We start from the raw sequence: 144,179 nt of genomic DNA, 5'->3' as shown, positions 1-144,179 counted from the left end.
GTACAGAGGTCGATACCGTTAGTTGTACAGAGGTCGATACCGTTAGTTGTGCAGAGATCGATACCGTTCGTTGTACAGAGTCGATACCGTTCGTTGTACAGAGTCGATACCGTTCGTTGTACAGAGTCGATACCGTTCGTTGTACTGAGGTCGATACCGTTAGTTGCACTGAGGTCGATACCGTTAGTTGTGCTGAGGTCGATACCGTTAGTTGTACTGAGGTCGATACCGTTAGTTGTACAGAGGTCGATACCGTTAGTTGTACAGAGGTCGATACCGTTAATTGTACAGAGGTCGATACCATTAGTTGTACAGAGGTCGATACCGTTAGTTGTACAGAGGTCGATACCGTTAGTTGTGCAGAGATCGATACCGTTCGTTGTACAGAGTCGATACCGTTCGTTGTACAGAGTCGATACCGTTCGTTGTACAGAGTCGATACCGTTCGTTGTACTGAGGTCGATACCGTTAGTTGTACTGAGGTCGATACCGTTAGTTGTGCTGAGGTCGATACCGTTAGTTGTACTGAGGTCGATACCGTTAGTTGTACAGAGGTCGATACCGTTAGTTGTACTGAGGTCGATACCGTTAGTTGTACAGAGTCGATACCGTTAGTTGTACAGAGGTCGATACCGTTAGTTGTACAGAGGTCGATACCATTAGTTGTACAGAGTCGATACCGTTAGTTGTACTGAGGTCGATACCGTTAGTTGTACTGAGGTCGATACCGTTAGTTGTACTGAGATCGATACCGTTAGTTGTACAGAGTCGATACCGTTAGTTGTACAGAGGTCGATACCGTTAGTTGTACAGAGGTCGATACCGTTAGTTGTACAGAGTCGATACCGTTAGTTGTACAGAGGTCGATACCGTTAGTTGTACAGAGTCGATACCGTTAGTTGTACAGAGGTCGATACCGTTAGTTGTACTGAGGTCGATACCATTAGTTGTACAGAGGTCGATACCGTTAGTTGTACAGAGTCGATACCGTTAGTTGTACAGAGGTCGATACCGTTAGTTGTACTGAGGTCGATACCGTTAGTTGTACTGAGGTCGATACCTTTAGTTGTACAGAGGTCGATACCGTTAGTTGTACATAGTCGATACCGTTAGTTGTACATAGTCGATACCGTTAGTTGTACAGAGGTCGATACCGTTAGTTGTACAGAGGTCGATACCGTTAGTTGTACTGAGGTCGATACCGTTAGTTGTACAGAGGTCGATACCGTTAGTTGTACAGAGGTCGATACCGTTAGTTGTACAGAGGTCGATACCGTTAGTTGTACAGAGTCGATACCGTTAGTTGTACAGAGTCGATACCGTTAGTTGTACAGAGGTCGATACCGTTAGTTGTACAGAGTCGATACCGTTAGTTGTACAGAGGTCGATACCGTTAGTTGTACTGAGGTCGATACCGTTAGTTGTACAGAGTCGATACCGTTAGTTGTACAGAGTCGATACCGTTAGTTGTACAGAGTCGATACCGTTAGTTGTACAGAGGTCGATACCGTTAGTTGTGCAGAGATCGATACCGTTAGTTGTACAGAGGTCGATACCGTTAGTTGTACAGAGGTCGATACCGTTAGTTGTGCAGAGATCGATACCGTTCGTTGTACAGAGTCGATACCGTTCGTTGTACAGAGTCGATACCGTTCGTTGTACAGAGTCGATACCGTTCGTTGTACTGAGGTCGATACCGTTAGTTGCACTGAGGTCGATACCGTTAGTTGTGCTGAGGTCGATACCGTTAGTTGTACTGAGGTCGATACCGTTAGTTGTACAGAGGTCGATACCGTTAGTTGTACAGAGGTCGATACCGTTAATTGTACAGAGGTCGATACCATTAGTTGTACAGAACATAAGAACATAAGAACATAAGAAATTGGAGCAGGAGTAGGCCAATCGGCCCCTCGAGCCTGCTCCGCCATTTAATAAGATCATGGCTGATCTGATCCCAACCACAAATCTAAAGAACACAAGAAGTCGGAGCAGGACCCGGCCACATAGCCCCTGGGCCCTCTCCGCCACCCACAGGGCATTGACCGATCCGAACTCAGCTTCATGTCCAATTTCCTGCCCGCTCCCCATAACCCCTAATTCCCTTTACTTCGAGGAAACTGTCTATTTCTGTTTTAAATTTATCTAATGATGTAGCTTCCACAGCTTCCTGGGGCAGCATATTCCACAGACCTACCACCCTCTGAGTGAAGAAGTTTCTCCTCATCTCAGTTTTGAAAGAGCAGCCCCTTATTCTAAGATTATGCCCCCTAGTTCTAGTTTCACCCATCTTTGGGAACATCCTTACTGCATCCACCCGATCAAGACCCCTCACAATCTTATATGTTTCAATAAGATCGCCTCTCATTCTTCTGAACTCCAATGAGTAGAGTCCCAATCTACTCAACCTCTCCTCATATGTGCGCCCCCTCATCCCCGGGATTAACCGAGTGAACCTTCTTTGTACTGCCTCGAGAGCAAGTATGTCTTTTCTTAAGTATGGAGACCAAAACTGTATGCAGTATTCCAGGTGCGGTCTCACCAATACCTTATATAACTGCAGCAATACCTCCCTGTTTTTATATTCTATCCCCCTAGCAATAAAAGCCAACATTCCGTTGGCTTTCTTGATCACCTGCTGCACCTGCATACCAACTTTTTGATTTTCTTGCACTAGGACCCCCAGATCCCTTTGTACTGCAGTACTTTCCAGTCTCTCGCCATTAAGAAAATAACTTGCTCTCTGATTTTTCCTGCCAAAGTGCATAACCTCACATTTTCCAATATTATATTGCATCTGCCAAATCTCCGCCCACTCACCCAGCCTGTCTATATCCCCTTGCAGGTTTTTTATGTCCTCCTCACTCTCTACTTTCCCTCCCATCTTTGTATCATCTGCAAATTTTGATATGTTGCACTCGGTCCCCTCCTCCAAATCGTTAATATAGATTGTAAAGAGTTGGGGACCCAGCACCGACCCCTGTGGAACACCACTGGTTACTGGTTGCCAGTCCGAAAATGAACCATTTATCCCAACTCTCTGCTTCCTGTTTGATAACCAATCCTCCACCCATGCCAGAATATTACCCCCAATCCCGTGATTTTTTATCTTAAGTAATAATCTTTCATGTGGCACCTTGTCGAATGCCTTCTGGAAGTCTAAATACACTACGTCCACTGGTTCCCCTTTATCCACCCTATACGTTATATCCTCGAAGAACTCAAGCAAATTTGTCAGACATGACTTCCCCTTCATGAAGCCATGCTGACTTTGTCCTATTAAATTATGCTTATCTAAATGTTCCGTTACTGTCTCCTTAATAATAGACTCCAAAATTTTACCCACCACAGATGTTAAGCTAACTGGCCTATAATTTCCAGCCTTCTGCCTACTACCCTTTTTAAATAACGGTGTTACATTAGCAGTTTTCCAATCTGCCGGGACCTCTCCTGAGTCCAGGGAATTTTGGAAAACTATCACCAAAGCATCCACAATCCCTACAGAGGTCGATACCGTTAGTTGTACAGAGGTCGATACCGTTAGTTGTGCAGAGATCGATACCGTTCGTTGTACAGAGTCGATACCGTTCGTTGTACAGAGTCGATACCGTTCGTTGTACAGAGTCGATACCGTTCGTTGTACAGAGTCGATACCGTTCGTTGTACTGAGGTCGATACCGTTAGTTGTACTGAGGTCGATACCGTTAGTTGTGCTGAGGTCGATACCGTTAGTTGTACTGAGGTCGATACCGTTAGTTGTACAGAGGTCGATACCGTTAGTTGTACTGAGGTCGATACCGTTAGTTGTACAGAGTCGATACCGTTAGTTGTACAGAGGTCGATACCGTTAGTTGTACAGAGGTCGATACCGTTAGTTGTGCAGAGATCGATACCGTTCGTTGTACAGAGTCGATACCGTTCGTTGTACAGAGTCGATACCGTTCGTTGTACTGAGGTCGATACCGTTAGTTGTACTGAGGTCGATACCGTTCGTTGTGCTGAGGTCGATACCGTTAGTTGTACTGAGGTCGATACCGTTAGTTGTACAGAGGTCGATACCGTTAGTTGTACTGAGGTCGATACCGTTAGTTGTACAGAGTCGATACCGTTAGTTGTACAGAGGTCGATACCGTTAGTTGTACAGAGGTCGATACCATTAGTTGTACAGAGTCGATACCGTTAGTTGTGCTGAGGTCGATACCGTTAGTTGTACTGAGGTCGATACCGTTAGTTGTACAGAGGTCGATACCGTTAGTTGTACTGAGATCGATACCGTTAGTTGTACAGAGTCGATACCGTTAGTTGTACAGAGGTCGATACCGTTAGTTGTACAGAGTCGATACCGTTAGTTGTACAGAGGTCGATACCGTTAGTTGTACAGAGTCGATACCGTTAGTTGTACAGAGGTCGATACCGTTAGTTGTACTGAGGTCGATACCGTTAGTTGTACAGAGGTCGATACCGTTAGTTGTACAGAGTCGATACCGTTAGTTGTACAGAGGTCGATACCGTTAGTTGTACAGAGGTCGATACCGTTAGTTGTACTGAGGTCGATACCGTTAGTTGTACTGAGGTCGATACCTTTAGTTGTACAGAGGTCGATACCGTTAGTTGTACATAGTCGATACCGTTAGTTGTACAGAGGTCGATACCGTTAGTTGTGCAGAGGTCGATACCATTAGTTGTACAGAGGTCGATACCGTTAGTTGTACTGAGGTCGATACCGTTAGTTGTACAGAGGTCGATACCGTTAGTTGTACAGAGGTCGATACCGTTAGTTGTACAGAGGTCGATACCGTTAGTTGTACAGAGTCGATACCGTTAGTTGTACAGAGTCGATACCGTTAGTTGTACAGAGTCGATACCGTTAGTTGTACAGAGGTCGATACCGTTAGTTGTACAGAGTCGATACCGTTAGTTGTACAGAGGTCGATACCGTTAGTTGTACTGAGGTCGATACCGTTAGTTGTACAGAGTCGATACCGTTAGTTGTACAGAGTCGATACCGTTAGTTGTACAGAGTCGATACCATTAGTTGTACTGAGGTCGATACCGTTAGTTGTACAGAGTCGATACCATTAGTTGTACTGAGGTCGATACCGTTAGTTGTACTGAGGTCGATACCGTTAGTTGTACAGAGGTCGATACCGTTAGTTGTACAGAGTCGATACCGTTAGTTGTAGCGAGGTCGATACCGTTAGTTGTACTGAGGTCGATACCGTTAGTTGTACAGAGTCGATACCGTTAGTTGTACTGAGGTCGATACCGTTAGTTGTGCAGAGATCGATACCGTTAGTTGTACAGAGTCGATACCGTTAGTTGTACTGAGGTCGATACCGTTAGTTGTGCAGAGATCGATACCGTTCGTTGTACAGAGTCGATACCGTTCGTTGTACAGAGTCGATACCGTTCGTTGTACAGAGTCGATACCGTTCGTTGTACAGAGTCGATACCGTTCGTTGTACAGAGTCGATACCGTTCGTTGTACTGAGGTCGATACCGTTAGTTGTACTGAGGTCGATACCGTTAGTTGTGCTGAGGTCGATACCGTTAGTTGTACTGAGGTCGATACCGTTAGTTGTACAGAGGTCGATACCGTTAGTTGTACTGAGGTCGATACCGTTAGTTGTACAGAGTCGATACCGTTAGTTGTACAGAGGTCGATACCGTTAGTTGTACAGAGGTCGATACCGTTAGTTGTACAGAGTCGATACCGTTAGTTGTGCTGAGGTCGATACCGTTAGTTGTACTGAGGTCGATACCGTTAGTTGTACAGAGGTCGATACCGTTAGTTGTACTGAGATCGATACCGTTAGTTGTACAGAGTCGATACCGTTAGTTGTACAGAGGTCGATACCGTTAGTTGTACAGAGGTCGATACCGTTAGTTGTGCAGAGTCGATACCGTTAGTTGTACAGAGGTCGATACCGTTAGTTGTACAGAGTCGATACCGTTAGTTGTACAGAGTCGATACCGTTAGTTGTACAGAGGTCGATACCGTTAGTTGTACAGAGTCGATACCGTTAGTTGTACTGAGGTCGATACCGTTAGTTGTGCAGAGATCGATGCCGTTCGTTGTACAGAATCGATACCGTTAGTTGTACTGAGGTCGATACCGTTAGTTGTGCAGAGATCGATACCGTTAGTTGTGCAGAGATCGATACCGTTAGTTGTACAGAGGTCGATACCGTTAGTTGTACAGAGGTCGATACCGTTAGTTGTACAGAGGTCGATACCGTTAGTTGTACAGAGGTCGATACCGTTAGTTGTACTGAGGTCGATACCGTTAGTTGTACTGAGGTCGATACCGTTAGTTGTACAGAGATCGATACCGTTAGTTGTACAGAGTCGATACCGTTAGTTGTACTGAGGTCGATACCGTTAGTTGTACAGAGGTCGATACCGTTAGTTGTACAGAGGTCGATACCGTTAGTTGTACAGAGGTCGATACCGTTAGTTGTTCAGAGGTCGATACCGTTAGTTGTACTGAGGTCGATACCGTTAGTTGTACAGAGGTCGATACCGTTAGTTGTAAGGAGGCCCAACTGCCCCCAATTTCATCATTCTCTGCCGTAATCCAGTCCAATTTTGTGCAGAGTCACAGAGGCAAATCCTGGCCCTTTAGGTATGGATACACATGCAGTGAGACATAGAGAGAGTGAGACAGGAAATTGAAGTAATAAGATGCAGAAATAGAGAGAGATGGACAGTGAGTGAGACAGAGAGAGATAGACCGAGAAAGAGAATGCTTCAGAGGGAAGGAGATAGTGAAGCGCAGAGAGAGCGAGAGAGAGAAACATAGTCAGACAGAGATATAGTGAGACGTACAGATAGAAGTATTTAGGCAGAGAGATGAGGACTCTCTCTCACACACATATACACACACATATACACACAAACACAGATAGTGAGACACACATACAGAGATAATGATATACTAAGTGAGAGTGACAGAGAACAAGAGATAGTGAGACAGAAAAGAGATTTGCACACAAAGAGAGAGATGGTGAGATGCACAAGTGCGACACACACAAACAGACAGAAAGTGAAACACGTAAAAAGATATCGAGGCACAGAGACAGAGAGACCATGGGACAAACATACAGAGATTAAGCGAGACAAGCACAGAGAGAGATAGTTAGACAGACCGAGAACATGAAAGCTGCTGGAATAAAAGAGCGGGTTAGGGCCGATTCCGCAGTCCCAACTTGCACTGGGACCAGCGCTCACCTAGAGCACTGAATGGGCCCTTATATGTGTAAACGTGTCTGAATAGTTTTGTACTCACAATCCTATTGGGTGCTTATTCGTTTCTAGTGCTAGGTCCTTTCTCATTTCATGTACTCGTTCCTTTTGGATGAATCGCTGTCTAATTGGAGTATCCACTCAGTTTTAAAATAATTACCTAAAATTTTCAGACATAGATTAAAGCTATCAGTGCCCTGATTCACCACTGACTGACTGTCTGTGTACCCCATGTACCCCAGGACTTTTATCTGTTTAGAAAAAATGAAATGTCTACTGTGTAAATATGCAGAAGAGATAATAATTAATCTATGATACAGTTTTTATCATTGTGAAAGAAAAGTGAAGCAGCCAAGGTCCATAGTGCCAAACAGCACCAGGGCTGAAAAACAGAGGAGGGATGAGATAAATTAGTAAGTATTGATCAAGTGACACCAAGCTTGGCTTTTAAACCTGAAGGAGGTAAGGAGGCCCACCATTTTGGGATCCAGGGAAAAAAATGAGTTAAAGTAGGAGAGTGTGCAATGAGCCTTGATTTTAGCTCAGCGAGGAGAAAAGGAGAAGGAAGAGAGTTTAAAACAGGTTATTTTGAGCTTGGGGTGAAGCAAATATTTTATCAGATGCAAATCAGTCGATCCCACCAGTAACAAAAGGGCCAATTTTCACTCAGGATGGGAATTGGGGGTGCGGGCGCCGAAATGGATGGCGAACCGTTTCTTCCCCAACCCCCCCCCCCTCAACCTTGCAGAGAGTGAGGGCCACGTGATTTTAACTCCCATGCCTCATTTACATGCCCCGACACTGATGCCCACCTGAAGCTGGTGGGAATGACATCACTGCCAGTGGGTGGGAGCAAAATTGGTTGTGGGGGTGGGGTAGTTAAGGTCGCCGCCACTGGAGTTCCACAGAAACCGTCCCTAGTAAGGTAGGTTGAGATTGGCGAGGGTGGGGGATGGATTCGCCAAGTCTGCGATCAGGGTAGGGAAAGCCAGGGCAGGGGAGGTCCAAGGTGTCCTTGTGACATGGAACCTTGACATTTTTTTTTAAAAGGCACTTATCTGGGTGTGGATCCTTGCTGCTGCCAGCTTTTGCTGGCGGGCTGAAGACCTTGCGGGCCGTAGTAGGGCCCACAGTTAAAATGACACTGCCATTTAAATTAGGCCCTTGCTCTTCCCGGGGTGGGCAGCTTTCCCGTGCCTGCAGACAGGTATGTAAAACTGGTGGGGGCGGGAATACGTCAAGAATGCAGCCGAAACCCCCGCTTCCATCACCCCCGTTCCTGCTGTTCGGGAGGGGTTAAAATCGACCCTATAAAATTACATAGAAATTACAACACAGAAACAGGCTATTTGGCTCAACCAGTCCACATTGGTGTTTATCCTCCACACGAGCAGTAGTCCTTATCATATTTGTCCATCCTGTTCCCATATCCCTTCATCCCCTTTTCCTTCATCCACCTATCCAATCTAATGTTGAATGTTGACACAATTTCTGCCTCAACCATGAATCATGGAAGTGAATTCCACAGCCTCACAATTCACTGTGTAAACAAGTTTATCTTGCTTTCTCATCCAAATCTCTTACAGTCTAATCTTTTATCTATGACCCCTGTTCTAGACCCTAGACCCTTTGACAGCTGGAAACAATTTACTTCTAGCTACCCTGTCCCTTCCTTTAATAATTTTAAATGTTTCTGTCATATTGTCCCATAATCTGCATTGCTCCAATGACAAAAGTTTCAATTTTTCAATTCTCTCTTCATATTTGTATTTCCTCATACCAAGCAACCTCATAGTGAATCTGCGTTGTACCTTCTCTAAACCCTCAGTAGTCTTCTTATAGTCTGGAGTCCAATACTGCACACAGTACTCTAACTAAGGTCTTATTAACCTGAGGTGCTGCCTTTAATGTCCTGTGAACCTGTATTCCCAAATACCTCTGCTCTTCCATAGTAGCAAGCCTACTACCAGTCAGTGTATGATGAACTACTTAGCTGATTCAGTAGAATACAAGTCTGACAAAGTCATGATCAAACTGCACGGTGCTCTGGGTGCTAAAAAATCTCTGGCCCTTTTGGCACTCCTGTCGTGCACCAGCGGGGCTGGAAACTCGGATGGGTCCTGGTTACACCATGTCCTGCCTTATAATGGGGACATTGGAATGGACATGGGAGCAATGCCGAAAGGAGTTTAATAACCTCAGCATGGCACAGCAGCTTCAAAATGAAAAGGATGGCTATTTATACAATTAACAGACTAAACTCTTTGTTATTCGTGAGGAATCAGAACTCAGCTGCACATTAATTTTCAGCATGCCAGACTTGAATAGTTATTCCTGTACCTAGAGAAACAGACAACAGAAACCAAAATACACCCTGTGTATTTTGGCCAACAATACCAATCAATCTGTAACTTCATGGTCCGGCATATCCCTCATTCTACCATTATCAACAAGCCTGCAGCACCAGACATACCTAAAAATGAGGTGCCAACCTGGTAAAGCTACAACACAGGACTACATGCATGCTAAACAGCAGAAGCAGCATGCTTTAGACAGAGCTAAGCGATCCCGCAACCAACGGATCAGATCAAAGCTCTGCAGTCGTGCCACATCCAGTGTTGAATGGTGGTGGATAATTAAACAAAAGTTTAATAGTTGTACAAGATGATAGATTTAAAAAATTATAATAATGGAAGGCTTATCTCAGAGGCAAAATCTTCCATCTCTGGGAAATGTGTCAGGATGGGAGGAAAATAATGAGTGGGGTGCCCCAGGTCTTGGTATTGGGACCACTGTTATTTCTAATTTACATAAATGACTGGGATTCAGAATCTCAATGCAAAGTGGTCACATTTGCAAATCATACCAAACATCTCCCATTGTTCTACCCACTTGCATATTTTATCCAATTCTGTCATTTCTGAGCTGTTTCCTCCTAGTTTTAACATTGTGTGCACAACCATTTCAGAAACCCCTAAAAGCAGAGGAGCACCTTGGCCTGGTCAACTCAGCATCAATTTGCTGTTCCTTGGCTGCCACCTCGATCTTCGAGAAAAGTCTGCCATACAGTTTAGGCAAAATGAAATTGTGTGTGCAAAAGCAAAATGTTTGTGTACAATGTTTAAAATGGTATCTCCCACTGAGTGTGTGAGTTCCTAGCTTAGATTTGCATCATGAAAGAAAAGTCTGTACAAGTATGGAACACAATTACTCCTTGTTCCTAATAACTGCATAAAATTGTTCCTCATTGATTTTGAGGCAAATATCCTTCTTGATGGTGAGGTTATGTACATGCAGCACACCACAAAGAATATGCATGCTTAATATTGCTCCTATTGCAAAATCCTGAACCATCAATAAACAATACTTACATTTATGTAGCACCTCCTCAAATCCTCTGGGCATCCTGAAGCAGGGCCTTAGTTTAATGACTTATTTGAAAAATGACACTTCTGACAATGAGTCGTCAACCTAAATTATATGTTGAAGACTACAGTGGACTTGAACCCTCAACTTTTCGACTCAGGGGTAAGAGTGTTACCAACTAAGCCGAGCTGATACTTGAAGGACGCATCAAACCCACTGTTAGAGGACACCAAATGGATTTCAAATCATACTGCATTGTGTGCCGAGTTAAATCTGTGTTTTGCAGAGACTAGAGATCCACTCTCTGAATACTGGGTTGACATCCAGCTGGGTACACATCCAATGGGGGTGAAATGGTAATTCCCCATTGTATCTAGACAGTCCTCCTGGGAGAGGATTGTGAATCAGGCTAACAACCTGCCCACATAAAAAGGGTCTTCATTGTGGAAACAATCCAGATAATTTGAGAACACAGCCATAACTTGGCTAAAAACAACCTTGCAATTGGTTGTCTTATTCAAATAACCCAGACATGTCAAACTTCCTAAGGCATTGCACCTTCACCTGCAGAATATGTTTACATGCAAACAGCACCTGAGAAAATAAGAAATCGCTTAAAAATGTTAGGGCTAGATATTCAGCCGTGTAGCACCCATTGTTTCGGTGCTGCGCGGCCTCCCGAAGTTCCAAAATGGCATCCGGAATGTGCGCACATGCTTCTAGCATGATGTGTGCCGGACGCATGTAAAGTAGGGAGAATATGCGTTAGATCAATGTGCAACGCTGATTTAAAGTAATATACACCATTTTGGCACTTAACGGTCCACTCAACGTATTGTCTTAATCACGAACACCTGAACATGTCTTAGAGCGCCTGGAGGACCTCCCACCAGCACTATTTAAAGGGATCATGCAGGTGTTGCAGATTAGTTGCTGGATTATTGCTTATGGCTGCTGGTAGAATAGGACCTGTTTGTTGAAGCTTCCTAGACTTACAGAAAGTGGCTATAGTATATTTGAGAGTGGATAGGCAGGTACTGCCTTACGGTTGGTGTAATTCACGACAGTGTTTGAACAAGATTCCTGGCAACCATGGGTGGTCAGCTAGTGCTCCTGCTGGGCATAGAACACGACTGGGAGCATGCAAAGAGGCCACGCAGTGTTGGTCAAGCTGCGAGGAGGGAGAAGGAGGAGGAAGCGCGGGGCACTGAGCAGGAGGCCGTTCCGATGAGAGACTTCAGGGAACAATACCCTTACCTCCAGATGAGCGAGGATCAGTGCATCTGACGGCTGAAGTTCACCAAGGAGGTCGTGATGGGTATCTGTCACCTGCTGTAGCCACAACCACAGCCTCAGAGCCATGGCGCTGAACTTCTACGGCTCTGGATCCTTTCAGGCCTCTGCTGGCGAGTTGTGCAACATCTCACAGTGTGCAATGCACTGCTGCATAAGGGAGATCACGGAGGCACTATACAAAATGGGCAACGGTTCATCACGATCCCTCTAGATAGAGAAGCAGAATGAGCGAACATGAGGAATTGCTCGCATTGCAGCCTTCCCCATGGAGCAGGGTGCCATTGACTGCACACATATTGCTATGCGTGCTCCACATCTCAACTCGACCATGAACAGAAAGGAGTTCCACTCCCTCACTGTGAAGCTGGTGTGTGACCACACGCAGCGCATCATGGAGGTCAATGCCGCTACCCTGGCAGCAGTCACAATGCCTTCACTATGCGGCAGTCCAACGTGCCAGCTATCTTTGAATCTGCTCAGCAAGTGAGAGGCTGGCTACTGGGTGACAAGTGCTGTCCCCTCATGGGGTGGCTCATGACCCTGGTCAGGAACGCACAGATACATGCAGAGCGGGCCTACAATGAAAGCCATTGAGCACATCATAGGTGGCCTGAAGCAACGCTTCCGCTGCCTGGACCGTTCTGTTTGAGCCCTGCAGTACTCAGCTGAGCGGGTGTCAAGATTCGTCGTGATATGCTGCATGCTGCACAACCTCTCCATTATAAGGGAACGGCCCTTGCCACCAATTATCCAGCAAGACCCTGAGCCAGAGGTAGAGGAGGATGAGGCTGTGGATGAGGTGGAGGAGACAGAGGGGGAAGTGGAGGAAGACGCAAGGGGGCAACGAGGAACACTGGCCCTGTCTGCCAGGGCTCTGTGTGCTCACCTGATCCGAGAGCGATATCGATAACATGACCGACATCTCTCAGGTCACCAACAGCCCTACACTCCCCTCCTGTCCTCTCCCACATGACCATCAAATCACCCTCCATATGATTACACATTGCTTCCTCCCTCAGCTTATCGCAGAAACAAAAACAAACACCAAATGCAAATTCAAATTCACATTTATAAATTAACAAATGAAATGATGCAAACAAACTGATACCATTCACCCTTGTGCATTCCCTTACAGCCTGTTGTTCGTGTGCCTTTACCTTTCCTAGTGCTCCTACGAGGTGCTTCCCCAATGACTGGAGCATTGGTGGTGGAAGGCTGCTGACCTTCAATGGAGGAGAGTGCAGATGGGCTTGAAGGACGACCTTGAGCAGCTCTGGGCCAGGAGGGCCCGGCTTCAGACTGCACCATCGCAGCCTGGGCTGCAGCAATCTGGCCTGGCTGACTGATAGGCAACAGCAAAGTCACTGGCGGAGTGGCAGGGGTGGGAGCAGGAACGCTGTCGTCCGGACAGAGGACAGCAGATTTGACTGCCATGGTGCCACTGCCACTCGCATGGGGCGGCGCCTCAGCACTCCTGGTGATTGGCTGGAGAACGGATTGCTGGAGTGCTGTGACGTACCAGGAAGTCCCATTCCAGTGGTACCCAGAGCCACGATAGCAGCAGTCTGCGTTTCCATAGAAACAGTCTGAGCTGCCATTGCAGCAGTTTGAGCTTCATCCGAAGCTTGCAGACCTTTGATGACCTCAGTTTGTGCTGCAATGGAAGCCTCGACATCAGCCATCAGACGCTGCATCATGGTGGGTTCCCCAGGCGTACTGATGGAGCTGACCACCCGTTCCATGTGCATAAGGATGGGCTCCAAGCTCTGCGCAAAGCCCTGTAGCAAGTTCGAGGTGGACTCCTCCATGCCCCTTGACATTGTGCGCAGGCTTTCTGGCAGGCTTTCCAGTCCACCAAGTATTTGGTGGTGTACGCCCATCAGCCGTCTTCTATATCCTGGCCCATCAAAGTCATCATCTGACCCCTTGGCTGCAGAACCATTGTGCGACCTCGCCCTCTGGCGAACTGGCACCTGTGGTATCCGTTCCCCCAGCTCCTGCGTACTTGTGCTTGGTGTCTTACCACGTGACGATCCCTCCTCTAACCTTGCATCTAAAGGACGCGCAGTGTCAGTCTCTGAGCTGGAGGATGCAAGTGTCAGATCAAGTGACAGTGCAGCTTCGGTGTCAGTGTCCTCCTCCTCCTCCTCCTCCTCCTCCTCCTCCTCGGACGGTGCCGGCTCCAGTTCTTGGATATCTGCAACGACAAAGGGAGATGGGTTGAGTTGTGGAGCAGGGAGAGAAGCAAGTAAGACGTGCGTGCTGACACCATCTGCAGCACGTGAGTCAGAAAAGATTGTGGGATGAGGGAGATGTGGGAAACGAGAAGGAGGATTAGGTATGCAGAGACCCCCTTCGTTGGGACCTCCAGCACCATCAGTTGCCATGGCCACAGCGACGGCCCACCCAATGATCTGCAGCACCATCTCCTCCGGGGGGTGAGGACGTGTAAGCTTGCCTGACCTTCCTCAGGTCTCTCCTGCTGCCAGCTGTTATGCATCAACTTCTCCTGGGAAATGTGTCAGAAATTATCCTGTAAGGTGTCTGGGTGATGTGCCTGTCATGGTCGAATAGCTGCCTGTGTGTGTGACCTGTGAGTGGTGGTTGTGTGGCCAGCAAGTGTAGTATTATGTGAGGGTGAGCTGCAACATGCAAAGTGCAGCGTTGCGTATGGATGGGCAGTGTTTATTAGTGGGTGGTTGACAGCGGGGGGATGTCGTGCGTGGAGCAGCGGTGCAGTTGGTAGGATGTGCCACTTGACACTTATATTCATTCACCTTGACCATTCTTGTCAAAACATTGAACTTTTTTCAGCACTGCACCCACATGTACGGTGCAATGCTCCTGACATTCACCTCCAGGGCCACAGCCTCCCACTGCCTCCACAGCCAGTGTCTGAAGGGTCTTCTACCACCCTGCGGGGACAGGATGGCCCTTCTTTCATCCACTCCCTCCACCAGGACCTCCAGTGCATCGTCAGAGAACCTTGGGGCATGCTCTCTTGCCAGTCCAGCAATCCTTCCTGCCTTCCTGCGCTGCTCTCAATTGACTGTGCACCTCTCCTTTAAGAGGTGCAGGCTACCTTTAACTAGCGCTGGCCACGCCCCATTTTAGGCCTCCTACTTGTGCGTGCAGCCTCTCAAGCGTGGGTAGCACTGGCTGTACGGTAGCATAGTGGTTATGTTACTGGACTAGTAATCCAGAGGCCTTGGACTAATAATCCGGAGTCGTGAGTTTAAATCCCACCACGGCAGCTGGGGAATTTAAATTCAATTAATTAAATAAAATCTGGAATTAAAATACTAGTATCAGTAATGGTGGCCATGAAACTACCGGATTGTCGTAAAAACCCATCTGGTTCACTAATGCCCTTTAGGGAAGGAAACCTGCCATCCTTACCCGGTCTGGCCTACATGTGACTCCAAACCCACAGCAATGTGGTAGATTCTTAATTGCCCTTTGAAATGGCCTAGCAAGCCACTCAGTTGTAAAATCTCACCAAAAAGAGTCAAAATAAGAATAAAACCGGATGCACCACAAGGCACCGGACACGACAAAGGCAAACCAAGCCCAGTCGACCCTGCAAAGTCCTGGTCACTAACATCTGGGGACTTGTGCCAAAATTGGGAGAGCTGTCCCACAGACTAGTCAAGCAACAGCCTGACAAAACTATACTCTCAGAATCACACCCTTCAGCCAACGTCCCAGACTCTTCCATCACCATCTCTGGGTATGTCCTGTCCCACCGGCAGGACAGACCCACCAGAGGTGGCGGTACAGTGATAAACAGTCAGGAGGGAGTGGCCCTGGGAGTCCTCAACATTGACTCTGGACCCCATGAAATCTCATGGCATCAGATCAAACATGGGCAAGGAAACCTCTTGCTGATTACCACCTACTGCCCTCCCTCAGCTGATGAATCAGTCCTCCTCACATGCTGCCTGCATTGAAAGCACCGGGCGCGGGTTAATCACGGACCGCGATGCCTGTGCCTGGTTTCGAGGGGTTATCAAATTTAACCCCCTTGTTGTCCTGTCTTTGCAGCTGTTTCTCTGCATGTTTGTGGAACTGTGTGAGATTTTGAGCTTTCCAGAACAGAGCATCAGTCACCTCTATAATGCCCCCTCTACAATGAATGAAATCTCATGGCATCAGGTCAAACATGGGCAAGGAAACCTCTTGCTGATTACCACCTACCGCCGTCCCTTAGCTGATGAATCAGTCTTCCTCCATGTTGAGCACCACTTGGAGGAAGCACTGAGGGTAGCAAGGGCACCCAATGTACTCAGGGTGGGGGACTTCAATGTCCATCATCAAGAATGCTAGGCAGCACCATTACTGACCGAGCTGGCCGAGTCCTGAAGGACATAGCTGCTAGACTGGGCCTGTGGCAGATGGTGAGCGAACCAACATGAGGGAAAAACCTACTTGACCTCGTCCTCACCAATCTATCTGTTGCAGATGCATTTGTCCATGACAGCATTGGTAGGAGTGACCACCACACAGTCCTCATGGAGACGAAGTCCCGTCTTTGCACTGAGGACACCATCCAACGTGTTGTGTGGCACTACCACCGTGCTAAATGGGATAGATTCAGAACAGATCTAGCAGCTCAAAACTGGGCACCCATGAGGCACTGTGGGCCATCAGCAGCAGCAGCAGAATTGTATTCCAGCACAATCTGTAACCTCATGGCCTGGCATATTCCTCACTCTACCATTACCAACAAGCCAGGAGATTAACCCTGGTTCAATGAGGAGTGTAGAAGAGCATGCCAGGAGCAGAACCAGGCGTACCTCAAAATGAGGTGCCAACCTGGTGAAACTACAACTCAGGACAACATGCATGCTAAACAGCAGAAGCAACATGCTATAGACAGAGCTAAGCAATTCCACAACCAACGAATCAGATCCAAGCTCTGCAGTCCTGCCTCATCCAGTCGTGAATGGTGGTGGACAATTAAACAACTTACAGGAGAGGAGGTACTGTAAACATCCCCATCCTCAATGATGGCAGAGTCCAGCACATGAGTGCAAAAGGCAAGGCTGAAGCGTTTGCAACCATCTTCAGCCAGAAGTGCCGAGTGGATGACACATCTCGGCCTCCTCCCGATATCCCCACCATCACAGAAGCCAGTCTTCAGCCAATTCGATTCACTCCACGTGATATCAAGAAACGGCTGAGTGCACTGGATACAGCAAAGGCTCTGGGCCCCGACAACATCCCAGCTGTAGTGCTGAAGACTTGTGCTCCAGACCTAGCCGCGCCTCTAGCCAAACTGTTCCAGTACAGCTACAACACTGGCGTCTACTCGACAATGTGGAAAATTGCCCAGGTATGTCCTGTCCACAAAAAGCAGGATAAATCCAAACTGGCCAATTACCGCCCCATCAGTCTACTCTCAATCATCAGCAAAGTGATGGAAGGTGCGGTCGACAGTGCTATCAAGCGGCACTTACTCACCAATAACCTGCTCACCGATGCTCAGTTTGGGTTCCACCAGGACCACTCGGCTCCAGACCTCATTACAGCCTTGGTCCAAACATGGACAAAATAGCTGAATTCCAGAGGTGAGGTGAGAGTGACTGCCCTTGACATCAAGGCAGCATTTGACCGAGTGTGGCACCAAGGAGCCCTAGTAAAATTGAAGTCAATGGGAATCAGGGGGAAAACTCTCCAGTGGCTGGATTCATAACTGGCACAAAGGAAGATGGTAGTGGTTGTTGGAGGTCAATCATCTCACCCCAGGACATTGCTGCAGGAGTTCCTCAGGGCAGTGTCCTAGGCCCAACAATCTACAGCTGCTTCATCAATGACCTTCCCTCCATCATAAGGTCAGAAATGGGGATGTTCGCTGATGATTGCACAGTGTTCAGTTCCATTCGCAACCCCTCAGATAATGAAGCAGTCCGTGCCAGCATGCAGCAAGACCTGGACAATATCCAAGCTTGGGCTGATAACTGGCAAGTAACATTCGTACCAGACAAGTGCCAGGCAATGACCATCTCCAACAAGAGAGCGTCTAACCACCTCCCCTTGACATTCAACAGCATTACCATCAGCGAATCCCCCACCATCAACATCCTGGGGGTCACCATTGACCAGAAACTTAACTGGACCAGCCATATAAATAATATGGCTTCAAGAGCAGGTCAGAGGCTGGGTATTCTGTGGCGAGTGACTCACCTCCTGACTCCCCAAAGCCTTTCCACATCTACAAGACACAAGTCAGGAGTGTGATGGAATACTCTCCACTTGCCTGGATGAGTGCAGCTCCAACAATACTCAAGAAGCTCGACACCATCCAGGACAAAGCATCCCGCTTGATTGGCACCCCACCCAGCAACCTAAACATTCACTCCCTTCACCACCGGCGCACTGTGGCTGCAGTGTGTACCATCCACAGGATGCACTGCAGCAACTCATCAAGGCTTCTTCGACAGCACCTCCCGAACCCACGACCTCTACCACCTAGAAGGACAAGGGCAGTAGGCACATGGGAACAACACCACCTGCACGTTCCCCTCCAAGTCACACACCATCCCGACTTGGAAATATATCGCCGTTCCTTCATAGTCGCTGGGTCAAAATCCTGGAACTCCCTTGCTAACAGCACTGTGGGAGAACCTTCACCACACGGACTGCCGCAGTTCAAAAAGGCGGCTCACTACCACCTTCTCAAGGGCAATTAGGGATGGGCAATAAATGCCAGCCTCGCCAGCGACGCCCACATCCCATGAACGAATATTAAAAAAACACGGGTGATTGAGGTACCTTGTCTAATGTCAGAAAAATCACCTCCTCCTGAAAACCTAGTTGCTCGAATAATTAATGACCATGTCACTTTCTCAACCACAGGCAATGCAATTGGAGTCACTGAGGATCCTTTAAATCAGCTTCCAGCATTGTACACACCACTGTTAAATCTCCCTAGAGAGGTGGAACTTCTGCATGCACTACTTCATGGATAGACCTTGACAGAACATTTGGAACCTACAGATGGTCTTCTTAGGGTATGGCCTTCTATCTTGCTGAAGCCACAATGATTTCCCCACCCAGGCCTTGAGTTAAAATTGCAGTCTGGCCCCGATGACATCATCTGCGTATTTAAAGAAGGTTCCCCCTGCCTTCCAGTGGGTGTCCCTCTCGGATGCTGAGAGGAGCAGGTTAAGATTGCAACTTGAGGGAAGGCAATGGTTCGGTGCAAGTAAGTCGTACCGGCCATTTTAACTCCCTATCCGCCCAGTTTCCACTGTACGGGCAGCGTTAAAATTGGTCCTTTACTGTCAAGGTTCTAAAAAAACTAACAAGCTTCGTTCTCGTTTTTTCATCAGAACCACTGACTTACCTCCCACATCCACCAGCTATTATTCTACAAATATCTAGTTCCAATATGGCCTTGGCTAAGGTTCTGATGTGCATAATATCACACCAGGCAACATATGAATATTTTGAAAGGTGTGAATTGTATTCAGCAAGGAGTTGAAGAATCATAGTGTTATATTCCTTGAACAGCAAAATGGATATTTTCAATAGTGTTTAGCAAGCAGAATGAGAGTAATCCTAACATTTATCTCTTGGTAATACGTTTACAATTTGGAGGACTTCATTCTGGGAGAATTTAACTTACTGACAGTTTCAAGTGCAAAAAAAAATTTCATCTGATTGTACATGAAAAGTAAATGGCAAGTTTTTCACTTTGCTGGTGAAATGTGTTCCTTACAAATATTCCTATCTGTATTTTATGGTGTTATTGATACTGGAAAGCAGAAGAACACTTCATAAAATTTGAACAATGTTACATTTTCCACCAAAATGATGTCACGGTGAGTTAAGTAAATTCTTACCAGCTGACTTTCCAGGCTACCCTGAGACTGAAAAAGTCTGCCTGTGCACAAAATTACATTTCCAATTTTATACTGAATCATATATTTTCTATAGTGCTTTCATGGGCCAAATAAACACCCTTGTTAGTGTAAAATGATGTGGAGATGCCAGTGATGGACTGGGGTGGACAAATGTAAGGAGTCTTACAACACCAGGTTATAGTCCAACAGCTTTATTTAAAATCACAAGCTTTCGGAGGCTTCCTCCTTCGTCAGGTGAGTGAAGGAGGAAGGCTTCCTCCTTTCGGAGGCTTTCTCCTTCCTCACCTGACGAAGGACGAAGCCTCCGAAAGCTTGTGATTTTAAATAAAGCTGTTGGACTATAACCTGGTGTTGTAAGACTCCTTACAAGTGTAAAATGACACAAGGGCTTCAAAATTCCAAGGGGCAGCACATCTTATTATAAATGTAGAGATGTCTATCATAAGGGAAAATGCTGGAATCCATTATTAAGGATGTGGCAACAAGGCACTTGGGAAATCATAATATGATTCGGCAGAGTCAACATGGTTTTATGAAAGGGAAATTTATTAGAGTTTTTTGAGGATGTAACTAGCAGGGTAGATAAAGGGGAACCAGTGGATGTATTAAATTTGGATTTTGAAAAGGCATTCGATAAGAACGGTTGTTACACAAGATAAGGGCTCATGGGTTTGGGGGTAATATATGAGCCTGGATAGAGATTGGTTAACGGACAGAAAACAGAGAGTAGGAATAAATGGGTCATTTTCAGGTTGGCAGGCAGTTACTAGTGGAGTGCCACAAGATTCAGTGCTGGGGCCTCAGCTATTTACAAACTATATCAACATGAGTGCAATGTATCCAAGTTTGCTGATGATACAAAGCTAGGTGGGAAAGTCAGATATGAAGAGGACACAAAGAGTCTGCAAAGGGATATAGTCAGGTTAAGTGAATGGGCAAGAAGGTGGCAGATGGAGTATAATGTGTGGAAATGTGAGGTTATTCATTTTGGTAGAAAGAATAGAAAAACAGAATATTTTTTAAATGGTGAGAAACTATTAAATGTTGGTGTTCAGAGGGATTTGGATGTCCTGGTACACGAAACACAGAAAGTTAACATGCAGGCACAGCAAGCAATTAGGAAGGCAAATGGTATGTTGGAGTACAAGAGTAAGGAAGTCTTGCTGCAATTGTACAGTGCCTTGGTGAGACCACACCTGGAGTACTGTCTACAGTTTTGACTCCTTATCTAAGAAAGGATATACTTGCCTTAGAGGTGGTGCAACGAAGGTTCACTAGATTTATTCCTGGGATAAGAGGGTTGTCCTCTGCTCTCTGGCGTTTAGAAGAATGAGAAGTGATCTAATTGAAACATATAAGATTCTGAGAGGCCTTGACAGGGTAAATGCTGAGAGACTGTTTCCCCTGGCTGGAGAGTCTAGAACTACGGGGCATAGACTCAGGATAACGGGTCGGCCATTTAGGACTGAGATGAGAAGAAATTTCTTCAGTCAGAGGGTTGTGAATCTTTGGAATTCTCCACCCCAGAGGGCTGTTGATACTCAGTCGTTGAGTATATTCAAGGCTGAGATCGATAGACTTTTGGACTCTAAGGGAATCAAGGGATATGGGGATAAGGCGGGAAAGTGAAGTTGAGGTCAAAGATCAGCCATGATCTTGTTGAATGGCGGAGCAGGCTCGAGGGGCCGTATGGCCTACTCCTGCTCCTATTTCTTATGTTTCTTATGAGTTCACCCAGACCTCCGTCGCTGACCCCACCAAAGTCTCTTCACTCGCCTATGACTAGTAGGTGCCTGCATCATATGGGGCACATATAGGGAGTTTGCCATTAGAGCAAGGCCAGAAATCCAGGCAGAGGTGGCCTGGTCAGTGGAACCCCCTACCATCCCACCCCTTTTGTAGGGGAGCCACTTAAAAAAAACATTAAATGCTGGAAAATATTCAAGTGCCCAGGCCATGATCCCAGTCTGGACCCCCTGAGATGGTTCCCCACATCTATGCCTGGGTCAACCAATATGCCTGGTCCCATCATGTGTACCTGTGCCAACCATAAGCCGGGATCCAGTGAATGTCCAGGGTGCAGGAACTCCAACATTGAGAATTCCTGTCCTTGGCCCCATTAGCCATGTTTGGGGTGGGAGCAGGTTCCATCCCCAACAGGCCATCCAGAAACTTTGGCGCTAGGCCAGGATTTGGCATATTGGAGTCTCACCAGCTGTTCCGTTGTACTCCCACCAAGGTTACAACGAAAGTATACCGAAATGCTCAAAGATTTTAAGGGCCTAGCCCCTTTAGTGTTCACTTAGTCTTGTAAAGATGGTAGGATAATCACTCTTGTAGCTCAGGATGTAACCTATGAAGTCAAAAGTAAACAGTGCCAAAAGATCAACACGGCAGATTTCATTAGGTTACAACATTTAACTAACAGGTCCTCAGTTCATAAAATAATAAAAGTAAAATTATATACTTAATAAACAGTATTAAGAGTACAGCATATTACTCTTAATGCAGTAATGCATTAGGAGATGCATTGCTGGCTCTCCTAATAACACTGCATCTGGACCAGAGCCTAATAACACTGCATCTGGACCAGAGCCTAATAACACTGCATCTGGACCAGAGCCTAATAACACTGCATCTGGACCAGAGCCTAATAACACTGCATCTGGACCAGAGCCTGCAAAGGCAGATGTCATTGATTATTGGCAGATAGGTTTGCTAAGGGCTGTAAATATGGTTGGTGGCATAATGCGAGGTGAGGGTGGTGCAGCTTTGGTGCCTGATGATCTCCTTGGCATGCCTTCTTTCATCTTGCATCACTTCAACCATGTAAAAGCTGTATTTGAGGAACATCAGAACCAACCCCCATCATTAATTTTAACTTGACTAGCCAATTGCAATGGGACTTTGTAGATTACTTTGAGATGTCTTATGGTTTCCTGGCTTCAGATGAAAGTTGGTATTGGAAAGGCTCTTTTTCATGTGCCCTCTTTTATTCATCTATTCCAGTTCTGCTGAAGTCTCATAAATGCATCACTTATAGCCAGCTTTTTGGTGACTTACTGGATAATAATCTAAAACAAGGTACCTACTATTATGAGTAAATAAAAGTTGTCTCAGAAAAAATTTGTTCAAGAATATATATTTTTAAAAAAGGATCCAAATAATTGAAAAAAAATAAGAAAAACAACATGGTTCTAATAAGGTACTGTAAAAGTGGGGATGAAAGGGAAGATAAAAAGCCTAATCCCCTTTAAGAGCTCCATGGAACTTCCCTTAAATTAATTCAAAATCGGCTTTGAAGGTGAGTAAGGCTATGCTGGAGGAGAAGCAAGAAAATCAAGCTAGGCACTGATAGAAATATTTACAATTAATTCTGTGCAGTAAAATGAGGTTCTCGCACAAAATGTGCAAGAATATTCTTGAGCCAACAATCCAGCAACCGGGAAAATTGCAGGGAGAAAGAATGGGAGAGGAAAAGGCCTGATGCTTTCTTGATCACCGCCAGCGTTACCAGTGGGGAACATCGGAGAATCTATTGTAAAGTTCCAGAAAATGAGACTGCCAGGGAGAGAGTTCCATAAGTGGGAGAAGTTGTATATGAAATTTTGCTAATGAAATTCTGTGTGAACTTTTGGTTATTCTATTTCTTTACATATTTTTCTGCCCTCTTTGGTGGGGCTATGTGGTTTCATGGACACTGAGCACCTTTTGATAACTTGCTAAGGGGATATAATTCTGTGCTTTTTCATTCTAAATCACAATACAAGATTTGGATACCAGATCTGAAAATCAAAGGAAGATGTTTCTGCCACTGATGCAATGTCTATCTAATGCCAAGTGAATAATAAAGTAACGTAGAGAATTAACTGTTCATAATTAACTAGGTACTTATTTGTTCATGAAAGGAATACAAATGGAATAAACAAACAGCAATTACCGTAAATCTGAAATAAAAACAGGAAATGCTGGAATGCATTGCATGTCAATCAGCATCCGAAAAGGAAAGATTAACATTTCTGCTGGAGCACTTCCATAGAACCCATACGAGAAACCTTAATTATTTTTCTCTTTCAGATGCTGATAGCCTTGCTGTGCGTTTCCATTATTTTTTACTTTTATTTTAATTACATATAGATGGGTAGTGTAGGAATAGTTGAGGTTTCTGGATAGAGGATCTAATTTAATAATGAAATGTGCTGCCATGTTCTGTAGACATCTGAGCGATATTATTTGCATGCTATTTTGCAGTTTAATTTGTGTGGGTTTATGTTGCTACAATTAGTTAATTTACTACTAGTGAAAAGATTTCAAAAAGGGGCAGTGCCCTGCTTAAGAACTACCACAGAGTATTTCAATACCCTCAGTAATGAGAAAAATGGTATGTTACAGTTCTATTTTCCTCCACCTAAAATTAAGACTAAGACAGAATAAAAGCAACTGATTCATGCTGAGGCCTTTGAAACAACAATTGCAGTTATGTTGCCCTTTGAAGGCACAGAAAGTGACTATGTCAGGAACCCTGTTGACAGACTTAATGGCGGGTTAGAGATTTGTTTCCCAATTACATGTCTGTACTACTGTTAATTCTGCCTTTTTCACTGGAAGGCAGTTACTGTTAATTGCATGGGTGGTACACTTCTATGTACCAATGTTTCTCTGAATGCAATTTACATAATCAAGCAGGTTAATTAACACATAAGTACACAAGCAATCCTGATGGAGTAACCTAGAATTAAATTGCAGAAATAAATTGTAGTCTACACTGTGAACTAAAAAAATCAAATTAGCCCAGCACAATAAAAATAAGTGACACTGGCATGATACTGCTATACCTGGTCTAGGAATAGTTGATACTGTCACTTAGCATTAAGAGTAAACAAGTTTTCTTTCCAGAGAATAATTATCTCTCACCTTGAGTACAAAGATGAAAAATTTTAAATAAACTCTGGAATATAATTCAAATCTTCATGTTTCAACATGAAGTAAAGTTGATACAAGGGCCTAGAAATTCAAACACGACCAAAAACAGCAGGCGCACAGGAAGCGGGTAGGCCCAAGGTGCACCTAATATTGGGCTTCGGGTCTTATTACCATCGAGCCGACGAGCTACAGACACCTAATACACGTCCCTAGGCAGCTTGCCAGAGAAGAGGACTCGAAGATCGCCATCAGATGCTCATCTTAATGGATATGGAGAGAATTGAATTACGTAGACAAGATGGAAATCCAGGCAGGGCAGAGAAGGGCCTTAGGGTGAGGACAGAGAGGAGAGCAGATAATCAATCCCAAATCTAAAGGCTTGGAGAACAAAGGGGCAATGGTTGAATAAGATCTGATTGTAGACTAGCGATTGGGGGAGCTTGCAGCAGTCACCAGCTGAGAAGAAGCCCAATTTTGGGCTGTTGGGAAGCAGAGGTGGATCTGGGAGCATTTGGAAGAGCAGAGAGTCATCTATTGCTAGTGGTGGTTGATCCAAGGGTCCAGAAGAGCAGAGAATGATCCAGGCGACCAGCGAAGGAACATAGTGCAGTGGTAGAATAGAGTGAAGTCCAAAAAAAACAAGAACAAGTCAGCTCTAGGAGCCAATGAAGAGAGGAGGGCATCCAGGGAACCAAGGAGAAGCAGGAATGATCCAGGAGACCAGCAGAGATGAGGAGAGTGATCAGGAAGAATGATGCAATAGCATGAAGGAGACCAACAGACCAGTAGGACCAAAGCTCAGGCGATCGCTGTAGTAGTCGATTGCAATCCAGGAATTGGTGGGTCAGTGGGTCTCACCCCAGGCACCCTGTCATGGGGATGAAACGTGAATGATAATACAGAATTTTGCCATTAATATTAATAATTTTGTTAGAATTTTTTCAGTTGTGGATGAGATAAATATAAATTAAAGAAATCCATTCAGTAACCATTTAGAACAGATCACAAAATATAAGCATTATAATTGCCAAATTTCAAAGTTGTGCAAAGTTTAATTTCTCACACATTTTGACCTGCCCGAAGCTGGTCAGCAATCTCTTTCCACCCGTTTCGAGCAGGCAGCTGGGATACAAATGAGTCCCAGGAGTTAAAAAACTGATGACATTGGGCGGGTTTGAAGTTCGCCCCACCCCCTGCCCGCTCGAAACCTGCTCCCAATTAAAATCCCCCACCCCGCCCAGTGGGAACTTGGCAGGTGTGCAGTTAAAATAATTGTGCAAAGACTCACTGCCCCCTTCCTACTTAATTCCCACCCACCGCAATCTTAACTTGTCTTGGTGCCAGCGGGCAACCTCTGAACCCTATGATTTTGACATGCCCCAAAGGCAGGCAGCTGGCTAGCGGGTTATAAATAGGGCCCAGCCATTAAAATAGGCCAAGGCGTCCCACGGAGACTCTTGGGTGGGGAAGGCCTTGGGTGGCTTCCCACCCGGGATTTAAAATCTACCCAGGTCTGCTGATGTATTTATGTATATGCAGTCTGTGCCTCTGTGCTATAGGCAGTTAGAATAGTTGGCTTTGTATTAAGGTACTGATCTTGCTGCTTATATATAACGCCTATTGGAAGCTGGATTGTCAGAAGGTATGAAGTTGGTGATGGTGCTTTATGACTTTTCTTTAATTGTTTGAAAAACTTGTTACTCATAAATGCCTCAGGCATGGCTGAGGCTTAAAGTTATTCCCCACAAGGAAAAGAACACCAATAATGCAGTGTTATCAGTCAGGTGTATTCTGTTTATTCCAGAATCATTATTCAGGTCAGATTTAAAAGTAAATTCTGAAGCATAGAACATGACTGTTAAAGTAAAATTTAAGCTGTTGGGTTAAAGGCAAAGATGACCTTAGGCGACTAGTGTGTGCGTGACTGCGGTCACTACCCCGAGACCACACTGAGCTGCGCCTTGCATGAACCATAATTAAAAGCTTAAGCATAACATATGATGATTAACAAGTTAGTGTATTGCTAAACAAAATGGACTCTGTGAAACAAAATGGACTCTGTGAAAAGACATTAAAATGTGCTGATTTAGACAAAGACATTTCACAACGAACTGATAAAAACTACAGAACAGACAAAGACCAGACTGTCTTAAGTTGATAACAGTTGTTTTAATGTGATTGGAGGTCAATTGTTGCTGTCGGGGCCTAATTGGCAAATGTGTAACTAACCAAGGCTAATAATGTATTAACTGCTAAATGTCTGTACTTGTAATGTATAAAAGAAGCTCAGCGACCATTTTAAAATTGAGACGGTGACTTCGAGCACTGCGGAATGCCAAGCGCTTCTCCCAAAGCTTTGTTCAATAAACTGCATGTTGAATCTTTAAGTCTGACTCCGAGTGGTGATTTCCCACAACAATGACACTGACCCCAATTGTGATGAGCCACAAAGATATTATTTTGGCACCAACTATACTTGTTTATCATATTGAGAAAAGTGAAGTGGGCCAAGTTAGTGACTATTAAATAAATATGGAGTAACGTCTACTGGGATGAGTCCTAAAGCTGTCATCTAAAAGTGATTTGAACTCTAAAATTAGATTGTAGACTCATTATCTGCTGTTTGTTATTTTATGTATTAGCAATCCTGCTTTTTTATTAAACTTAAAAATTCTGTCTTTCCTGTTGTCGGCAAAATATCTCAATGCCACACCATTTACAAAAGATTATTAACCTTTTTGATATTATTAATAATTTGCAGCAAAATGTATCGAAATTCTATGCACCTTTTATGTTATATGAAGGACATGCAGCAGAAAATTATTGAATACCAAGGGGGAAAAAGGACCAACAGCATACCTTACAAGTAATGAATTCATGATTGATAAAAATGAACACTTTTAGACATTTAATAGTTCCTCACACAATTTTTATTTAAATCTTGAATGTTTGCAGTTTTGAACATTAGAAAAACTGATTAACTTTAATGCTGGTGCAGCATACAGCTCCTGGGAAGATGTATCTTGTCATCCTACACAGTGTATTCGACAGACCTGAAACCACTTTCATGACAAATTAAGTTATGGAAAACTTTCGCATGAATATAATACATAGATAATATGACATTTCCATTTTAGTGTGAAAGTGAAAATATTTAATGCATAAATGATTACACAACTCATAAACAACAGATCATTGTGATATATGCAGATTGTTCATATGTTAAATATTTTCCATATCTCACTCAGAAATATGTGATACTCTATTTGCATAATTTTTGATTTTGGCCTCATACTATGCATGTTAAGTCACACATGTGCACTAGTAGTTAAAAGAATGGGCCACTAGGCCTCTGCTAATCTGGGTTTGAATTAGCTGTTAGGAGATAGAAAAATTACACCCCAATGTGACTCACTTGCTAATTTATCCTTTCCTTTGGGGAAGTGCCTAGCCTTCACTCTGTGGCCTAGAAATTCAGCATAACTTTAAGATCATCACCAAAAGAATAAAAGGAGAAATCAAGAGAATGCTTTTTACACAAAGGGATATTAAGTGGAAGCAGAATCTATTATAGTTTAAAAAGGAAGTAGATAAATATTTGAAAATGAAAAAATTAAAAGGTTTGGAAAGGACAGGGGAAATGGGAGTATTTGTTCCAATGAAAAGAGCCCCAATTTTTCTTGTCTCTATTCATAACTAAAGCCTTATCCCTACTATTAGTAAATTCAACTGCTAGTTTTAGATGCTTGTCTACTTGTGGAAACTGGCTTTTACTGTAAACATGAATAGAGTTGGGGAAGAGACCAAACTGTAATAAAGCTATTATATTGTAAATACTTAAACTATCCACAGGTTAAGTGACTGGGCAGGAAGGTAGCATAGTGGTTATGTTATGAGACGAGCAATCCCGAGGCCTGGACTAATAGTCCAAAATCATAAGTTCAAATCCTGCTATAACAGCTGGGGAATTTAAATTCAATTAATTAAATAAAATCTGGAATTAAAATAATAGTATTAGTAATGGTGGCCATGAAACTACCAGATTGTCGTAAAAACCCATGTGGTTCACTAATGCCCCTTTAGGGAAGGAACCCGTCTGGCCGAAATGTGACTCCTTGACCCACAGCAATGTGGTTGATTCTTAATTGGCCTAGCAAGCCACTCAGTTGTAAAATCTCACTTTAAAAAAGTCACAATAAGAATAAAACTGGACGGACCACCTGGCATGAGACCACTGGACACGACAAAGGCAAACCAAGCCCAGTCGACCCTGCAAAGTCTTTCTCACTAACATCTGGGGACTTGTGCCAAAATTGGGAGAGCTGTCCCACAGACGAGTCAAGCAACAGCCTGACATAGCCATACTCACAGAATCATACCTTTCAGCCAACGTCCCAGACTCTTCCATCACCATCCCTGGGTATGTCCAGACCCACCAGAGGTGGTGGTACAGTGATATACAATCAGGAGGGAGTGCCCTGGGAGTCCTTAACATTGACTCTGGACTTCATGAAATCTCATGGCATCAGGTCAAACATGGGCAAGGAAACATATTGCTGATTACCACCAACCGCTCCTCCCTCGGCTGATGAATCAGTCCTCTTCCATGTTGAGCACCACCTCCTTGGAGGAAGCACTGAGGGTAGCAACGGCACAGAATGTACTCTGGGTGAGGGACTTCAATGTCCATCACCAAGAGTGGCTCGGTAGCACCACTACTGACCGAGCTGGCTGAGTCCTGAAGGAAATAGCTGCCAGACCGGGCCTGCGGTGGGCGGTGAGCGAACCAACACGAGGGAAAAACTTACTTGACCTCGTCCTCACGAAATGCATCGGTCCATGATAGTATTGGTAGGAGTGACCACCACCACAGTCCTCGTGGAGATGAAGTCCCGTCTTCGCACTGAGGACACCATCCAACGTGTTGTGTGGCACTACTACCGTGCAAAATGAGATAGATTCAGAACAGATCTAGCAGCTCAAAACTGGGTATCCATGAGGCGCTGTGGGCCATCAGCTGCAGCATTATTGAATTCCAGCACAATCTGTAACCTCATGGCTTGGCATATTCCTCACTCTACCATTACCAACAAGCCAGGGGATCAAACCTGGGTCAACGAGGAGTGCAGAAGAGCATGCCAGGAGCAGCACCAGGCTGTACCTAAAAATGAGGTGCCAACCTGGTGAAGCGACAACTCAGGACTACATGCATGCTAAATAGCGGAAGCAACAGGGCTAAGCGATTCCACAACCAACGGATCAGATCAAAGCTCAGAAGTCCTGCCACATCCAGTCGTGAATGGTGGTGGACAATTAAACAACTAACGGGAGGAGGCGGCTCTGCAAACGTCCCCATCCTCAATGATGGCGGAGTCCAGCACGTGAGTGCAAAAGGCAACGCTGAAGCGTTTGCAACCATCTTCAGCCAGAAGTGCCGAGTGGATAATCCATCTCAGCCTCCTCCCGATATCCCCACCATCACAGAAGCCAGTCTTCAGCCAATTCGATTCACTCCACGTGATATCAAGAAACGGCTGAGTACACTGGATACAGCAAAGGCTATGGGCCCCGACAACATCCCGGCTGTAGTGCTGAAGACTTGTGCTCCAGAACTAGCTGCGCCTCTAGCCATAGCTGTTCCAGTACAGCTACAACACTGGCATCTACCCAACAATGTGGAAAATTGCCCAGGTATGTCCTGTCCACAAAAAGCAGGACAAATCCAATCCAGCCAATTACCACCCCCTCAGTCTACTCTCAATCATCAGCAAATTGATGGAAGGTGTCATCGACAGTGCTATCAAGCGGCACTTACTCACCAATAACCTGCTCACCGATGCTCAGTTTGGGTTCCGCCAGGACCACTCGGCTCCGGACCTCATTGCAGCCTTGGTCCAAACATGGACAAGAGAGCTGAATTCCAGAGGTGAGATGAGAGTGACTGCCCTTGACATCAAGGCAGTATTTGACCGAGTGTGGCACCAAGGAGCCCTAGTAAAATTGAAGTCAATGGGAATCAGGGGGGAAACTCTCCAGTGGCTGGAGTCATACCTAGCACAAAGGAAGATGGTAGTGGTTGTTGGAGGCCAATCATCTCAGCCCCAGGACATTGCTGCAGGAGTTCCTCAGGGCAGTGTCCTAGGCCCAACCATCTTCAGCTGCTTCATCAATGACCTTCCCTCCATCATAAGGTCAGAAATGGGGATGTTTGCTGATGATTGCACAGTGTTCAGTTCCATTCACAACCCCCTAGATAACGAAGCAATCCGAGCCCGCATGCAGCAAGACCAGCCTTGGGCTCATAAGTGGCAAGTAACATTCGTGCCAGACAAGTGCCAGGCAATGACCATCTCCAACAAGAGAGAGTCTAACCACCTCCCCTTGACATTCAACGGCATTACCATCGCGAAATCCCCCACCATCAACGTCCTGGGGGTCACCATTGACCAGAAACTTAATTGGACCAGCCATATAAATACTGTGGCTACAAGAGCAGGTCAGAGGCTGGATATTCTGCGGCGAGTGACTCACCTCCTGACTCCTCAAAGCCTTTCCACCATCTACAAGGCACAAGTCAGGAGTGTGATGGAATACTCTCCACTTGCCTGGATGAGTGCAGCTCCACCAACACTCAAGAAGCTCGACACCATCCAGGACAAAGCAGCCCACTTGATTGGCACCCCATCCACCACCCTAAACATTCATTCCTTTCACCACCGGTGCACAGTGGCTGCAGTGTGTACCATCCACAGGATGCACTGCAGCAACTCGCCAAGGCTTCTTCGACAGCACCTCCCAAACCGCGACCTCTACCACCTAGAAGGACAAGAGCAGCGGGTACATGGGAACAACACCACCTGCACGTTCCCCTCCAAGTCACACTCCATCCAGACTTGGAAATATATTGCCGTTCCTTCATTGTCACTGGGTCAAAATCCTGGAACTCCCTTCCTAACAGCACTGTGGGAGAACCTTCACCACACAACGGTTCCAGGCAGGGGCTCACCACCACCTTCTCAAGGGCAATTAGGGATGGGGAAAAAATGCTGGCCTTGCCTGCGACGCCCACATCCCATGAACGAATAAAAAAAATAATGTGGGGAAATGTGAGGTTATTCACTTTGGTGGGAAAAATAGAAAAAGGGAATATTTTTAAGTGTTGAGAAACTATTAAATGTTGGTGTTCAGAGGGATATGGGTGTCCTTGTACATGAAACACAGTAAGTTAACATGCTGGTAGAACAAGCAATTAGGAAGGCAAATTGTATGTTGGTCTTTATTGCAAGGGGGTTGGATTACAAAAGTAAGGAAGTCTTGCTGCAAATTTACAGGACTTTGGTGAGACCACAGCTGGAGAACTGTGTGCAGTTTTGGTCTCCTTACCTAAGGAAGGATAAACTTGCCTTGGAGGCGGTGCAATGAAGGTTCACTTGATTGATTCCTGGGGATGAGAAGGTTGTCTTATGAGGAGATATTGAGTAGACTAGGCCTACACTCTCTGGAGTTGAGAAGAATGAGAGGTGATCTCATTGAAACATACAAGATTCTATGAGGGCGTGACAAGGTAGATGCTGAGAGGATGTTTCCCCTGGCTGGAGAGTCTAGAACTAGGGGACATGGTCTTAGGATAAATGGTCAGACATCTAAGTCATGAATATTTGCAATTCTCTATCCCAGAGGGCTTTGGCTGCTCAGTTATTGAGTATATTCAAGAGTGAAATCGATAGATTTTAGACTCTAAGGGAATCAAGGGATATGGGGATCGGGTGAGAAAGTGGAGTTGAGGTTGAAGATCAGCCATGATCTTAATGAATGGCGGAGCAGGCTTGTGGGGCCGTACGGCCTACTCCTGCTCCTATTTCTTATGTTTATTATTTTTTTTAAAAGCTCAATTGAAGAAGGCTGGCTTTCTGTTCGAAGTCATGATCTTCCTCAACTTTACAGGGCTTGATGGGGAAATTTGTGTCTAAGTTGTAAAATTGGAAGTATAAACCTGTTGAAATATCGATCCACTGTTATTCAAGTTAACTATTGTAAGTACCCAAATGTGGTCTGTACCACCTACCACTGCTTCCACATGTATTTATTGGTTAAAGTAGTTTACAACGTAAGCTTCCAGGAACATAGCAATCATGAATCTGAGCTTCCAAATTACAAGCAGCCAAACATTAAGCTGACAGTTTCATTGATTGCACCTAAATCTGTTTCCTGATCATACTGCATGATTGTTCAGTTTTAAAAGACACTCTCTGCTTTGGTTCCCATAATAATTATTTTACACTTATCTGGCTTGAACTGCACCATTTCATTAGTGTTCAATTCTACACAAACTGTGGTTGAGCTGATAAAGAATTTGTTATTTACTTGTTAAGTGATGCTATTTATTTCTCCGAATAGCATGCCAGCTGTTGCCATCTGCAATTTCAAGAAAACTGTATTCCAGTCTGGAAGTACTCTGTCTACTCTTATTTGTAGTTTTATGCTTTCATTTCTGCACAGTCACATATTGTGGCGGCATTGTTGTGAATTGATATGCAAATCCTAACAAGAAGTAAATATGAGTCGATGCATTCTGAATAAGCCCCTGTGTTTATGTGAATTGTGGGGGATGTATTAAACCAATGTATCCATTGGCAAAAAGAATTAAAAGGGATATGATCCAGGTTTTTTAAATGCTGGGAGGAGATGCGTTATTGAACTTGGACTGTGACTGCAAACTAAAAGACATAAGCGTAACATCAACTAGACTCATGCAAGACTTAAAATTACAAGAACTGTTTTCCCCACAAAATATGGATATAATCTACTGCTATGAATTGAAAATCATTGTTTGCGTGAAAAAAAATCAAATTATCCAGCAGTTTGAATTAACCAATTTAAATAGAACAGCATAATTTCAATTCGAAGTAACAGATAATTCAAATTAAGCAATTTCAAATTAAGAACAAACTATACGTAGAACAGTCTGTGATGGAAGCCCTGCTCTATCCCACATTATATTATACATTTTTTGCATTAAATCTTTTCACTTTTTTTTTTAGATAGGCAAGTATTGCAAATGTAAAATTAAACTCTCTTAGCAGCTTCTCAGAAGGGTTTCAACTGTCTTTGCCCTGGAGACCTGAGTTAAAGTAAATATACACTGTCCAGGGTTGTACATATTTCTGAGGCAGAGTTCAGGCTCAGCCAGTTTCCTGAAGGAAAGTCATCACATGCTAATTGTATTAGGGAGTTTTTCCTGACTTTGAAATGCTGAATGTAGACAAGTTCGCAACTAGGAAAGTAGACACAGAGATGAAATTGGTCTTGGGCCATAGCGCAAAACGGGCGATAGGGAATCGGCAGCCCTTCAATGGAAAAGAAAATCGAGTGGAGTGTAAAACGAGCGTGGTGTAAAACACACGGAGTGCAAAACGGGAGGAGAGTCAAACGGGAGGAGTGTAAAATGGGAGGAGTGTCAAACGGGAGGAGTGTCAAACGGGAGGAGAGTCAAAAGGGCGGAGTGTAAAACGGGAGGAGAGTCAAACGGGCGGAGTGTAAAACGGGAGGAGTGTAAAACGGGAGGAGAGTCAAATGGGCGGAGAGTCAAACGGGCGGAGTGTAAAACGGGAGGAGAGTCAAACGGGCGGAGTGTAAAACGGGAGGAGAGTCAAATGGGCGGAGAGTCAAACGGGCGGAGTGTAAAACGGGAGGAGAGTCAAACGGGCGGAGAGTCAAATGGGCGGAGAGTCAAACGGGCGGAGTGTAAAACGGGAGGAGAGTCAAACGGGCGGAGTGTAAAACGGGAGGAGAGTCAAACGGGCGGAGTGTAAAACGGGAGGAGAGTCAAACGGGCGGAGTGTAAAACGGGAGGAGAGTCAAATGGGCGGAGAGTCAAACGGGAGGAGTGTCAAACAGGCGGAGTGTAAAACGGGAGGAGTGTAAAACGGGAGGAGAGTCAAACGGGTGGAGAGTCAAATGGGAGGAGAGTCAAACGGGTGGAGAGTCAAATGGGAGGAGAGTCAAATAGGAGGAGAGTCAAACGGGCGGAGTATAAAATGGGAGGAGTGTAAAACGGGAGGAGAGTCAAACAGGCGGAGTGTAAAACGGGCGGAGTGTCAAACGGGCGGAGTGTAAAACGGGAGGAGAGTCAAACGTGTGGAGTGTAAAACGGGAGGAGAGTCAAACAGGCGGAGTGTAAAACGGGAGGAGAGTCAAACGGGCGCCAATTTGCTATAGCCCATTTTGTGCTACAGCCCAAGACCAATTTCACCCTAAAGGCTGAGCCATTGAAAGAAATTTTGTTCTGAAAACACAGATCAGGTGCTTTGATTTGAAAAACAGTCAGGATGAGGAGAGCCTTATCGAAGCTATGTGATCTGAAGAACATGTTTTTAAATGGTTATGGACTGATCTGAAATGTTTTTTTTAAGTATCTGTACCATTAGTTTATTATTGTTACCTATAGCTTCAGTGTAATTCCAACTCTATTAAATACATTTAACTTGTAGTTTTAGTCAGGACAGTACGATCTGACAGCTTGGTGTTTTTTTACAGAGGAAGGGTGAGCTGTGTAACTTCTGACACAAAATATCTCCATAAAAGGCTAATTGTTAGACATGCGACATGCTACAGCATGTTAAAGTTATAACTTTCAGATCATTCAGAGTGTAGATCTGCGTATGGAACCATCAATTTGTGATGAACATCAATAAAAAGAGTTGGGGGAGAGTCTGAATTGTAACACGGGCTCCTAGTAAAAGCAATGAATGCTGTATTGACTGACTTCTTTAAAAAGAAAGAAAGAACTTGAATGTATTTAACACCTTTTACATCCTCAAGATATACCAAAGCACCACAGAACCAATGAATTACTTTTGATGTGTTATCACTGTTGCTTTGTAGACAAATGCTGCAGCCAATTTGTGCACAGCAAGATCCAACATATAGCAATGAGATAAATGACTAGTTAATCTGTTTTGGTGGTGTCGTTTGTGGGATAAATGTTAGCAGGACAGCAGGAAAATTCCCTGCTCCCCTTCGAATACTACAATGGGATCTTTTACTGAACAAACAGGCATGGCCTCGGTTTAATGTCTGATCCAAAACATAGCACTTTCAACAATCCTCAGGGCTGCATTGGGATGTTAACCTAGATTATGTGTTCAAGTCCTGGAGCGAGGCTTGAACCCACAGCTTTCTGATTCAAAGGTGAGAGTGATACCACTGAGCCGAGTTGACATTAGAATCAAGTTCTGGCTGAGAATTGAGATTGAAGATTATAAATTTAAGTACAATTGGAAAGTTGTCTGGAGCACATTGGGGTGAATCATGTAGTTTCATAGAATTTTTAGGTGTTTTGAAATTTTGCTTTATTTGGTGGTGGAGGCAGTGAAACAGCTGTGCAACCTTTTGTCAGGAAACTAATGGATTGGATGGAGCCCACCATACAGTATATTGAAGGAACGGTCTTGATGCTCTATGCCACCTGATCACAATGAGAAAATCCATGTGTGCAAACATTTACCTGCAGCACATGTTATGCATGTAGTTGGTGCTATGATAGGAGTCTCCAGTGTTAAATGTTCTGTATATAATCTGCTTCTGATCTAACTGGCTTCAGTTATGTAACTGGCTTCCTTTATGTAAGTTTAATCCAGTGTTTTCTTTGTTTAAGCAGAACAGGACCAGTAAGAGCTGAAAAATATGGGATCATCAAAACCTATTTTAAGTATTAATTTTTCAGACTTGGGAGAATTTATTAAAGAGCTTTATTGTTTATAAAATTGTATTTTTTTTTGACCATTGGGCCTTTCTTCCTGTGCCAACATGACATCCCTTGCTCACTCTCCCCATGGGGCTCCCTTTGATAGATATCCTCAATGGATCATTTTGGTAAGCCCAAAATATCTCTGTGATATGTTCCGATCTCGTCCCCATCCCCCTGACTACCAGCTGCCGCCTGACTTCATTCTCTGTATAGGGATCATCTGTTGTTGCTCAGCCTCCCAGCACTCTCAACAATCGTAGTTTTGTTGACCCATGCGGGTCACCATTACCGCTCTTCACCTTGCTGCTGGGATCTTGTTGGCCTGCTCAAACACTCGTTGTGAGTACGCTGGACCTCTAGTCCCTGCTCATAGATTTTAACTGAATGCTGGGAGTCTGTTGCACCGCTCCCCCCACACCAGCTGATGTTGGACACCCGTCACTCCCTCCCTCCCCTGCCCTGTTGAGGGTGCAGAAGAGGCAGCTGGGGGTTTTTTGGCCTGCACTCCCCACACCACCTGCCAAGATACTTTGCTCAGATTCCCCCTCCCCTCATTGGCTCTGCTCAGAGAGTTTGGTGGAGAGTTAGAGTTGTATGTCATATAAAAGCTGGCCGATGTTTGTGGATGAGGTCGTTGAAGAGCAGCACATAGATAACGAATAGGAGACAAGGAAGGAACCTTGGGCCATGCTGAAAGTGACCATCTAGGTATGAAAGGAAAAGCCATTGGAGGAAATGAACTGACTGCATTGGGATATGTAAGATTGGAACCTTTAAAAGAAGATTCTGCTTTTCTATTCTTCCTACCAAAGTGGATAATTTTACATTTCCCCACATTTTACTCCATCTGCCACCTTCTCGCCCACTCGCTTAACCTGTCTATATTCCTTTGCAGCCTCTTTGCATCCTCCTCACAGCTTACTTTCCCACCTAGCTTTGTATCGTCAGCAAACTTTGATACATTACACTCGATCCCCTCATCTAAGTCATTGATATATATTGTAAACAGCTGAGGCCCAAGCACTGATCCTTGTGGCACCCCACTAGTTACAACCTGCCAAATCGAAAATGACCCGTTTATTCCTACTCTCTGTTTTCTTTCCGTTAACCAATCCTCAATCCATGGTAATATATTACCCCCAATCCCACGAGCCCTAATCATGTGTATCAACCTTTTGTGCGGCACCTTATCGAATGCCTTTTGAAAATCGAAATATACAACATCCACTGGTTCCCCTTTATCTACCCTGCTATTACACCCTCAAAAAACTCTTATAGATTTGTCAAACATGATTTCCCTTTCATTGGACGGTTATGATATATTTGAAGAGCTTAGAGAGGAAGGGCCATTTGGAGATGGAGCAATAATCTGAATGGACAGAGAGGTTAAAAGTAAAATTTGAGGATGGGAAAAAAAAGCAATTTTGAAGGATGGGGAACTGATACCTAAAGAAAGGGAGAAGTCTATGATGTTGGGCATTGGGTCAAGAAGTGTTAGTTGAGTCCAGAGAATTCAGTGTGGGAGTTGGGAGGGGGAAGTAGTGAGACCAGAGGATCAGAGACAGCTGTGAGTAGTGTCAGTTTTGGAACTGAAGAGTTCCTTGCATTAGGTGTCAGAAGTGAGGATGAAGGGGGTTGGTGAGAGAGACCAGAGGGAATGGTTTGTGCTGGAGAATAGGAATTTGGTATTGTCTTTGCCCACCCCCCCCACCCCGGGTTTATCATGGAGTAGTAGAGCAGAGAGAGAGTGACCAGGTGATACTGCTAGAAGTGAACAAGCCAGGATCTGGCAGTGGACTATTAGGCCAGTGCTGAGCTATGTGGGCTTGAAATTGCAAAAATGGCTTTTGTATCACATGGAGTGGTAAGGTGGGAGAACATCTGGAATCTGTTTGGGACAAGAGTGTCAGCTGTGAAGACAAGGCAGTTGTTGAGTAATTCCACTAATGTGTGGCGGTCATGGTGAATGTCAGGCCTGAGGAGAGCGTGTGCAAGAAGGTGCTGATGAGGGAGTTTGGGATAGTAAATCACAGCTCTCTATGTTTAAGTGGGTGCACGGTCCGTGCCAGTCCTTATGATCATAAACTCCACTCCTAACATTTCCCTGATGGGTGACAGTCTGGTACCCTGCCATTTCCAGTGAAGTACAACTGTCAATCAATCAGCCCTGTGACGCTCGCTCCAACAGCAGGGGCACTGTGACGTCATTGACAGCCTGAGCGCCGGGCGGAACGATTTCTTCTGGAGGAAGCAGTTCGGGGGCTGCGTTACGGGTTGCACTGGTGCCTATTTCCGCTTGTCGGGGGTGGTGTGCGTGTCTTGTTTTGGTCCGAGTCGCGGTGAGGTGGCCGCGAGAGGAAGATGGAGTTCGCGGAGCTGATCAAGACTCCCCGGATTGACGGTGCGATCCTTCACCGGCCCTTCCTGCCCCGAGTGGAGGGGACGCTGTGTCTGACCGGGCACCACCTGATCCTCTCCTCCCGGCAGGACAACAGCGAGGAGCTCTGGCTGCTGCACAGCAACATCGACGCCATCGAGAAAAGGTTCGTACTCCCAGCTCCAGGCAGCATCCGGCCTCTCAGTTACTCAGCGCAGCGGGGAGGGGAGGGGGTCAACTGTTCTGCTGTTGAGGCTGAGCTGCCAGTTCTGTTTTGAAGCTGTTGTGCTCCACACGGACATTTAAAATACACCTGTGTGGGTGGGGAGTGGATACACCTTGACAATTCAGTGGCTGTATTTTGAGTGGATTTGTTTACACTGATGTGGGGACATTGATGACCACCCTAGAAGTTTATAGCACAGAAGGAGACCATCGTGTTTATGCCGAGCTCTTTGGAACAGTCCAAAATTCACCCCACTGCCTCGTACTGTCCCAATGGCTTTGTAACTTCCTCCTGCTTCAAATATTTACCCGGTTTTCACTTAAAGGATGCAATGGTCTCAACCATTACCTGTGGCAAAGCATTTCATGCTCCAACAACCCTAGGCTAAATAAATTTCTTCTAATCTCTCTCGTCACTCAGTTTTAAATTGATGATCCATCATTGACTCTGCAACCAATAGCAAAATTAGTCTTTTGCTATTCACTTTGTCAAAACCTATAGTTAAAAAAACTATTCCATCTCTTGCGCTCTCTGCTACAGTGGAAATGCAGTATCTCCAGTCTCCTCCTAGCTATGGATCTCTATCTGTGGCATCATCCTGGTGAATCTTCACTGTACATTTTTTATGGATTTAATGACTATACAATAATGGGGCACTCAAAATTGCACACAGTATGTTAACTGTGGCCTAACCAGTACCTTAGACAAATTTACTTTATGCCCTTATAAAACCAAAAATGCTGTTGGCTTTTTTAGATTGGTTTAACTACCTGCACTTACACTTGTTTGGAATTATGTATTTGCACCTGTAGATGTCTGTTTATCCATACCCTTCAGCATAAAGTCCCCACCACTTACACTGTTCATGCTTAGCAAGTGGCACTAACCATTTAAATTACCACATGAGTCAATTGCAAAGGCGTATTAAGCACACTGCCTATTTCGGACGGTTCAATAAGTACTCACTCTGTACTTACCAATTTAAAAGGCTCTGCTGATTTTGGACAAAGTCAGGTCTGGAAGCAGTTTCTCTCAGCTGTTTGCACCTCTTTAAAGTGCAGTTACCTTCGTGATCATTCTGGATGGAACTACTAACAATTAGGAGAGTCAGCTGCTAAGTGAGATTTCCTGCTTTTTAAGTTATGTTAGTTACCTTTTTGGTTTTAAGGTCCACAGCGTATAGCGGGCAAATCGCATTTACACCAACACGGCCTTTAAAAGTGGTGGGGACTTTATTTCAATTGACTTTGTCCCATTCCTTGTTTTTACTTCCAAATACATTACCTACCACTTCTCCACATTAAGTTGCATCTGCCGCTTGTCTGCTCATTTGCTAGTCTGTCCACGATTGAAGAAGTCCTCCTCACTGTTTGCAAAACCTTCTACTTTTGTGTCATCAGCAAATTTTGAGATTGTACTCCCTATCCTCAAGGTTAAGTCATCGATATGTATTGAGAACAAAAATGGCCCCTGAGGTACACTGCTTCCAAACCTTCCTGAAACCCTAACCTTTGTTTCCTGTCCATCAACCAACTTTCTATCCAATGTGGCTACATTTACTCTTATACCATACACATGTAAACAATTTTACAACACCAAGTTACAGTCCAATGATTTTTATTTGAAATCTACAAACTTTCGGAGGCTTCCTCCTTCCTCAGGTAAATGCTACCATACACATGAACTTTGTAACAAGTCTCTTGAGGCAGCGTCTGAAAATCTATATATACACGACATCCACTGCATTTCTTTTTTCTGCAATCAGTCGCGTCTTCAAAAAAAATCTTTATTAAATTTGTCAAGCATGATTTGCCTTCAACAAAGCCATGTTAGCGATCTGTAAATATCCCATGCATCTCTAATTGCTTTCTATTTGATCTTAAATTAACTATTAAAAGTGTGGAGTCTCATTCCTTCAGGTGTTAATTGTTGTTAGAGATTTTAAAAATTTGAATTTTTTTTTTACTTTTCCTTTGTCTCTTTTTTTTCTCCCTCTCTCAATCCAATCTTTCTTTCCCTTTCTGTACCTGATTTAACATTGAAATCACCTCCTCCTTCTCAGTCCTTGTGCTGTATTTCACAGTCCTTCAATCTGATTGGTTAAGGAGATACAAAGTTGTTTGTCCTGTTCACTTAAGTCCCAGATGCCCAGTTTCCCTCACTGTGCTGTTACCAGCTCGCACTTTCAGCAACTTGCCACACAAAAATTTAAAACCCTAAACTTGTAAGGGCAATTCTAACTAACAGCAGATACCGATAGATGCCCTGTTACAGCAAATTATGGGCCATTATGTCCATCTTATATTTGAAGATTTTCCATTGCTGATCCATTGAATTGTTTGCAACTTTTCTACCCAGATAATTTGGGCTAGATCCTGCCTTATCACACAAAACTTTGCCCTTTTCCAATCCAGCACCCTTACCTTTGACTCTTAATTATTCTTTTCTCTTTATACATTGATCCTAACTAGATTTGGTCATTTGATCATTATTCCCAATTGTTCTCCTGTGCACATCAGTTATTTACCTAATTTCATTTCCCAGAACTAAATCAAGCAATGCTTCTTTCCTTGCTAGATTGGAAACATAGCAAGTAGTGAGTTTGCAATATCTAACTACGATAAGTAGGCACACCCTGAGGTCAGTTGCTTTTGGGCAGATTCTGAGATTAGACGATACTTTCTATTCCTTGGGAAGTTTCTATGCATAGACTGACTTGTAAATCTGAGACTCCTCCTCAAAATCAGAAGAAACCAGTAGAAAATAAATGCCTTTTTTTAAAAAAGTGTGACACAGAAATTTGCATATGTGATATTAGGTTTTCCAATATAGTTCAGTTTCCACAAATAAAGTTCCCTCCTTTCCTGCCCCTCAGTTGTTCTGACCTGGCGCATTTTCTTTGTGTGTTTTAATTTCTGCTGTTGGCACCAACGTCTTGGAGACAGTGGCCTAGGAATTTGGCTGGACGGGTGTGGAAGCTCTTCACCAGCCTGGCCTGGTGTTGACCCTGACCCAAAACCCAGGGATGAGTCGTGTCATTTAGGTAAAGGGAGCAGGAGCCCAGATCATTTTCAGCATTTACTGGGGTTTCCCTTGTGAGGGGCCAGGAATATTGACACAGCTCCTCGTCACTCTGTTAGGTGGGTCGGAGTGACAATTTTTAAAAAAACAAGATAATGCTGGTAGTGTCTCTTGTCAACCATTTAAGCTCCCACTTCCTGTCGTAAAGTAAGTAACCTGCATCATGCAGGTTTACTTTCCTATCACAGCAAAAATGGTGGAATTGGTGGGATTGCTGTTGGGGGACGTTGTCCTACTTGTCCCGCAGGACAGAAGGGGCCTGCCTCGTCTCCTGTTAGAATTTTGGCTTGGAGGAGCAAGGGACAGAGCCCATAGCGAAGTAGGTCCTGCCCCAAATTCTGGCCCCCTACTTGGTAAACACTTCCAAGTTCAAGAATTTCAGGGCCAGTGATTTTTCCTAATTTCCTCTTCTGACCCTCTTTTTCTCTCCCTTCCCCCCTCCCCCCCCCCCCCCCCCCCCCCCCAAAAAAAAATTGTATGGCACCCTGTTCATTCATAAGTGGAAGTTCCAATGAGCAATTGGGTCTACGATTCTTCTCTGGGATAAGGGAGCCACATTTAGGAGTATAAATAAAAGAAAGACTTGCATTTATATAGCGCTTCTCAGGATGTCCCAAAGTGCTTTACAGCCAATTAAATATTTTTGAAGTGTAGTCACTGTTGTAATGTAGGAAACGTGGCAGCCAATTTGCACACAGCAAGCTCCCATATGTGATAATGACCACTCTTTTTAGTGATGTTGGTTGAGGGATAATTATTGGCCAGGACACCAGGGATAACTCCCCTGCTCTTCTTTGAAATAGTGCAGTGGGATCTTTTATGTCTACCTGAGAAGGCAGATGGGGCCTCAGTTTAACGTCTCATCCGAAAGACAGCACTTCCAACAATGCAGGACTCCCTCAGTACTGCACTGGAGCGTCAGCCTAGATTTTGAGCTCAAATCTCTGGAGTGGGACTTGCACCCATGACCTTCTGACTCAGAGGTGAGAGTGCTACCAACTGAGCGATTGCTGACTCTGGGGCGTCAGGGAGCTCACCAATGATGGTCTACTGGGATCCAAACTAAATGAAGGCTTAATTGTTTAAACTGAAGATGCACCTGCAGAGACCTAAGTGAACATTTTGTGATGCATATTACTTATATGTATGCATATTTGCAAAAAATGCTTTGCAGCAATGCGAACAATTGTCATTGCAACTCTGCATGACTTTGCTGTGCATCAATTAGACTTATTTGAAAGTATAATACCTGCAGAAAGAAGGAAGGGAAGACAGATATGACGACGAGTGTTTGTGAGAATCAGAGGGAGAAATAGGGTTATAGTGTAGAAGACAAGCAGAAAAGAAGACAATGAATGAACGGGTGAAGGCCAGCGGAGGTCATTACAGGAAGAGGCAATTTAAAAAAAAGTCTTACCCCATGAGCAATATCATGAGATCAGACAGTTTATTTATTTTTAAAGCAGTCAGTGTCACGAAACATTAATGTTCTAACATGCTGCACAAAGGAGTGCACAACATTTTAGAGTTGGCTTTCACAATGATTCCCCACATTCTCTGTGACCAATCTTAACCTGCTTTTATATAGGTGCAGTCCCATGAATCTGTTGCCTGAGAGCTAACACCCAAATGCTGAATATGACAATCTGGGCGGCAGACCCGTAGGTCTAGTTTACCATGGATCTGCAAGTCTGTCTCCAGGGTAAGAGAACCAAATTTAGCAGCACAAATACTTGTCTTCCAGAATCCTAATTAAACAGTGCCATTATGAAAGCAGCTATTGCCAGATCCTTTGGGGTGATGTAGGACAATATAATGCTCTCCCTGAGGGAGGGACCTAATCATAATTCTCTTGATTTTCCAGTTCTAAAAAAACAGTGGCTGAGACCGGGAAATAGGTCTTAGCTTGACGACCCTTTTGGTCAGTGTCATGCAGGAGGATTGAAAAATGAGCAACAGAATTTTGGTTGTGCCTCTGCAGTATGAAACATCTTCTGGCAATGCAGTACTTATCTCCGGAGAGAAAGACCCATCCTATCCCTCTCAGCGCAAACTCCTTTTGAGTGCTGCATAGTGGCATGAACAATAGTTCTAGATAAGTCTGACTTAAACAATCTTGAATTCTAGGTTAAAGGTGAGTTAACACTAATAAGGCCAATTACCTGAAAGTGGGGCAAGTAAAAAGGTTGAAAAATTACAAAAGCACTGTATTCCTATGTGGGTCTGTTTGCTTTAATTTCAGGTTTGTGGGAACATTGGGTACAATTACGATTAAATGTAAAGACCTGCGTATTATCCAGCTGGACATTCCTGGCATGGAAGAATGTTTCAACATCGCCAGTTCTATTGAGGTGAGATTTTTCTTTTTCTGATGTTTCTGAAGGTTATTGTAGATTATTATTGAAACAAAGCTTATTCATTATCTGTCATTTTTTCAAAGGATTAATTTTAGTGCTGAGGATCATGAATTAGATATAAGGTGAAGGTTCCTCCATTCTGCCCCAATGTATGCCTCAATTCTCACCTCAAAGGCACCCTTACTGCAGCTTTGTGAATCTTTGTTTTTTTTTCAGCTGTACTTTTGCTCTGAGTGATAATCTCAAATTATGGATAGTTCAGGTTTGTTTTGAACACATCAGAAAGTGGATTGAGACTGCTGAAACTTCTTTCATATAGGATTCTTGCAGCCTGTAGAGCTGATTTTCGGTTCGGCTCAATTTGGATCCCAGGTTCCAAAAAATGAAAGAACAGCGAGCTTATCTACTTCCTTTGCCTGCTTGAATGAGGAAGAATTTTTTTTTTGAAATATAAAGTTGGAGGTACTCACCCAACCTTAAAATGCATAGCTTTTTGTACACTATCTGCTACTTCGCCACTTTTCTCATATATTGGTCATTCATTATGCTAAGTGGGGCAGTGACCGTAGCCCATAGCGATAATGCAAAGAACAACCAACGCTGAAGAGTGGTAAATTTGCTAGAAATGGGTGGTATTCACTAAGTGAAGTACTATGTTAAAATTCAGCACTTCATAATGTGATGTCAGATAGGTTGCCTGTGGATAAATAAAGTTAGACTATTTGGAAGCTCTCCCAAAGGTCCAGTTGGTGAAAGCCCAGTGTAGCACTAGAGGTTCCAAGTTCAATTTGTAATCTGTGTTGAGTTGGCTGATCCTACACCAGAGCAGCAATTTAGCTGCTATAATTTTCTCAGCATCTCACTTCTTCAAAATGCACTCCAGGTTCTTAAAAAAAAAAAATTCCAATTTTATCATCAAGCCTTGTAATTTGCAGGAATAAATCTCCCCACTGCTATTGTGGACAATCTAAGGAAGGTTAGAGGCAGAACCCAGGCTTTAAGTCAATTATTTGAGCAAAGTCAGTTTGTGCTGGAAACCATGCCATATGCTTCAGACAAAAAGGAGTTGTCTCCCTTCCTTTTAATAGCATGGATTTTTGATAGGAATAGAAGAATGTATCTTGCATGTTAATTATATAGACACCCAAGGGGAAAGTTGAAAGATTTAAAATTTTACATCTGACACCAAAACAATGAAAGGATAGGAGAATTTTTTTTTCTTGCCGAGGGTTGTGGACATGGAATGCCCTACGGTGGTGGAAGCAGAATCTATAATAGCTTTTAGAAAGGAAATGGAGAAATATTTTTTTAAAAATTAAAGGATAAGGGAATGGGACTAACTGCAAGTGCTTTTAGAGAAACAGCACAAAGGCATTGGGCCTACTTCTGTGCTATAAGATCCCATGATTAAGAAAATCATATAGTGTTGAGCTGTACTTATAAAATGTTCTGCATGTATGTCTGTTGCACTTTCCTGAGTTTTTCTGGGGCAATAGGGAGAGTAATGATTAGTCATGCGTTGATGGTATAACAGAAATGATGTACAAATTTGGATTTCTCACAGCCTGATGCAAATAGATATTCTTTGGGTACTTACCAGATGTCACTTCAATCATTGTTCCAAAAGTGTAGCCAAGATCACTTTCCACTGATTCAAGGATTTATTATTTTGTCATGTTAAGAAATACAACTTATGCACAAATACCATTTAGTCATGGCAGTGTTGAAAATTAATTGCTCCACTGGGTTGAAAGGCTGGTCCAGTCTATTTTTATTGTTCAAAACAATGTAAAATACATTTATAAAGTGTTTTAAGTCCAGTGAGAATTTTTCTTGCACTTGATGGAACTGATGGAAATTGGTCTTAGCCTGCGAGTGCCAGTCTTTTAAAGGGACTAGGTGTGAATGATACCGAACAATCTTGCATCATCTAGTTCAGATTGAATTTTGGATTCATCTTACCAACCCTCAGTTAAAATTCCCACAAGCTACTGAGTGAATTAACACTTTCTTGCCAAATCATCAAAGGAGTCAAATAATAGGTCATGCATGAACAAATATTTATTAACTACAAAGCACAATTATTACTACATAAATTTAAACATTGAGTATACAAGTAATTAATAGATATGAATAGTTAGACAGGGTTACCTAATAATTTGGATAACAATTATTAGACAGTTACCCAACTAAATGAATAACAGTGGTTGTAAAGGCAGCTAAGTAAATCTCTGCAATTCATCGTGAACTGGATCGCTGAATATTAAGTTGCGATCAGTATCTGAGCCAGTTGTAAATTAATAAAACAAGATTAAGGTTAACTCCTTAGATATCTGACAAGTTAACAGCATTAAATAGCCAGTCTATTAGATAGATTAGAGTCTATGTGCTGGTGGTTAGCAATGCTTCCAGAGCTTTTTCAACCTTGTCCTTATGGCATGGTTGAGTTAATCTTCTTCCTCCCATGGGACGGTGGCATCAGCTTTTGGAACGTCAAGTTGATGAGCCCCTTTGATGGCGGGGTAATCTTTTCCACTTGCATCCTCTGTTCCGACTGAATCCACCTTATGCACGGGTGACTGTATCTGAGCTAGTTGGCTTAACTCTCGCCTTCCTTGATTTCAGACGACTTGTACAGTTAAGTGATACGTTTATCTCTACCTGTAACTGGCTTGTATAGCAGTACAATTTGACTTGTATCACCTCTTATACTCTGTCCTGAATATACTTTGTACTTGTAAAAGTACCCTTCTACATCTGCTAGGTAAAGAATACTTCAGAAAAAGACTCTAAGACAAACTAACTAACTAATTGAGAATCAGAGTCTGTCACGAGGTGGGCCAAGCCCCCTATTATACTCTTCAAATTCAAAGAAAAACCCCTTTATTTTCAATTGATCAATCTGGGTGACATATAAGAACATAAGAAATAGGAGCAGGAGTAGGCCAATCGACCCTTCGAGCCTGCTCCGCCATTTAATAAGATCATGGCTGATCTGATCCTAACCTCAAATCTAAATTCATGTCCAATTTCCTGCCAGCTCCCCGTAACCCCTAATTCCCTTTACTTCTAGGAAACTGTCTATTTCTGTTTTAAATTTATTTATATATGGAATAGAAGGGTTTACCTCTTTTGGTGTCAATCATTCGGAACAAGCTCGAGGGGCTAAATGGCCTACTCCTGTTCCTATGTTTCCATTACACAGTCACGTAAGTGTCCTGCAAGATGTCAAAGTTATTAAGGCAAGGATACCTAGGCATACAATGTTTCACTTTTACTAACCAAACTTGTCAATTTTCCTTTAACAAAGGGCCTTACAGAGGACCAGATAAGGTATGGCATATTTATGTCTCACTAATGAGCCATTCCTGAGCTCAGCCTTTAATGCTAGCTGTCTAGTGGAAACTCCATCTTGACACATTTCGGGCAATTGACAGGACCTTTTCATTACAAAATACTGGGGTGCATTAGCAGCTGGGAAGAGTACAAATCTCAAGTTTGTATTATTCTTTATCAGGTGTTGGTCAGACCCTACCTGGAGTACTGTGTAAAGTTGTGGCCACCTAACCACGGGTAGGTTACTAGGGAAAGCCAGTGAAGTGGTCGGTATCAGTAGGTTCAAGAGTCAGTTGGAGGTGTTCCTGGAGAGGGTCAACAGAATGGAGATCAGTCAAAAAGGGACAAGCTTCTTGGGGCTAATCGTGTTCCTGTTCCTGAAATTTCTTAGGTTATGAAATTTGGGTTTTGTTGGAGCCTCAAATGAACTGAAGAAATAAAATGTCTGATCTGTTGATGGAAAGGTTTTTTAAACTAATTTTTTTAATTGGAAAATAGTTAATGTTCATTCAGCAAAGGGGTTTGCTCATTGATGTGAGATTCTTGTTCTAACCAGGTAGAAAACATCAGGTGAGCATATGACTGATCTTACCTGCACTGTAACAAACACAAAGCAACATCAGCCCTCTCCATCTATCCCTTTCTCAGTGAACTTTTGTAAAACTCTCAAATTTTCTGCCATTCTTAGAAAAAGGCATTGCCAAATGAAGAAGTACATTAACTTCTAATTATTCATATTCTCTAGACAGCTCCAGAAGTTTGGCAAGAAGCAGACTCGTCAGAAGCAGGATTACCTTTAATCTATGAGGCCAGCTTTGGATGATTAGCTGTGAATATGTTCTCAAAACAAGGGAAACCTTGCAAGAAATAATTGAAATCCAACTGAGAGGCCGTGGTTGTTCAGGACTTGATAGTGGGAATAGCAACAGCATCGCATTAGACTTATTTTGTAACCGGGCAATTGATTGTATTATATGACTTCCAAAGATAGATTTTCCAATACTGGTGTAGTTTGCTAGGAACATTAGGAACAGGAGTAGGCCATTCAGCCCCTCTGCCATTCAATTAGATCATCACTAATCTGCACCGCAACTCCATTTATTCTCCTTTGCTCCATATCCCTTGATACCATTATCTAACAAAAATCTATCTATCTCGGTCTTAAAAGCTTCAATTGTCCCAGCATCCGCAGCCTTTTGGGGCAGAGTGTTCCAGATTTATACTACCCTTTGTATGGAAAAAGTGCTTCCTGATTTTGCTGCTGAATGACCTAGCTCTAATTATAAGATTATGTCTCCTTGTTCTTGATTTTTTCCCCACCAGATGAAATAGTTCCTCATTATCTACCCTATCCGATCCTTCTAACATTTTAAACATCTCGATCAGATCACCTCAATCTTCGATACTCAAGAGAATTTACTACCGAATGGCTAGAAAGCTCACCTGAAGTGAAGTGTGCTCTTCACGCACAATTTTCTGTATTCAGCTCATTATTACAGTTATGCCAAGCTCCAGGTACAAATTTGGACATGTGCCCGGCTGCATGTTGGTTGGGAGCAGAAAACTCGTGTAGGTGAAATCTAAAGAAATGTGGACAATTAATGGGAAATACCTGGAGTAGGGGGACGAAAGTCCTTGCAACTATAGGTAAAGCTCAAGAAAAGCATTTCAACATATTGGCAACCAATGCTAAGGCTGAAGGGGGAGAGGGCTAAGATGTGACGGGAAGCAATCAAGTGACAGGAAACCCAATGTGCCAGCAGATCTGCAGGCAAGTGACGGAGCAGACCCTCACCTGACCCCCTCTTTAATGGATGCAGAAGTGGTTATGGTTTTGCACGAGGAAGGTGGCCTTGTTTGTCATTCCAGCAGACCCTCCCCACGGGTCAGTATTGCAGCATGCCTGGAAGGAGGTGGAGGCAGGATTGAGGTTTCAGCTGACTAGTACTAACACAAGCTGAGCTAGCGCTATGCTGCATGCTAGCTGTAGATGGCACAACTCGGCACCTTGTTATCACCTGATCCAGATCCGGTGCAGGCTTCCTAATGGTCGATGTTAGATAGATGTAACAATACCTGCAAGTATAATTGGCATCTTGGTAACTGTCGAACAAGCTGGTGTACTTTCTTTCATGCAATACAACTTAAAGCATGACTTACTATGATTGTGGTGCTCCAAGAAAAACACCCAGCATTATGGTACGTCATGCCCATACCTTCAGGTCTGCTGTCAAATGCGCTTTTAGGAATCACAGTCTCCGCAATCACTGATCATCTGCTAAAGCAAAGTCGGTTCACCTCTGAAGGTGCGGATATTGGCAGGTAGACATAAAACCCCTCTGGTGCAGCACGACCTACCTGGAATCTCTCCAATGGTTGTCCTCTTCTTCTGCCTAAAAGCTGATATAGGTTAATTTGCATGGTGGTAGTAATGGTGCTGGTGGTACCAGGCTCAAGAGCGAGCCAGGAGGAAAACAAGAAAAACAGTCCAGAAAAGGCCAAAATGCACTTAAATTTATATTACTGTATCCTTCAAATGAATTTCTGGCAATTTTCCAGTTGCTTGCAATCCTTAATACGCACAATCTGTCCTGAGTGTCTTTCAAGCACAAACGTTAGTAAATTGCGAGCAGGATGTCCTAACCCACATATTAATATGTGAATGAAGCTCTCACCTAAGACTGGCGGGCTCTTCCTGCCCAGATATTTTAGAAAAAAAACTTGCATTTGTACACCTGTAAATTGGACAAACCTAATAGGAAAATACCCTCTACAGAATCCTTGAAATGAATTTCTGTGACCTGGAGTTGCAAATAGTTCTCATTTAAAGATGTACAGTGCTTTATATTATATCTTTTTTAAAATTGTATATCAAAGAAGAAGGTTGCTCATCACTCAAACTTTTTGAAAATAATGTGTCTTGGAGTCCTACAGTATGCCCCACAAACACCTGTTTGGCAAATGACTTTTGTCTGTTGGATTTTTTTTTTAGCTTTCTGTACTGCTAGAATCAGAATGGAAGGGGTTAAATCAGTGTCACCCAAGGTGGGGGGGGGTCACTTGAGAAAGTAGTAGTGCCCTTATTGTTTTCCTATACTGAGGAGTGTAAAGACACACACACACACACACACACACACCTCAGTACTTTTTGTCTTATGTAAATAAACCTTTTACTGATTCAAAGGTGTTTTGTGTAAGTAGGATTTTTACTTAGTCAGACTTCTGTTTTAAAAAAAAAGACCGAGCTCAAGTCCTGGAGTGTGACATGAAGTCATAAACCGAATGGCCTCCTTCTGTGCTGTATCGTTCTATGATTCTACGTGATGCATCCAAGTAGCTGATGTACGGAATATCTAGCATAACACTCCAGAAATTGTGACATGCTCCATGGAGCACATCAATACTTATTCTTCATGAATCTTATAGGAAGTTTACTTGTGTAGAATGATGATCAGAAACCTGTTTCTGCTCTCCTCTGCAGAGGAGCCTGTTGAGAATGGTGAAACTCACTCTTTTTAGGAAAAACTCAAGCATGAATGTTGGTCTTGACTTGGTTTTGTCATAATCTGCAATGCAGTTGCTGGGTAGCCAGTACCCGCAATGCAGTTGCTGGGTAGCCAGTACCCGCAATGCAGTTGCTGGGTAGCCAGTACCCGCAATGCAGTTGCTGGGTAGCCAGTACCCGCAATGCAGTTGCTGGGTAGCCAGTACCCGCAATGCAGTTGCTGGGTAGCCAGTACCCGCAATGCAGTTGCTGGGTAGCCAGTACCCGCAATGCAGTTGCTGGGTAGTGGTCAAGAAGCATCAACAGAAGTTAAATGTTTTGTTGTATTTATCTTGTCAGCTTGGCTCAGTTATTAACTCATTTGCCTCAGTATCAGAGGAGTCAAGCTCAGAATCTGGCTGTTGCTCCAGTACTGTGGGAGGCCTGCAATGTTTGAGGTGCTGCTCTTCGGATGAGACATTTAAACAGATTTGAATTAAGATGAAAGTTCCCTTAATGGATAAAAGCATTAAAGGTCCCAGGTGCAGTTCCTGGTCTGTGCTAGTTAACAATTTCAGCTAGGATATTGGGTGTTGGGATGCTGTGATTGACCTAAGCTCTCTAGGACAAATCAGCCAGGTTCCTGTTCTTGATTGCTGCTGGAAAGTATGCATGTGGAAGTCAGATGCATTTAGGTGTGATATAAAAGGGCTGGTGGCACCATTGAACCATATCATAGGAGGATTTGGTGCTTTCAGGACAGGGTGATAAAATTGGAGACTTTAAAAAAAAAACTGTTGGTCTATAACTGTTTGCTGTGATAACCTTATTGAATAGTCTTGGCAGTGATTACGATTCATTTGTTTTTCATTGCTCAGGCCTTATCAACACTGGATTCCACCACATTGATGTATCCTTTTTTTTATCGGCCCATGTTTGAGGTCTTAGAAGATGGATGGCACTCCTTCCTTCCGGAGCATGAGTTTACTTTGCTTTCTGCATTGGTGAGTCCAAGCTTAAAAAGTAGATACAAACACAGTATGAGTTTGTACCAGCTATTTGTGTGTTGAGTTTTGGTTATGCAATATGCAATGGTGCAGTCTGCTGTGACACTTATAGGGGAATTCTGGCTGGAGATTTTTAGTGCAGGATTGCTGTTGGAAGGAGATGGCAGAGTGTTTGAAAAGTACTACTGCAATATGCTGGGAAGTTCTGTTTTTAAAAAGTTGAATAATTAATGTTCATATGTCCATTTTCAGAGATACTCTTGTCATAGACTCAGTCAAATACTTGATTCCAAAATTATTTCAGAATCTTTTTGCACAACTCCTGGTACCATTAGAAACATAGGAACAGGAGTAGGCCATTCAGCACCTCGAGCCGCTACCGTGTAAACTTCAGAAGATAGCTATTTTCAAAAGCTGCTATTCAGTCTCTTCACAAGTGGCTGGCTTTCATGTAATTATAATGTGCAAGAAACAAATCACTACTTATAAGAGCTGAATCTCTCTAATTATAGTTCTGTTATTTTAAGTGTTTCCTTATTAGTAATGAAGGATTTAGACTCCTAGCCACCATAGGGATTCCTATATACACAAGAAAGCCCTGCAACAGATGATACTAGCAGTTGATTGAACAGTCTACTTAAAACAGTAGTCAGTTGTGAGGTAGGGGGGAGGGAGAGGAGGAATCAAGATGCTGCTCTGTGATGGGTGTGGGGAAAGAAGGCAGAGATGATGGTCAGTGATAGAGAAACCATTGCATGGGAGTGTTCCATGGGGGAGGTGTGAAAAAGCACCAGCATAGTTGATTGGGATGGGAAATACAACTGCATTCTTATCTTAGGAGGTGTAGGACCTTGTGGAGGCAGAAAGAAGATAATGACATTGCTAAGGGAAGGCCCATGAATGGGCAGGCTGGTAAGTCAGTGTGTTGGTATATGGGCCGATAGGCCAAGCAATCGGCTGAACAAGTAAACAATTGGAGAGGGTCTGCCAGCTGGAGGAATGGGAGGGTGAAGGAAGTGGCTGCTGACGTTTTGGCGACTGATTTCGGTCGAAAGCATGTTCTGGAGTGAGGGTGGTAGAACAGTGAACAGGGGTGTGAGGTGGGGAGCAGTTCAGGGGATCTGCCTGATCCAAAAAAAATGTAATGTTTCAATTTTACTTGAAAATTTACTTGACATATCTATATCAGCATGGCTTCTGGCTCAGGCAAACAGGCGCTCCTAAAGTTGTTAAATGTCACATACCACTGGTAATCGTGCTGTGGATAAACACTCAAATGAAAAGACTTTGCTGTCAGATATGTTGAAGGGAACATTTCTGCCCAGCTGTTCTACTTGTGTTAAACTGCTCAAGCTTTGCAGTCATTTTAAATTTTTTGAAATACAGGCTGTAGCTCACCACCATTCGTCTACTTTTTAACATATCTTGTCATCAGATTTAGTGACTGCATGCTATTGTAAACAGAAGGTTAGTAATTAAATTGCCTGTTTTGTTTTAAATATTCCCTTGGTGGTGATTGTGGTTCAGAACTTGGTTCACCACAATCTTGGAAATAGGAAAATAGAGAAAACAGCAATAAAGAATTGGAGGTAGAAAAATAAATGAATTGATATTTTCAAGTTGTAGCATTGCTTTGGACTTGACCAGAATTTGAATCCATTTGATGAGCACTTGTGCTTTTGAAAGAAAGAACTTGCATTTTTGTCTGGGACATGAGCTCCTCTGTCTTGTCTTGTTTGTCTAAGTGTAGGGGGATTTTTAAAAATAATTTTCTTATGTAATTTAGGATAGGAGAAAACCTGTGTAATATTATTTTGAAAGCAGCAAAGGATATTCAGTACGCTGCACTTGGACCCGAGGCTGTTACGAAAGGTCAATTTTGCTATTACAAACATAGGCATTCTTTAAAAGTGTCACCTTGTGCAAAAATATAAACTATCTAAAACATGAAAAGGTCTGTTGGTGTGAATCTTTTTAAAATCCAACCCAAAGATGCAGTTTCTTGTTGCAAGCAAGTTGCTTAATCTGTAAGGCAGCATTTTGAATGGTACAATAAATATTTGCTAATTTCTTCCCTCAGACAGATGAATGGAGACTGAGCTATGTTAACAAAGATTTCACTGTCTGCCCCTCCTATCCTCCTATTATCACGGTGCCAAAGTCAATCGATGATGAGATTCTAAAAAAAGTTGCTACGTTTCGTCAAGGTGGCCGCTTCCCTGTCCTCAGCTACTACCACAAGAAGAATGGAATGGTGAGCATGTACTTTGGTTGCAGCTTTTGTATAGAATAGTAGTCTGTTAAGTTCACTAAATACTGTCATCTTTCAGCTTTATCCATTCATATTTCTCATGTATGTCCACATACGCAGGCTAAGCTAAATCTTCCAGGTTTCATAAGTATGGGTGTGACAGGGAAAAGTGTTTTATGATCTGATTTCCACGTATCTTTCACAATGATACCACAGGTGTACTCTTCCAAGTTTCACAAAGTTAGGACTTGAAGTTTGAGTTATTGAAAATGCAGAAATGTTATGCTGAGCCAATTTCCAAGATTATATCATCCCTTAAACTGACCTACCCAAAGTAAATTCTTACTGTATTGATGAGTTTATTATGGTATAGATTTTGAGTTGTTGAACTTTTATCTAGATTTGTGCAAGTTGCTCAAATTACTGCACACAGCCATCTACTTAATTATGTTTTTAACTTATAAAGCTTTATAGCATGCACTTTGAAAGTGACTTGTTGCACTATTTTTAACTGATTATACAATGATTGACATTGCTAATATTTGCAGTGAAGAAAATGCCAAACATCAGTTAGATATTCAAAACCGCAAATTAGCCAGAGTGCAGTGGGGAAGCTTGAACACTTAATCATAGTCATATTACGACACAGGTATGAAACCATTGATATTTAAAATTTCTTTATTGCCTTTTTTAAGTAAAAGCATACCAAAAATGTTCTTCTAACGTGCTTATATCAGACTATATACAAATGTCTGAGATAGCTCTTTCCCTCCTGTGTAAAATCAGGTATATAACTTGCATTTTTGCATGTTCTGTAACTGAAACTAGTGTGGTGGTTGCTTTATATATTTATGAAGTATAAATATTGACTTCAGATATACACCAGATTTTCATGAATTCATGTTAACTTATACCAAACCATAAGTAGATCTAGGTACAGCTGACACAAAAGACAAACTCCTGACAAATGAACAAGTTGTTGATTTTGCTTGCTTGATGTAAACTGGACATTCCCAACCTTTTAAAAGAGTTATGTGCTTTAATGAAAATCACTAACCGTAGTTATATGAAGTTGAGACCCTACCCCGGGAACCAGTTTTAAGAGATTAATTACACTAGTTTTAAAAAAAACGTGGTTGATCTGACAGCTCTTGGGGCTTTAATATTTTACAATTACTATCCAAGCTACCAAACTATCTGATCGTGCACCACTATAATTTATCACTTTTTAAAATTCAAATTGTGATTTATAAATCTTCTGGAAAATGTTTAAGTATTCACTCTAATGATAGTTATGGGAGTGGTAGCTAAAATTGAAGCAAGCATCTACTTTGGTTTGGTTCCCACTTAGGAATGTAACTCTTTCCAGGTCTCTGCCTTTCATCCTCTACTTGAATTCAGCTTTTTAAGTAGAGATCGTGACCGAAACATTTGTAGGTTTTCAGCTGTTATCTCCCAACAGGAGCCAGCAAGGTTTATTGTCTGCCGGTCATTTATTGATCACAGTCTAACGACTTATGCATTAAAAATGAGGTGATCAGTCACTTAGCTGTGATATCTCCCTGCCCTTTCCTTTCATCTTCTTGCTTTCACTGCAGCCATTTTGCATGTTGCTGCAGGATTCAATTATCTATCTTTTCTTTTGTCCAGGAAATCTGGATTTATTTTTTTTTCTCCAATGTCTGCTTGTCTATGTTTAGTGTAGGCCAGACTGATTTATGTTCAGTACAAATTTGAATGAAGGTGCACTACAAGTTCCTCATTTCTGCAGCACAGCTATATTCAACATTAACTCTTGAGTGTAACAATAAAAAAATACAGGTTCACCTTTTCTAACTGTGTTTAGAGAACTCTATCAAAGAAATGTAATTCTGCATTAAAAAGCACAATGAATGAACATTCTTAGCCGAAACATTATTGGATCTGTGCTTTCAGCGGCTCTCAGCCAGGCTGATGGGTGGATTGTCATATTACCAGTCATTAAATGGAGAGAGTGTGAGCACGCTTTCTCTTGCTGAAATTGCTCTTTCTGTCACTTAATTGTGGTGAAGCCTTGGGCCCGAACAGTAATGTTCTCCAATCACGGGATGGCCATCATCTATAGGGGAGAATAAAAATTATACAGGCCTTTTATACTACATGCTGTGTCTTGGGAGCACAACCTCAGAATGTTGCTCTCCTGAATTTGCACTGCAGTCGTGCCCCTGGCCTCCCTTTTGTACCGACAGCATAGGTCATGTATCCTAGGAGTAGTATGTGCAAACAGCGGCTGTGACAAATTGGTCACTATGCACACGCAGCATAATTGTATCATGATATTGTTGATAGATGTCAGCAGGTGCTTTTTGAAAATCTTTGATAATTGTACCTGTAATGGCCAGAATTAGATTGGTGGTACATGAAGACCAAGAGAACAACTGATCTTTCTAGCAGCTGGTGTAACAAAATCAATCAACTTTACCTTCTTCTGACCGGTAGCTGCAGGAGACCGTTGCTATAAGAATAGAGTGGCCAAAGATCAATATAAAAGTGGATATATATGTGTATGTCTTGAATAGTGCCCCAAAAAAATAGCTACCCAAGGCTGGATTTATCCCTTATTCAAAGCCAACAAAACTGTATGGATTGTTGAAATCAGCTGTGCTAAACTAAGGGAAATTTTCTTTGTCAGTTGTGGATTCAGAATATTGAATCTAGCAGGATATAAGGAAGTGAGATTAGTGTATATAACTCCAGGGTGGAGATAGCAGAGGTATGGTGGACTGAATGGTTGCCTCTTGTATTGAAATTTCTGATTTGATGAAATGCAGCTATACATGTTTGCTGTTTCAGCGCTAAGTCACTAATTGGCACATCACTAAGCAGTGAGTGGTTCATAAAGGGGCAAGTTTTTAAAGTTACAGGGCTAATCAGTGGCCTTTATGAAGTAACTTGTTACAAATGTTGTTTGCACCCTCCAGTGGAAAATTTTCACATTTTTCCTGGATTATTATAAATCCTGTCTGCATTAGCTGTTAAAAGCATTTTTCATTTGACAATATAAACCCAATCAGATGAATTTATATTTTCATATTTCCCCAAATGTAGATTCTGGTCCATAGGAAAATGGTACCAATATTGTTTGATTATATTGTAAAATGATTTCAAGATGCACTGTTTTAAAAAAAAAAGTAAATAGTTGCATTTATATGGTACATTATTGTCGTGTTGTTGAAGTGCATCGCACAATGAATCACTTTTGAAGTGCAATGACTGTTGTACAGACAAACACAGCAGCTGCTTTGCAGCAACGATGTCTTACAAACACAATGAAATAAATGGACAGTAAATCTGTATTTTTGGTGACATTGGTTGAGTGGGGAGTGTTGATCAGGACAGTGGGAGAACTACCTACTTTTCTTTTAATAATGCCATGGAATTTTATATCCACCTGAACAGGCAGCTTGGAGCTCAATTTAACTTCTCATCCAAAGGAAGCATATCCTAAATTTCGATGCTTTAATGGTTGAGCAGTGGGCATGTTTGGGAAGAGTAGTTTGTTCAGTTTTCCTTCTGCCTGAGCTATAATGTTTCATTTATACACACTGTTATATGTTCTAACTGACCTAAGAGCTAAAGCAAGGGACTCAAACTTGTGGATTCTGAGAACTGAGTGCTGCATTAATTTTTGTAAAAGTAACAAAATTCTGTTCCTCCAGTAATAGTACATGAGATAGCTTTATGTATGAAATCCTTTCTCATTCCTTAGTGTGCAACATAAATTGTTCTAGTGGCTTAGTGTCATTTAATATTGAATCTCAGCTTTCTAATTTATCGTTCTAAAATTGAGCAGAACTCAGCAAAAGAAATCGTGAAGATAAACATACTTTCTATCAATTCACTGCAGATACTAATGTCAAAAATGATTAAACTTATTGGATTCTACGGAGTCAATTCAGCAGTTTGGTTACTGTGGTTGATGAATAGGGAAGGCCAGTTCACTAAGCCTTGTATAAATTAGGATTTTAACAGCATTTTTCTATGTAGAGTTCTAGACTTGGAGTATCAATAGTGGTAAACATCCTAAAGTAATGACAACTAAAACTAGTTGTAATCGCTCCAGATAAATCTGGTGACTGTAGCATCATCCTTCAACGGAGCTGCTGTAAACACAGAAAATAAGTATCAAGCAGCTCCATAGCAAAAGTATTCTGTAATTAATATTTTGAAGGCACTGTATAACTCTGTATTTGTAGTTTCTGTTGACCTTTTTCCTTGGCGTGCACTGAGTTGAAATGTTGTAAGTGATGAATTGTTCTAAGCCGTTTGTTTTGTTTAGACCAAAAGGTTTTGTTTCTATTTGGTTTAGATCTTCCTTTAAAGAGAGAGAAAATTGCTCCCCCAAGGGGTGGAATTTCCTGTGGGGCGTAACAGGAAATTACATTCAAAATCGCGATCACTTTGCTGATGTCAATTTATGCCTAAATTTCCTGCCAATCTTATTAACGTACACCAGAGCGTAAAATTCAGCGTAAACTAGCAGTGTAAACATTCGGGGGGCTAAGGAAAATGCAGAACTCAGATCATATATTCCTTATTTAAGTAAGTTTAGAACCATGAAACCATCATTCATGCACATTAGGCACAACATGTTGAAGAACATGCAGTTGTGGAAGCATTTCGATTTTTAATAGGACTCATACTGAAGCCATAAAAATGTATTCAAACAAAAAGAAAATACAGTGCTGGCCTCTTTGAGGATAAATGTTTAAAAATGATTTAAAAATCACAATAAAACACCAGAAAAATGACACTGTTCCCTGCTGTACCTAAAATTCTGGATTTAATTTTACATCTCTTTTGAACCAGTGTAGTTGCAGGAAATGTGTGTACAGCTATTTAGCCCGGTGGTAGAGCCATTGTATCGAGCTGCGGTGCATTCAGGGGCAGGGATCGATAGATGGTGGAAATTCAAGCGTAGTGTAATTACACGTGCAACACACTTGCACCCGAGTTTGCTCGATCTTTTACGCAGGGTATTTGCTTTAAGAACAGATTATGCGTGACTCTGGGACCAAATACACAGGAAATTTCACCCCCAAATGTCTGTTAAAATAAATTGAGATAAATAAATACTAGAAGATTTCTTGTGGCATTGCTCATGGATATCCCAGGACCTGGAATGCGGTTTCTGATTTCCCATTGCTATTTTACAGAAAATTTACTGAAGCAATAAATCACTTGACCAGTACAATAGGCATCACAGATATATTGATAGCACTATTTACTTAACATACAAGTAACATTTTTCTTCCCTCTCCAAAACAACTACTTAACCTACATTATAAAATATTTTTTTCCAGCCTCCCATGATGGATTTGCAATATCTGTCGGTGTCAGCCTTGGCTCAGCAGTAGCACTCTCACCACTGAGTCAAAAGGTTGTGGGTTCAAGCCCCACTCCAGAGACTTGAACACATAATCTAGGCTGACACAACGCAGTACTGAGGGAGTGCTGCACTGTCAAAGATATTTTCTTTAGGATGAGACGTTAAACTGAGGTCGTGTCTACCCTTTCAGGTTGACGTAAAAGATTCCAAGGCAGTATTCAGTGAAGAACAGGGGAGTTCTCCCTGCACTCTGGCCAATAGGAGGATCGAGCAGATGAATGCGTGGCTGGAGAGGTGGTGCAGGAGGGAGGGCTTTAGATTCCTGGGGCATTGGGACTGGTTCTGGGGGAGGTGGGGACTGGTTCTGGGGGAGGTGGGAACTGTGCAGGCCGGTTGGTCCCAGCTCTGTTAAGGTACAACGTCCTTGCGGGGAGGTTCACTAGTGCTATGGGGAAGGGTTTAAACTAATTTGGCAGGGGGATGGGCACCAGGATGTAGCATTGGAAGGGAGAAACTAAGTGCACAAAGGATTGGGAGAGACAGGTAGCACTAGAGTAAGAAGTAGTAAGGTATTAGGTCAGATCAGACTAAGAATGAATACAAGAAGGTCTACGATAGATCTACAGTGCATGTGTGTAAACGCACAAGGCATGGTAAATAAGGTTGATGAGCTGCAGGTGCTAGTAGCCACGTGGGAATATGATGTAGTGGAGATGATGGAGACTGGCTCAAAAAAGGGCAGGATTGGGTACTAAATATTCCTGGATACAAGGTGTTCAGGAAAGATAGAGAAGGAAAGAAAGGAGGGGGAGGTGGGGCAGTATTGATTGAGGAGAATATTGCAGTGCTGGAGAGAGTGTGGATGTTCTGGAGGGGTCAAGGACAGAATCTATTTGGTCAGAGTTAAGAAACAATATAGGTGCCGTTACACTACTGGGTGTAGTCTATAGGCCACCAACTAGTGGCAAGGATACAGATGAACAAATTTGCTGGGAAATTACAGAGAGGTGTAGGAACCATAGTGTAGTGAAAATGGGGACTTCAATTATCCTAATATAGACTGGGAGAGTAATAATGTAAAGAGCAGAGAGGGGGAAGAATTTGTGAAATGTGTTCAGAGAACTTTCTTGATTAGAATGTTTCCAGCCCAACGAGGAAGGAGGCATTGCTAGATCTGGTTCTGGGGAATGAGGTGGATCAAGTGGAGCAAGTGTCAGTGGGGGAACATTTAGGGAATAGTGATCATAGTATCATAAGGTTTAGATTAGCTATGGAAAAGGACCAGGAGCAATCTAGAGTAGGGAAGGCCAGTTCACGGGTTGAGAACAGATCTGGCCCGGGTAAATTGGAATCAAACATTGGCATGCAAAACTGTAATTGAACAATGGGCAGCCTTTAAAGAGGAGATGGTTTGGGTACAGTCTAGGCACATTCCCACGAGGGAGAAAGATAGGACAACCAAAGCCAGAGCTCAGGCAAAAGAGAGAGAGTAAGATGAGCACATAAAGGGGGTGTGTGACAGATGTCAGGTTGATAATACGAGTGAGAACCAGGCTGAATATAGAAAGCTCAGAGGGGAAGTGAAAAAGGAAATAAGAGGGGCAAAGAGAGAATATGAGAATAGACTGGCGGCCAACATAAGGGAATCCAAAAGTCTTCTACAGGCATGTAAACGGGTAGTAAAAGGAGGGGTGCGGCCGATTGGGGACCATAAAGGAAGTGAAAGACAGAGTATGAGAATAGACTGGTGGCTAACTTAAAAGGAAACCCAGAAATCTTCTATAGGCATGTAAATGGTAAACGGGTAGTAAGAGTAGGGGTAGGGCCGATTAGGGACCAAAATGGAGATCTACTCATGAAGGCAGAGGGCATGGCTACGGTACTAAATGAGTATTTTGCACCTGTCTTTACCAAGGAAGAAGATGCTGCCAAAGTCACAGTAAAAGAGGAGGTGGTTGAGATACTGGATGGGCTAAAAAATTGATAGTGGAGGTACTAGAAAGGCTGGCTGTACTTAAAGTAGATAAGTCATCAGATCTGGATGGGATGAATCCTAGGTTGCTGAGGGAAGTAAGGGTGAAAATTGCAGAGGTACTGGTCATAATCATCCAATCATTCTTAGATACCAGGAAGTCATGATGAACCTTTATAAAACACTGGTTCGGCCCACAACTAGTTGTGTCCAATTCTGGGTACTGCAGTTTAGGAAGGATGCGAAGGGCTTGGAGAGGGTGCAGAGAAGATTTACTAGAATGGTTCTAGGGACGAGTGACTTCAGTTACGTGGATAGACTGGAGAAACGGGGTTGTTCTCCTTGGAGCAGAGAAGGTTAAGAGGAGGTTTGATAGAGGTGTTCAAAATCATGGGTCTAGACAAAGTAAGTAGAGAGAAATTGTTCCGATTGGCGGAGGGGTTGAGAACCAGAGGACACAGATTTAAGGTGATTGGCAAAAGAACCAAAGGTGACATGAGAGAAAAACTTTTTTACACAGCGAATGGTTATGATCTGGAATGCACTGCCTGAAAGGGTGGTGGAGGCAGATTCAATTATGGCCTTCAAAAGGGAATTGGGTAAGTACTTGAAGAGAAAAAAATAGTAGGGCTACGGGGAAGGGGTGGGTGAGTGGGACTAGCTGGATTGCTCTTGCAGAGAACCGGCATGGACTCGATGGGCCGAATGACCGCCTTCTGTGCTGTAACCGTTCTATGATTCTATGAATATTCATCCCTCCACCACCACCACCAGCACCGCTAAAAACAGATTATCTGGTAATTATTTCATTGCTGTTTATGGTATCTTGCTGTACGCAAATTAAGTCATGTTCCTTACGTTACAGCAGTGGCTACACTTCAAAAGTAATTAATTGGCTATAAAGCGCTTTGAAACGTCCTGAGGTTGTGAAATGTGCTATATCGATGCAAGTTCTTTTTCTTTACCATTTCCTTTTTTTTCCTTTTCTTTCTCTCAAAATGTAAATATTTTAATTTGTTCTTATTCCTCAGAACTTTGTTTTCAGATTGTAAAAGAGATATTTTTCTCCTCCTTGCATCCTATGGTGAATTTGTAGTTATTTTTGAAACTTTTATCAGTGCAGCACTATCCTAGACCTGGGCCTGATTGACTCAGGCCACAATGCCTAAGTTCACCCTCATACAACCTCAAACATTTCCCTGCTGCTCCAATGCAAGATCTCCTTCAGCAACATCTTTTTCCTTTTTAAGAAAAAAAAGTGCATGCATATATTTTATGTACAGTATGTCACATGACACTTAAGAGGTATAGTTTGGTTCACAAGGGTAGTTGGCATGTTGCACAGACATTGGAAACAGCAAGGTGATTTGATGTTGTGTCATTAGGTTTGGCTGAGTTTGGGGATGTTGAGAGCCTTGCAGATGTGATGCTGGGACTTGTTTGGATTTGGCATTGTTTGTGGAGCACTGTGTGGCGATTTTTGCTAGTTTATGGTTCTTCTGACTTCCTTGAGGGGTGGTCTGCATCTGTGTGGGAGATGCCTGGATTGTGTGGTTATTCCAGAAATGGTTCAGGACTGACTGGATTTACTGACTTCCAAGCAGAATTCATGCATCATCCTTTCTGACTGGAATACATCTCATTTTACCCCACCCCATGTCTGTTGTGGGGAGAGCAGTGCCTCGCCATAGTGACTATAGTTAGCATCAGCATCCCTGCATTAGAGAAAAAATTAACAGGGTTCCGATTCCGATTCAAGTCGTGTGTAGAGTTGTCATGAGGCACCTTAAGTATATCGGGGCGGACTTGCTGTGGACAAATTTGTACGTGACCTGATTCATTTTAACAATTAAATGGTACTGTATTGTGGTGCAAGGTGTAGTTTCATATTGTGTGCTTTGAATGGATATGGTCTGGATTGAATCAGAAGTGATTGTGTTTATTATTTTTGATTTTGTAATAATTTGTTTACTTAACCTAGAATGTTACCAAATCTTCAGATCGATGTTTCTATATTTAGCGTTGCATCAAATTTGCAGGAAAACAAATTGCAAAGCAGCTACATTTCTATGAGTTCTGACCCGAATTTTCCAAAAAGCAAATCTGGCAAAGCACTGCACAATAACAGAAATGTTATAGTTAGTTTTTTGAAAATACTATAACGGTTTCCCACAGCAGAGCCAAGCACCACCATATGCCTCGGGCGATAGATGGGAACTATATTGTAGGAGCTGGGAGACTATCTAATAAGCTGCTAACAGTCATTCACCAGTTTATAAGTAGTAGTGACCCATGAACACAGTTCTAGAGATATGAAAAATATTTTTGTGTTTTGACAAAATAGTCCTAGTCTGGATCAGAGCTAATTTGATTATTTGGTTTTCTTTTATTCGAAAAACGTTTTTCATTTGGCCTTACCTTTTCACTGTTACTTGTCTTGGTTTTTCTATTTCTGTTCTTCAAAATTTGTCTTTACGTTTTTGAGTCATTTTTAATTTCCCTTTAACAGTATTTTTCTTTTTTATATGTTTCATCTGTTCCGAATACTTTCTTGTCCCGTAATTATTCTTTCTCCCTTCCCTTTCTGCCTTTCCCCTAACTTCTCTCCATCTTTATGAACTTTATTGTCCTTTTTTCAGTTGGAAGATTTTATTACTATTTCCTGATTGTCATTTCTTGTTTTTTTTTTCTTAAAGTACCAAAGAGCATCTAATGTACACGCAACATAGTAAATTATTCACCTGGAAAAGGAGGCGGCTATTTATTGTTTCTGTTATTAGGCAGAACAGCAAGTATTCTCTTCTATGTGTTGTGTTTTCATATATTACGAGAAAAAGATTTTACCTAATTGAAAAAGAGACTAAAAAATACTTCAAATGACCCATTTTTGAAACAGCTCTGTGTGCAAGAGTGAAATTTCATTGCTGGCCAGGAACACCTACTATTACGTTTTGCTGAAATCCTAATGATTCCCCCTGAAGTAATCCTGTTGGAAAGTACAAATGTGTGAACGTCGGGTGAGGACTGGAGCTGACTTGGCTTTGATGTTTGATGTCGTGTAGGGTGGAACACCTACTGTCACTCACTGTATATGGTCACGCTAAAAGAATGGTTACTTGGGCCAGGTACTGGAGGGTTGCTGACATCAATGAAACCGTACCCCAGTAAGAACCAATGACTTCAGGAGAATGTTGAAATACTTTTTTTAAAAAAAACTTAATTGTGCATAATTATGGAAAATTCAGCTTAACTACTAAAACTGGAAAGCCACAGATTTTGCGGCGCTTTAGTTTCTAACAGTAATGTGAATATGTAGTTTATTATTGCTGTTAAGATTATGATTGGATTTGGTAATAACTGTACCATTAACACCCCTATCAAAAGCATTTTCTTAAAATTGCTTCACCATCACAATTGGTCTGGCGTGTTTGGTGGCAGTGAGGAGCACATTAGCGCGGCAATGTGGGAGCTGATGGAAGCATCAGATCACGATTATTTGGTATAAGTGCCCTTTCTCCCCTTGGCAACTCAGTTTTCGAGTAAGGATCATATCTGCCGAATATCTGTGTGTGGTATTAAGCTCTGAGCCAAAAATAAATATAACATCCTGAAAGATGAAGCAGCTGGAAATATTTGAGTTATTAATAGACCACTTAAATTTTGCTAGCCCTTTTGACTGTATAGTAATTGATCTATTCATGGATAACTATTTAAAATTTTATGATTTTCTTACTCAGCTGCTTTTAACTTTTTTCCTTAAGAATTCAGTTTTTTGTTTCCTGTTGAGTTTTAATTTCATGAGCCTCAAAATAAATAATTTTTTTCCTGTAAAGAATTATATTTTTAAAGAATATAAAAAACGTATGTATGTATATGAGCAGAGGCACTAACCATAAAGGGAGACCAGAGGCAGGGCGGTAATTGAAGGCTAGATTCCAGGTGTGTGGCAGTGTATTCGAGAATTGGAGGCCAGAGCTGGAGCCAGGACATTCCGGCATCGAAGGGCTGAGTTGGGGAGGCATAAATTTAGTGGGACTTTAGGCCCAATTTGCAGATAGAGTGGGAGATGGTAATTTTCAGGCCCAATCACAGTAGCACCTTATGATCGTAAAGCTAATTTTAAAGATAAAATCTAAATTTTAGCAGATGTAGCTGTGGCTGGAGATAGCAGGCTCCACGTGGTGGTGAGATGGAGCCATTGTGGTTAAATCATAAGATTAACATTGATGTGGAGATGCCGGTGATGGACTGGGGTGGACAAATGTAAGGAATCTTACAACACCAGGTTATAGTCCAACAAATTTATTTTAAAATCCCAAGCTTTCGGAGATTATCTCCTTCGTCAGATGAATGAATGAAAAGGTTCTCAAATCGCATATCTTATACTATGTTGGGACAGCATCACACCAATCAAAAGGTGTCGTTGTTATTCAAACAGGCCAGTCACGGAGAAATTCTCTCTCTCTCTCTCTGCCATTTTGAGTTTCTTTCTGCCTGCCTGTGTAATAGACACAATGTATATCGAGTGTACTGGGACGTGCTGTTCTCCGTGACTGGCCTGTTTGAATAACAACGACACCTTTTGATTGGTGTGATGCTGTCCCAACATAGTATAAGATATGCGATTTGAGAACCTTTTCATTCATTCATCTGACGAAGGAGATAATCTCCGAAAGCTTGTGATTTTAAAATAAATTTGTTGGACTATAACCTGGTGTTGTAAGATTAACATTGAAACTCCTATTAGAGCCACCTACTGTCTGTACAGGGAAATGTTACCAGTAAGTGTGGACTTTTAAGATTGGAGTTTCCATAGGAAATGTTTACGCAGGAGTTTTCAATGGAGCATGCACCCTACATAAGAACAATATGCCAGTTGATCAGTGATCTCAAGACTCTGTAGTCTTCAAGTGAAGTGGACTTGGAGGCCATAAGATCATTGGATCAGGATGCACAGATGTAATTTAGACCCTATTTTAAAGTTACACATTCTCTCCTTATTTCAATATTTCCATTTATAGAAAGGTAGGGTTTGGAGGAAAGGAGGAGAGGGCAGAAAAGGACGCAGACGGGGAGAAGGGATGGATGGGGAAGTTGGATAAGGAGGAATGCAGATGTAGATGGTGTAGAGGATGGGGATAAGGGGAGAGGAGGAGGTTGGGAAGGTAGATAGAGTATGGGGGAAAGGAGGGGTACAGATCAGAGGTGGTGGTGAAGTAGAGGCAGGAATGGGCTGGGGAATTGTGATTAGCTAACCATCCCTCCTGCAGCAGCTGATTGTCTGTCTGTCTGTCGGTCGGTCCGAAGAGAGACTGTACCATCGAGGTAGATTGCTGGGGAGGTTACAGGGTGGGGTTCGGTGTTCAGTGGAAGGCGGGGGGGGGTTGCGGTTCACTACTTGAGAGCCTGATTTTGTTGTCCTGGGGTGGTGGGGCTGATCTGGCTTCTCAGTGGGGATCGGCAGTTTGAGCTTTGTGTCGTAGAGCTGATTTAGGTCTTCAGTGGAGGGCCAGGGCCAAACAAATTCCATTAGGTTTGGATACATAACACCTGCTGCATTACCTTGAGTGGGAAATTGTTCCAGAACTGAGCTGAATAGGTGTTCAGAGCAGCACAGACATTCCCAGTTCTGACGAAAGGTCCTCGACCTGAAACGTTAACTGTTTCTTTCTCCACAGATGCTGCCTGACATGCTGAGCTTCTCCAGCATTTTCTGTTTTTATTTCAGATTTCCAGCATCCGCAGTAATTTGCTTTTGATTCCCAGGTCGTGTGCCCTTCTCGTCTCAATCAGTCATGCCAGTTGCACCCTAAAAGTGCCGAATGATTTTGTGTTATGGCCCTCAATTAATGCCCCATCAGGCTGTGACCGAGGCACTTTAACCAAAGGAAGCCAGTGACTGTTTGTCAAACAGAGTTTCAGGGTGTAGCAAGGAATGCCTCTTGGTATGTGGCAGGGAATGGGTCATTGATGGGGAGGAGATGCTCAGAACAGCCTCTTCAGATTAATACTAAAGTTGCTTCCCCCCCACACTCTCAACAATAGGTAAAATGCACAGAATGACATCGACAACAAGATGGTTGCCCTACGAGGAGAGATTGAGTAGAATGGGCCTATGCTCACTGGAGTTTAGAAGAATGCGAGGTGATCTCATTGAAACGTGTAGAATTCTTAGAGGTCTTGACAGGATGGATGCTGAGAGGCTGTTTCCCCTAGCTGGAGAGTCTAGAACTAAGGGTCATAGTGTCAAGATAAGAAGTCGGCCATTCAGGACCGAGATGAGGAAAAATTTCTTCACTCAGGGTTGTGAATCTTTGGAATTCTCCACCCCAGAGGACTGTGGATGCTCAGCCATTGAGTATATCCAAGGTTGAGATCAATAGATTTTTGGACACTAAGGGAATCCGGGCATATGGGGATAGGGCAGGAAAGTGGAGTTGAGTTCGAAGATCAGTCATGATCTTATTGAATGGTGGAGCAGGCTCGAGGGGCTGTATGGCCGACTCCTGCTCCTATTTCTTATGTTCAAACAGGTGATTTTTAAATGATAGATAACTGTAAATAGTACATACAGATTCAATATAATTTCCTGGAACATATCATTTGAGTGGGGTAGTAAAAATAAATCAGTTTTAGGCTTTAACAGATTATTTTGTTCTTGTCTTGAGAGCTCAACTGAAAATTCAAGATGGCAGCCACCTGGCACAGATGGCTTAGAAAGCTTTTCAATATATTTATTAATTGACTACAAGTTTTTTATATATATTCATTTAGCACATTAGGCAATTTAATGGAGCAGCTGACCGCATGACAGGAAAAGGTAACAGCCTACACCGGGCTTCTGATGGGGACCAGCTTAGCATAATGGAAGCAGCTGACTGGCATGGATTGAAAGCAGTAGTGTCACAGGCTGTTTTCTTCTAAGAAGCTCTTGATGTCGATGCCATTCTGTGCATTTTACCTATTACTGGTGGAGGGGGAAGCGACTTTAGTATTAATCTGTGAAAGGCAGTGTCAGCCAGCCAATGAGACCAGTGCTGCCAACATTTTATTAACATATATACAGCAGCAGAAATAACCTGCTAGTAAGACAACAAATGGAGAAACCTGATGACTTTGGAGAGTTCTCGGATCTTCTCGCGAGCACCCTAGTTTGAAAACCTATTGTCTGAATCATTGTTTATGCTTGCTATGAGTATGGGGTGCTTCTTTCTGTACACAGATAAGTGTAATGATTACTGCTATGTCCAGGGATCTAAAGCCCATATCTGATCAAACAAAATGGTTGGATTCCCATACTTGTCGGGAATGCCTTGACTGAGATATATGCTACCTGGGAGTGGGCTGAAGTCCTTGATAATTAGGAAAATGATAGGTAGAGAGGTTCTGGGAATGGCCAAATATAGTAATTTAGCATCAAGCTATAGACATATTTCATGTTTTACCCCTCCAGCCTGCATACTGTGGGTATCTGAATTTGTCTTTATCGCTGTTGGCAGATGTTCTGTGGCCAGGCCAAAGAGAACAAGGAAAATGATCCAGCCCCTCTGATCACTTTGTTAGAGAGAGATTTTGCAGGAGACATGGCATTTGTTGTATACTGTGGCTGTGGACTGTGACTGAAGGGTTTTGATCCAGTACCAGCATATCTCTCCTAAGCATTCTCTCAAGCATAGGGAAATGGAAGTCCCATTCTGCCCAGTAAAGTGACCTCTCTGCATACAGGTAGGGTATTAGAGTGATAGTTTTGGTGGTTTTTTTTTGCAGTATTGGACCACATTAAGTAGCCATCTGACCTACCAGAATATCTAAAACCATAGATCTTTAGGAATAAGTATGTATCCTTTTGAAAATGGTGTAATTCTAAGTTCCAAGTGTTTTGACAGTGCCTTGTATTGCTTAGTTTGTGTTACTGATGGAACTTTGTCTCGTTAAACTGTTTTAAAAATGTTAGCAAGTGATTATAAACACACATGAATACACTGTTCAGAAATTGCTTAGAATAATCTATATTTATTTTGTTGCATATATGGGCAAATATTAAAGCACTGTTTCTGAAGTAGTACAACAAACAAATCTTTAACAAATGAAGAAAACAATCAAATGCAAATGCAAGATGTAAATAGTCAGGTTGATGGTGCTAAACTCAGATTATTTATGTGAACATAGCCATTCTTTCATTTTTCATTAATGAAACAAATTTTTAGGTAATGATGCACAGTGCGCAGCCATTGACTGGAACCAATGGAAGACGGTGTAAGGAAGATGAGAAATTGATTAATGCCACTCTGCGAGCAGGAAAACGTGGTTATATCATTGACACCAGATCAATTAATGCTGCTCAGCAGGCCAGAGCCAAAGGAGGTGGCTTTGAACAGGAAGCACATTACCCTCAGTGGAGACGAATTCACAAGTCCATAGAGAGGTAAGCGAAAACCACAGCAGTTCAGTTTATTACTGATTTTTATATCCATAATCTGTTCATGCTTGATAGTGTGCCACAGAGTATTCTGCTTTTAATGGAAGTCTGGGAATCAGATTTAGAGAATATGTAAGTTTTCGATCAAAATTAGAATTTTAATCATTTGAAAAGTAATTCAGTAGATTCTCTACCAGGATTTCACTAAGCAAAACATCAACTCTCCAGCTCTGGAACCTGTTGAGTCCATTTGCTGGTAATTAATGAAGGAAAATTGTGATCATAGCAGAGACCCATCGTGTTTCATTCAGCATAATATATGCAGTATTAAGTCTTCCATATGGCATGCACTTCCTGTCTACATTAACCTTACTTCCTGTGGAACTATTTTTGCTTTTTATGTCAACCAACACTTGTAATGAGAAAAGTCTGTCAGTTTTGACTATCACACTGTAATTGTAGGCCTCAACACTAGGCAGTGCTGTTGCACCTTCCTTGCTCATCTCCCATCTACTGTGCTAACTGCAGAAAATGCACATCAGGACAGCAAAAGAAACCACTAAACTTTATTGAAAACATGATTAACAAACTTTCCATCTGCTCTTGAAAATTCCTTCGATGAATTAAAATGACTAGGCCTGCACCCTGTTCCTTCCTTCCATTCCTGCTGCTTTTTATGAATGGCCCTGTTCTCGGCACCCCACTCTCTCTGGTCCTTTTGCCAAAATGCCTGCTCTTTTTCCCTGTGGTCTGCTCTCTTCCCCCGGCCCTGCTGCTTTTTGTGGATTTAAATTGCTCTGCTCTGGTCTCTGGGCACACTCCCTACAGTCCCAATGCTTTATTCATGAATTAAAATGGCTCCCTCTAGCCAGCTGTCAAACTTCAAAGTGCCCGCTTCTGAAATTTCCATTGTCTGCTTTCAGGCCCTGCTGCCAATATGTCTGGTCTTTTTCAGTGCAGAATGTCTCTATGAATTAACCTCTCATCCCACTGCTTTAGAAAATGAATTGAAATGGCTTGGGTCTGTTCTCATCAGCCTGCTCCCTGCTTCTATCTATATCTATATAAAAATGGTTCCTGATGGCCCCTCAGGCAAATGTAAAATGCCCCCTGAAATTGGCCCTACTGCCAGAATGTATATTGATTTAAATAGCTCAAATTTGCTCTTGGTGCCCACTGCTGAATAATCTGTGGTTCAGTCATGGAATCCAGTGAAATAATTATACAATGTCTTATTTTTTGATCTATATTAATGACTTGGACTTGGGTGTATAGGGCATAATTTCAAAATTTGCAGATGACAAACTTGGAAGGGTTGTAAACAGTGAGGAGGATAGTGATAGATTTCAAGAGGACATAGACAGACTTGTGGAATGGATGGACACATGGCAGATGAAATTTAATGCAGAGAAGTTCAAAGTGATAAATTTTGGCAGGAAGAATGAGGAGAGACAATATAAACTAAATGGTACAATTCTAAAGGCGGTGCAGGAAGAGAGAGACCTGGCAGTACATGTGCACTAATCTTTGACGGTGACAGGGCAGGTTGAGAAAGCGGTTAAAAAAGCATATGGGATCCTGGGCTTTATAAATAGAGGCATAGAGTACAAAAGCAAGGAAGTTATGTTCAACCTTTATAAAACTCTGGTTAGGCTTCATTTGGAGCAGTGTCCAATTCTGGGCACCACATTTTAGAAAGGATGTGAAGGCCTTAGAGAGGGTGTAGGAAAGATTTTGCTAGATTGGTTCCCGGGATGTAAGACTTCAGTTACATGGATAGACTGGAGAAGCTGGGATTGTTCTCTTTAGAGCAGAGAAGGTTAAGAGGAGATTTGATGGAAGCATTCAAAGTCATGAAGGGTTTAGATAAAAGTAAATAGAGATACTGTTCCCATTGGTGGAAGGGTCAAGAACCAGAGGACACAGATTTAAGGTGATTGGCAAAAGAATTAAAGGCGACCTGTGGAAAAACTTATTTACACAGTGAGTGGTTATAATCTGGAATGTACGACCTAAAAGGGTGGTGGAAACAGATTCATTCGTGGCTTTCAAAAAGGAATTGGATAAATATTTAAAGGGAAAACATTTGCAGGGATATGGGGAAAGGGTGTGGGAGTGGGACTAACTGGATTGCTCTTAAAGTGCTGGCACAGGCTCGATCGGCCGAATGGCCTCCTTCTGTGCTGTAACCATTTTGATTCTATTAATCGATGCAATCCAGTGAATTATAATTTCTGTCTGAGTGAATGGAATCAACCAAATTAATGAAATAATCTTTGGCTGAGTCTACATAATGGAGATAATTATTAATTAAATAATCTGACTTGGTCAGTGAAATCCAGCAAATTATGATTCATGGCTAAGTTCCTCCAAGTTACCACCAGCAACGAGATATTATAAAGTCTACGTATAATACCTAATTTGTTTGAAATTTTAGATGGGCCAATATATTGTCAACTTGAAAGGAACTTGGTTGCTTTCTGAAAATAATTCTTTTGTCTGTGTCAAGGAGGGCGACAATATGCATTTTATATAGAAGTTGCTGTGGATTTCAAGGATATGTTACCAGGTGGTTCTCCACAGCAGTCTCAGTTGCAAGTTAATTGCATCAGCAATTCTCCAATGTTTCTGAGCTTGCAGTCTCCTATTAATGCCAAGCTGTCTGGGAACATTTGAGCTATTTGACATGCAAGTTAAACATCAAAAGCTGAAGACCACAGAAGACCAGAAACCTTAGACATACCTGAATGGTAAAATGGATTAATAGCTTGATTGTTTGCCTTGTACCAAAGAACTGTTTCAATGGTGTTTCCATGTCAGTGACTTGGACTCCATGAAGCAAAAAAGAGTCCATGTATGTTGACCAAAGTGTTGATTAAAAGATTCTGAAAAAGGCGAAAAGATTTTGGGCATTTAATTATTTTCAAGACAGTGTAAAGTATTGTGTAAGTCAAACACTGTATCGCTGATTATCTGCTATATACCTTTTTCCGTGTAATTGTAAACTTCAAATAATAACACGGGGCTCAATTTTGAAATGCAAGTCCGGGTGCGTTGGAGGCGAGGGGGGCAAAGAAAATTGCTAAAATCCGGAGCGGGGACAAATCCCAAATCCAACTTGCTGACTTCCGAGTTTCATACAGACGCATCTGGGCGCGCGCACCGTTCCCGAACCCGCCGGCGGGATGATATTTAAACAAGCAAATGTACCTCAGGTACTTAAGTTACTTTATTTCTTACATATTGGCCACTTAAAACAATTTTAAACTTAACGGGGCGGCTTTCCCCACGGCTTTTAATTGAAGGGCCAGTTCAATGAAAAATAAAGTAAATAAATGAAATAAAATAATGTTTTACAATGTAAAATAAATAAACCTACATTTCAAACGATGCCACCTGCACGACAATGTCTCGCTGATGTTTTCCCCCTAACCCCCCCACCCACGACAGGAGTAGGCCATTCAGCCTCTCGAGCCTGTTCCGCCATTCAATTAGATCATGACTAACCTATATCTTAACTCCATGTCCCTGCCTTGGTTCCATAACCCTTTGTACCCTTGCCTAACAAAAATCTATCAAACTCGGTTTGGAAATTTTCAGTTGACCTAGTCTCAGCAGCTTTTTGGGGGAGAGTGTTCCAGATTTCCACTGCCCCTTGTGTGAAGTGCTTTCTGACATCAGCTCTGAATGGCCCAGTTCCTAATTTTAAGGTTATGCCCCCTTATTCTGGGTTCTCCCTACCAGAGGAAATAGTTTCTCTCTACCTACCCTATCAAATCCTTCAATCATCTTAAACACTTCAGTTAGATCTTCTATATTCAAGGGAATACCAGCCTGGTTTATGCAACCTGTCCTCATAATTTAACCCTTTTAGCTCCTGTGTCATTCTGATTAATCTGCGCTACACCCCCTCCAAGGCCAGTATACCCTTCCTGAGGTGCGCTGCCCAGAACTGAATGCAGTAATCCATATGGGTTCTAATCTGAGCTTTGTACAGCTCTAACATAACTTCCATCCCTTTGTATTCTAGCCATCTTGAGATTCCATTAGCCTTTTTAACTATTTATTGTACCTGTCCAGTAGCTTTTAGTGATTTTTGGATGTGATTCTTGGACCCTTAAATCTCTCTGCTCATCCACAATTCCTAGATTCTCGCCATTTAGAAAATACTTTTTTTTATTCGTTCATGGGAAGTGGGGGTCGCTGGCGAGGCCAGCATTTATTGCTCATTCCTAATTGCCCTTGAGAAGGTGGTGGTGAGCAACCTTCTTGAACTGCTGCAGTCCGTGTGGTGAAGGTTCTCCCACAGTGCTATTAAGGGAGTTCCAGGATTTTGACACAGCGATATATTTCCAAGTCGGAATGGTGTGTGACTTGGAGGGTAACGTGCAGGGGGTGTTGTTCCCATGTGCCTGCTGCCCTTGTCCTTCTAGCTGGTAGAGGTTGTGGGTTTGGGAGGTGCGGTCGAATAAGCCTTGGCGAGTTGCTGCAGTGCATCATGTGGATGGTACACTCTGCAGCCACGGTGCGCCGGTGGTGAAGGGAGTGAATGATTAGGGTGGTGGATGGGGTGCCAATCAAGCGGGCTGCTTTGTCCTGGATGGTGTCGAGCTTCTTGTGTTACTGGAGCTGCACTCATCCAGGCAAGTGGAGAGGATTCCACCACGCTCCTGACTTGTGCCTTGTAGATGGTGGAAAGGCTTTGGGGAGTCAAGAGGTGAGTCACTTGCCGCAGAATACCCAGCCCCTGACCTGCTCTTGTAGCCACAGTATTTATATGGCTGGTCCAGTTAAGTTTCTGGTCAATGGTGACCCCCATGATGTTGATGGTGCGGGATTCAGCGATGGTAATGCTGTTGAATGTCAAGGGGAGATGGTCATTGCTTGGCACTTGTCTGGCACGAATGTTACTTGCCACTTATGAGCCCAAGCCTGGATGTTGTCCAGGTCTTGCTGCATGCTGTCATGGACAGCTTCATTATCTGAGGGGTTGCGAATGGAACTGAACACTGTGCAATCATCAGCAAACATCCCCATTTCTGACCTTATGATGGAGGGAAGGTCATTGATGAAGCAGCTGAAGATGGTTGGGCCTAGGACACTGCCCTGATGAACTCCTGAAGCAATGTCCTGGGGCTGAGATGATTGGCCTCCAACAACTACCATCTTCCTTTGTTCTAGGTATGACTCCAGCCACTGGAGAGTTTTCCCCCTGATTCCCATTGACTTCAATTTTACTAGGGCCTCTTGGTGCCACACTCGGTCAAATGCTGCCTTGATGTCAAGGGCAGTCACTCTCACCTCACCTCTGGAATTGAGCTGTCTTGTCCATGTTTGGACCAAGGCTGTAATGAGGTCTGGAGCCGAGTGGTCCTGGCGGAACCCAAACTGAGCATCGGTGAGCAGGTTATTGGTGAGTAAGTGCCGCTCGATAGCACTGTCGACGACACCTTCCATCACTTTGCTGATGATTGAGAGTAGACTGATGGGGCGGTAATTGGCCGGATTAGATTTGTCCTGCTTTTTGTGGACAGGTCATACCTGGGCAATTTTCCACATTGTCTGGTAGTTGCCAGTGTTGTAGCTGTACTGGAACAGCTTGACTAGAGGCGCAGCCAGTTCTGGAGAACAAGTCTTCAGCACTACAGCCGGGATGTTGTCGGGGCCCATAGCCTTTGCTGTATCCAATGCACTCAGCCGTTTCTTGATATCACGTGGAGTGAATCGAATTGGCTGAAGTCTGGCTTCTGTGATGTTAGGGAGGAGGCCGAGATGGATCATCCACTCGGCACTTCTGGCTGAAGATGGTTGCAAACGCTTCAGCCTTGTCTTTTGCACTCACGTGCTGACTCTGCCATTATTAAAGAAGGGGATTATTTACAGAGCCCCCTCCTCCCGTTAATTGTTTAATTGTCATTAGAAAATACTCTGATCTATCTTTCTTGGGTCCAAAGTGGATGACTTCACAATTTCCCACTTTGAACACCATCTGCCACAGTTTTGCCCACTCACTTATTCTGTCAATGTCCCTTTGCAACTTTCTGCTCCCATCTACATTCCAAGAACACATACAAATTCTCCTGGTTTGGATTTGAAGGCTTTGAAGCTTAACCCTAACCGTTTTGTCATTAATAATGCTGTACACTTAGTAAGGTTACATATAATAGACAAAAAGTGATTTTGTCTTTTAGAAGACATTTTCAGTTATAGCCTCAGGCTAATGTACATCTATCTATATTAATTATGTAATAGTGTGAAACCTCCCTTTGGTGCTTGTGTTGGGAATTATGCAATTTTCATCTACTTAGCTTAGCATATTGATCATGAAAACCCTTGAGGCATGTGATCCATATCTGAGTCACTTGTGTAATCATTGTCAGATCTGAATGAGTCACTTGTGTAGTCATGATCAATGTGCATAATCATCTTGTGTAGTCAGTCTTGTGTAAATTAAATAAATTGTCGAATGTAGCAGTCGACACTGGAAATGTTTAAGCCCTTCTTCAAACTTTTTTGTTGCAAATTTGTACTCGAGTTGCATAAAGGAAGACTCATTTTAAGATTGCTTTTTATATATTATGCATCCACTTATTTGTACATTTCTAACTAAAAATTTTTAAAGGAATTATAAAAGCTGGAAGGATGAAACAATCATTCTGATTAGCAGGCTCCCAATCGCCTCATTAACGGATATATCTAAAACACACACCATTCCGTTATTCTGGTCACAGTGAAAAACTAAAACTAATTACAGTTAGGCTCATGGGAAAATATAAGACTAAAATACTCTTTGGCATGTTAGTGTGAATAACCTGGTTGGGGGGTGACAAAGTATAACTGAGGCTTATTAATGATAAAATGGCTCCTTTCAGCATGAAACTTGTAGACATGAAGAAAACAAATATTTAAAATAGCAGATCTTCTGTGATATTGCTCAATGGGAGTCCGGATCTGGAGTGCAGCATTATAGATACATTATTGGGTGTGGTAGGATGTGGTTTTTGTACTATTGATTCCATATCAAGTAAAATCCAGGCTCAGTTAGACTGCCCAACATCAGTGTTGAGTGGATCAAAAGGTGTTTTTACTTTTTAAAAACAATAGCCAACAGCAAATGTATATTTTTCTTATTGGCTACAGTTAGTAATATAAATGTGCAGGGTTGCCTTGTTCCAGCGGTAGTTGAGGTCTACGGTCTTAGGAGCTACTGCCAACTCTGCTTCTACCTGGTGTCTGATGGAGAATGGTGCCAGTTGGAATTATAATTGTGCGAAAGTGATGGTTGAGAGCCCAGTCCCACTGCTGTCCTGAAACAGGCACTATAAATATATAGTGCCTAAAGTGTGCTTTTTGAGGCAAGGATGGAAAATTTTATGGAATTGACCTCTGATGTTCTCCAACACGTTCTGACAAGTGGTTCATGCTGGAAAATGTCTGACAGGAAGTTTACTCTTTAAGCCCTATTGCTTACTGGCTTACAAATAAAGGTGTGAGGAAAGTATAGAGAATTAATTTTTTGATGCTGATCTTTTCAGGATTGAACTGTTATGCAAAAATATCTTTAACACTGATCTTTAAAGTGCCTAACATATTACTGTCTTATATCCTGAGTATAAGAAACATACATGCTAACTTGTACTGCATTTATTACCAGGTACCACATTCTTCAGGAGAGTTTAATTAAATTGGTTGAAGCTTCCAATGACCAATCACACAGCATGGATAGGTGGCTCAGCAAATTGGAAGCTTCCAGCTGGCTGACCCACATTAAAGAAATATTAACCACTGCTTGCCTGGCTGCACAGTGTATAGACAGGTAAGGACTTGTCTGTGTATGTTACGTGGCTTTAGTGCTATTGCCGGTGTATTGTGTCCAAAACCCATGATCCAAACCACTTGGTTAATACTGCTCCTCCCTTTACGAAGTGCAATAGGGCCTGGGATCAGCAGCTAATTGAACCATAACTGGCCCAAACTTTGTCCAATGAGTCAACCTTCTGGCTTAACATAAGCCTCCTGCCTGGGAATGTACCCTACCCTATCATTGTGCTGTGCTACCCAAGTATATATGTGATCTAACGTCCTCAGATTAAATTTTTCTACAAACCCTGTGGGTTGTGTGATGTAGCATAGCCCAATGAAGCATCTCAATAAAGCTAGCTCAAAAATATATATTTTTTTGAAGTGACCAGTTAGTTTGTAGCAGCAACTTTATATGAGCCTTGTTAGATTGACCTTTTATATGTAGGGAATCAAATAGGAAAGAGGATGAGTACCTGGAGTCCAAGGTGTTCAGGGGACTGGCAGGATACATTGTGCTGGTTGTGGAATGGGGAAGGGATGAGATTTGTAATTTTCTTTGGGTATTAAGTAACAATTTCAGGGACTTAGTGAGGTGGGTGAGGAACTGTATTGGTAGCTGTATACTGTAAATTGGCTATGAACAAAAATAACGCATCAGAAATGATGCTATGTAGATGGTTCTGATTAGTCCCTGGTTACATGTTTCCCTGATTTGATTGGTTTCTCGTTCTGGAATATGATTGAAGGAACAGTAGCCTCTAGCATCTGGTTGAAATTCTGGCATATGATTGGTTGATGGGGATTGTACAATATTGTACTACAGTAATATAGAGAGGTGTAATGGTATAAAAAGTCTAATTCACTTCAGTTACATTTAAAATCATTAAATATTTTAAAACACTTAAGCATGATTTTTTTTAAATAATAGAACTACACTTTTCATAGAGCGTTCTTTTGATGTGCACAAAGTGACTGCCAAATTTGTTCTCACAACTGTGACTACTTAATTCATTATGTGAAGCACTTCGGATGCAAAGAGGTGTGATAAATTCAACTCCATTCATTCATTCTTGTCGTCCATGTGTAACCATTTAGTCTGTAATAGTTGCTATTTTTCCTGATTCTAATTGTGATTATCAATGTATATGTTTTCAATAATCATCTATTGACGTAAGAAACCATTACATTTGCAGCAACAAATAAAGCTGCTTTCAGAATGCACACACAGACAAATCAAAATACGGTATTACTGTCCCAACAATGTGCCATTAGCCGTTCAGAAGAACATACCATTGTGGGCCTCAATGAATTTTAATTTCTCGCACCTGTGCCAGTGTGTAATGTCATGTCATACAGTTTGAGTTTACAAAAAACTAGTTTGAGGCTGTCGATTTAATTTTACTTGGGATCTTTACTAGCAGAGGTTAGGTTAGTGTTTTATTTTAGCACAGAAACACATACTTTATTTGGAATCATAGCTTACTTTATACCAACCACAGGAGGAAGTAATTTGGTGGTTTTAGAGCACAATGGGAATGGACCAGTGGTATACAACCTCTTTCCTTAAGATAATTCATACTACAAACTATACTGTTTCTCAGCATATATTGACAGCGTTGACACTGTTGTTCCTGTTTTAGGGAAGGTGCGTCTGTATTGGTTCATGGCAGTGAAGGGATTGACTCCACTTTGCAAGTCACCTCTCTCGCCCACATTATCCTAGATCCACAGTCCAGAACAATTAATGGTTTTGAGGCCTTAATTGAGCGTGAATGGTTACAGGTAAGTGCTAGAAACTGGATAGATCTCATTTGGCTACTTTGCTAATGATATGGTCTTAATTTTAGAAGACATGACCAGAATAACGAATTCGTTAATATTGTTTTACTGAGGGTTGGGTCACAATTAAAGGGAGTTAGAAGAACTTGAATTTGATCATTGTATAAGCTACTTTTACGCATTGAAGGAAAATGTCCGTAGATAGAAGTTGATTTGGTGCTTGATATTGATCTGTTCAAAAGAACTGTGACTTTAGAGAGGGTTTGTCTTCGTCTTCTCTTTCTGCTGCCCCTGCTGTGCCCCCCGCCCCCCCCCCCATGAATTAACAAATTGTCAGAACAATGTCTTTTTGTAAAACTTTCCCAAAAGGCAGCATATGACATGCTAATAATTTACCTTAAAAGTCCAAAAAGAGGGAACGATAAAGGCAGAAATCTAATCATTCTCACACTTTTACTGCACATTTCTGGGGTTGGGGAGGGGGAGGACAGACGGGTCCATGATTCTACAATTTTTTTAAATGTAGGAATCTCTTTCAACTGTGAAACATCTTAAATCTTTTTTTTTCTAATTTGAATTAGCTTTCCAAACCCACTATTACAGAAATACAAGTATAGTGGTTTACATTTCCTTCAGGTTGATCTCTGCAATTGTACAGAATATCTTCATGTACAATAAAAGTATGGAAATGAGGTGATTAATGAATTCTATGTAAGACACCTGTTATGGATAACAGCATACTCAATAAAATAGTATACAACTCGCCATGCTTTTGAGGCTAGTATTGGAAAGTTCAGTTCGTGTTCAAAGTGGGCACCAGTTGCTCAGTGTCATGATCATCTCCCGTATGGAAATTTTTTTTCAGTGTTTTATTCCCATTTCCCACTTGCCCCTCCCCAGAAAAACTGATATTCAAATTGGTTTATTTCTTCCAGGCTGGTCATCCATTCCAGCAGCGATGTGCTCAGTCGGCCTATTCCAATTCTAAGCAGAAGAATGAAGCTCCTACGTTTCTCCTCTTCCTTGATTGTTGCTGGCAGATCCAGCGCCAATTCCCATGTTCATTTGAATTTAATGAACAGTTCCTAATCGTGTTGTTTGAACATGCTTATGCTTCCCAATTTGGAACCTTCTTGGGCAACAATGAAAATGAAAGGTTGGTAAAGCTGCCATTGTCACTGGAGATAGAAATGTTTTGTTACTCTCTCTTTTCTGGGATGATTTCTTCTTCATCTTCTGCTGTCTCCTAGTGTCACATTCTCCTTCAACTATGAGAGTCGGAAAGTCCAATTTCTCCAATTTTGGTGACCAAGCTGTCAGTACGTTTATACAGAGTGGGCTTGGCTTTTCCAGTTTTCTTTTCCCATTGTGATGTATTCCACCTAGCCTGCCCAAGACCTATTGAAACTCATTGGATGAGGACCAGTGAGTTTAAATGCTAATTGAGGGTGGGATTCAAACTTGTAATCATGGTGTACTGTCTATAGGGCTACCATGGATTGCATGTTTTTAGTTGTGTGACTGTAATCAGTGATGTTTGTGGATTTCTGAATTTGACCCAATTCTGTTTAGAATATATTTTGTAACCATTGTGTTTTGAAAGTTATAAATAAGAATTCTTGATGGATTCAGTAGTTTTGGAATGGCTGCAATTGCGTTTGATGTCTATGTAAAAAAAAAAATTGTAGATTGATATATTTGTATTTTGCTGTAACTTGGATATGCTCCCTTTAACAATTATAGTTGTAATATTTGTCAGAACTATTGTAAATGTTAGAATATTAGAATTACTTTCCCCCCACAGAATTACGCAAAAATGTGTGAGCCTGTGTGGGTCAGTATTATATATGGATACAAAAATGAAAACTAGAATCATTGGCCCAGAAATTGCGCTGAATGGCAAACGAACTTCGCCTGCCGCTCACTAGTTATAAACGCACCCATAAACTATTCGCAAGCTACTGGCGCCAACTTGCTTGTGTGGTGAGCTGCAAAAATGCAGCAATCTCTCTGGCTTCTGTCAGCTGTGAGTGGGGAAAGGCTCTCTCTCTCCCCTCAACCAATCAGCTTGAAGCATCCTTGACAAGCCACGCAGTCAGAACCAGGAAGTAAAAGCTACAACAGTAAATTCAATTTTAAAATCAGTTGGAGAAAGCGAAATAGAAGGTAAGATTAAAAGACAGATAAGAGACAGAAAGAAAAAGTAAAAAAAATAAAAATTTTAAATTAAACATTTTTTTAAAATGGCCAACAACAATTCATGTCGAGAGTAATAAGACTCCACATTTTTAAGAATTAATTTTCAGTGCCAGAGAGGTGGTTTGGCGGTCATTAATACTTACCGTGCCGTTAAGTTAGTTTAGACCTGATATAACTCAGTGTACCTTTTTTCTGGAGAGATTAGTTAGTTTCCTGCTGGGCAGGAGAACAAGTTTGTGCTGGTCCATTCATTCCAGCCGGATAGAAGCTTTTGGAGAAGCAGGGAATCAGTTAGAGCAATTTCCAGATTTCCGCGTTTGACTGTGCTTGTGCACTCTCCAGAACTTGCTCTTCCGTTTTCCCTGAAATAACAGTGAGTGCTGTTAGCATCGCCATTATTTTACGAGCAATTTCTGGACCATTGAATTTTACAGCACTGCAGAAGACCATTTGGCCCATCTGCATGTGCTGGCTCTGTGAAAGTCTTTCAGTCTCAATCCCTGCCCTTTCTCCATTCCTTTTTCTTTTTTTCTTTTTAAAAAGTTATTACGTGTATTCTGCTTTCACCATTGTTTCTGGTGGGATATTCCATGTCAGAACAACCCTCTACGTTTAAAAATTTTAAAAAATCTAATCTTGTCCTTTGTTCTTTTGGTGATGGTCTTAAATTTATGCACTCCAATAACCAACTCACTGACCAATGGAAATAGTTTTTCCCTATTTACTTTATCAAAACCACTCAGAATTTTGAACACCTCTTATCAGATCTCCTCTTAACTTTTTCTGTTGTATTGAAAAGCCCCCCCATTTCTCTCATCTGTCATCCCTATTTGCAAGAAATTCATGAACTGTAAAACCAACCTTTCTTAAATTGCTTGAAGTGAAATAAATTAGAAATGAAATAGCAGTGGAAAAATTGGCTTTACTTTTAGAAACCCTCAAATTCATAATCTTTGCAAGTTTGCTCAGTGACCATTTGACAACTATCATTGTCGTCTTTCACTGATTAGAGCCAAAGCTTTTCTCCCCTCCCGCAGGACATCACCTTCAGTGCCATCGTGATATTAGTTGAAGTCTTTCACAGTAATCTGTAGATCCAGTGCTGTCTACACATCCACTATTAATGGGATGGCTTCCTCCAGAATTGGAGTTAGAATCATAGAAAGGATACAGCACGGAAGGAGGCCAATCGGCCCATCGTGTCCACGCTGGCTCAATGCACGAGCAATCTAGATGGTCCCACTCCCCTGCCCTATCCCTGTAGCCCTGCATATTTTCTCGTTTCAAGTACTTGTCCAGTTCCCTTTTGAAGGCCATGATTGAATCTGCTTCCACCACTCGCCAAGAAGCTCTAGTAAAATTGAAGTCAGTGGGAATCGGGGAAAACTCTCCAGTGGCTGGAGTCATACCTAGCACAAAGGAAGATGGTAGTGGTTGTTGGAGGCCAATCACCTCAGCCCCAGGACATTGCTGCAGGAGTTCCTCAGGGCAGTGTCCTGGGTCCAACCATCTTCAGCTGCTTCATCAATGACCTTCCCTCCATCATAAGGTCAGAAAAGGGGATGTTCGCTGATGATTAATAAATGGTCAGTTCCATTCGCAACCTCTCAGATGATAAAGCAGTCTGTGCCCGCATACAGCAAGAGCTGGACAACATCCATGCTTGGGCTGATAAGTGGCAAGTAACATTTGCACCAGACAAGTGCCAAGCAATGACCATCTCCAACAAGAGAGAGTCTAACCACCTCCCCTTGACAATCAACGGCATTACCATTGTCGAATCCTGCACCATCAACATCCTGGGGATCACCATTGACCAGAAACTTAACTGGACCAGCCATATAAATACTGTGGCTACAAGAGCAGGTCAGAGGCTGGGTATTCTGCGGCGAGTGACTGACCACCTGACTCCCCAAAGCCTTTCCACCATCTGCATGGCACAAGTCAGGAGAGTGATGGAATACTCTCTACTTGCCTGGATGAATGCAGCTCCAACAACACTCAAGAAGTTCGACACCGTCCAGGACAAAGCAGCATGTTTGATTGGCACCCCATCCACGACCCTAAATATTCACCCCCTTCACCACTGGCACACCGTGGCTGCAGTGTGTACCATCCACAGGATGCACTGCAGCAACTCACCAAGGCTTCTTTGACAGCACCTCCCAAACCCAGGACCTCTACCACCTAGAAGGACAAGGGCAGCAGGTACATGGGAACAACACCACCTGCACATTCCCCTCCAAGTCACCCACCATCCCGACTTGGAAATATATCGCCGTTCCTTCATCGCTGGGTCAAAATCCTGGAACTCCCTTCCTAACAGCAATGTGGGAGCACCTTCACCACATGGCCTGCAGCAGTTCAAGAAGGCGACTCACCACCACCTTCTCAAGGGCAATTAAGGATGGTCAATAAATACCGGCCTCGCCATCGACGCCCACATCCCATGAACGAATTTTTTAAAAAGCTGTTCATAGTCCTGATCCAAGCAACTTTACTTTAGGCAATGTCTTCCTTTTAAATACAGTGTAAGCAGACAGTATGGTTCCATCTGTTCCCGATTGAATTGATACCTTTTTAAAATTGTTTGTATGGAAGATCTAGAGATTTTGAGGGTAAGAAATAGAATAGCTTTTTACCTTCGCTGTTGTTGGGTTCATACAGTAAAAGGGTATGTAGCAAATGCTGGAAGGCTCACCAAATATATGATCCAAGTATGATCAGTACTACAAACAACAGCTGTTATCAGGGAAAGAGGAAGGTAGTGAATGTTGTAATTTTGGTACATTGAACTGTCTTTCTGGGTTATGATCTTTTGAAGTTCATCACAAGGGCTCTGTAAAAAGAAAATGTGGTTATCTCCTTCCACCAGAGGGAGTCATTTCGTTAAGATATAAAAGTTTCTGTACAGTGAGTGAATCTTTCACAAGGTGACTCTATGACCTCTATGACTGACTCTAAGGTCCTGCCTGGTCTTGCAGAATTTCCCTTGAAATTTTTATTAAACACATTATGAAATAAGAACTATTTTATAATGCAAAAATATTGCACAGTGCTGCAACAAGCAACTATTTTAATTGTCAATCCAACACTGCATCAAAAACAACTATTAGGAACATAGGAACAGGAGCAGGTCATTCAGCCCCTCGAGCCTGTTCCACCATTCACTGAGATCATGGGTGATCTATATCCTAACACCATCCACCCGCTTTGGTTCCATATCCCTTAATACCCTTGGCTAGCAAAAATCTATCTATCTCAGATTTAAAATTATTAATTGAGCTAGCATCTACTGCTTTTTGTGGGAGTGTGTTCCACACTTCTACCATCCTTTGTGTGCAGAAATGTTTCCTAACTTCTCTCCTATTACAGCATTCTTCATCTATGTATAATCTTCATGGCATATTTATGTGCCTAGGATTTCAATGGGTAAAGCTCAGTGAACTTTTCTCTAATGTCATGTTTATATAATATCAGTTGAATGTTTTGAATTAAGTTGAAGGATGAGTGATGCACTTGTGAATGCTATTGAAGTTCAGGTTGAAGCAAGTTGTTGGAACTGAACAGTAGCAGCTTTAATCTGCATTTGGTCCACAATTTGCCTAACCTGGCAGTGTTTGGGTGTCAAAAAGTGGATCAAGAGTGCTATTCCACAGCACTGAAATCCTGTACCCTTAAATACAAAGAGTCATATTCACCTGTTTGAAATTCCAGCCATATAATCATCAAATGGATAGTGGTGCTCAAAGGAGGCTTTAGCAGAAAAAAGGTTTGAGATATCTGATGTGACAAAGTAATATACTAAAGTAAGATTTATGAGCAGGAATGCATAGGAACTGCTAAAATTATTCTGTTTCATGTATCAAGACTGAACTGAGTTCATATTTTCAATACGGTGAAGCTCTGGTAAATATGAATTCTTTCACTGTAGTTTGACTTGATTATTCTTGAAGAAAGGATAATGAAAATAATTTTTCTTCTCTTCACACTCCAGGCGAAAACTGAAGCTTCAGCAGAAGACAGTCTCTCTGTGGTCATGGATGAATAGACCAAAAGAGCTGGAGAAGTACTTTAACCCCCTCTATGAAGCCAACAGCCTTGTTATCTGGCCTTCAGTGGCACCACAAAGTTTGCAGCTGTGGGAAGGTGAGGGAAAGATTGTGTTCCTCTTCAACTAGAAATCAAGTTATTTTTACCATTTTGCTTCATTTTTTTTTTAGAGGTACCATCTTCATGGACGTTTACAGCAGATCTTTTTGTTTACACACCAGTGATGTTGATAACACAAAATTGTTTCACACTGTATTACTTGTGTAATGCTTTTATGCAAATTAGACACTTCCTGCTCGCCTTATCCTGAAGATAATACTCCCAATAGAGTTGTTTTGAAGTTCACATCATTACGGTTATGGGGTGAGGGACAGAATTCACTTCTAGTTGCTGATATTTACAAGCGTACGGCATCTTCAGCAAATTCGTGAAGAACTTCATGCCAGATCAAATACTACAGTTAGAAAAATACCCATCTTTATTCAACTCGACGACTGAGTCATTGTAGTTAAAACTAGAGTGTTATTTATTTCCACATATCTTGCCACAACGTCCTCTTCCCATCCCCAAAAGATAGAGATCCTGGTTAATGAGGGCATTCTTTACACTAGGATTTCTGTGAAGTGCAGTGATATCTTTAGGCAATTTAGAGAGATTTGTAACCGTAAGCATTGTAACAGTATGGGCCCGATATTACCAGGGCGGCGGGTTCACGGCGGGGGGTCGATTGGGTGCGTGGGTAACGTCCCCGGTGAAATCAGTCTGCCCCGCGCGCAATCGCAGGCTGATTGGATCCACTTACCTCTTGTTCCGGGTTCCCCGCTGCTAAGCTACACAGCGGGCGGACTGCGCATGCGCAGTAAGGTCTGTCAGCTGGAGGAGCTCTATTTAAAGGGGCAGTCCTCCACTGACTGATGCTGCAAGAAATAGGAAAAAGTACAGCATGGAGCAGCCCAGGGGAAGGCTGCTCCCAGGTTTAATGATGCCTCACTCCAGCTCTTATTGGATAAGGTGAGGAGGAGGGGGAGGACAGAGATCTTCCCCCAGGCGGGAGGAAGCGGCCTGGCTCGAGGTGGCAGAGGAGGTCACCTGCACCACCAACATATCGCCCACCTGCATACAGTGCAGGAGGCGCTGCAATGACCTAAGTAGGTCAGCCAAAGTGAGTACACTTACACATTCCCCTACACTCAGTCTGCCACATCACCGCCCCCACCCCACATCTCCTTCTGCACTGCCAACACTACTCTGTCACATCACCCCTCACACCCACTCAAACCTCATCCTCATCTTACCTGCACTTACTCACCTCGCCAGTACTCTTCCCGCCACTACCACTCAACCCAACCCTCATACAATCTCATGGCTCTATCTCATACTCACCCTCTCGTGCATCTCTTTCACAGTCAGCTGCACTCAACCTGCCACTACCTGTGCTGCAGCCACAGGGCATGCATCACATATGTGCAGAAGGCAGCGTAAGGCAAACGTGTCGTGAGCATGAAGGGGATTCACAAGGGTGTTTGAGGGTTTGTCATGGTTTTTACTTATATTGAATTTCTGACCAACTCACATTACATATTATATCGGCACCACTACTGCCACGTCTTTGCGAATCTTGTCTGGTTTGTGCAATAATGCCCTTTCCTGAGGATCACAATGAAGACCCACAACTGATGCCACCCATTGTGTCACTGCAGAGTGGGTGTAGGTGTATTTGCAGGGCTGTTTTGTGCAGACGACTGAGAGACGTCGGTGATGTCCCCGGTGGCACCCTGGAAGGATGTGGAGGAGAAGTTGTTGAGGGCAGTGGTGACTTTGACAGCGACAGGTAAGAAGATGGTACTCGGGCCAGCCGGGAGCAGCTCGGCGTGAAGGAGGCTGCAGATGTCCACGACTACATGTCGAGTGACTCTGAGCCTCCGTGTGCACTGCTGCTCAGAGAGTCCAGGAAGCTGAGCCTCGGCCTGTGGACCCTGTGGCGAGGGTAGTGCCGTCTGCGACGCATCTCTCTCTGTGGTTGCCCTCCCTCCTGCTGTGCAGATGGATGTGTTACAGCACTGTGTTGTGGAGCTCCACGTGTCAGAGGTGGACGGCGAGGCTGGTGATGCTGTTCGCCCTCCGAGGAGGTCATGACTGCAGCTACGGCGGCCCCCATCCGGAAGATGTACATCTGAGGGGGTCCGCAAGGTAGGTACGTGTGTCTGGACACCGGGGTAAGTGTGCAAGTTAGTGAATTTTATTGTTAGGAGGAGGGTGGTGGAGGCCAAACCTTTGTCCAAAGTGACAGAATGGCCTCCTGCAATGAGTGAGGGTCTCCCCCTCCACCTGTCAAATGGACCTTTGTAGCTGCCACAGGCTGATGGCTGCAACACGTCCATTTGAACTGGGAGTGTTACCCCCAGTACGGAGAACAGTCCCAGTTGTTTGCAAAATCCCAACCCTCCTAAAATATCACATTAATCAGGTCTCTAAACGACCTGAAATACCAAGATAAATACCTTAAGTGGCACGCCATCGGCTTTAATTGCCGGCGGGAGTCCCACATGCGGGGGCTGCGTGCGCATGTCAGCGCGTCAGTGGGGAACCTGGAAATGGGGCGGGTTGGAGCCGGGCTCCCGATCCGCCCCAGGAATCCCCGATTTTCGTAGCCCCCCCCCGTCAGGAACGCACCCGATCGCGGGTGCTAAAATCGAGCCCTATGGTACTTCAACGATCGTAAGATGAATTGGAATAAGTCAAAGATTAGTTGTCAAAATGGATGGGGTTTTTAGAATCCATCCAGGGCTTTGTCCCTAATCAGTATGTTGTACGTCAGCAAGGAAAGTTTCAGTGCTGGTCCCAGTTCTGTTTATCGAAGCAGTACACGTAAAGAGCCTGAAGGTCGGAGAACATTTAGGAAATAGTGACCATAATCTAAATAGGTTCACATTGAAAAAGGATAAAGAAAGAGAGTTGTCAAAAATTAGCTAATTTCTGAATGTAGGAATGATAAAAGAACAAAAAACCAGAAAGCTTATAAGGTAGAAATCAGAAGAAGAAATTATTGAAATAAGCATGACAGAGGCAGGTTTGAGTTTTATGTATATAAATGCATAAAGTATAGTGAATAAAATTGGTGAGCTAGAAGCACAAATTGATAAAAGGGTATGATATAACATTAACAGAAACTTGGGCACTACTATGAGTTGAACATTCCAAGTTACAAAATATTCAGGAATGATGGAGTAGGAAAAGGGGAGGAGGAGTGGCTGTGTTAATCAAAGATTCAATTACAACATGAGAACATAGGGATGATATAAACATCGTAAAAAGGCCTAATGTATTGAGTTAGAGTTGAGTAAGAAGGGTACTTTTACTATATATTGAGAGTAAATTATAGATTGCCAAAGAGTGGCAAGGAGATGGAGAAAGAGATATATGGACAAATTAAAGCAAAGTGCAGGAAGAACACGACCATAATAATGCGTGACTAATTACCAAAAGATAAATTGGCATAAAGTAACATAAGTGGCAAAGAATGGGAGGGGTTCCCACAATGTGTCCACAAAGACTTAAAAATGAAATGGGACAAGTAGGTAATGTAGGGGAATATCGAGGAAACAGCAAACATAATTAGGTTTGACATGAAAATTGAAAAGCAGAGGGAACAGTCAAAGATAAAGGTATTTGACTGGAAAAAAGATAATTTCAATAAGATGGAGAATTAATACAGATAAATTGGAAAGAAAAACTGACAGATAAGACAGTACATAAACAATGGGAAGTGGTTTAACATGTGTTGATTGGGATATAAACTAGACATATTCACATACAAAGAAAAGATGGTGCTGCAAAAGCTGAAGTTTCTTGGATGAGTAGAGAAATTAAAATGAATCATCGATATATATGACAAAACTAGGGCTAATACAAACAGAAGTCAAATCGGATATAGAAAATATAAAGGGAAGCAAAAATGTATATTAGGCCTAGGGAGAGGTTATGACTGGTAACATAAAGGGAAATAGTAAAGCATTTTATATAAACTCAAAATGCAAGAATAGTTAACGGCTCAGGCTGATTACAGACAAAAAGGAAATCTTAGAGGATGAAGGAATGACAGAGATAATAAATGACTACTTTTCCTTGCTTTTCAGAGTAGTGTGGTAGCGGAAATGAAAAGCTGTAAGGAAGAGGTGTAACAATTGATTAGGATAGCTAAAGATGAGGAAGTAGTTCTGGAAAAATTAGTGGAACCCAAATGTGGAAAAGGTACCAGGCCCTGATGGTGCTCATTTTTGTCTGGAGATGTGGGTGACCATACCTAGTGACCTGAAAAGGTGGTGGAGAACTTGGAGATGATGTTCTTACAACATTGCTGTTCTTTGCCCTTCTCTGTTGAGATCATAGAGGAGGATGGTGCTATAGCAAAAACCGTACTGATTTGTTGTATTACATCATATAGATCATGCATACTGCAGCCACAGTATGCTGGATAGCGGCACAAGACCTGATAATGGAAACTACTCTGGTCTGGGTGGTGTAAAGCTTCGAGTGTTTTGCAGCTGCATCCATCCAGGCGAGTGATAAGTATTCCATCACACTTCTGACTTGAACTTTGTAGATGACTAGTAGGCTTTGAGGGGTCAAGAGGTGAACACAGAGTACCCAGCCTTTACCCTGCTCTTGTAGCCATGGTGTTGATATGGCTGGTCTAATGAAGCTTCTGATGACCCCTAAGATGTTGATGCTGGGGGACCTGGAGATGGCTGGGCTTTTCTTTGTTTGAGATGGTCATTACCCAGCATTTGTGTGATGCAAATGTTACCAGCCACTTGTTGGCCCAATCCTGGATGTTATGAGTCCTGCTGCAGGCTGGCTTTGCCATATTCGACCAAATATTGTCTTGCTGTTGAGGCAGCTACTTTAAGCTCTCTGGCATTTTAGCTCTTGCTTTCATGTCTGGATCAAGGCTACAATGAGGTCTGGAGCCGAGTGGTTCTGGTGGAGCCAGAACTGGGTGTCATCGGGTAGGTTGTTGGTGAGTATGTGCCACTTGATGGCATTATTGTTGACTCCTTCTGGTCAGGTTAAATCTATGTCTTTTTTTGTGTGCATAAGAGATACCTGGACAATCTTTCACATTGTCAAGGTGCCAATGTCATATCTGTACTGGAACAGCTTAGCTGGGGGAGTGGGCTATCTTTTTATTCGTTCATGGGATGTGGGCGTCGCTGTCAAGGCCAGCATTTATTGCCCATCCCTAATTGCCCTTGAGAAGATGGTGGTGAGCCGCCTTTATGAATCGCTGCAGTCCATGAGGTGAAGGTTCTCCCACAGTGCTGTTAGGGAGTTCCAGGATTTTGACCCAGCGACGATGAAGGAACAGCGATATATTTCCAAGTCAGGATGGTGTGGGACTTGGAACGTGCAGGTGGTGGTGTTCACATGTGTTTGCTGTCCTTGTCCTTCTAGGTGGTAGAGGTCGCGGGTTTGGGAGGTGCTGTCGAAGAAGTCTGGGCGAGTTCCTGCAGTGCATCCCGTAAACGGTACACACTGCAGCCACGGTGAAGGGGGTGAATGTTTAGGATGGTGGATGGGGTGCCAATCAAGCGAGCTGCTTTGTCCTGGATGGTGTCGAGCTTCTTGAGTGTTGTTGGAGCTGCACTCATCCAGGCAAGTGGAGAGTATTCCATCACACACCTGACTTGTGCCGTGTAGATGGTGGAAAGGCATTGGAGCGTCAGGAGGTGAGTCACTCGCTGCAGAATACCCAGCCTCTGACCTGCACTTGTAGCCACAGTATTTATATGGCTGGTCCAGTTAAGTTTCTGGTCAATGGTGACCCCCAGGATGTTGATGGCGGGGGATTCGGCAATGGTAATGCCGTTGAATGTCAAGGGGAGGTGGTTAGACTCTCTCATGTTGGAGATGATCATTGCCTGGCACTTGTCTGGCGCGAATGTTACTTACCACTTATGAGCCCAAGCCTGGATGTTGTCCAGGTCTTGCTGCATGCGGACACTGATTGCTTCATTATCTGAGGGGTTGCGAATGGAACTGAACACTGTGCAATCATCAGCAAACATCCCCATTTCTGACCTTATGATGGAGGGAAGGTCATTGATGAAGCAGCTGAAGATGGTTGGGCCTATGACACTGACCTGAGGAACTCCTGAAGCAGTGTCCTGGGGCTGAGATGACTGGCCTCCAACAACCACTACCATCTTCCTTTGTGCGAGGTATCACTCCAGCCACTGGAGAGTTTTCCCCGATTCCCATTGACTTCAATTTTACTAGGACTCCTTGCTGCCACACTCTCAAATGCTGCCTTGATGTCAAGGGCAGTCACTCTTACCTCTGGAATTTAAGTCTTTTGTCCATGATTGTACCAAGGCTGTAATGAGATCTGGAGCCGAGTGGTCCTGGCGGAACCCAAACTGAGCATCGGTGAACAGGTTATTGGTGAGTTAGTGCTGCTTGATAGCACTGTCGACGACACCTTCCATCACTTTGCTGATCATTGAGAGTAGACTGATGAGGCGGTAATTGGCCGGATTGGATTTGTGGACAGGACATCGTTGGGCAATTTTCCACATTGTCGGGTAGATGCCAGTGTTGTAGCTGTACTGGAACAGTTTGGCTGGAGGCGCAGCTAGTTCTGGAGCACAAGTCTTCAGCGCTACAGCCGGGATGTTGTTGGGGCCCATAGCCTTTGTTGTATCCAGTGAACTCAGCCGTTTCTTGATATCACGTGGAGTGAATCGAATTGACTGAAGACTGGCTTCTGTGATGGTGGGGATATCGGTGGGGAGAAGGCCAAGATGGATCATCCACTTGGCACTTCTGGCTGAAGATGGTTGCAAACGCTTCAGCCTTGTCTTTTGCACTCACATGCTGGACTCCGCCATCATTGAGGATGGGGTTGTTCACAGAGCCTCCTCCTCCCGTTAGTTGTTTAATTGTCCACCACCATTCACGACTGGATGTGGCAGGTCCGCAGAGCTTTGATCTGATCCGTTGGTTGTGGAGTCACTTAGCTCTGTCTGTAGCGTGTTGCCTCCACTGTTTAGCATGCATGTAGTCCTGAGTTGTAGCTTCACCAGGTTGCCACCTCGTTTTTAGGTACGCCTGGTGCTGCTCCTGGCGTGCTCTTCTACACTCCTCATTGAACCGGGGTTGATCCCCTGGCTTGATGGTAATGGTAGAGTGAGGAATATGCCGGGCCATGAGGTTACAAATTGTGCTGGAATACAATTCTGCTGCTGCTGATGGCCCACAGCGCCTCATGGATGCCCAGTTTTCAGCTGCTGGATCTGTTCTGAATCTATCCCATTTAGCACGGTGGTAGTGCCACACAACACGTTGGATGGTGTCCTCAGTGTGAAGTCGGGCCTTCGTCTCCACAAGGACCGTGCGGTGGTCACTCCTACCAATGCTGTCATGGACAGATGCATCTGTGTCGGGTAGATTAGTGAGGACAAGGTCAAGTCGGTTTTTCCCTCGTGTTGGTTCGCTCACCATCTGCTGCAGGCCCAGTCTGGCAGCTACGTCCTTCAGGACTCGGTCAGTAGTGGTGCTACCGAGCCACCCTTGGTGATGGACATTGAAGTTCCCCCACCCAGAGTACATTCTGTGCCCTTGCTACCCTCAGTGCTTCCTCCAAGTGGTGCTCAACATAGAGGAGGACCGATTCATCAGTTGAGGAAGGGCGGTTGGTGGTAATCAGCAGTAGGTTTCCTTGCCCATGTTTGACCTGATGCCATGAGATTTCATGGGGTCCAGAGTCAATGTTGAGGTGCATAGGTCTTCAGCACTACAGAGAGATTGTTGCCAGGACCCATAAACTTTGCTGTGCAGGCATCCACTTCTTAGTGTCACATGGAGTGAATCACATGATTAGACATTGGTTTCCATGATGGTGGGGACCTTGGAAGGTGGCTGAGTAGGAGCATCCACTTGGCACTTTTAGCTGATCATAATTGCACACATTTCAGTTTTGCCTCTTTTCACTCATGTGCTGGATTCCACTGTAGCGAAGGATGGGAATGTTCGTGGAGTCTCCTCTGTCTTTTAGTTGTCTGGTTGTCCATCACTATTCTGAACTGGATATAGTAGGGCTACATAGTTCTGATCTGTTAATTACGGGACCACTAAAACCTATCTATATCATGTTGCTTTTGGTGTTTAGCATGCAGGCAGCCCTGTATAATAGCTTCACCAGGTTGGTACCTCATTTTAAGGTATGCCTAGTGCTGCTCGTGACATGCATTTCTACATTTCATTGAACCAGGGTTGGGCTCCTGGTATGATGATGATTGAGTAGTGAGGAATGTGCCTGGCTGAGATTACAGATTGTGGTGTTTTACAATTCTGCTGATGATGGCCCACTGTCCTTTGGCAGTAGTCATTTCTACCAATGCTGTTATGGATGTGTCTGAGTCAGGTGGGCACGAGATCAAGAATAATACTTCCTCGTGTTGGTTCCTGACACAAGCCCTGTTTGGCAGCTATGTCCTTCAGGACTTGACCAGCTTGGTCAGTGGTGGTACTACCAAGCCACTCTTGGTCGATTTTGAAATTCCCCCATCCAGAGCACATTCTGTGCCCTTGCTTTCCTCAATGCTTCCTCCTAGTGATGCTCAACATGGAGGAGTACTGCTTTATCAGTTGAGGGGATGTGGTAGGTGGTGATCAAGAGGGTCCCTTGACCTTGATTGACCTAAAGCCTTGAGAATTCTCAGGGTTACTCACATCCTACTGCATACCACTGCTCCCCCACCTCTGATGGTCTATCTTGCTGGTAGGAAAGTACATACCCAGGGATGGTGATGGAGGGGTCTGAGATGTTGGCTGTTGGATATGATTCTGTGCATATGATAATGTCAGGCTATTGTTTGACTCGCCTGTTTGTCAGCCCTCCCAACTTGGGCACCCAGATGTTATTGAGGGGGACTTTGCAAGGTCAATTGGACTTTGATTGCCTTAGTCTTTTCCTGACACAATTCTGATAGGTACGTCCAATTTTCTTTACTTTTTTAATAATGGAAGGTGCTGTTGGCTGGGTGGGAAGGTATTGGGGCTAGGTTAGGAGGTGAGGCAGGGACCAGAAACAGCTAAATGGATTTGGTCTGGAGCAGGGGCAGGTCTGTGACTTTAGTCGCATTGTACTTTTTAAACACTGCAGAAGTGGCCTGGGGATGCTGATGGGGGAGGAACTGAAAATCATTGAATCATAGAAAATAGGAGCAAGAGTCGGCCATTCGGCCCTTCAGACCTGCTCCGCCATTCAAAATGATCACGGCTGATCGTCTAACTCAGTACCCTGTTCTAGCTTTTTCCCCATATCCCTTGATCCCTTTAGCATTAAGAAATATATCTATCTCCTTCTTGAATACATCTAATGACTTGGCCTCCACTGCCTTCTGTGGTAGAGAATTCCACAGGTTCACCACCCTCTGAGTGAAGAAATTTCTCCTCATCTCTGTTCTAAATGGCATACCCCGTATCCTGAGACTGTGACCCCTGGTTATGGATTCACCATCCATCAGGAACATCCTCCCTGCATCTCGTCTGTCTAGTCCTGTTAGAATTTTATGTTTCGATGAGATCACCTCTCGTTCTTCTAAACTCTAGTGAATATAGGCCTAGTCAACCCAATCTCTCCTCATCAGTCTGGTAAACCTTCGTTGCACTCCCTCCATGGCAAGGACATCCTTTTTCAGGTGAAGAGACCAAACCTGTGCACAATACTCCAGATGTGGTCTTACCAAGGCCCTGTACAACTGCAGTAAGACATCCCTGTTCCTGTACTCAAATCCTCTTGCAATGAATGCCAACTGTCCTAACTGCTTGCTGCACCTGAATGCTCGCTTTCATCGACTGGTGTACAAGGACACCCAGGTCTCGTGGCACCTCCCCTTTTTCCAATCTATCACCATTCAGATAATCTGTCTTTCTGTTTTTACAACCAAAATGGATAACCTCACATTTATCCACGTTATACTGCATCTGACATGTTCTTGTCCACTCACCAACTTGTCTAAATCACATTGGAGCCTCTTTGCATCCTCCTCACAGCTCACATTCCACCCTAGCTTTGTGTCGTCTGCAAACTTGGAAATGTTACATTCAGTTCCCTCATCCAAATCATTGATATATATTGTGAATAGCTGAGGCCCAAGCACTGATCCCTGCGGTACCTCGCTAGTCACTGCCTGCCACCTGGAAAAAGACCCGTTTATTCCTACTCTCTGTTTCCTGTCTGTGAACCAATTCTCAATCCGTGCCAGTATATTCCCCCCAATCCCATGTGCTTTAATTTTGCACACTAACCTCTTATGTGGGACCTTATCAAAAGCCTTCTGAAAATCCAAGTACACCACATCCACTGGTTCTCCCCTATCTATTCTACTAGTTACCTCCTCAAAAAAACTCCAGTAGATTTGTTAAGCACGATTTCCCTTTCATAAACCCATGCTGACTTTGTCCAATCCTGTTAATGCCTTCCAAGTGTTCTGTTATCACATCTTTCATAATAGGTTCTAGCATTTTTCCCACTACTGATGTTAGGCTAACTGGTCTGTAATTCCCTGTTTTTTCTCTCCCTCCTTTTTTAAATAGTGGTGTTACATTTGCCACCTGTAGGAACTGTTCCAGAGTCTATAGAATTTTGGAAGATAACCACCAATGCATCCACTATTTCCAGGGCCACTTCCTTTAGTACTCTGGGATTTGTCAGCCTTTAGCCCTATTAATTTCCCTGGCACTATTTTTTACTAATACTGATTTCCTTCAGTTCCTCCCTCTCACTAGACCCTTGGTTCTCTAACATTTCCAGGAGGTTATTTGTGTCCTCCTTTGTGAAGACAGAACGAAAGTATGTGTTTAATTGTTCTGCCTTTTCTTTGTTCCCCATTATAACTTCCCCCATTTCTGACTGTAAGAGACCTACATTTGTCTTCACTAATCTTTTTCTCTTGACATATTTATGGAAGCTTTTACAGTCAGTTTTTATGTTCCCTGCTAGTTTACTCTCATACTCTATTTCTCCCCTCTTAATCAATCTCTTTGTTCTCCTTTGTTGAATTCTAAACTGCTCCCAATCCTCAGGCTTGCCGCTTTTTCTGGCAATTTTATATGTCTCCTCTTTGGTTCTAATACTATCCCTAATTTCTTTTGTAAGCCACGGTTGAGCCAGACAGGAATGAATAATTGTTGTAATTCCTGCTCACGTTCTTTAAATATTAGCCATTACCTATCCACCGTCATCCCTTTTTAGTTAAGTTCCCCAATCTTTCCTAGCCAACTGCACAGAGAAGTAGTAGAAAAGTAGCTAGAGGTCAAGGAAAGCAGCAGAACATGCCCAGGAGCAATGAGGGAAGACAGAGAGGGACTGGGGAATTGAGGACCAACATGGCAGATCAGATGGGTACGGCAGGGGAGAGGCTGTGGGGCACAGAAAGGTGCTAGAGGAGGGGTGAGTAGAGGCAAAGGCTGAAGACGGGAAGAGGAAAGCAAAATAAATAAATACATTTTAAAATGAAGGAAAAGAAGTCAATTATATTAACATTAAAACTTCTCTTCAGTTTGGATGAAAAACAAAATGACAGAGTTGGGGGAGACACTAAAGAATCCTGCTCCACGGGTCAATCCAATACCCAGAGTCTGCAACTATGTTGTGACAAGGAACTGTTTACATACAAGATTTTTCATTCTAAATGTTTAAATAGGCAGTTTCAATATTAAATATCGACATATAAAGCTTAAAATAATGACAACAGGAAGTAAGTTGTGTGGACAGGAAGTGAGTGCAAAAGACTAGGCCGAAGCGTTTGCAACCATCTTCAGCCAGAAGTGCCGAGTGAATGATCCATCTCAGCCTCCTCCCTATATCCCCACCATCACAGAAGCCAGTCTTCAGCCAATTCGATTCACTCCACTTGATATCAAGAAACGGCTGAAAGCACTGGATACAGCAAAGGCTATGGGCCCCGACAACATCCCGGCTGTAGTGCTGAAGACTTGTGCTCCAGAACTAGCTGCACCTCTAGCCACGCTGTTCCAGTACAGCTACAACACTGGCATCTACCTGACAATGTGGAAAATTGCCCAGGTATGTCCTGTCCACAAAAAGCAGGACAAATCCAATCCGGCATCTGTCTAGTCTCAATGATCAGCAAAGTGATGGAAGGTGTCGTCGACAGTGCCATCAAGCGGCACTTACTCGCCAATAACCTGCTCACCGATGCTCAGTTTGGGTTCCGCCAGGACCACTCGGCCTCAGGCCTCAGACCTCATTACAGCCTTGGTCCAAACATGGACAAAAGAGCTGAATTCCAGAGGTGAGGTGAGAGTGACTGCCCTTGACATCAAGGCAGCATTTGACAGAGTGTGGCACCAAGGAGCTCTAGTAAAATTGAAGTCAATGGGAATCAGGGGGAAAACTCTCCAGTGGCTCCAGTGGCTGGAGTCATACCTAGCACAAAGGAAGATGTGGAGATGCCGGTGATGGACTGGGGTTGACCATTGTAAACAATTTTACAACACCAAGTTATAGTCCAACGATTTTATTTGAAATTTACAAGCTTTCGGAGGCTTCCTCCTTCCTCAGGTAAATGTCAGGAACTCCTCGAAGCCTACGCATTTATAAATCAAAGAACAATACATGGTGATTACAGATAGTCTTTGCAACTGCCTGTTGCCAAGGCAATCAGTGTTCAGACAGAGAGGTGTTACCTACAGAGCCCCTGAATATGCAGTCAACAAAAAAAAAACAAACAGAAAAAAAAAACAGAGAGAGGCAGAAACCTTCCGGATGTTTCTGCCTCTTTTTTTTTTCTGTTTGTTTTTTTTTGTTGACTGTATATTCAGGGGCTCTAGGTAAAGACTATCTGTAATCACCATGTATTGTTCTGTGATTTATAAATGCGTAGGCTTCGAGGAGTTCCTGACATTTACCTGAGGAAGGAGGAAGCCTCCGAAAGCTTGTAAATTTCAAATAAAATCGTTGGACTATAACTTGATGTTGTAAAATTGTTTACAAAGGAAGATGGTAGTGGTTGTTGGAGGCCAATCATCTCAGCCCCAGGGCATTGCTGCAGGAGTTCCTCAGGGCAGTGTTGTAGGCCCAACCATCTTCAGCTGCTTCATCAATGACCTTCCCTCCATCATAAGGTCAGAAATGGGGCTGTTCGCTGATGATTGCAGAGTGTTCAGTTCCATTCGCAACCCCACAAATAATGAAGCAGTCCGAGCCTGCATGCAGCAAGACCTGGACAACATCCAGGCTTGGGCTCATAAGTGGCAAGTAACGTTTGCCCCATACAAGTGCCAGGCAATGACCATCTCCAACAAGAGAGAGTCTAACCACCTCCCCTTGACATTCAACGGCATTACCATCGCCGAATCCCCCACCATCAACATCCTGGGGGTCACCATTGACCAGAAACTTAACTGGACCAGCCATATAAATACTGTGGCTACAAGAGCAGGTCAGAGGCTGGGTATTCTGCGGCAAGTGACTCACTTCCTGACTCCCCAAAGCCTTTCCACCATCTACAAGGCACAAGTCAAGAGTGTGATGGAATACTCTCCACTTGCCTGGATGAGTGCAACTCCAACAACACTCGAGAAGCTTGACACCATCCAGGACAAAGCAGCCCGCTTGATTGGCACCCCTTCCACCACCTAAACATTCACTCCCTTCACCACCGGCGCATTGTGACTGCAGAGTGTACCATCCACAGGATGCACTGCAGCAACTCGCCAAGGTTCTTTGACAGCACCTCCCAAACCTGCGACCTCTACCACCTAGAAGGACAAGAGAAGCAGGCATATGGGAACAACACCACCTGCATGTTCCCCTCCAAGTCATACACCATCCCGACTTGGAAATATATCGCCGTTCCTTCATCGTCGCTGGGTCAAAATCCTGGAACTCCCTTCCTAACAGCACAGTGGGAGAACCTTCACCACACGGACTGCAGCGGTTCAAGAAGGCGGCTCACCACCACCTTCTCAAGGGCAATTAGGGATGGGCAATAAATGCTGGCCTTGCCAGTGACGTCCACATCCCATGAATGAATAAAAAAAGAAGTGCATATATGATTCACAAGATTTTTAATAATATTTGGATACATTGTGCATGGTGTGGTATAACCCAGCATATCCTCTGACTCACCTTGAGCAATGCTGGAGGAGAACTACTGGCACAAACTTTTTTGTTGCCGAGAATCTGTCATCTTTTGAATGCAATTGCTTATGTACCCAGTATGATGTTGACCATCTTGTGTTGAACTGCAGTTTTACTTCATGAAGAGTAGTAAAAAAAAAAATTACAAAACTTATCAAAGTATTTCTTTAATTAGAATGTTTTAACTGGATACTGTGAAGTTATTTTTTTGAAGGCCTTAACCCCAAAACGCGCTTCAATTTTTAGAAAAAAGCTTCTGAAAATTGAAATATTTTCAAAAGTGTAAGTAATGTTGCTTTTTTCGAAAAGCATGTTCAACAAAGTAAAATATCAATTGCCCAACAAATCCATTGTTGGCTAAGTGGAAATTTATTGCTGCCATAGTTACCAGAACAATTGCTCAAGCATAAGTTGCATAATTCCTTTTGTAAATGTACTAGTTGATTTACTATAGATCAAATAGGCTCCACTGAATACAGTATCAGCTCCTAATTGCTGAGTCATTGTTCTTATCCCCCCCCCCACTGTTTCCTCAACCCTGCCTGGAGAAGGTGCAAAGCACAAGTGCTTTTCTCTAAATATAAGGAGGGAAATTGGCAGGCCAGAAGAAATAGGTTATACTAAATTGGCGTTTTTTAAAAAAAAAACCTGTGTGCAGTTACCAAACTGGAAGCATCTAATGTGGCTGGGGCAGCTCCACATCCATGCCTTCAATCCCATGTTTGAGACAGGAATATAGCTACAACTTTCATTATAATTGAACCTATCCAATCATCTTACTGTTGATTGAGTGTTGACTACACATTTTTTCGTATTTGGCACTGTATGTGGAATACTCATACATCTTGCTGTAATTTGCTGTAAGACATTGTAAAACACCTCTGAATTCATAATGGTGTTTTGAATTTGTAATGATGTCTTGCACCACTTAACCTGAACTGAAATCTTATTTGATTTGGTTTATAGTAGAAATTCAGTGTGATCAACTGTTATAGGTACATTTTTGTTTTCTGCTGTTCACTGTTTTTAACATCATAATAAATAACTTTTAGGAATAAAGAGCAAGTAATTTGCCAGCCTTGACTTAGTGGTAGGACTCTCACCTCTGAGTCAGAAAGTCATTGCTCGAGCCCCCCTCTCAAGACATGAGCACATAATTCAGGTTGATGCTTCGGTGCAATGCTGAGGGAGTACTGCACTGTTGGAGGTGCCCTCTTTTTGATGAGACGTTAAACCGGGGCCCTTCCCTCTCAGGTAAAAGATTTCACAAGACTATATGAACAGTGGAGTGCTCCCAGTAACCTGTCCACCATTTATCCCTCAACCAACACCACCAAAAACAGATTATTTGGTCATTTATCTCATTGCTCTTTGCAGAACTGTGCTGTGTACAAATTGGCTGCTGTGTTTGCCTATGTTACAACAGTGACTACACTTAGGCTCATGCTGTAACACACAAAGATCTGAATTACTGTACCTTAAACATATTTTCTTTAATTTTGTGATGTTACTTTAAACTTTAAGTTTGTCTCTTAACAAGTGTGTATCTGTACTTTTAGAAAGTTAATAATGTATATGTAAACTTTGGAGTCCTAGGTTAAAATGTATTGTACAGATCATACTTGATGCATAACTATATTCATGTAAATTCAAGGTGCCTAGTACAATACTGGAAGCCTTCACAGTTGTCTGATCTAGCCCACTATATATTCAAGATTTGAAATGCAGTGGGAGTGAGAGAGAATTATAAAATATAACCACACAGAATCATCTCTGGAATATTGGACAGTTGATGAGAGAACTACGGCTGTGAAGGCAATATAGTGCAAAATATGGCCTCCAGTGCTTGGTGTAAATGGTAGATCCTTTTGTGTTTTCGGTTCCCCACATCTCGAAATGCTGATCTTAATTGTGCCACTAGTGCAAATCTTGATCTGAAGATTGGTACTTGCCCACATCATAAGTTTGGAGGAACGTGTAGCATGTTAGGTTGTCATAGAATACACTTGTCTCAGTATTATGTTGAGGGCAGTTGGCTCTAATTAGATATCTCTGTTCTGGAGCTTGCACTTGGTATATATCTTTCCAAAACTACGTCATTCCACAATTCTTACTGTTAAAATGAACAGTACTCACAATTTGTGCAGTGTGTGCAAAATTAAGCTATTTCATTTTTGTATATGTTGCAATTTCATTATTTATTCTGAAGAAACTTTCACTGTCTGTTTACTTTGTATCTGTAAACTGAATCTACGCAGGAATGCCTGGAGCCAAAATTCTTAATTGGCCTCCATATAAACACAATCAAAATTCTGACCTCCATCCTAAATAGGAATTAGCATTTGAATAAACTCATGCTAGTATACAATTACACTTTGTAGCCTTAAAGGAACATGTACACTTCAGCCTCAAAGTAATACATTGTAGTGAATTGTTATGGGGGTTGTATACTGTACATGTTCTTATGATCAATGGGGATGTGAAAGGCGCTCTATCAATACATGTTTGTTCTTGTAGATCAAACTTGAAAAACTCATGCTGTAACACACAAACATCTGAATTACTGTAGCTTAATCAAACATATAGATAAATGTGAGGTGAAGCATTTTGGTAGGAAGAATGAGGCCACATATTGTTTGGATAATAGTCTAAATGGGATGGAGGAGCAAAGAGAACTCCGGGTACAGATACACAAATCGCTAAAAGTAGCGACACAGGTTAATAAGGCCATTTTTTTTTTTTAAAAAGCAAACCAAGCACTGGGGTTCATTTCTAGAGAGATAGAATTGAAAAGCAGAGATGTTATGTTAAACTTATTTAGAACCTTGGTTGTGCCACACTTGGAGGACTGTGCACAGTTCTGGTCTCTCTTAAAAAGGATTTGGAGAAGGTTCAAAAAAGATTCACAAGGATGATACCAGAACTGAGAGGATATACTTATCAGGACAGGCTAAACCGGTTGGGGCTCTTTTCTTTAGAAAAGAGAAGGCTGAGGGGTGCCCAGGTAGAGGCCCTTAAGATAATGTAAGGGTTTGATAGAGTAGATGTAGGGAAAATGTTTCCACTTGTGAGGGAGTCCAAAATTAGAGGTCATAATACAAGTTAGAACTAATAAATCCAATAGGGAATTCCGGAGAAACTTCTTTATCCAAAGAGTGGTAAGAATGTGGAATATGCTACCACAAGGAATAGTTAATGCAAATAGCATAGATGCATTTAAGGGGAAGCTAGATAAGCACATGAGGGAGAAAGGAATAGAAGGGTATGCTGATAGGGTTAGATGATGTAGAGGGAGGAGGCGAGTGTGGAGCATAAACACCAGCATAGACCAGTTAGGTTGAATGGCCAGTTTCTGTGCTGTAGACTCTATGTAACTCGATGCTTGGTGTAACTGGTCGATCCTGGTTTTTATGTTTTCAGTTCCCCACGTATTGAAATGCTGATCTTAATTGTACCTTTTAATGCAAATCTTGATCTGAAGCTTGGAACTTGCCCACATTGTTGAAATGCATAGCATGTTTAGTCGTCATAATACTGGAACAGATGCATTTTATGTTGAGGGCAATTAGTTTTAATTGGACAGCTATGTTCTCGAGCTTGATTGACCTCCGTACATCAAAACCAACTGGTCCATCAAGTCCACTCCATCCAGACATAGTGCAGCCTACATTCTCAAGTCATGCAATCTTCTAGAAAAGGCAAATAACCTAACCACCTAGACAGAATTTCTTCCCTTCATCATTTTAAAAACCTCAATTATATTTCTAAATGTACATTTTTCCAAAGGGTTCCAGTTCTTTGAGCCTAACGTTGTAAAGATGGCTTTAGACATCTTGAAGGCTATTGATCTATTTTTTTTTAATTAAAAGGTGTGTTTCTCCGATGGAATCGTTCCTCAAAATACTTGGATGAGGCCTGGGATGAAATAATTCATATCATTGAGTACAATAAGGAACTACAGGCAAAAGTGAATGCACTTCGACGTCAACTAGCTGAGCTACAAACGGAAGATGGAGAACTGGAAAGCCCTTGAAAAAAATGTGGCCATTTTCAATCCTTTACAATTATTACATTTAGAAGTAACACTTTGTGTTGTGATGACATATGCATGTCTTAATCCCTGAGTATACTGGCACACGGTTCTCTACAGTGAAAGAAAATATAGGTGAATTTTAGCTATTAGTAAAATGGTAATACAAATGATCTGAATACAGTTTACGTAGAAGAATATTTTTCAGTATGATTTAAAGTAAAATCATCTGCAGATTGAGGAGCTAACCATCCTAGGGAATTAACGTTTTTTTGAATTTTGCATCCATTTCTAGGATTGAGCACTCCTGAAGCAACTATTGCACAAGTCATATGTAAGGTTATTTCCTTAAATTACCTTGCCTCTGTATCTCCACATCATACCTTCGAAGAGTACACTGTACTTTCACCACAGGGGTACTTCCATTTACCACACTGTATCCTGTGGCCACTGTAAACAAATTGCTGAATTGAGATCAGTTTTGCATTGTGGACTAATATCCACTGGCATATCTATCAATCTTGATGTTATTATTGCTCTCACCATCTTTATAGATGCCGGTGATGGACTGGGGTTGACAATTGTAAACAATTTTACAACACCAAGTTATAGTCCAGCAATTTTATTTTAAATTCACAAGCTTTCGGAGGCTTCCCCCTTCACATCGTTCACCTGACGAAGGGGGAAGCCTCCGAAAGCTTGTGAATTTAAAATAAAATTGCTGGACTATAACTTGGTGTTGTAAAATTGTTTACAATTATCTTTATAGAGGCAATGGTGTGAGAGCAGTTAAACATCAAGTTACTTTGTCAAATAGAAAGTACACTTAATTTATTCTGCTGCATTTGTTGAATTTCATGACAAATAGAGACAATTTATCCAAGTCTACCGCTTTATAATTAAAACATTATGGATCAGAAATTATCTGGGACACTTATCATACATACTTTTTTTGTGTTGATCAGAATTTCCTTTCTCGTTTTTTTTAAGATGCATTAACACATGAAATAACTGGATTGATGTTTCCACCAAAATAAGGGAGAGGGAAATTTAAGGCAGATGTGTTAAGTACTTCAGGGCCTGAATCTTTGGTTATTACACCTAGGAAATGACTAATTCTAGTTTTATGTTGCCATTGGTTATTAAACTGTTAGAAGTAGCTGCATTTTGGCTGGAAGGAAACAGCTTTCTTCAGAAATTGTGACTTGACTAGTAGCAGTTGAAATTTCCTCACATGGAAATACTGTACCTACTACATGTCACAAAAAGGGTCTCTGCAAACACTGCCGGATAGCTCTGTAGGTCAAGTGACAGCTACATGTCATCATTTAAAGCCTTAGAAGCATTCATCCAAACATTCATTATACTAAAATATGGAAGAGCTCAGCAGGTGTAGGGTGAACTAAATTCTGATTCTGTTGAGATGTATTTTGCAAGTAAGATTTTTCAGTCTTGCATGTGTGGATTGTTAATGATTATAACTGTTCTGAAGTGCATTTATAACAAAATAAAGTGAAACAATCATTATTTTCATTTGTGGGAGGACAGAAGAGGGCCAAATTAACTCCTAAGCTGGAAAGGAGAAGCTTACATTCTCTTAACACACTGTGATAACAGTAAGAATAATTCAGAAATAGTGCCTCTCCAGAATACTAAACACCGTTCATCAAATGAACGAAGATATTTAAAAACATGGATGTGATCTTAGATTTCTGGGTTGTGGTATGATTGTCTGCACTTAATAAAGAATATACTTTAGCTATATCATCCATTGTATTGCCTGGTAGTAACACTGTTCTATGAAACCCATTTCTAGAACTTCTTTTAAATGTATTCAAAAAAATTTGTAACTACTTCAAGTAGAGTAGATTCACAAGATTTAGCAATAGTTTTCTTATAACAACTTTAATATGTCACAGTTCTATTTAATTTAAATGTGTCATTTCTGATGAAGGGGCTGCAGTTAAGTGAATGTGACAGTTTACCAAGTCCCAGTTGTAACAAAACCAAATCATTTTTAGTCTTCATTTCGAGTAGCACTTTATATCCTTCCACCAGAAAGGTTCTTGTTGAAACTTTAACTTGGATTTGCTTGCTCTCTGTGTTTGAGGTATTGTTCCTTGTATGAACTAACATTTGAAGTGAGCTTGAAGTAGTTGTCAGTGATACTGCAGAGCAGTCCATGTAGGAAATTAATGTCAATATACACGCTTAGTCATGCTTGTGTTTGCACAGCTATTTTGCTAGATCCTTGTACAAAATATATGATCATGACAACTTTAAACAAATATATATATATACATATATATCGCCATTACACTACATTATTAAAAATAAGGCTTTTGGAATGTAACAGACGAGCAAACTTGATGAAATCAAAGATCTCCTTGAAGGTTTTTAAGTTGTGCTCTGTTGGCTAGTACACACACTTCCTATTTCAGGACATTCTGCATCAGAAAAGTGATTGAATGCTTTTATAGTACTTGAAAGATTGAATCCACTTTTAGTTTAAATAACATGGGAGTGAACCAATGGCTTCATAACATCAATAAAATTGCAAGTGAGGTATTAAAGAAAAACCTCCAACCCCACAGTTGAAAAGTGAGTGCCTTTTACTTTATTTTTTTTTTCTTCTTCTCCCCGGAAAAAAATTGTGGCCTCTTGTCTTTATGCAACCAGTCCAAATGTTGCCGGTTTTTGTGCCACAAGCACATTCTACTGTCAGATAACCTCTTCTAGAGGTAGGTGTGACTGTTGCTGATACAACTTTGTGATGGACCAGATTAATGCTTTTAGCAAAGTGGGATCACAGTCTCCATCTAAATTCCATCAAAGCTGGGGTGCAATTCAAGTACTGGTGGCTATGCAATTTGTCTGTGCCAATGACCATGTGGTTTTGAAGCTGGTGTTTGGAATGCTGTTGTTGATGGAATTCACTCATTAGGGTCAATAGAGAATCTGTAACAGCATGTAATTTATTCTCCACAATTAATTTCAAATGGACTGGAATAACTAGCATTAAACATGTTGCAGTGTCATAATATACATGCTTTGTGAAACATTTTACGCTAAGTCCAGTAATTCTGTTAAATCATTCTATATTACAGTACGCACATTGTAGTGCATGTATATTGAAACACTGATGGCTTCAATCTGTCTGATTATGCGTTGTATGTATGTGAACCAGAGGTTTTTGTATATGGTGCAATATTTTTTTAAAAATCAATCCAAATTCAAAACCTTTATACAAATTCAAGTGCATGTTTACTTCACTAATGTGAAAATTGTGTACTTCAGGGGTTGAAGTTTGTTCAGGAATCATGAGCAGTGCTGTGTGAACTACTGAAATTCCATGTGTGCTGTGTAACTTGTGCAGTGCATTCATTGGCTTGAAATTTTATACTTTTAATGACACCAAATGTTTGAGTACATGGGCCCCTATCTGCTGGTTCATTACCACTAATGTTCAACAAAACCATCATAGCATTGTTTTAATTTGACTTTTTGAAATAATAAAAGTTAAAATTATGCACAGGTGTTGCATGTGTATGTTTTTTTTATAGTTTGAAATAGTTTTAAATACTGCTTTATTCATACAGGGTGCCTCATTTAGTTGAAGAATAATATTGAATTCCTTATGAATCATTTCACAAAGATGAGCACAGGTGAAAAGCCCAGTTCGGACCATCTAGTTCAGGGTTGTCCACCCTGCGGCCCTTGGACCATGTAGCCCCTAAACTCTAGCAATCTGGTACTCAAAGCCAAGGTAACTCAGTCCTGTTTGTACTTGTATTTCTTATTTGCTGGTTTATCTTGTTTGACTGTTTGGAAAGAGCTGTTTTAGCATGGTTGTCTTATTATTGGATAAAATCTAAATCAGGACATCAAGATCTGTTAGTATCAGCAATTTGAGATATATACGTAAACTAATAGTAACATTGATTTTAAACTTTATATGTGGTCTTGAGGCTGCATGGTATGCACGTGTGTGGCCCACAAAAGCAAAAGGTTGGACACCTAATGATTCCGCTTGATCTTCCCTAGAAACCAATGTAGCCATTTGAATGATTTCAATTATTGCCTCCACTACTCTCAGCAGATAATTCTAGGTATTGTTCATTCTTTTTGTGAAGTACATCTCGCCATCAATCGCAAACTTGCCTTTTACTAGTTTATACCTATGTCCTCATGACCTGTAGTCATGGTTTTGCTTAAAATAGTGCTCCAGATTTAGCTTTCCTATTCTTCTTAGGGTGCTTAAAAGAGGCCGGAAAAATCTATCATTAGTCTCCTTTCATGACTAAAGAGTATCTAGCTTTTACTTCTAACCCTGGCATCAGTCTTATTGCCCTTTTTTGCATTGCGTCCAGGGCTGATCAACATTTAGCAAATAGGTTCCCCCGTACATTCCCCTTATGCCTCAGTGATTAAAACTGAATCCAGCACACAAGGTGCTTCTAACCATAATCACTATACAGTTTCTACATGACGAGTACAGGCATAGTTTACTGATACTGTGACATAGCTCAGCCTTTTAGTTTAATTACTTTGTTAGCTTTTCACCATATATATTAATGACTAAGGCCCCAGTACAGATCACTAGGGAACACCGCTTATCACATTCTACCAATCAGAGTACATTCCTCTTATCTCTACTTTCTGTCCTACCTCTCAACCAATTACCACCCCATGTCACAATTCCGTGTACTTTTTATTTTTGTTAATCTCTTGTGTGGAACCTTATTAAATCCCTTTTGGAAGTGCATACAGACAACATCCAGACACTTTGCCAGTTACTGCTCAAAAACTTAATCTAGATCAGTCAGATGTGGCCTACTCTACAAAATCCCATGCTGATTCTTTGATCAACTGATAACTATCTACCTGCTTTGCAGCCTGACATAGCTCCTCTAAATAGTACCCACTGCTTTTTGTCAATCAATTCATTATCTGGCTCCAAGATTTAATTAAGTTACTGTGTGTGTGTGTGTGTGTGTCAGTCACCAGACCTATATTAAATATTTAGTCTGCTGTGTCTGGCAATCTAAGCCAGTATAATGACTGGGTGTTTTATAGGGAATAAATAAAAACAAAATTCCCACTTTTGATCACTTCTAACAGGGATCTGTAAATATGTGGTGATGCCAGATGAGAACTGTGTCAAACCTGCTCGTGATGGTGCTTCATAATGCTATCCTGGCTCATATGAGAAACCACCATTTGGCCCTGGTAATGGGTCTTGGCAGGCCACTTGTCTATTGGGGCATTATTCAGTTCCACAGGCAACAACTGCCTTCTGACACCGTGCAAAAATGGCCATAATTCTTGCACTGTGTCAGAAGGCAGTTGTTGCCTGTGGAACTGGATAAGTTCATGATTTCAGGTAAGGAGTCATGGTGAAGAAAATTGGAGGGGAAAATCTTCATATTGCCCAATACTTAGACCTACCAAAAAGATTTTCCCTAAGCACTGTAATGCTTTCAGGTATTTTTGGCTTTTGTACGATGAATGACGAATTGACAAATTATTCTTTTGCAGTTCTGTTGAATTATCTTTTACTTCCCAGCTAGGGTAGTTTTCCCATAAAAATGATTGCTTTGCTTAACCAAAAATAAATTCATAGAAATACATTGAAGTTACAACACGAAAATGGGTCAACCAGTTTGTGTCAGCATTTACCCCAAGCAAGCAAATAGTTCCATTCACATTTACCCACCCAGTTCCCTATCCCTTCAACCCGCTTTCCGTTGTTTCATATTCTTAATTCAACATACTATATTTGCAGTATATAATTATTGTAGTGAGTTTTGTGGTGCTAAAAATAGGTTATTCCCTCCACAAAGCACTGTGGTGGGAACTTCGTTCAAGAAATTGTAACATCTGCTATGTTTTGTTCGTTGAGCAGAGGTCATTTTTAGTAGCTATTTATTTGGAAGAAACCTTTTCCTTTTATAGAAGCTAACCATGATGGAAATCATGTGCTGTAGTCTTAAATGTTTGCAGAGGTTACAATGGGATCTGATAGAGTTATAAACAAGTTCTTTTCCAGTTAAAGTGAAGTATTTGTTTTTTTGAGGTTGATGGCTGTAGAGATCATGGTATGAATTAATTTTATTAGAGAAATAAATTCTTTAGTAAATCAGGAAAGTGATTTTATTTGTTTAATATACAAACAGTATAAAAACTTCAGCCAATGTTAAAATAGTGGAATCTGTCATTGTAGGGTTTGGAAAATCAAAACTAAGTGAAAGAAACTATAATACTGCTGTGTTATTAACCCACTTCATCCAAAAATGATCAGCAAATTAATAATAGGATGTACTTGTATATCAGCAGATGTGTGAAACCAAATGTCTGTACATTGTACATTTTTCATGAGGCAGGGGCTGATTAAATGAAAATTGAGGTGTGCGATAATGTTTTATACATGGTTTTTCAAATGGACCGAAACATTCCATAATTTATTTAAGGATATGTTATAGTTTGTATCATTTTTAGCTATTCTGCTTCCAAGTTAGTCTATTTATCCAATATTCCCCTGAATTAAACAATACATTGTACCATTTTAAAATTTGAATCTATTTAGCCTTTTTTAAACTTTTTCTTCAATTCATTATTTTCATGAATACTATTGAAATAAAAATTAAGAACTGTAGGACAATAAAATGCAGAGGCAATCTATATATACCTTGCTACTGGAAAGAGAACATTGAAATGCACTTGAGATTCTGAAGGCATATTATAGAATATTTGTACTGCTTTTGGTTATTAAAAATGTATTTTTTTTTAAGATTGTAGGATGATGCACATTGTAAACATGATGTAAAGCAATTAATCAGTTGGTGCATGATTATATCAACATGTCACAGATCGGTTGTGCCCAGGGGCGAAATGATAAAATGGGAAATTGGGAGATTTCTAGAGTACCCCCAGATGATTCCATAGTGTTGTAATTTTGGCACCGGCAACTCCCCCCCCCTCCCCCCCCCCCCCCAACTTTTCTGAGGAGCCGGTCTACCCATGGTTGTGCCCCACAAATCACTGTGCCATAATTTGCTGTCAAAATAACGGTGAGGCTAATGGCACTCGCCATTCATGCGTAAATGGTACAGCAACTTCAGGCGAGGGACAGATCCATTGTTAAACTCAAATATCCAAAAGTCGCTGTTGGAGTTGCGCTGCTCCATTAGCTTCGTGCAAATGGCATCTCTCTGTCTGGCTCACCATTGAAATGCATTGAACGGCGTGAAGTTGCTGTATTTGCACAGTAGATACGAATTAAACTTGCCACAGAAAGTTAAGTCTTGTCTAGTCCAGCTTAAGTAACCTTTTAATGACATAAGTGTAAATTATTGCCAAACCAGCCCTCTGGCACTGAAAATTAACTCTTACAAGTGTGGAGACTCATTCCTTCAGGTTTTAATTGTTGGAGATTTTTAAAATGTTAAATTTTAAATGTAATTTTTTTTTACTTTTCATTTCTGTCTCTCTCTCTCTCTCTCTCTCAATCCAATCTTTCTTTCTTTCTTTTTCTTTCTGTACCTGGTTTAACATTGAATTCACCCACACTAATTTACACTTCCTTCTCAGTCCTTGTGCTGTTAATTTCACAGTCCTTCAATCTGGTTATGGAGATACAGTTATTTGTCCTGTTCATTCAGGTTGCAGATGCCCAGTTTCCCTTGCTTCGCCGTTACCACTGCGCACTTTCAGCAACTTGCCACTCAAAATTTAAAAACCCAAATGTGCAAAGGCAAGTCTAACTAACAGTAGATGCCCTGCCACAGCAAATTATGGCCCAATGACTGCCTATGTTTTTGGTAATGTAGGGTTGCCAACTCTGGACGTATTCCTGGTGGTTTCTTCCTATCCCCTCCTGCCTCCAACCACCCCGCCCAGTCAAACAACCTTTTTTCTCCATCTCCAATATTTTTATAACTAATAAATTAAAGTGTTCAAAGGAAACACTTTTTAATGTCCCTATGATTTTTCTCCTGGGTTGCTCGCATTAATTCGGGAGATTAATTTTTAATTCCTGGACACTCCAGGACAGTCTTGGAGGGTAATAACCTTATAAGGAAGTGGTAACAGGGCATTTAGAAAATCATATGATGATTAGGTAGGGTCAACATGGTTTTATGAAAGGGAAATCGTGTTTGACAAATCTATTCGTTTTTTGAGGGTGTAACTAGCAGGGTAGATAAGGGGGAATCAGTGGATGTAGTATATTTGGATTTTCAAAAGGCATTCGATAAGATGCCACATAAAACATTGTTACACAAGATATGGGGTTAGGGATAATATATTAGCATTGATAGAGTATCGGTTAAAGGACAGAAAACAGAGTGGGGATAAACGGGTCATTTTCAGGTTGGCAGGCTATAACTAGTGGGGTGCTGCAAGGATCACTGCTTGGGCCTCAGCTAATTAGAATCTATTTTAATGACTTCGATGAAGGGACCAAGTGTAATGTATCCAAGTTTGCTGATGATACAAAGCTAGGTGGGAAAGTAAGCTGTGAGGAGGACACAGAATCTGCAAAGGGATACAGACAGGTTAAGTGAGTGGGCAAGAAGATGGCAGGTGAAGTATAATGTAGGGAAATGTGAGGTTATTCATTTTGGTAGGAAGAATAGAAAAACAGAATATTTTTTAAATAGTGAGAAACTATTAAATGTTGGTGTTCAGAGAGATTTGGGTGTCCTCGTACAAGAAACACAAAAAAAGTTAGCGTGCAGGTACAGCAAGCAATTAGGAAAGCAAATGGCTTGTTGGCCTTTAATCGGGCAGGAAAGTGGAGTTGAGGTCGAAAATCAGCCATGATCTTATTGAATGGAGGAGCAGGCTCGAGGGGCTGAATGGACTACTGCTGCTCCTATTTCTTATATTCTAGGTAATAATGCAGCTGATATAAGCCTAGATATCCGTGTGGCTTTATTTTAACACCAGCGGTAACTCATTTAAAATAAATGTCCTATGTAGTTTCTAAATTCCCCAGTAGTATAAGTTTCAAGAATTAACAACTCCAAAAGATAACAATGCCACATCAAGTGACCTTGTGTACCACCGTTTATAAAATTCTTTGGGTTCTTCTCTGGTCGAGCAAGAACCCTGGGGATCAATGGACATTCTGAAACTTTGCATGAATATCTTTGGAGATCGGGGAGTATTAATACAGAACTTTCCCTCCTGTTCCTTGGTTAGACCGCACCTGGAGTACTGTAAGCTGTTCTGGGCACCGCACCTTCGGAAGGACATATTGGCCTTGGAGGGAGTGCAGCGTAGGTTTACTAGAATGATACCTGGACTTCAAGGGTTAAGTTACAAGGAGAGATTACACAAATTGGGGTGTTATTCTCTAGAGTTTCGAAGGTTAAGGGATGATCTGATTGAAGTTTATAAGATATTAAGGAGAACAGATAGGGTGGATTGAGAGAAACTATTTCTGCTGGTTGGGGATTCCAGGAGTAGGGGGCACAGTCTAAAAATTAGAGCCAGACCTTTCAGGAGCGAGATTAGAAAACATTTCTATACACAAAGGGTGGTAGAAGTTTGGGACTCTCTTTCACAAATGGCAATTGATACTAGCTCAATTGCTAAATTTAAATCTGAGAGATAGCTTTTTGCCAACCAAAGTATTAAGGGATATGGGCCAAAGGCAGTTATATGGACTTAGATCACAGATCAGCCATGATCTATGAGGCTCTAGGGGCTGAACAGCCTACTCCTGTTCCTATGTTCCTCCAGGCTTTGTTGGCTGCAGTGGAGTTGCTGATAGGATTTAGAAGGAGCAGGCATTGAGATGACTGGTCGTTTTCCTTTCATTCTTCATGTTATTGTAACAAAGACCTCAATTATCACAAGAATCAGGTTTAGTAGCCTCTGAGTTCTACACGACTGCACTTCCAGATAACCACATTGGACAAGACATCATGGCTGAAGCCCTTCATCAGCTCGATGGCTGCAAGGTATGGTGAATGTTTTTAAATCATGAACTGAATATTTTGTTTCCAGATTTGTCAGGTTCCTGAAGTGATTTCAGTGAAATTTTCACGAAAGATGGCCCCTTGTGCACTTCTCTCCTGTCTTCTCCTCCCCTTCCTGTCACCCAGTCATGCCACCTTTCATTTCTCCCCCTCTGATACTTTGCCTCCCAATTCCTACACTAACCCATCACCACTCTTCTGCCACCGGTGCAAGCTTGAATTCCCCTTGGATAAGCCCACAACTGTACTCTGCATCTCCTCAGTTTTTTCCGAAGGCACAATCGAGGCACCTGTTACTGCTTCCTTACGTGCAGCAATCCCAACTGCCCCATCTTCTTCTTTCACTAACCTTCCCGCCCAAGTCGCCTTCTGGGGGCTAATCTTGCCAATCTTCCTGTTCCGCTCACCCCACCCACCACTACCCTCTTGGACCCTACCAGTAGATTAACAATCAACACCCCTCTCAGCATTTCACTATAGAATGTGTTCACACCTGCCAAAATGGCCCTTGCCATCCACAACCTTATTGTAAACATTCTGGCTTTGACTGAAAATTTACTCACTGATGGCGACACCTTGCCCCTTACTGAAGCTTTCCCACCTGGCTATATTTCCACCACTTGCCCTGCCCAAGTCGCCAGGGTGGTGGTGTGGCCCTCATTACCAAATCACACCTTGGCATCTCCCCCTATTCCTCTGGTACCTTCTCCTCCCTGGAGCACCTTGTTACACTTCCTCTTCCTCTCTGTCAAAACTGTGTACTACTCCAGGATCATCCTGGAGAGCAAAGATAGCCCCTGATGGTTTTGTAAGGAAAAGGTTAATAAGACTGTCCTGATGTCGACTAATATTTCTCTTTATATTGTAGTAATGTTAATCTTTGCCTATTAAGCAGGGAAGTGCAAGTCAATTTAAAGTACTATTGGGTCAGGGCTGAACCTGCAGCAATGGTCAGGCTTAATTATAGATGTGCCATTGCATACTGAATAACAGTGTAGGAAAACAGTTAATTCTGCAAAGTTAAAACATCTGGGCGTACATCATCCTTTTTAATTGGTACGAACGGTAGAGAAATAAAAACAGACTTATAATTAAAGGTTTCACTTGGTAAAATAGCAATTATATGAAACGAGTGAAATTATCGATTAAGCTAACAAAGTAAAGGAGTTATACTTTTTAACTCAACAGAAAAACAGCTAGTTAAACTGAAGTTATTGATGAGGTATTCTCCTTGTATGGAGTTCTGTTTTAACTTGTAGAACTATGTAATGCAGAATTGTGTAGATTGTCACCATAAGAGAAATGTATAAAAAAACTGTAACAAGTATTTAGTCACAAAGGCCTAAGATGCTCAGAACTGTAACACGTTTGAATCCTCAGTCAACCATTGTTAGGTGCTGTTACTGTCCCTTTCAAAACCACCTCATCAATCCCTCCTCAAAAAAGCCAACCCATCTCCAACAACCCCTTCCTCTCAAGTTCTTCAACTGTGTTGTCACGTCCCAAATCTGTGCCCATCTTTCCCGCAACTTCTGTTTGAATCTCCCCAATTAGGTCTCTGCCCTGCCACAGCACTGAAACGGCCCTAAACAAAGTTACAAATGACATCCTCTATGACTGTGACCCTGGTGTATTTTCCCTCCTCGTCCTCCCGGACCACTGCAGCCTTTGACACATTCAGCTACACCATCATCCTCCAATACTTCTCCATTGTCCAGCTCAGTGGGACTGCCCTATCTTACCTATCTGATCGTAGCCAGAGCATCTCCAGTAATCTCCAGTAATGGCTTCTCTTCTTATCCCTGCACCATTATCCCTGGAATTCCCAAAGGATCTTTCCTTGGCCCCCTCCTCTTCCTCAACTACAGGTTGCCCCTTGGTCACATCATCCTAAGAAATAAAGTAAACCTCCATATGTTCGCTGATGACACTCAGCTCTACCACACCACTACCTCTAATCCCCTACTCTGCCTCTGTGCTGTTAGACTGCTTGTTCAGCATTCAGTCTTAAGTGGTTCTGGATATAGTGGATGCATTGGTGATCATCTTCCAAAATTCTATAGTCTCTGGAACAGTTCCCACAGATTGGAGGGTGGCAAATGTAACCCCATTATTTAAAAAAGGAGGGAGAGAAAAAAAACAGGGAATTACAGACCAGTTAGCCTAACATCAGTAGTGGGGAAAATGCTAGAGTCTATTATAAAAGATGTGATAACAGTGATGATCCGGATTCTTTCCCCTCAGTCTGGTTCAGTAAAAACTGAAGTCGAATACATTTTAAAGTTCAGCACAACTTTAATAGCAGGGTTCTTAGTCTGCAGCATTGATTTGGACTCCTGATAGAGTCCCTCTATGCTGGCAGAGCAAGAACAAAAACATACAGAAATCCACACGTTTTTATACAATCAATAGGGGTTGGAACATACTTAACAAGGGTCAACACCAATCATAAGCCGGGCATAGGTTGCCATGCGAGGTTACATTATTTCCGGCCAATCATAAATCGTCCATGTGCAGACCATGTTGCTGTTAGACATCAAAGGGGATACTTCCTCACCTTCCAACTTGGAATGTTCTTCCCTGTCCCTTCTGTTCCTTATCTCCCAACCTGGAATGTCTTTCAACTTTGGCTAAGCTCGTTACCTATATTGATCTGCCATAAACATGGAGACATTCAGACCAGTCCTTGAATCACATCAAAGACTCTACATTGATAAGACCATGCAAACCTGCTGACTACGCAAACATATGGCCCAGCAGGAGGCCAGGCCACCTGCACCAATCTCAGTTACTAACTAATTAACCCTTTCTAACCATTTTGCATTCTGCTTCTTTGCCACATAGGCATCTTAATATTTTACCGAAAACTGACCACGTAGGGATTCTCAACAGAACACTTGGAAGGCATTAACTGGATTGGACAAAGTCAGCATGGGTTTATGAAAGGGAAATCATGCTTACAAATCTACTGGAGTTTTTTGAGGAGGTGACTAGTAGAATAGATGGGGGAGAACCAGTGGATGTGGTGTACTTGGATTTTCAGAAGGCTTTTGATAAGGTCCCACACAAGAAGTTAGTGTGCAAAATTAAAGCACATGGGATTGGGGGGAATATACTGGCACGGATTGAGAATTGGTTCACAGACAGGAAACAGAGTATGAATAAACGGGTCTTTTTCCGGGTGGCAGGCTGTGACTAGTGGGGTACCGCAGGGATGAGTGCTTGGGCCCCAGCTATTCACAATATATATCAATGATTTGGATGAGGGAAATAAATGTAATGTTTCCAAGTTTGCAGATGACACAAAGCTGGGATGGAATGTGAGCTGTGAGGAGGATGCAAAGAGGCTCCAATGTGAATCGACAAGTTAGGTGAATGGGCAAGAACATGGCAGATGCAGTATAACGTGGATAAATGTGAGGTTATCCACTTTGGTTGTAAAAACAGAAAGGCAGATTATTATCTGAATGGTGATAGATTGGCAAAAGGGGAGACCTGGGTGTCCTTGTACACCAGTCGCTGAAAGTGAGCATTCAGGTGCAGCAAGCAGTTAGGAAGGCGAATGGTATGTTGGCCTTCATTGCAAGAGGATTTGAGTACAGGAACAGGGATGTCTTACTGCAGTTATACAGGGCCTTGGTGAGACCACATCTGGAGTATTGTATTTGGTCTCCTTACCTGAGGAAGGATGTCCTTGCCATGGAGGGAGTGCAATGAAGGTTTACCAGACAGATTCCAGGGATGGCAGGACTGACGTATGAGGAGAGATTGAGTCGACTAGGCCTATATTCACTAGAGTTTAGAAGAATGAGAGGTGATCTCATCGAAACATATAAAATTCTAACAGGACTAGACAGACGAGATGCAGGGAGGATGATCCCGATGGCTGGGGAGTCCAGTCTCAGGATACGGGGTATGCCATTTAGAACAGAGATGAGGAGAAATTTCTTCACTCAGAGGGTGGTGAACCTGTGGAATTCTCTACCACAGAAGGCAGTGGAGGCCAAGTCATTCAAGGAGGAGATAAATATATTTCTTAATGCTAAAGGGATCAAGGGAGATGTGGAAAAAGCGGGAACAGGGTACTGAGTTAGACAATCAGCCATAATCATTTTGAATGGCGGAGCAGGGCCTAATGGCCTCCTCTTGCTCCTATTTTCTATGTTTCTAACTCTCATTCATGATTTTGTCATCTCCAGACTCGACTATTCCAAGGCACTCCTGGCCATCCTCATCATCCATGCTCTGTAAACTTCAGCTCATCCAAAATTCTGCCCGTATCCTATCGCGCTCCCCCGTCACTCCTGTCTTTGCTGACCTACATTGGCTTCTGGTCCCCTAACATCTCCGATTTAAAATTCTTATTCTTGTGTTTAAATCCCCTCATGGCTTTGCCCTCCCTATCTCTGTTAACCCCCTCCCCAGAATTTTATGTTGCTCTGACTCTGGCCTCTTGTACTTCTCCCACCCTCCCTTTTGCCCTGCCGTTGTGCCTTCAGCCATCTACGCTCCGTACTCTGGAATTCCCTCCCTAAGCTTCTCTGCCTTTCCACACCCCTTCTCCTTCAAGAGCTTCTTTTAAACCCACCTTTTTGACCAAGCTATTGGCCACCCCTCCTAATATTTCCTTTTTCGGCTCAGCGTCCATATTTGTTTGATTACATTTCTGTGAAGTGCCTGGGGATTTTTTTTTACATAAAATACACTATATAAATACTAGTTGTTGTTTAACTGCCTTTACCTGTTGGTAATGTAACTTGACATGCATAGTGTAATGGGGAAATCATTTGTACCATTTCTTTTTAAAATAAGTTTTATATAGAAACTACAGCACAGAAACGGGCCATTTGGCCCAACTGGTCTATGCTGGTGCTTGTAGTGCACAGGAGCCTTGACCCTCTCTAGAATCATAGAATGATTACTGCACAGAAGGAGGCCATTCAGGCCGTCGAGCCCATGCCGGCTCTCTGCAAGAGCAATCCAGCTAGTGCCACACCCCCGTCCTTTCCCCATAGCTCAGCAAATTTTTTCCCTACAAGTACTTGTCCAATTCCCCCTTGAAAGCCACGATTGAGTCTGCCTCCACCACCCCCTCAGGCAGTGCATTCCAGATCATAACCACTCGCTGTGTAAAAATGTTTTTCCTCATGTCACCTTTGGTTCTTTTGCCAATCACTTGAAATCTGTCCTCCGGTTCTTGACCTTCCGCCAATGGGAACAGTTTTTCTCTATCTCTATTCTATCTAAACCCTTCATGATTTTGAATACCTCTATCAAATCTCCTCGCAACCTTCTCTGGTCCAAGGAGAACAACCCCAGCTTCTCCAGTCTATCCACGTAACTGAAGTCCCTCATCCCTGGAATCATTCTAGTAAATCTTTTCTGCACTCTCTCTAAGGCCTTCACATCCTTCCTAAAGTGCAGTGCCCAGATCTGAACACAATACTCCAGTTGTGGTTGAACCAGTGTTTCATAAAGGGTCATCATGACTGCCTTGCTTTTGTATTCTATACCTCTATATTTATAAAGCCCAGGATGCCGTATGCTTTTTTAACCGCTTTCTCAAACTGCCCTGCCACTTTCAACGATTTGTGCACATATACCCCCAGATCTCTCTGTTCTGTACCCCTTTTAGAATTGTGCCCTCTAGTTTATATTGCCTCTCCTCGTTCTTCCTATCGAACTGTATCACTTTGCATTAAATTTCCTCTGCCACGTGTCCGCCCATGCCACCAGCCTGTCTATATCCTCTTGAAGTCTATCACTATCCTCCTCACTGTTCAAGTTTTGTGTCATCTGCAAATTTGGAAATTGTGCCCTGTACACCCAAGTCCAAGTCATTACTATATATCAAGAAAAGCAGTGGTCCTAGTACTGACTCCTGGGGAACACCACTGTACACCTCCCTCCAGTCCAAGAAACAACCGTTCACCACTACTCTCTGCTTCCTGTTACTTAGCCAATTTTGTATCCATGCCGCTACTGCCCCCTTTATTCCATGGGCTTCAGTCTTGATGACAAGCCTATTATGTGGCACTTTATCAAACGCCTTTTGAAAGTCCATATACACCACATCAACCGCATTGCCCTCGTCTAACCTCTCTGTTACATCATCAAACAACTCTTTCAAGTTAATTAAACACTATTTGCCTTTAACACATCCATGCTGGCTTTCCCTAATCAATCCACACTCGTCCAAGTGACTGCTAATTCTGTCCTGGATTATTGTTTCTAAAGGTTTCCCCACCACTGAGGTTAAACTGACTGGCCTTTAGTTGCTGGGTTTATCCTTACACCCTTTTTTGAACAACAGTGTAACATTTGCAATTCTCCAGTCCTCTGGCACCACCCCTGTATCCTTAGATTATGACCAGTACCTCCACAATTTCCACTCTTTCTTCCCTCAGCAACCTAGGATGCATCCCATCTGGACCAGGTGACTTATCCATTTTAAGTACAGCCAGCCTTTCTAGTTCCTCCTCTTAATCAATTTTTAGCCCATCCAATATCTCAACTGCATCTTCCTTTACTGAGACTTTGGCAGCATCTTCTTCCTTGGTAAAGCAGATGCAAAGTACTAATTTTTAAAAATTTGTTCATGGGATGTGGGCGTCGCTGACGAGGCCAGCATTTATTGCCCATCCCTAATTGCCCTTGAGAAGGTGGTGGTGAGCTGCCTTCTTGAACTGCTGCAGTCCATGTGGTGATGGTTCTCCCACAGTGCTGTTAGGGAGTTCCAGGATTTTGACCCAGTGACGATGAAGGAACAGTGATATATTTCCAAGTCGGGATGGCGTGTGACTTGGAGGGGAACGTGCAGGTGATGTTGTTCCTATGTGCTTGCTGCCCATGTCCTTCTAGGTGGTAGAGGTCGCGGGTTTGGGAGGTGCTGTCGAAGAAGTCTTGGCGAGTTGCTGCAGTGCATCCTGTGGATCGTACACACTGCAGCCACAGTGCGCCGGTGGTGAAGGGAGTGAATGTTTAGGGTGGTGGATGGGGTGCCAATCAAGCGGGCTGCTTTGTCCTGGATGGTGTCGAGCTTCTTGAGTGTTGTTGGAGCTACACTCATCCAGGCAAGTGGAGAGTATTCCATCACACTCCTGACTAGTGCCTTGTAGATTGTGGCAAGGCTTTGGGGATTCAGGAGGTGAGTCACCCGCCGCAGAATACCCAGCCTCTGACCTGCTCTTGTAGCCACAGTATTTATGTGGCTGGTCCAGTTAAGTTTCTGGTCAGTGGTGACCCCCAGGATATTGATGGTGGGGGATTCGGCGAAGGTGATGCCGTTGAATGTCAAGGGGAGGTGGTTAGACTCTCTCTTGTTGGAGGTGGTCATTTCCTGGTACTTGTCTGGCGCGAATGTTACTTGCCACTTATCACCCCAAGCCTGGATGTTGTCCAGGTCTTGCTGCATGCGGACACAGACTGCTTCATTATCTGAGGGGTTGCGAATGGAACTGAACACTGCAATCATCGGCAATTCAGCCATGCCCTCTGCCTCCATGAGTAGATCTTTTTGGTCCCTGACCAGCCCCACCCCTCCTCTTATTACCCGTTTACTGTTTACATGCCTAAAAAAGACTTTTGGATTCCCTTTTATGTTTGCTGCCAGTCTATTCTCATACTCTCTCTTTGCCCCTCTTATTTCCTTTTTCACTTCACTGCTGAACTTTCTATATTCAGGCTGGTTCCCACTTATGTTATCAACCTCCCCCTTTTTTCTGCTTCATCTTACTATCTCTTTTGTCATCCAGGGAGCTCTGGCTTTAATTGCCCTACCTTTCTCCCTTGTGGGAATGTACCCAGACTGTACCTGAACCATCTCCTCTTTAACCACTGTCCATTGTTCAATTATAATTTTGCCTGCAAATCTTTGATTCCAATTTACCCAGGCCAGATCTGTACTCATCCCACTGAAATTGGCCCTTCTCCAATTGAGTATTTTTACTTTAGAGTGGTCCGTGTCCTTTTCCATAACTATTCTAAACCTTATGATACTATGATCGCTGTTTGAGAAATGTTCCCGCACAGCTCCCCTTGGCCTACCTCATTCCCCAGAACCAAGTCCAGCAGGTTAGAGACCAAATGTTGAAGGAGGAAAATCTTTAGTCTAACGCCAAAGCAAAAAAAAAATCGTGGTCGTAAACTGTCCATTTAAATTCAGGGGGGAGGAGGAGAGGAATGTCTATGGTGCTGCGTTGCAACGTGTGTACCAGCACGCTGCACAGGGCGAGAGGATAGCACGTCAAAGGATTTTTAAAAAATTGCCTGCTGATCCCTGACTCGTTGATTACAGCACCTTATGGCTGGTATCAGCTAACTCCAGATGCCAGAAATCGAACCTAATACGTTGTGGTCTGCACGGCTGCGCATTTTGTCCAACAGCCCACGGAGGGAGCGTCAGGCCGGAGCTTCATCAAAACGTTCTGGAAAAATGCCCAGCGATCAGCCTCAGCCACGTGGGGACTTGTCTTCTGGTCGCTAGGATACTGAGAGCTGATTGACGTCACTGGGACGCCTCAAGGTGATTGACAGCGATCCTCCTCTGGTTGGACCAATGAGCGGTGGGGGGTTTGGCAGCAGAGGCCAATCAGAGGTAAGACAGCCGCCAGTTCCGCGGGATAAAAGGTGCGCGCAGCCGGCTGATGCAATCGGAGCGGAGAGAGGGCGAGGAGAGGGGAGAGAAGAGGACAGGACAGAGGAGACAGGTGGAGGAGGAGAGGGAGAGAACGGAGATCGGGTGAGGAGACAGAGAGGAGAGGGTGACAGACAGAGAGAGAGAAGGAGAGGGTGACGGACAGGGACACAGACAGAGAGGGACAGGTGGAGGAGAAGGAGAGAACGGAGATCGGGTGAGGAGACGGAGAGAAGAGGAGCGGAGAGCGGTGGACCCACAGGACAGGAGCGGTCGCCGAGAGTCATCCGCTCAGGTAGGGCAGCTTCCTGGGAGAGGGGGGTGGGGGAGAGCTCAGCTCTGCTCCCTCAAGCAGTCACTGAGAACCGCCCGACTCTGGAGGACAAGCCGGGGGGGGGTGCAGCTTTATCTCGGGAGGCCGGCCGGGTATCCCAGGCGGTGAGGAGTGTGGGGCCCGGGTATCGATAGCGGGGAGTTCACTGCCTTTTGCCCCGTGAGTCGAGAGATGCGGAACTGACAACTTTCTGGTGTGGTGCTGTTGGCTCATCTCTTGCCTTTAAAGCTTCTCTACTTCACAACGTACAAGCGTCATTTACATTTATATAAATTTCACCTCTATAAACGTGGAAGGGGTGGGCTGAGTTAGTGTCTGTGATATTCAGACAGGTTCGTGTCCCCTTCACTGTGCCGTCTATTTAATTTGTTTTCAGAATCTGCTACTCGAGAAATAAATGGGGGAATGCATTTCAACGGTAAAGTTAAAACCAGGTTGGTTATGAGGGACGTCACAGCATCTTTAAACCCTTAGGATTGCCCAACTCTGAATTTTACCATCTGATCTCAAAACAGTTTTTAAGAAATCCATAAAAAAAGATCGTTTTTCTCATTCTTAACTACCAGAATCAAAGAATTGCTTTGCTGATAAGTACAGCATTGATTTGATTGTATTGAATTGGCTTCTGCAATTAATAATAGTATGAAGGCATGCATCAACCTTGCTAAAGCCCTGACATGACCTCTTTGTGTGTATAGCAAATTACTTAAAAACTCATCCTTTTAGCTTTCTCGCTTTAGTACACAACTGGATTTTCGAAGTCTGTTCTCATCGCTACCTTGCTGCGTGACAAATTACATTTTCTGGTTTACTTTGGGATTACTTAAATATTTTATATACTTCAAATAAGGTCCCCAAGTTACTGTTGCCTCTGAAGAAAATCCTCAAATTAAGTAGTGAATAATGAATACCTCGGAGTGATTGCAAGGCAGTAACATAGTGGAAGGGTTCAGAGTATATTTGTAAAACTGAAAGGACAAAACTTGTGTGGCTCAGTTTGTTTACAACCTTTATAAGTCAAAGGCATATTTCTATGGGCGTTGGCGTGACTGCAGATAGCTGAAACTCAGTGCAGTGTGAAGATTATACTGGCTGTTTAATAATTTGCAGTTGATCACAGGGAAATTCAAGAACCACTATGTACATACAGATCTGTGAAACCATGACTTAGTGGCTTTCTGCTTCAGAAAGCATAGCTCTTCCCAAGACTTTTTGGATTTGTGCATTCAAATGACGAAAGGGGAGAATTCTATGTGGAGTAGTCATGCTGGGTAACAACAAGCTTGACTTATTTCACCTCTTGCCCTCTGTTTTTCCCCTAACCATCTTCCTTTAGTAACAGTCTGCTGAAGTGTGTGCATGTGCAACCTTTCCTAGTAAAACTTTTCCTGGAATAGTGGTGAGAGGGAGAAACTACAGGATGGGCTGGCAGGAGCAGTAGATAACTGGAGGAGAGGCTGCATGCTGCTGAATTTTTATTTGCTAACTTGATTATGGGGATTTTTTTTCAAAATATACTTGGACTTGCTAATATAGATGTGACTGTGGAAAGGCTCATCGGAAGGGAATCTAGTTTTTTGTTTAGAGCTCTGTCTCTGTAATTGAAAGAAACCTATACCTTATCTGGTGGTCCCTGTTACGCATTGAGTGCTGAATTTGTCCAGCCACCAAGTCCTTCTGATATCAGGGCAGTGCAAGGATTATTTTGTGAAGGGTGTGATACCCTCTCTGGTCATGTATCTGTGTAACCTGCTTTCATGCCACTGTTAAGGTAACTCTTGTAAACAATTTTACAACACCAAGTTATAGTCCAGCAATTTTATTTTAAATTCACAAGCTTTCGGAGGCTTCCTCCTTCCTCAGGTGAACGATGTGGAAATGAGGATTTCATTTCCACATCGTTCACCTGAGGAAGGAGGAAGCCTCCAAAAGCTTGTGAATTTAAAATAAAATTGCTGGACTATAACTTGGTGTTGTAAAATTGTTTACAATTGTCAACCCCAGTCCATCACCGGCATCTCCACATCAAGATAACTCTTGGTTGTTCAGCAGTTGGCATGGTAGACCAGCCTGGCTGAATTCAGAAACCTGTGGCTTCTACTCTGTATGTCATTGCCTATTGGCACCCCAGTGTGCCAGCCCTTTTGTGGATGGAGACTTCGACACAGGAAGAGGGCCATTCGCACTCTTGCACATTTCTTAGCTGGCTTCAGAATGAAAAACTGAGTAAGTTGTTGTCTCAGTGAAGACATTACATAGCCTGGGCAGGTTTAAGAAATGGAGAGAAAGTGCCTTTTTAAAAAGAGTGGTTCAACTCTCTCTGAATGTGTGCGCGTGCGCCTCTCTCTTAGATGCTGGGTGAAATAACACAAAGATGTCCCCAAGAAAGTAAGCATTCTTTGTGTGTGTTCTAAAGTATGCTGTGCTGTGCAAATCAGTAAATAACTAGGGGTTTTACAGAACATTCATTGTGGTGGGGGGGGGGGGGTTAAATTCTTTGCAAATGGTGCTGGTTTTATGGGTTAGACTTATTTTGACACAACCTGAATCCCACCTCAGTAAAGACAAATCATGCATGTCAATATATATTCTTTTTGATTATTCGATTTCTGATTTTTTTTAAAACTGAATTGATAAAGTTGCTAGATTTAAGTTTAAATATTGTTTAGTGAGCAGCAAGCAGGCACTCTGCTCTGTCTTAACATGTTTCTGAAGTTATATTGCTCCCCTACCATGACTCCAGCCTAAAAACAGTCCCGGGGACACATGTTGGGTGTGGAGCTCAGCAGATCCTTCATTTGCATTCTGATGCCGTTCTGAACTCAGGCATTCAAATCTTTAAGATCCCAGACCCTCACTGTTTATAAACATCATCAACAGATTCCCCACCATCCATGAGTGTAATGAGATAACACTGAAAATGCACAGGTCTGTGAACATTTAAAAGAGATGACTTAATGTTTCAGGTGCAGAACTATCTTTTTTGTGATTTTGGTTTCCAGGATTTTTCTTTTGATCTGCATATAATGTGCTGCTAAAATGATACAATACAAGAAGAACTTTGTATTGAGATTTTGACCAGATACCCACTTTCCAACTATTTATATTGCCTCATTTGTTGGTGCGGTTATGTCGTGAAAGGGGTATGTGAGAGGTGTTGACTGTCTCTCACTGTTATTTCTAACTTTTTGGGGATTTTTTTGCATTTTGTTGATCAGCTGCACTTACAGCATACAAGCAGATGGGGAAAATCTGCAGGTAGCCTTGTACATGTTTGCGTAGGCTACATGTTTGTCAGGAGCTGGAGCTTTTATTAGAAGTCATGCATAACTTTCTTTGTTTGATCAGCTTATTTTAGTTATAGTAGGTGCTCAATATCAAATTGTTGTCCTTGCATGGAAATCAGAACGCATAAGGGAATAAGATGTGCCTGGAGAATGTTTGCTGAATGCACTGGAGGTTAACTATGTAAAAATATTACGAGGGGAGGGCATCATCTTGCAGTGACGCAATCTATGTTATCACTTGTGTCATAGCTTAAAAGGCATTGATTATCATTTTCTTTTTTAAAAAAAAATTGATTTGTATATGCACAACATTCATAGCTCTGCAATTTTTTTTTAGATTGTTTGTCCTGCAAAAACTGCATTGTAAAATGAACTTCCCCAGTTAGTACGTACTCACCAGTATTTCACCTTAGCGTTTTTCATAATCCAGGTGGCAGTGTGAATATGTATACCATTTACACCGTGTTGAAATCCTAGTGGCAGTATTAAATATGATCTCAAAATTTTGTGTACTTGGTCAGATGAAGGATTATAACAAACTTACACCTTTGGACATAACCCACACCTGAGTTCCTCGGGGCAGTGTCCTAGGCCCAACCATCTTCAGCTGCTTCATCAATGACCTTCCCTCCATCATAAGGTCAGAAATGGGGATGTTCCTGATGATTGTGCAATTTTCAGTTCTATTCGCAACCCCTCAGATAATGAAGCAGTCCATGCCCGCATGCAGCAAAACCTGGACAACGTCCAGGATTGGGTTGATAAGTGGCAAGTAACATTCGTGCCAGACAACTGCCAGGCAATGACCATCTCCAACAAGAGAGTCTAATCACCTCCCTTAACATTCAACGGCATTACCATTGCCGAATCCCCCACCATCAATATCCTGGGGGTCACCATTGACCAGAAACTTAACTGGACCAGCCATATAAATACTGTGGCTACGAGAGCAGGTCAGAGGCTGGTTATTTTGCGGCGAGTGACTCACCTCCTGACTCCCCAAAGCCTTTCCACCATCTACAAGGCACAAGCCAGGAGTGTGATGGAATACTCTCCACTTGCCTGGATGAGTGCAACTCCAACAACACTCAAGAAGCTCGATACCATCCAGGACAAAGCAGCCCGCTTGATTGGCACCCCATTCACCACCCTAAACATTCACTCCCTTCACCACTGCCGCATTGTGGCTGCAGTGTGTACCATCCATAGGATGCACTGCAGCAACTCGCCAAGGCTTCTTCGACAGCATTTCCCAAACCCGCGATCTCTACCACCTAGAAGGACAAGGGCAGCAGGCACATGGGAACAATACCACCTGCACGTTCCCCTCCAAGTCACACACCATCCCGACTTGGAAATACATCGCCGTTCCTTCATCGTCGCTGGGTCAAAATCCTGGAACTCCCTTCCTGACAGCACTGTGGGAGAACCTTCACCACACTGACTGCAGCGGTTCAAGAAGGGGGCTCACCACCACCTTCTCAGGGGCAATTAGGGATGGGCAATAAATGCTGGCCAGCAATGCCCACATCCCAAGAACGAATAAAAGAACCCCCTGAGATTTCAGTGTTTCGATGCCTGTTTACACTGGCAGGAAGGAATGAGAATTGGTTGGATTATGACTGAGATAAGAGGAACAAAAAATGGGTCTTGGACTGAAACTTAAAAAACACAACATAAAGAATAACTTGTGCCAAAGGAGATTCTTTTAGAATTTAATGAGCATGATTGGAGTATAGTACTCAATCACTCTGGGTTAAACTTTGTATCATTTCCTCCTCAGACGTGAATAATGCCAGTTTTCAGGAATTTGGCCAAGACTGCCAAGCAGGCGCTACTGAGCAATGGTTGTAGTTGCCAGATTCCTGCTGTGACTGTCAGGCTTATGAGCTGGTCTCCAAGACAAGTAAATGCAGATGCTAGCTTTCACTCGGTGTCTTTTGCAGAATCTGATCACCCCCGTATTCTGATCACAGGTATGTGTCCAGTTTCTAAATTTAATATCTTCCAGTATTCTTGTACAAAATGTTCCTATATGAAATTAGGCATTAGTTTTTTTTTGATCTTTGTCTTTGGGGAGAAAAAATCCCCCAACTCAACTTGGTGGCTTTTTAAATATTGTCGGAAAACAGTGTGCTCAATAGGTACTAGATTTCTACCCCAGTTTTATGTTTTCATTTCTTTTTTCTGTTTATTTTTCTCCCTGCCCTTCTGAAGACTTTTATCTTTTTGTGTGGATATAGCTCTGCAGATTGCAGGCATCCTCTAATAGCTCACTCAAATTGCTATTTTTCAAGTATGAGTTGTAACCATGAGTATCAATGGGATATTTGATTCCGATTGTTGGCATAGCCATGCCTGATGCTGTCCTCACTTTGACATGGCACATCCACGCTTGTACTTCCAGCATCAGTCACTGGATAGCAATCAAGACCAGAACTCAGCTAACATTTTTATCCCCACCCAACCAAGCGCACTTAAGGACAATTGTAGGACCCCTACCACCACCCCAGCTGGGAACAACTAACATAGCGCAGACTGGGTAACGAACATGCAACTTTTAGCCATCCGTTGAACTGCTATTAACTTCAACGCTGGAAGTCTTAAGGTTCTAAACCTCAGATAATCAAGCTCACAGTGATAAATGTCCTCAATTATTTTTATTAACAGCACTAAAATACAGAGTAGCACAACAAAATACAAAGTCAAATACAATGTCAAACAAAAAAAAGTTATAGTTACCAATCTGGAACAGAGTTATGGGCTTCACTGCCAGTTGTCCCTCGAGCCTGTTCTAACAAACTGGTGTAGCTATGTGCACTCTTTATATATTGACTTCTTTACAAGAATCTAGCAACTATCGTTGCATGATAGTTGCTATCAATTTACCAATTTCGCTTTTGCTAGCAAGCTACTGGGTTCCGTGACCCCACATCCCCTTTCAATACAATAAGGATCAAGAGATGCAAGGACGCTTGCTATCAGACTGCACAACCAGACATTTGCTCGAGATATGCAATTTTAAAAATATACTTTGGGACATTGCATTTATTAACCCAGCACAAACATCTGTTAATTCTCCTTCACAAACAAATGACATAATGGCACGAAACATGCCAAAAGCATAAAATGACATGAAGCATCCCATTCATTCATTGGAATCTTGTCGCCCTGAGACCCACACTGCCCAACTTTAGGATTGGCATAAGATTAATCTTAAACACTACGCTTCTCTTCCCTTATCGCTTACCCTCTGATCACTCTTTGTAAATTAATTTTAAATATCTTCTTATTTGATTTGACCTTGGCTACTCTTGTTTTTCACATTTTAAGTTTGCAGGATGGCTCATTCTGTGTTGCGAACTTTTTGTCTTGCAGTCAATCCCTCCACTTAATTATGTGTCTCTTTTTAAAGTTCAACGTTCTATCAAACATCTTGATAAATGTGCTTTTGTTTCTGATGTTACTAATTTGGCTGTTTTTAACAGGGAGTTGAGCTCTAAAGTGTAACTGCTGCTCCACTCGTCCTCTTGTATCCTTAATAGATAACTATTTATCTGGAAGGTACTTTTCTTGTGAAGTGAACAATTCCAGCAAACACTTTGTATCCTGTCTTCCGTGTGCTATGTTGCTCAACTGGTGCCATTTTATATAGCCTGTAGAATTGGACGCTTTGAGCATTCTATGATAATGCTTTATCTGTGCCATTGTGCAGAATGAAGTACTTCAATTTTACAAACAATGTAATTAATGCTGTATTATTAGTGCGTCTAGTCATTGTTGTGGAATTCTGTTCTATCAAGATATCCAAAGTTGCATTTAAGAGTTGGTGTGCCTCACCTGGGTCTGTCGTTACTCTTATCTGCATTATAAGCTGAGCTGGTACAGAAAACTGCGCACAGATTTTTCCAACAAAGCAGGACTGTGGTATTTATCTTCTGTTGAAAGCAAATGTGATTCAGTTTTATGCTAATATGTGTTCTGCATTTCAGGTGGCTTGGGTCAACTTGGTGTGGGGCTTGCTAACTTGCTACGGTACGTAACTGTAACATTGCATTTGAATTACAGAAGGTTCACACTGTTCAAATGGTGAATGTGTAACAACTGAAACTTGACAAAACTGCAGTATGAAAGTTTGAAGCTCACTTCATTGAGTACTATGTGTTCTCTTTTTATATAACTAATTCAATTGAACCTAATGGAGGATTAATCTGGGAGAGGTATGTTACTATTGGTATTAATATCCTATGAGTAATCTGTTTCAGTGTATTTTCATGTTTTTAGTAATTTTACAAAAAATTAAAACAAAATCTTAGACTGTACAGAAGCTTTTTGTGTAGGGAAAAAGTGTCCTCATTTTTATGATTGATATTAAAATGCAACTCTTTGCTTGATAATTTCTGCCTTGTGGCTAAGTTGTATAGATTGTGCTTTTTCGATGTGGGTACTACAACATGGAACAAGAAAAGATTCAGTCCCGGCCCCTTTTTGGGGGAGGAGGGGGAGTTTTTAGATTAATCAAAATGAGAGATTTTAGCACTGGAAATGTTTTCCAATGTCAAACTGCAGTGTCAACATTGAACGCGACTATATCCAAGTGCTCTGTGTTTGAGACTGAGCGACAAGTGCTTTTTGCTGCAACTAATTGTGCTTCTGCACTAACCTTGGAACTTGAGTATGACATCTTTCCACTTGCTATACCAGGCATCCTGTGGTCTTTGAGCGAGAGTGCCAAAAATAGTGCTAAATTAGGTCAGTTTTTGGCTGAGCCCATGCCAGCTAAGAATTGGTTTAATGCTGCCCAAATTAATTTCATGTATGATCTCCTAATAAGGAGGATATTTTTCTGCCATATGCAAGGCTGATGTCTAATGCATTGTGCAGCCCAACCTTCCTACTACTTGTCCTTTTCTTAACCTATGCCCTAAAATCCTATCTCTGAATTGCCTTATGGAAAGTTCTTTGTTTTCCAGTTAATTAAATGCCAGGGTGTTTCTTTCCGCCGAGTATTTCCAGAAAACTTGGTAATTATCCATTCAATTCTTCCACAGGAAACAATTTGGTAAAAATAATGTAATTCTCTCTGACATCAGGAAACCCCCAGATCACGTGTACTACAGTGGTAAGTGCTCTGAGTTTAAAAATAGTTTGTTTTCCACTATTCATAACAATCCAGTTAGTCCCATTCCCCTGCTCTTTCCCCGCAACCCTGCAATTTTTTTCCCTTCAAGTGTTTATCCAATTCCTTTTTGAAAGCCACGATTGAACCTGCTTCCACCACCCTTACAGGCAGCGCATTTCAGATCATAACTACTCGCTGCGTAAAAAGTTTTTCCTTATGTTGTCTTTGTTCTTTTGCAAATCACCTTAAATCTGTGTCCTCTGGTTCTCAGTCTCATCTGCCAATGGGAACAGTTTCTCTTTATTTACTTTACCTAAACCCTTCATGATTTTGAACACTTCTATCAAATCTCCTCTCAACCTTCTCTACTCAAAGGAGAACAACCCCAGCTTTCTCCAGTCTGTCCACATGACTGATGTCCCTCATCCCTGGAACCATTCCAGTAAATCTTTTCTGCACCATCTCTAGGCCTTCACATCCTTCCTAAAGTGCGGTGCCCAGAACTGGACACAATACTCCAGTTGTGGCCGAACCAGTGTTTTATAAAGGTTCAACATAACTTCCTTGCTTTTGTACTCTATGCCTCTATTTATAAAGCCCAGTATCCCGTATGCTTTTTTAACTGCTTTCTCAACCTGTCCTGCCACCTACAAAGATTTGTGTACATATACCCCAAGGTCTCTCTGTTCCTGTACCCCCTTTAGAATTGTACCATTTAGTTTATATTGCCTCTCCTCATTTTTCCTGCCAAATTGTATCACTTTGCACTTCTCTGTTAAATTTCATCTGCCATGTGTCCCCCCATTCCACCAGCCTGTCTATGCCCTCTTGAAGTCTATTACTATCCTCATCACTGTTTACTACACTTCCAAGTTTTGTCATCTGCAAATTTTGAAATTGTGCCCTGTACACCCAAGTCCAAGTCATTAACATATATCCAAAAAAGCAGTAATCCTAGTACCGACCCCTGAGGAACACCACTGTATACCTTCTTCCAGTCCGAAAAACAGCCGTTCACCACTAATCTGTTTCCTGTCACTTAGCCATGCTGCCGCTGCCCCTTTTATTTCATGGGCTTCAATTTTGCTGACAAGCCTATTATATGGCACTTTATCAAACTTCTTTTGAAAGTCCATATACACCATATCAACCGCATTGCCCTCATCAACCCTCCCTGTTGCCTCATCAAAAAAATTCAATCAAGTTAGTTAAACACGATTTGCCTTTAACAAATCCGTGCTGGCTCTCTTGAAAAGATAAGAATACTAACTCTTAGCTAATCTTTGTCTTACCTATTCAGGGCCATTTATATATTCTGATATCTTGGACTATAAGAATCTGCGTGAAATTGTTGTCAATAATCGTATTACGTGGCTGATTCACTACAGTGCGCTGCTAAGTGCTGTCGGAGAAGCAAATGTACCTCTAGCACGCAATGTCAATATAACAGGTAAGGAGTGCAAGACAATTGTGCTTTCTGCAAATATTCCTATTTCTATAACTGAAACACTTGAATTTGAGCTTACTTTGAAAGTTAAATTATCACACCAACACATGTTTTTCTTCACCTGAAAAATGGTCACTAAGATGTATTTTAAACTCAGAAATAGCCTAACTAGATGTGTTTTTGCAAGTATTTTTAATTTTAAATTTGAGGTTCACTTAAGAAATTGCTGTTATAGAAATGTGACTAATTTTGAAAATATCAAGCCTTTTGAAGACGGTGATTTGCTATTAGTACATTTAATTACATAAGATAGGGGTGCTAAAAGTACTGCGCTTGTGAAATTTGGATTTCTTTAATAGTGCCAAATGAATGAACTAAACAAATACTTCTACCAATTGTTTTTCAATTTCCAAATATAATAACTTTGATCTGTTTGCAGGTCTGCACAATGTCTTGGATATTGCTGCTGAACATAACCTTCGCCTGTTTGTTCCCAGCACTATTGGTGCATTTGGACCAACTTCTCCCAGAAATCCAACACCTGATCTCTGTATACAGAGACCTAGGACAATCTATGGGGTCTCCAAGGTGCATGCAGAGCTAATGGGCGAGGTATGTGGATCTTAAGAATAAGAATATTGAAACAAAAAGGCCATTGATCTCACTGTCTCAAAGTTCTATTTCATCGGAGTCTTTCCTACCAGAAATCCATTCCCTTTATTCCTAGTTGGACTAGGCATTGGTTATTTCCTAAGCTTGAGTATATCTGGTTTATAAATTGTTGACTCTCTGAACAAAGAAGTTATTCTTCAGCTTTAGTTATTCTAATATAGTTTGACACAAAGATCCATCTCAATTGACTTTATTGATTCATTGCCTTTTATGAATCCTTCCTCCAGAATCCTTTTTCACCTTTTCTCTCCTGAATGCTTTCCATAAGACCATTCAAAATAGGAGCAAGAGTAGGCCATACAGCCCCTCGAACTTGCTGCACCATTCAATCAGATTATGGCTGATCTTCAACCTCAACTTCACTTTCCTGCCCGATCCCCATATCCCTGGATTCCCCTGGAGTCCAAAAATCTATCTATCTCAGCCTCGAATATACTCAACAACTCAGCATCCACAGCCCTCTAGGGTAAAGAATTCCAAAGATTCACAACCCTCTGAGTGAAAGAATTCCTCCTCATCTCAGTCTTAAATGGCCGACCCCATATCCTGCGACTGTGCCCTCTAGTTCTAGACTCTTTAGCCAGGGGAAATAACCTCTCAGCATCTACCCTGTCAAGCCCCCTCAGAATCTTGTATGTTTCAATGAGATCACCTCGCATTCTTCTAAACTCCAGAGAGTATAGGCCCATTCTACTCAACATGAGTATTGCATATTCCTCTTTGTAAGGACAGTGATCACAGCTGTACACTTGCATTTTGTGATGCGTTATAATATTGTGCATGTTACTTGATTTGACTTGTATGATGTTGATCTACTTATTTACCCCAGCAATTGTTACTTGTATTTTTGACACTTGTAACAACACTTTCAGTGCTTAGTTAACTGTTACATGGATTTTATTTTTGTTTATAATCTCTGCATTTACTGTTCATACAACTTTACAATAAACTTAATTTGTGAGGGAGGGTGGGAAGGAGTGAGGCCTGACCTTTGGAATTACAGACCAGGTAATCTAAAACCAATATTTCACAGGATGTTATAATTGTTCAAAAAGCATAAATGACACAGGATTGTGCACTTGGGTTTAGAATCAACGACTCCTTTTCACAATCTCTGGAATTATATGTGGATGTAACTAAATTGCTAGCAGCAGTCCAATGGACATCTACTTGGGTTTTCAGGAAGCACTTGATTAGAAGCTTCATCTATGGAATTAATGACATGTTAACTAACCAGACTTAAAACTGTCTTAGTAATGGAATGCAAGAGGCGAATAGGAAAAATCTGGGGAGTTACTGGTGGAGTTCATTAGACTGTTCTGGGTCTCTGCTGTTCAGAATGCCGGGGCCGGGGCGGGGGCGTGGCAAGGCGGCAAGACCCTGTTACAGTGGGTTAGGTGGTGGTCTTTCACTTCTGGGAAAGATACTGGAAGAGATAATTATATGCTGTGTGGAACATACTGACTGAGGTGTGGCTATGCAAAAGAAGCCGACTGGTCTAGATTGTTGGTTAGATAAGTATTCTGAAAACATACTTAATTTATCGCTTAGAAAGGGGAGGGACTTAATGTATGTTGTGATGTTCAAACAGGTTGGGCACAGTCTGTGGTAGAGCAGGATTTGTATATGGGCTGTGGAAAGCACAGCAGGATAACCTAATGGCCATTCTTCATTCCATACCATATTCACATTCATCTGTTCAATAGCTAAATCTCTGCAGATTCTCAATTTTTTTTTTCATCTTAACCTTCAACTTTTTCACATACATTTATGAACAGCTGAGATCACCTTTAAATTGTCTCATGGTGTATACACTTCCTGGCAGAACTCAATAACATATCAAGAATGCTGCTGCTCAGAAGAAAAAAATGAAGTATTGACTTAATACTTCATGTTGACTTAATGTTTTAGTATCTGCAGAGTATATTCTGGTGGAAGGCATTCCAAATGCAATCAAAGCAAATTTGAAAGCTAAATACTGGGAACTTAACTACAATAGTGGTTTTTAGTGTAATAATGCCAATGCTAGATCAGCATTTTTCTTGTAGATATATATGGAGTTTTAAATATGTATTGTGTTTGCTCAATAGTATTACCACCACAAGTATGGCATGGACTTTCGATGCCTGAGGTACCCTGGAATAATTTCTGCAGACACGCAACCTGGTGGTGGCACAACAGGCATGTTTACTCTCTTGTGCTTTTTTTAAATTACTGTTAACTGTGTAATGCTAGTCCTCACAAGTTCTGCATCACTAAGATAAGCTATAGCCGGTTTAAGTGAGGTGAAGCTACATCATCCCGGTCAGCTGAGCAGGAAATATATCCAGGTTTGGGATGAGCCATTGTGTGTCAGAAGGTTCAGCCGATTTTCAGCTTCTGCTGCACTGATCCTCACGGCACACTGCAACTGACCCTAGATCCCAATGTAGCACCCACATTCACCCCCAAGCTGACATGGCTTGTTACAACTGATGCTGGACTACAATTATTCTTGCTACTAAGGTCTCTAGTGTTAATCCTGATTTTTTTTTTTAAAAACTGAACTTGTAAGCAGTAGATTTACTGTTGAACTCGTGTGGGTTTGGTTTATCCATTTGTGAGCAATTGTCAACTATGTTTGATGTACAAGGAGCAAACTGTATATCTAACAGTATTACTTGACTGTAATTTAGAGGTCACGAGAGACTGCCAAGTTGGCTGGGTGTATGCTGGTTATTTTGAGAATCAATTAGAGTATTCTGTTTCCTGAAGTTTCAAGTGCTGTTCAGGTTTCTTCATGGCATGCTGCAGAATGACAGGTTTTTTTTAAAACCTTTAGCAAAACCTCTGTTTTTAACTATATTTTCTACTTTTAACTCCCATTTTCTCCCTTATCCTGAAAGTATTGTCCTCCAATGGGTTGCCCAAATAGTCACGTTCTTACCTGACAACTGCCTAGGTGTACTTCCAGTAGGGTTTGGTCAAATAGTGTTCAGAAGCAGGAAGTCCTGGCTATTTTTTTTCCCTTTGTTTTCCTCCATAACCCAGGGGCACTGAAGCAAATTGTACTGATACCCATTCTGAGATCAACTTAGTGCAGATTGGAGAACGAACCAGGTCACTGAGCAGGAGGGAGAGAATGGAGAGGGGGATTAGGGCAAAAGCATGGACAAAATGATCTTTAGGGGGTTATAGGGAGGAAGGTGGCATGGTGGATTTGCTGAGGGCAGGAGTTCAGAGGGTGGGGGCATAGTGGGGAAAAGAGCCATTTTTCACTTTTCTACCCACTCCATAATTCACATCCAAAATCTAGCGCGCACGAAGGTAAGGATCTGAGAACACAATGGAAAATTTGCGTTGAGAACTTGTAATGCAATCTCTGTTGGATTTATATTTTACAAAAGTGCTTTCTTAAATCAATCTGAAAAGCTAAAGTAATTGGGTTTTATATTCTATTACTGCTTAGTGTGGTGAAATTAATTGGATAAGTGGCAGACATAGTTCAGTTTCAAAGTTACAAATTAAAAAACCATGTCAAGCAAAGAACATTGCTGAGCTCGTTTACAGTTTGACCAATGCCCAACAGTTTTTTTTTGCTTCAAGATATTTTAATTTAGAATTTGATAGTTACGTTTTCTAATGTAATGTTTGATTCTGCTAAAATCACACCATCCTGCTTTCCAATCGTGATTGTGCAGGAATTCAAGCATAAAGCATACTGATCAAGCTATTTTGTAATGCAGTTGGATTCCCTTTCTTAAAAATTTAATTGTGAAGCTTTGCAGTTTGAGCATTTCTAAGAGTCAGCAGTTTTTGAAGACCAAGTGGCCATGTAGCCAAGGTGACCAGCTGAACTGGTTACAATGTAAATGTTTCGCAGTTTAACTCAAGCATGAAAGCTGTCATTTAAATTTGAGGGAGACTGCAGAATATGTGCATTTACTGAATGTTTGCTTTATTCTTTCAGACTATGCAGTCCAAATTTTCCATGATGCTGTAAAGACAGGGAAGTTTGAATGTTACTTGAAGCCTGATACAAAGCTCCCCATGATGTACATAGATGACTGCCTGCGCGCAACACTGGAAATCCTAGAAGCACCAGCAGAGCAGCTGTCAATGAGAACGTACAATATCAGTGCTATGAGTTTCACTCCTGAAGAGCTGGTGACTGAAGTTCGAAAGCACCTGTCTGACCTTAAGGTCACTTACAAAGTTGATAAAGTACGCCAGGAAATCGGTAGGTACAACGTGTAATGCCTGCTTCTATTATTGTGATGTAGGGTTTGTAGATCCATATGGTACAAAAATCTAATTGACTTTGGTACATATTTTGGTAGATTGGAGCTTTCTCACTGTCCATTTACATTTGGTCCTTGAGTGTTGCACTGTATTTTTTGCATCTAATTTGTGACTGAGTCCATAGAATTAACTTTATTGTTCCCATTTGTCATGGATCAGCGACTTGCAACAAATGTTATGTGTTTTGTTCGTACCAGCTCCAATCCACTTAGATTGTACCTATTAAATCTATGTATATAGTCTGCGGCTTTGTAAAAAGTTCGGGCAAGTTTTTTGGGCTCTAACTGTTTTGCGGTTTTCATTGTAGCTCGTCACTCCTATGCTTTTGAAGTGTATGGCGAATCTTCTTGTATAGATGAGAGAAGAACCCAGTCAGGCCACTCTAAAATACTTTCCTTGCTATGACTAGTAGAAATGCTGAAAGCTTTTCAGAAGTTGACTGTTTGCCTGTCTGTCTGTTTTCAGCTGATAGCTGGCCAATGGAATTCGATGATCACAATGCTCGCCAAGACTGGGGCTGGAAGCACGAATACGATCTTCCTGAGTTGGTGTTCACGATGCTAAATTTCATTACAACGGACAGTCAGCTGGTGCGAGCAAATTAAACAAGGATAAAAGATTTTTGAAGGACCAGAATCTACAAGGGGAGCCAATGTACATAAGAACATAGTGTAATACTTAGATCGCAAAACTTAGATCACTTTATGTAAATAGTCCTTTTTCTGTACTTGAAGTAGGCAGACTGCTAGGGCTTGATGTGCAACTTGTGCAAAGAAAATTATCAGATTCTAATTAATGTTGGTAAACTGACCTGAGCAATGATTCAAAATTCATTGACAAGACTCAAGGCATTGCAAAAGTGTCGGGTCTAGATGGACAGTTACTGCTGTTACCAAAGGGCTATCAACATACAGGGCAAAATATTTCATTTGAGGTTTTATTTATTTATAAAATTTCAGAACTGTTTATTAACTGCGTTTTACTCTGGGGTGAAGTGTGTATTGTGTGTGGGGGGAGGGAAAGTGAGAGGGTGGAAGTTCACTCAATCTTCAAAAAATTATAATTTGAGCCTTCAGTTTTACTAACTGTCAAAAAAATAAATCAGGGGGTACTTCATAAATCAATCTTTAGCTTTCAAAGTTTTTCTTAATGCAGTTGAATGTAACAGACTGTACTCTGGTTGCAATTTATTTAATTTGTGCTGAAGGTTTCTTTTATTTTGAATTGCAGGCTGAATAGATCGACGTTGTTCGTTTCCAAAATGTTCAGATTTGCAATATTCATGTGACATTACTGATTTGTGATATTATGCAAACTGGCTTTAATAAAGAATTAACATATGGTTATCTCAGAACATCTAAAATATGACCATTGCATCAGAATGATACAACATTCAATATTTGAAGGATGATTGATGATCACATAGCAACATATCCAGAAGCATGTATGCTAACTGCTATATTTGTGTCCTTGCATTTCATTACAAGCTGTCCTTTCATGAAGGTACAGTGGCTTCTATGAGATGTTTTGGCATGAATGAAAATTCTAGAGTTTAGAATAAGGCAAAAAACTGGCTCCAATGTAGTGATAGATGGTAAAAATGCAGCTCCAGTACTTTTTCTGTGTGGAACCAATTTCTTAAAATCAATCTATTTTTAAAATATAAAAGTTCCTATGCATTGAAAATCTTTGCTTGCCATCTTATTGCAAAAAAAATTAAACATTGAGTTTAAGAGTTTATTGGATTTAATGTTTTGTGATTTTTTTTTTCTCTGAATATTAATAAAATTATAAAAGGGCATTCTAAATTCATGTGTATTTGCAGGTTCGTTCTTTTGCTTTTGCAGTACACCACCAAGTTTGAAAAGAGTAAGAGAAAATGAAGTAGAGATTAGGTGACAACAAGCTTAAGTTTTAAAAGACTGAACTAAGTGCAATCATTGTTTTGAGGTCATGGGGAAATAGGAAGTTAAGTGGAGGAAATCATTGAATTCAAAACTCATCATATACAGTAAGTTTGTAGAGAGAAGGAAGAGCATGTAGTCATTACAGTTGCAGCTTCTGGGTAACCAAGAGAAATTCAGGAACACTGACTGATGGAAAGAGCCAAGAAAGGTTGCAAGAGAAAGTGAAAGAGAGACTGGAGGTGAGAAAATGGTCTCCTGTCTGACAGTGAACTTTGTCTTGTATCCTAATATCCTAACCAGGATTCTGAGGCGTGTTTGGGGTCTAACTAGATATAGGAGCAGCACTCACATCTTGGGTGGATTTGATCTTTATAAAGAGTTAAGAATTGTTTGTGGGGGGTCGGTGGGGGGGGAAGTGTTTGTCACAAATGAGGATGCTTTGGTATTGGAGGTGATGTGGAGATTGATATTCTTGGAGCCATTAAAGGTAAGAGATTTTGGTCAGGCATAAAGATACTTTGGAGAATTGAAATAAACAGGAGGTTGAATGAACGATTGCCTCTAAAGCAGCTCTTGGTTAATCTCCAATAGTTGTGTAAACAGGCTACACACTATCTGGCTCTTTCCCCTCCCTAGAGGTTTGTAGTCTCAGCTCACTGTTTCCTTTGCAACTTAGCTGTTATCAAGAACTCAGGTGGAATACCTAACCTGAACTCTCCACTTCAGAAGGTGGGGGGTGGGGGAAGAGAACACATCTATTCAAAGCTGATATTTCTAGTAATTTTAACTCACCCAAATTAGCATTTGACAACATTTTGAACAACACTGATGTATTTGACTGTTGGAACTGGTGAATGCGGACTCTGGCTTTGTCGTGCAACTTGACCCTATTGAGCTGCCAGATGAGGGGTCGATGGTAATCTCACACCTCTGTTATTTCTTGGGAGTCCGTGCCCCTTCCTACCTTGAAGGCCACACCTCTGAGCAGAATCAGTCACCTGGCTCTTCTCAACTGGATACCAGCGCATACACATTCCACCAGGGCAAGCGAATGCCTCAACACCAGGTGAGCTCTCCAATGTGATAATCCAGCTTCAGCGAACGGGGAGACCGAGGAGGTGGAGGATGCCGCCACCTGTCTGGGGAGACCAGGTAGAAGGCGGCTACGAACTGGTGAGTGACTTAACGGCTGCAGGCTTGAAGAGCCGTCTGCTGGTGCAGCATCAGAGGAGCAATGAGGACTCTGGTCCATCGGCACTAACTGGGAGCTGCTTGCGGGTCTGGCCTCCGAGTTTGCTGTACAGGTCATGCTGGAGCTGCAAGAACCAATGCAACAGGTGGTGCCTCTTGTAACCCGAAATTACTTCAGAGTACCCACAAGTAGAAAATTGTAACCCTTGTGCAACCCTAGTCATAACACTACTAGGTGGGAAGGAGTTACATTATGCTTTGTGCATGTGTGGGGGACCTGAAGCATCTTCCTTAAAAACGCTAAAATATATTCTGGTTTTACTACAAACCATATAAATGCTTAAATCACCCATATAATCAAATGTTGAACAGGCAATAATTGTTTAATAACCATTCAAAGACTTGGCCTCACAGGCAGCCGGTGAGAACACCCCCTTCCTTTAGTTTAATGATCCAGGACATAGAATAAGGTGACAAAATCTAGAATTACAACTGTCAAAGCAAGGCCAGGCCCAAAGACCTAAATTGGCCTGGCCTAAATTGGAGTCTGTAAAACTTTATAAAGCAACCAAATTCATGGCACATTTACACTAATGCTGTAATCAGGGATGATGTCAGGAGCTGTGCTCGGAGGTAAGTGAAATGAGCTGACATTGATGCAAAGACCCACTTGAGGACGTGATCATGGGTAGATCGAAAACAGGGTGAAATTTGAGCCAGAATTCAGGCGGAATGAGTCGGAGCTGAAGAGATGCGGCTGTGAAAGGGGGTCTTAGCAAATACATAATCAAACAGAAGAAGGGAAATGGATAACAATGAAGGTGAACACGGTCAAAAAGAAAAATAGATCACAACGAAGAGAGGAGCAGGACTTCAAAGTAGGCTTTCTTGGAAGAAAAGAGGAAGTACATTAACCAATACAATGCAATTGGTGCTTTATCTTTCTTTACAACAATGAAATAGTGGCCGTTGCATCAATTTAAAAGCTGTCTGAAATAGGGATCATATTGAATGCATAAAATTCATCGAACTAATCGACTTGTGATAGGTGGGACAATTGATTAATTGTAAAAAAAAATACATTCCACCATGGTGTCCCAATTAAATGAATGCCTCGATGTTTTAAATTACAAGGTAAACAGTTGATCTATCTCCCATTTATGAATAGCCTTTGATCAGTCATTGGACTCATTTACATTTAAACTGTTGCTGGTGACAAAGCTGAAGGTTGCTCAAAAAAAAGCACATGGCTGCGGGCATTCATCTGCTTCACGCTGTTGAGTCTACTGTAAGGACTGAACAGAATCATAAAAAGCAATGAAGCTACCAGAAGGTTCATGTTCTAAACATGTTTCCTTTCCTTTATGTTCCAACAGAGGCACGCAGACCTCACAGTGACTTTGCTTTTTGATTTTTATAATTTGCAATAGAGGAAAGTCCTTGGTGTCAGATGAGCAACCAAAAAGTGACGTCACAGGACAGCAGGTAGGTGATTGGCTGGTAAGAGTTTTCTGTTTCCTTCTGAGTTAAGGAATTGGGTAAAATTAAATTAAAAGCCGGGAGCGTAAAACTGCTGTTAATAACTTAAATTCGTTTATTAACTAGACTAATAAAACTATAAATAAACAGGGGAAGCAGCTGATTAGCTGGTGAGCATTTCTTTTTCTGGTGAGTTTTTTAAGGCTTAATTTATTTTTGTTAAGTTTAGTAAACAATCTAATAAATCGAGGCACGGCAGGGCAGCTCACACCCGTCGAATGCATGGCCTGTGCCATGTGAGATCTTCAGGACACTTCCCGTATACTGGACAACCACAGGTGCAGGAAGTGTCATCAGCTGGAGGAGCTCGAGCTCCGGGTTTTGAAGCTTGAGCAACAGCTGGCGTCACTGTAGTGTATCCACGAGGCTGAGAGCTACGTGGATAGTACGTTTCAGGAGGTGATCACCCCGCAGCTTAAGAGAGTGCAGGCAGAGAGGGACTGGGTGACCGCCAGACAGACAAGGAGGACCAGGCAGGTAGTGCAGGAGTTCATCTCACTCTCTAACCAGTATTCAGTTCTGAATTCTGGTGAGGGAGAGGGTTCCTCTGTGGAATGCAGCCAGAGCCAAGTCCACAGCACCCATGGATGGCTCAGCTGTACAGAGGTGGGGGGGGGGAGGGTGGAGATAGGGGATTCTTATAGTTAGGGGAGTAGACAGACATTTCTGCGGTCGCAGACATGATTCCAGGATGATGTGTTGCCTCCCAGGGTCAAGAATGTCACTGAGAACATTCTGGGGGGAGAGGGTGAACAGCCAGAGGTCGTGGTCCATATCTGTACCAATGACATAGATAGAAAGAGGGATGAGGACCTGCAGGCAGATTTTAAGGAGTTAGGAAAGAGATTAAGCAGGACCTCAAAGGTAGTAATCTCCGGATTACTCCGGGTGCCACGCGCTAGTGAGTATAGAAATAGGAGGATAGAGCAGATGAATGCGTGGCTGGAGAGATGGTGCAGGAGGGGAGGGCTTTAGATTCCTGGGGCATTGGGACCAGTTCTGGGGAAGGTGGGACCCGTACAGGCCAGATGGGTTGCACCTCAATGGAGCTGGGACCAATGTCCTCATGGGGAGGTTCGCCAGTGCTGTGGGGTGGGGGATGGGCACCAGGATGTAACATTGGAAAGGAGAAACAAGGGGCACAAAGGATCGGGAGAGAAAGATAGCACTAGAGCAAGTAATAGTCTGATCCCACCTAATACTGTACTAAGAGAGAATACAAGAAAGTCTAAGACTGGTTTGCAATGCGTGTGTGTAAATGCACGAAGCCTGGTAAACTAGGTTGATGAGCTGCAGACGCAAATAGCCACATGGGAATACGATGTTGTGGTGATAACTGAGACCTGGCTCAAAAAAGGGCAGGATGGGGTACTAAATATTCCTGGATATAAGGTGTTCAGGAAAGATAGGGAAGGAAAG

General features: G+C 42.4%; 2 protein-coding genes across 2 annotated transcripts; both read left to right on the top strand.

The window, feature by feature from the left end:
* Positions 1-38,732: 38,732 nt before the first annotated feature.
* mtmr9 (myotubularin related protein 9) lies at positions 38,733-104,532 on the top strand. Its single transcript, XM_067984462.1, has 10 exons — positions 38,733-38,987; positions 44,371-44,479; positions 52,184-52,309; positions 54,393-54,566; positions 70,111-70,328; positions 77,977-78,138; positions 79,766-79,907; positions 80,840-81,060; positions 86,101-86,252; positions 104,199-104,532. The coding sequence occupies exons 1-10, from the start codon at positions 38,806-38,808 to the stop codon at positions 104,360-104,362; spliced, it is 1,650 nt and encodes a 549-aa protein (XP_067840563.1). The 5' UTR covers positions 38,733-38,805; the 3' UTR covers positions 104,363-104,532.
* An 18,465-nt stretch (positions 104,533-122,997) lies between these two features.
* On the top strand, positions 122,998-139,931 carry tdh (L-threonine dehydrogenase). Its single transcript, XM_067984461.1, has 9 exons — positions 122,998-123,275; positions 128,385-128,577; positions 130,594-130,636; positions 131,653-131,723; positions 133,024-133,173; positions 133,610-133,782; positions 135,933-136,023; positions 137,792-138,061; positions 138,589-139,931. Exons 2-9 carry the CDS (start codon positions 128,394-128,396, stop codon positions 138,726-138,728), a joined length of 1,122 nt encoding a protein of 373 aa, XP_067840562.1. The 5' UTR covers positions 122,998-123,275; positions 128,385-128,393; the 3' UTR covers positions 138,729-139,931.
* The last annotated feature ends 4,248 nt before the right edge of the window (positions 139,932-144,179 follow it).

The sequence above is a fragment of the Heptranchias perlo genome, chromosome 5 (genome assembly GCF_035084215.1).
Source record: "Heptranchias perlo isolate sHepPer1 chromosome 5, sHepPer1.hap1, whole genome shotgun sequence".
NCBI classification, from domain to species: domain Eukaryota; kingdom Metazoa; phylum Chordata; class Chondrichthyes; order Hexanchiformes; family Hexanchidae; genus Heptranchias; species Heptranchias perlo.
The sequence above is the reverse complement of the archived record's forward strand: the minus strand, read 5'-3'. Positions and strand labels throughout refer to the sequence as shown.

Bases quoted from the DNA above. Each gene is read 5' to 3' on its own strand.
- mtmr9 (XM_067984462.1), top strand. From the start codon at position 38,806: ATGGAGTTCGCGGAGCTGATCAAGACTCCCCGGATTGACGGTGCGATC. The intron at 38,988-44,370 runs GTTCGTACTCCC...CTTTAATTTCAG, and splicing joins ATCGACGCCATCGAGAAAAG to GTTTGTGGGAACATTGGGTA. The intron at 54,567-70,110 runs GTGAGCATGTAC...ACAAATTTTTAG, and splicing joins ACCACAAGAAGAATGGAATG to GTAATGATGCACAGTGCGCA.
- tdh (XM_067984461.1), top strand. From the start codon at position 128,394: ATGCCAGTTTTCAGGAATTTGGCCAAGACTGCCAAGCAGGCGCTACTG. The intron at 128,578-130,593 runs GTATGTGTCCAG...TCTGCATTTCAG, and splicing joins CCCCCGTATTCTGATCACAG to GTGGCTTGGGTCAACTTGGT. The intron at 131,724-133,023 runs GTAAGTGCTCTG...TTACCTATTCAG, and splicing joins AGATCACGTGTACTACAGTG to GGCCATTTATATATTCTGAT.